Source organism: Hyperoodon ampullatus (genome assembly GCF_949752795.1).
Source record: "Hyperoodon ampullatus genome assembly, chromosome: 13".
Taxonomy (NCBI): Eukaryota; Metazoa; Chordata; class Mammalia; order Artiodactyla; family Ziphiidae; genus Hyperoodon; species Hyperoodon ampullatus.
This window is the reverse complement of record NC_136926.1, coordinates 26663039-26777479: the sequence shown is the minus strand read 5'-3', so window position 1 is coordinate 26777479 and position 114441 is coordinate 26663039. Positions and strand designations below refer to the sequence as shown.

General features: G+C 45.0%; 2 protein-coding genes and 1 pseudogene across 3 annotated transcripts; 1 reads left to right on the top strand and 2 right to left on the bottom strand.

Moving 5' to 3' along the window:
* Window positions 1-16878: 16878 nt before the first annotated feature.
* MAPK1 (mitogen-activated protein kinase 1) lies at window positions 16879-109425 on the bottom strand (the record flags this gene model as incomplete). Its single annotated transcript, XM_079717550.1, has 9 exons — window positions 16879-17051; window positions 21608-21733; window positions 23552-23661; window positions 33993-34124; window positions 34391-34505; window positions 41023-41139; window positions 52364-52553; window positions 54274-54456; window positions 109310-109425. 8 exons carry the CDS (start codon window positions 109423-109425, stop codon window positions 21617-21619), a joined length of 1080 nt encoding a protein of 359 aa, XP_079573676.1. The 3' UTR covers window positions 16879-17051; window positions 21608-21616.
* On the bottom strand, window positions 48294-48599 carry LOC307062154 (non-histone chromosomal protein HMG-14-like; the record flags this gene model as incomplete). The annotated part of the gene is made up of 1 exon (XM_079717687.1): window positions 48294-48599. The coding sequence occupies one exon, from the start codon at window positions 48597-48599 to the stop codon at window positions 48294-48296; it is 306 nt and encodes a 101-aa protein (XP_079573813.1).
* On the top strand, window positions 70813-70972 carry LOC307062198 (small ribosomal subunit protein eS27-like; annotated as a pseudogene). Its single transcript has one exon. The product of its transcript is annotated as a small ribosomal subunit protein eS27-like (transcript).
* Window positions 109426-114441: the final 5016 nt, after the last annotated feature.

Sequence of the window (114441 nt, the reverse complement as noted above, 5' to 3'; positions counted from 1 at the left end):
CGGGCTCAAAAGAGGAGCGCGGCGCGCAGGCGCGGGTTGCCGTGAGCTGAGATCTCGGCCAGCTGAGTCTGCGGCGGTCGGAACCACGAGTCCGGGAAGCTGGCGGTCTCCCGCTCTTCCCGGCACACGTGGGTCGGCCGAGGCCACGCCGGCTCACAGCCCCGGGGGCTAGGGGAGGGGGCGCGGGCCGGGCTTCCTGGCCGGACCCCTCGACGACCCCGTCCCGAGGGCGGGTCCGCCGCGTCGCCACCCCGCCCCCCTCCCGGCCGCTTAGAGCTGCTGGACCTGAGCGCCTTGGATGCACACGTGGCCCGTGGGGAAGCCCCGGACAGCCCGCCCCGCCCCGCGTCCGCACTCCACCCCCAGGCCTCCCCTGTGTTCATTGTGTGGGTGCCCCGGCCTTTCTCCCTAGATTGATGTTTAAATCCCAGCATCAGCATCAGCCCACACCGTTTGGGTCACAGCGTAGATACCCTCTCTATACATGGTAGCGCCCTTGATCTTGTTTCCTTCCTGCGATGCAATGTGTCCGCACAGCTCTCGGTGCCTCTGGGTGAGTCCCATCTGCTGTTGGAGCGCGGCCGTTCTCCCAGCCACGTCCCCAGCTCCCAGATTCCACAGAGCCCGCTGCTAAGTGACTTGAAGACGGTTCTTGAACCTTTTCATGAACTGTTGAGCCTTTCAGGTCTCCTTCCATTTCCAACTGGGTTTCTTTTTTCTTGTGAATTTTCAAGATTCCTTTGATTGTCTAAAATATTAAGCTTTGGTTGTTTTTGCTATTGCAAATATTTTTTCTCAGCCAGTCCTCTGCTGAAAAAAAAATCCTAATTTTGATGTGAGCCAAAGTTTTATAATTTTGTATCCTGCTTTTTTTCTGTTATTGCAGGTTTTTTAACAGATATTTTTCCTGGCTGCTTACTATTAACCTAAATATCTAGCTATGAGTGGTAGTTGGGCACTTCGATTAGTTTTGCACTATTTCTTCAGACCCCTTAATTCTTTGAAAAATTTAGCACCAGATTCGCTGTTGTTCTTTGCATTTCCTGGCTTCCTTCTTGTAGACACAGCTTTCCCTTAGAATGGAAGTGAGTGCAGCCACAGTGCCCTGGCCTGTCAGCTCACTGGCCCTTTCCTGCAAGGATCTTGCCCTTTGCGTCACCCCAGACACGAACCCCCTCGCTGGCCACTGACCAGTGCCTTTCAAATGTTTTTAACTATGACCACAGTAAAATTTACATTTTATGGGTACAGTTTCTGTTTCGAATGATGAAAAATAGGGGGGATGGTTGCACAAGAATGTGCATGCACTTAACACCACTGCATTACAAACTTAAGAATGGTTAAAATGGCAAATGTTATGTTGTTGTGCTTTACTATAGTAAAAAATAGTACAAAACACATTCTACATTATGATCCAGCACCCACATGTATAGGACAAGTTTCATGATCTAATCTGTATCCTTGTGCAAGGCCCTAATATTTTCTATACTCTCCTGTTTTATTTTACTTAACCACAGCCTGCATATGACTCCCTACACAATTTCACAAGCCCTCCATCAGCCACAGCCATCAGGCTGCCACCCACTGCCTGGTCACCACCCTCCATACCCTCAGTTATGGGCAGCCCGCTCTGGGACACCACTCTGTTCCTTGGCCCCCTCCTGCTGGCGTCCCCACCACAGCCACCGTCACCATACTCAGGGCCACACTCACTGTCCCCTCCCCCACCTACCCACCCTCATGTCTCACCTCCTGCCTCGGCCCCCTTCTCACACCACATACTTTCTGGGCAGACACCATCCCGGGTGGATGGGATTCTGCGTGGCTTGGGGAGACTGGGTTCCGGGGCAGTGCCCTCCTCCTGGCTACCCTACACCTGCCACACCTCTTGTGTCTGTCTAAGCCCCCTTCCTGGATGGCGCTCCTCCCTCCTTCTGCTCCTCCCCCTCTGCTGTGTCCTGCTCCCAGCCGTCTCCCTGCCCACCTGCCACCACCAGTCCATGTGGTCCACCAGTGCACACACCCTTTCTCCTGCATCCTCGGTCCCCTCTTCCCTGGGTGGTCCCAGCAGATTATGGGACCTGCTGTCATCTCCACACCCCCCTCCGCTGTCACCATGCTTCCCTGCAACCCTGCAGAGCCAGCCCGGCTCCTCCTATTCTGAGATTCCCATCCCACCCTCCCCATCAAACCTCGGGTCTGATCCTAGCCACATCTGACAGGACAGTCCGAGCAGCATTTCACTCAGCTGGTCACCTTCTTTAACCGCTTTCTCACTCTGGTCCCGGGCTCTGCTCTCTCCTCCTCTCTCTCCTCGCGTCACCGGCTCTCCCACCCTCCTGAGGCTGGGGCCCTGACAGCTCCCAGCACAGACAACTCCCTTGAGCCCTGCACTCCAGGCTCACGTCCAGCTGCCAACTGCATCCCCCTCGGAGGTCCGTGAGACCTCAAGCTCTGCACACCCTCCATCAAGCTGCCTTCTTCCTCACTTCGGCAGAAGGTGCTGCCCCCTCCCAGCACCGGCCAGAACCCCCAGCCCCTCACCTCCTCTCTCCCCATCACACCCCGCAGCTGCCCCTGCGCCCAGGGCCACACCACACTCCTCTCGTCTAGATCCTTGCCCCAGCCCACGAGGCCCTGAGCTGCAGGCTTTGCCTCCTTAACTGTGTTCTCTGTGGACAGATGCTTTTAAAACAACAACCAGATCTGCCACCTCTGAAAGCTCCCAGGAGCTTTCTGCTTCCCACAGACTAAAAGCCAGAGTCCCTCCAATGCCCCACGTGGCATGGCTGGTCCCCGGCTCCCCTAACTTCCCGCTTCTGTCCCCTCAAGCTTTGAGGCAGCTGGACGTTGGGAGGGGACTTCTGACACCAACTGCAGGCTTGGGGTCTCCAAGATGACCCTCAGGTTTGACCGTCTCACAGAAGGACTCATGGAAAGTGTTTCACACTCATGGTTTCAGTTTACAGCAGAGAAAGGATCCAGATTAAACTCGGCCTTCACAGGGTCAGGGGCAGAGTTCTTCCTGGGGCTCCATCACACAGGCATGACTTACTGATCTCAGGCTCCAGGCCCCCAGGCAAATGGACGCTCTTGTGAGGGCTGAGAGACCACCTCCCAGAAGCAAGGGGCGATGGTAAGTTCTTTCCCAGGAAGCCCCCCCTTGCTCACCGCCTCCAGACACAGCGCCTCCTGCCACTCTGCTCCGTCTCGGGGACTCCGCACCTGCCATCCCCTCTCCCGAAGGCCCCTCATTCCCGGGATTCTTCTCAAATGTATCCCCATGCCCTCCAGGCTCGGGGGACCACCGTGCCCACCACTCTCCCCCTCACATCCCCTGGATTTGTTTTCCCTCCTTAACACCCCCAGCAAAGCGTCTTCTCGGTTTGGTTTCATGCCCCCTCCCCTCACCAGGACGCCAGCCACGGAAGGCAGGGGCTTGGTTCCTGCTCAGCTGTGTCCCAGAGGCCGGGGTGCAGGCAGTCTCCACGAGGACCCAGGCAGGTGGGTGTCAACGGGCTGAACTCTGTCCCCCAGATGTGACTGTACTTGGAGATGGGGGTCTTTAAAGGTGATTAGATTAAAATGAGGCCATTACGGTGGACCCTAATCCAGTCTGACTGATGTCCTTATGAGATAAGATGGAAACACAGAGGGTGATCATACAGGGACACAGGGAGAAGATGACTGTCTGCAAGTCAAGGAGAGAGGTCTCAGGAGAAACCAAACCAGCCAACACCTTGATCTGAGACTCCCAGCCTCCAGACTGTGAGATATAATTCCTGCTGTTTAAGCTGCCCAGTCTGTGGTGCTTTGTTATCGCGGCCCCAGCAAGCAAATACACTGGGTTTTAGGGGTAGAAAAAGACCAAAAGCAATTCTCCAACAGGGTCCCTCCACCTGCCTTCCATCCCTGTCTGCCTAAGACCCCTGGGTGGCCTGGCCAAGCAGCCTGCATAGGGAATTCAAGGCGGGCTGGTGTGTGGCTGTGGGGCCTGGAGCCCTCAGCCAAGCGAGGGGATTAAGGTTCGCTGTAGCCCCTTGAGGTCTAAAATCTATGCATTGCTGCTGGTTTCCTGTGTGATATTCCAGCCCATTAGGAAGTAGCTGCTGTCGGCATAGCAACCACAAGCCATCTTACGTTCCTTCCAAACTAAAAAAATTTCCCAGCTTCAGGACTGAGGAAAGAAAGATGTAAAAGCAGAGATGAAATTAAATTACCGATGGAAGCGGTTGCCATGGCATCCTGCTGTCCTTGGAGTCCGCCAGTTACTGCTGTGACTTCTCCATTCTTGGTGCAAATGAATGGGTCCAAGAGAAGTTAAAACCTGCCTCCCGCAGTGAGGGAGAAAAATCAAGGCTGCGTTTTAACGAGAAATGGTAACTAACGATGGAAATTTATATTTTGAGAATAACTGTAAAAGCAATGGACAGAGACTTTCAAAATTTAAACAAATCACCTGGGAATTTGTTAAAACGTTTGCCGAAATGCAGTATGTCTGAGGTGGGGCCTGAGATTCTGCATTTTAATGTTTAATTGTGGGAAAATAAACATACCGTCAAGTTTGCCACCTTATAGCAGAGATTCTGCTTTTGAATGGGCTCCAGGTGACAGTGATGCTGCTGGTCCACAGCCCATTATTTTGCGCATCAGGCTTCAGTAGAGACTTTCTCTGTACTAGAGTCTGAGGGAGGCGGCGGCCATACCCAAACGAGCAAACCACGCAGCATGCTTTCCAGGAACTTCCTGGCAAGTGGATGAGAGAAGAGGCAAAGTCACTCCAGAGGAGTGGACAGAAAGCTACCTGATTCCCCAGTGAGGCTTGGCTTTGCATGTCGGGGAAGGGGAGGTGGGTGAGGACACGCGGACTCTGTCACCACTGTGTCCACTTGCTAAGTCCCCTAGATCATTCCCTAATGCTGGGCATGCAGGCTACTGACCTTCTTTCTGCTCTTACAAATAATGCTGGACAAACACCTCTGTACACGTGGCTGTTCTCCCTAGAATTACTGTCTGGGAAAAAAATCCCAGTAAAGGAATTACTGAGTCAAAACACATCTTCTGATTTGTTCCTGTCACTCTGCGGGACGTATACATTTACAGCACTGTTAGCAATGCCTTACAACTTCACAATGTTTGGCTTTTATAATTTCACCTTTGCTTAAAAAAACAAAAAACAAAAAAACAGACCACCAACAACAAAAACCCCAGAAAGTAGGGTGTGCACAAAATGGCACTGTGTCTTTATTTTCATTTGCATTTCCCTATTTACTAATGACACTGGGTACTTTTCCTCTTGTAAGCAGACAATGTTCTTTGATTGCCTATCAGCTGGGAATGAGGCAAGGTGCTTGTATTTTTGAGGTTCTTTTTATGTTTTGGAAAATAGACTTTTCTTGTTGGGTCCCCATGGCAGATGTGCCCCTGGCTCCCGTGGTGTCTCCTGCAGTGTTGTCCTTATGGGTCTGTGTTGAAATCAGATGTGGACATGTTTTTCTGCAATCCTCCAGTTTGTCCAAGACACTGGACTTAATAGTTTTCTACAGCTACATCTGCTGCGCCAACTCCTTGCCCTTCTAGATGCCTTTGTTAGGAAGGGCAGCAAGTGCAAAACTAACTTCCAGTTTTAGCTTCAACATGTAAAGAGCTTGGAAGTCATCACCTGCCCTCACAACAAGAAAAAAGCTGAATAAACTGAAAATCAGTGACTTCTAGATCCATCAGATGGTTGTCACAGGACAACCCCAACCCCACAAACTGGAAGAGAGAATCACAGCTTACCAGCAACAAAAGCCACGGGGCCAGGAACTGGCAGGAACACTCAAATGACCCCATAAACGGTAACATCGAAGATGTTACCATCGAAGAAATGCTGGAGGCTGAGTGGACTGGCTTGAGAGTTAAAAAGTCACAGGGACCCAGTCTAAGAGGGCCCCACACTTTCACAAGTTTTACCTCCAAGGAACCCCACCAGGTTCTCACAGTGAAGACTGAAGCAAAATCCCCTGTGCATGACTAGGGACGGGGGAAGTTACCATCGGGAAACATGCCCAGATTGTTATCCACAAGGAAGGTCAGCTAGCAAGGAAGGGAGAGGACTTTCTCAGAGCTTCATCCAACACAGGGGAAGGGTAGACCTAAATCACCTCCCTAGCCTTTCTGTCTTACTTAAGGGGGCCAAAAAGCCCCGAGAAGCACTTGTGAGGGTCACAGGCCCACTAGGAGACTGAGACCTAATCATATGATCAGAAAATGCTTCCTCTCCCTCCGTTTCTTCTGCATGGTCAACAGGGCTCCTGTATACTGCAGAGAATTACCGCTGAAAGAACAGCAAGGCTCAGATTCCACCTAAGAAGGAGGAGTCTCTAGGGAAACCCAGGGACAACAGGGGAAACAAAGCAGGGATACTGGAGGACATTTCAGCCTCTGACACCTACAGCTGAACAAACAGTAAGCAGAGCCTTACTTCTAGCCAGAAAAACAAAAACCTCACACTAAAGGCCGGTCTACCCCATTTCTATTACCCAACAGATTGTGTCTTACTTTCAACAGAAAGTTACCCATGTGCTGAGAGAAAAGGAAAAAACACAGTCTGAAGAGCAAAGGAAGCATCAGAACCAGACCTAGACATGAGATTTTGGAATTACTGGACTGGGAATTTAAAACACTTACAATTAATATGCTAAGGGCTCTAATGGAAAACATGGACAACATGCAGGAACAGATGAGTAATGGAAGCAGAGAGATGGAAATGCTAAGAAAGAATCAAAAGAAAATTCTAGGGAAAAATAACCTAACAGAAATGGAGAATGCCTTTCATGGGCTCATATGTAGATTGGATGCCACTGAGGAAAGCGTCAGTGAACTTGAAGATATGCCACTAGAAACTTCTCAAACTAAAACACAGAGAAAAAAGAATGAAAAAAAAAAAAAAAGAACCAGAATGTTCAAGAACTGTGGGACAACTGTAAAAGGTATAACATGTACACAATAGGAATTCCAGAAGGAAAGGTGGGCAGAAGAAATGGTTAAAGTAATAATGGCTGAGAATATTCCAAAATTAATGACAAAACAAATCATGATTCCAGGAATCTCAGACAACACTGAATGGGATAAATGCCCAAAAATCTCCATGCAGGCATATCATATCCAAGCTGCAGAAAACCAAAGACAAAGAGGGAATCTTGAAAGAAGCCAGAATAAAACAAACAAACAAACTCTCTTAACTATAGAGAAACAAGGATAGGAATTACAGCAGACTTCTTGTCAGAAATCACACAAGCAAGGAGAGGACTGGAATATTTTAAATGCTTATATGGATCTAAATTTCTGATCTGTATCATTTTCCTTTTCTCTGAAGAATTCTTAAACGTTTTTTGCAAAGCAGATCTACCAGCAATAAACTCCTTTAGCTTCTGTTTGTCTAAGAAAGTCTTTTTTTTTTTTGGCCACACCACACAGCATGTGGGATTCTAGTTCCCCGACCAGGGATCAAACCTGTGCCCCCTGCAGGGGAAGTGTGGAGTCTTAACCGCTGGACTGCCAGGGAAGTCCCTATTTCTCCATTTTTGAAGGATAATTTCACTGGTACAAGATACAAGGTTTTTTGTTTTTTTTCTCTTTCAGTACAATGTTTAACAGGAGTGCTGAGAGGAGACATCCTCACCTTGTTCCTCATCTAGGGGAGGAAAGCATGCAGTTTCTCATTATTAAGTATGTGACCTGTAGGTTTTTTATAGATGCTCTTTAACAAGTTGAGGAAGTTCCCCTCTATTCCTAATTTGCTGAGTTTTAATGATGAATGGGTGTTGGATTTTGTCAAATGCTTTTTCTGCATTTACTGATGTGCTCATATGAGTTTTCTTTAGCTTGCTGATGTGATGGCTCACGTCAACTGATTTCCAAGAATTGAACCAGCCTTGCATGTCTGGAATAAATCCATCTGGTCATGGCATATAATTCTTTTTATACATTATTGGATTCCATTTTCTAGTGTTTGGTTGAGCACTTCTGCATCCACATTCATAAAAGATACTGGTTTGTAGTTTCCTTTCTTGTAATGTCTTTATCTGGTTTTGGTATTAAGGTAATGATGGCCTCACAGAATGAGTTAGGTGTGTTCCCTCTGCTTCTATTTTCTGGAATAAACTTTAGAGAATCCATATAATTTCTTCCTTAAACCTGTGCCTGGTGCAGTTGTGCTCCTTGGTATTTACCTGAATGACTTGAAAACCTATGTCCACACAGAAACCTGCACCCAAGTGTTTATAGCAACTTTATTATTGCCCCAAACTGGAAGCAACCAAGATGTCCTTCTGTAGGTGAACAGATAAACAAACTGTGGTCCATCCATACAGTGAACTCTTATTCAGCGATGAAAACGATGAGCTGTCATGAACTAGAATAGAATGGTTACCAGGGGCTAGGGGGTGGGGGAAATGGGGAGATGCTGGTCAAAGTGTGCAATTCTTTAGTTCTTCTTCAGTTCTGGTGGCAGGGCTGCCGCGAAGGGGGGCTTGGCCTCCATCCTGGGGGGGGGCTCAGCTCTCTGCTCCCTGCCTGTGGTCTCCAGCCTCCAGTTTGTTCTGACACTGGAGCCAGGACAGTGGGTGGGCTTGGAGGGAAGAACCAGGAAGGGTGTGGGGTCATGGGGCTGGAGCAGCAGGTGGACAGCAAGCCAGACCCTACACAGGAAGGGGAGAGATTTTGAGTAGGAGATCACCGTGACCTGGGGGTCTCATCCCCGAGGCTCGTGGCTGCTGTCCAGGTGGAGAGAGGTGGGGATGTGGTGTCGAGGACCAGAGGGATGGGGGCAAGCTCCCTTGGGGGCCTGATACTGCTTCCAGAACCAGAAATGTATACCTGTTACTTCAAGGAAAAACAAAAGGCAAAGCCAAGCAGCAAAACACAAATGACAAGGAAGGTGTGGGGGGGGAGGGGGGAAGCACTGGTGTGGAACCCACTGCAGATGCAGGACACACCCGTCCTCCTGAGTCCTGAGAGCCACCATCCCAATTTCACCAGCGGAGACCTCAAGGGCCTGAAGTGCCTCAGCTACGGGTCAGGCTTAGGCTTCCATCTCTTCCCACCCCTTCCCCGCCGGGCTGCACCCCTCCCCCCAGCAGGGACCGAAGTGGGCCTGGCCAACGGCTGTGGCCAGACAGCCGGCGCTCAGGGGGCTAGGGGTGAGTCTGCCTGCCTTTTGGAGCCCCCCCTGCCCGTGGACTTGGGTCCTCTGAACCCAGGCGGGGCATCCTACCCTGATGGCCACACGATTTTAAATCAAGCGGTGGGTGGGTGGGCTGAATACCCGCACCTGCAGCAGCCAGTGTGGGAAACTAGAGAATGCACATTACAGGTCATTCCAGGTCGGTGCCCTCGCTGGCCACCGTGGGGGGTGGGCTCAGACCCCCCAGTCACCCAGCTACGTGTCTCCGGCCAGGCCTAAGCCACCACATCTGAAAAAGGGAGAGACGAGCCTGTGACTCCCTCCAAAGCTCTTAGGCTCCAGGCTATTCTAAGACCTCGTTCCCTGTGGAGCAGCCGGGCCATCCCACGACCTGGCGGGTGGTCAGGGAGGGGTCCCGTGCCCAGCCTCCATCTGGGAGAGAGCAGACTAGGCGTCCTGTTTGCTCGGCCATCATGACATCCATCATCTTTTTCATCCTCCTGACTTCACCCACATGCTCTGTCTGCACAGTCTGCTACTTGTCTTTTCAGGGAATGTACCCTGGTGGCAGCGCACACACACCTGCCCCTGTCCTGAGCCCCCCGTACCTCCTGGCCAGGGGAGGCCTCCTCTGACGGTCACTTCCTCCTCCTTGCAACCTGCTTGGCCCAGCGTTTCCTTCTGAACCAGCATGTTCACAGACGACGCAGCTGCCTCTGCAGACATGCCCTTGCCAGACGCTGAATCAACACTGGACACTTCATCCTCCATCCTTACAAGCTCATCTTCCTTATCATCTATCCCCCCATTCCCTATGTGTACTTCTCAGTGGTCTTAACAATGTTTCTTTCCCTTTTTAAAATATATTTTGTTTTTATTAGAATACAATTGCTTTACAATGCTGTGCTTGTTTCTGCCACACAGCGAAGTGAATCAGCCACACGCATACACACATTCCCTCCCTCTTGGACCTCTCCCACCATCCCACCCAATTAGGCCATCACAGAGCACCAGGCTGAGCTTGTTTCCTGCACTTTTAAATCAGGAGGCTGACCCCAGCTAATCCACCGGTGAGGCGCTCCCGCAGGTAACCGCCATGCTGCCGGCCCTCCCTGGTCCACTGTGGATGTGGTGTCTTCTGTGGCCTTGTTTCTTCAATTGCTGCCTTCTTGTGGCATCTGCTCTTCTATGGCTTCTATGATCATCTCTTGGTTCTTCTGGGGAAGAAACATCATGCTCTGTGGGATGGAGACAGGTAGGAGTGCTGGGGTGCCCCACCCCTGCTTATTCAGAGCAGATGAATTTTGAGTTCACTTCATGAAAGGGCACTGGTGATAAAAAATACTTGAAAATTTGAAAACCGGATGCGTAAGTGCAGCAGAGACTTTCAAAAGCAATCTAAGAAACCCCAGTTCTTCAGAAGAAATCAGCTCTGGCTCCCTGGTGCCATTCCCACTGGTCCCCATGGCGGGTCTATCGCTGTGGTCGTGCACCCGTGTTCTCCTGCTCCCTGGGTGCTTGATTCAACCTCAGGAACCCCACACACTCCAGCCTACAGAGCTGGCCAGCTCCCCACACTCACGGAATGGGAACACTTCAGTGTGGAGTAACAGCACTCATTTGGGCTTTGAGGAAAGTAAAAAGCGGACACAGATTTCTGGGAGTGGCGATGTGGCCACTGGTTCCTGACCAACTCTGGCCTTAGGGTCAGCCTGGTGATCTGCTGGGGACGGACAGCTGGCTTGTGTGCCCACACCGCCAGGCTGCGCAGACCCCTCAGTCACCCGCCAGCACTCGGACCTGAAAGCTTTGGCTCCGGTGCCCCAGGCCACAGCCCCACCCCCAGCCCCGCTGCACCCTTTCTGGTCCTCCCACTATTTCCACGGCTGATACCAGACTTGTTACCTTCTGGTCTTAACTGAAAAAGGGGCGGTGGCTTCCCTGCCCCTCTGGCCAAGAATTTCAAGCGTAATCCTCTCCAACCCCCACCCAATTCGGTGCTCCCCTTACCTAATACCTTTACCCGCTAACACCTCTTTCCCAAGCCTGCGGCCACAGCAGAAAAGAGCTGGAGGCCGTCCTCGGACCCAGCCCAGCACAGGCTGAGTCAGGACCCAGTACCTGCTTCTGGTTGGTCTGGGGGAAAGCATGTCGACACCCAACATGTGAATGCACATTGTTATGTGCAGAATTCCTTAGACTCCCAATTTTAGAAAGAAATTAGTTAGGAAACAGGATGAAGGGGAAGGAGAAAAGAGGAAATAACTTGTCCAGACATTAGTGATTAAAGATGCCTTAATTTTGAAATGAGGAGGCTCCTATTTTCTGTGTCCATAGCACTGGGGTGGCTTTCAAGGCCCTCATGAAGGGAGTGAGGATGACCCGCAGGGTCTCCCTGATCTGCTCAGAAAAAGACAAAACTTTGCTTTCTGATAAAAATGACTAATTTTCACATTCCTGTTGTCATCGTTAAGATTTTAAATCCACGCATCTTTGTGGACCTGCGCAGACATGGTCATTATCGCAAAGCTGCTAGACACAGGTCCTCTGGGCCTTTTCTGGCTGAGAGGTTCCCCTTCCCTCACAGGCTGGCAACTTCATGGATTAACTGGCAGGCAGGGCCTGGCACCCAGTCCACTGCGAGCAGATCAGCCTTGAGGCCGGCAGGCAGGAGGTCTGCGTGACCGGAGTCTTCCAGGGGTGGTCACAGCTCAAGGTGACGGGTCTCTCCCCTCCCCTCACTGTTGTCACCCTCCAAAGGTGACCTGGCGAGCCCCGGGAGCCTCATTTGCACAGGACCCGGGTACAACAGCACCAGATCTCCCCCTACCTTCCTGTACCTCTCGCCACGCATGCTCAGCAGTGGCAGGTGCCTGTGCAGCCTTGGTGGCCGTGGCTGTCACTCAGCCGTCTCTCCCAGTCCCCGTATCACCCAGCCGTGGGTCACCGCTGATGATGTGGTCCCTCAGGTCGGCTCCACTGCAGGCCTCCTCGGATCTCCTCCTCACAACACCGTTCCCATTTCACCTGGACAGGCATGTCGTGAGCACCGCCACCCCCTCTAGAAGATGACCTTTGTCCTCAGCCATCCTTGGCGCTGGACTCAAAGAAAGTGCCATGGCCTGGGTCCGCCTGGACCTGCCCCCCCCAGCCTCAGCCCCGCAGGTGGCCAAGCCCCCATGACACCAGGCCTCGCTCGGCTATTCCTCTGCAGACACCCCAGGCCCTCTCCCTCTCCCTCCCACCTCCACCTGCTCTGCAGTCACAGTCAGCCCTGGACACTCTGGTTCTGACTGAACACAGTTAACTGGGCCAGCTGAGATGCCATCTACAGTGCCAACCGGAATGGCTGCACTGCTGCTAAGGCCGGGGCTCACGATTAAAGTGGGGGACGTAGGATAATCAGACTCCTGTGTCCACTAACAGGAGGATCATTTGAATCATCTAAAGGATTGGGACAACAGCAAAGCGTGTTCATCTCTCCAGGGAAAGCAAATGCAATATCAGTGCTTCAAACACCCCTCAGAAACTCCCAGTTCAGGCGGGATCCACTCATTTGCCTGAAGAACGTTTGGGGCAGTTTTCCTCTCAGATGAACAGAAAATAGTTTGCTTAGCAGACACTGTCGTGCTGCCTCACAACAAACCTTAAAGAAATAAAAAAAAATTTAGGAAGATTTACCGCTTGCTTGGAGGTACTACGCTAGGCACTTGAAGTATCTGTATATAACCTTCACCGTGCTCAAGGCGAGCGTGCCGGCTCCACAGTGCAGCTGCGGGTCCGAGGCCCAGAGCCGAGCTCCTGCTGTCTCACCGTGGACACTGCTGGTATCTTTTCTCGTAAATAAGCCACCGCACGATGCCCAACAGTGACAGGAACCAAATGTCCAACAGTCCCTCCCGTGGTCATGATTTCTTGGTCTGAAAAGAGGCGGCCAGTGACACCTGCCCAGCAGCGGGGTCGCTGAAGTTCAGGGAGATGAGAGGAGATGCACGTGGCACTGCCTTCTCCCCCTACAGCCAAAGGTCTGAAGACCACTCTGGACAGACTAGGATTCCAGTGCCTCCAGAGCACCAGCTGACGGTACTACCACCATGTACTACGAGCAAAGTCAAACCAGAAGACGCACTTGCTTGGGAAATGTAGTAAAGGACCAGGTGACTCCATATCTTCATGTACGAAGATTCCAGTTAAACTAGACATGCACAGTACCATGTTGTTTTGGTAACACGGACACAATTTAATGATTCTAATTTTTTTGTAGTTTTTGTTTTTTTACAAGTTAGGTGCCATAAACAGTCAAATAATCCATCTTTTAAAAAGTACGTTTACAACATCAAAAGAATTAAGATGAAATATAAACCTTTCTACTTACAATTTTTATACAGATTAACCAAATCACAAATACCACAAATAAATGTTAAGTTGTAACAATATAATGAATAAACATTCAGATTCTTAATAAAATCTTCCTTTAACATTTGTTTTTAACTTACCATTATACTAAATAATCTATGCAGAGTTTTGGGGTACAATACCAAGAAGGCACCAACAGTACAAAGCAGATAACAAAGCAGTTTCAGATCTTGAGTGCCCTACACGGATAAACAGCACAGAAAAGGCCACGAGCTTCAGGGAAGCTGGTGCAAGCCTACAGCATCCATCTGGATTTCCCGTCTCTGACCCATGATGCCAAGCTGGCTGCAGTGAGGGAGGCAGCGTGTTTCCTCTGTTGGGACACGCCTCTCATCTGTACTAGGAGGATCATATTTCAAACACCAGCACAACAATTTTAAAGCACAAATGCTTTAAAATGTATAAGCAAAAGGACTGCTCAGATTTTCAAAACCACTACATTTACAAAAATATTTCCCTTAAACTTGGGATTGCTCCAAAACATTGATTTACAAATATAAAAGTATTATGGAAGGACCCAAAGCATGTGTGCATATGTATGTGTATTAACATACTATTACCATACTATAGAAAAATTACCAATTTAAAATCTGTATTAACACGTAGCAAATAAAGGTCAGTCTCCTCTGAATGGTCTGCACGTGACTGGTACTCGGCTTGTCGTAGGCAATACACCTGTCTGCCTCAGGGACAGCCACCGACCACTGTGGCCCCGCCACACCCGTCGCTGTGCCTGCAGTAGCAGGAGTCACGTGAACACACTGCGCACCAACGCAGTGATCTTCTACCCTCACGTCCACGGTCTGCGTGTCTCTACCAGCTTTGAAGGCTGTGTCTGCACAGTCATCCTGAGTTCTCTCAAGTCCATCCTGCTGGCTTGCTAGGTATTTTGTTTCATACTAAGTGAAAGGACTGGAATGTTTCGACAGGAATTTTTTGCTTACATTTTAGACACCAAAAAAGCCATCAGTCTGAAACTTATCTGCGCGGAGCAGTAATGGAGGCGTTCGGGATCACCAGCATGAATTTAGATGACCTAACCTGTACATTTTTAGAGGTGAAAGATCCAAATGATGTCTTTCACACCTAACAGCTAGTACTTTTCACAGGTACCTTGGTTAAGACAATTCCCTGACCTGTTAAACCAAGTTTGGCATGATTAGTAAAAAGCACACAACCTGTGGCTACAGGGGCTCTAGAACGCAGTTAGTGGTTTCATGCCCATCTGACTCCATGGTACCAGGGGAAAAGAGCCTAGAGTCCCCAGGGATTAGTAACCAAGGCTATGGCTTTCTTTCTAGTTAGAGGACTGCAGGTTAACCTCATAATACTGCTAACATTCCATTTAAAAAGTACAAAGAAACAAAAGCAATAAAACTATCAATGCTCCTTTAAAAATGTATCGAGGAACAGTCAAATCTCTGTATCTTTTCAATGCTGTGTGGACCTTCACAAGGCAGCTCTGTGCATGGAGGTGAAAATCACGTATCTCAGGGCAAAAACCTAGACGTAGTTTTGATTTCTGAGGATGAGTCAGCCACCTGCTCTGGCCCATGAGGTGTGAGCACCAGCACGCTGGGCTGGAGGGTGGGGGGTGGAGCCCTTCCCAGCACTCAACTGGGACACAGGCCGGCCCTCTTTAGAAAAAATCAGAGAATCCAACCTGAGACATTTGGGCTGCTTCATCAGAGCCTGACAGAACACTGTAGACCTATGATTTGAAGAAACGAACATGTCAGAATTGATTCTCTGCTGTGTGGAAGGAAAAAAGAACCCTCCAGAAATGCTTTCTAAATCACCTGACGTAAAGCAAAGTGTTTGGGCAGTGCCTGGTGGGAAGGGGAGGCCTGCAAGCCTTTCTGTTCTAAAGCACAGACTGAGCCTGACTGTCCATTTGGACTCGCTAATCCAGAGGAAATCAACACCGAATCTTAACATGAATATGAAGATAGAAGATGTACATTTATTTCCATGAATTACAAGTGCATTGCTGTTCATATTAGCAGGCAGTCTTTATATAACCCATTCTCCATTGCTGTCAAAAATCAAACAAGAAAAAAAGGACAGCTGAGAAATGAAAAGCTAAAAATAGAATTATTTTTCCTAAGTGATCTGCTGGATAGCATTTTCCGTGGAACACAACTCAGAGGTAACAATAGATTTTTTGTTTCAATCATAGGCATGTGGCACTTGGACAGTCATCTCCGCACAGAAAGCTGTAACAGTCATGCGAGGGTACAGTAATTACTGAACAAGGCAGATTTCTCACCACAGAGAGCAGTGGGGGAGTCAAGAGGAGGCACCGCACGGGGACAGAACACCGAGTCCACACCACAGGGTGCGGCGGCGGGAACAAACACTAGAGGGCTCAGGAGGGCAGGGGCTAGGGCTCCACGCACGCAGGACCTAGTGCTAGCTGCTCCTGACGGCCTGAGCTCAGTGACATCAGAGACGTGAGCGAGCACTTGACGACAGAACAGTGCTCCAGTCGTGAGCTCACGGAGGCTTTATTACAAACTGTTATATTGTAGGTTGAAAATGAACTTGAGATGCTGACATGCTGTAGGAGGAAAAGGAAGTGTACACTTTCTCATTGAAAGACGCAGTGTTCCTCTCTGCTAGACCCTCAGGCGTCGAGCGTGGCTACAGCGCCCGTGGCACCTGTGCCCAGTGGGCGTGGAGCTCAGCCCCATACCACCTGGGCAGCCTGCATGACCTCGCGCACCTCTCACCAAATCCCGAGAGAAGCTGCCACTTTACGTCTTTTTGCATAAGTCTTGCAAACACCCAGAACTGTATATAACACATTTTGGCAAGTGTTGTGCCCCTGTAAATGGTACAGGTAGAACTGCCTGATGCAGGACTTCTTCCTTTTATTTAGAAAAAGGACTGAATTTTCTAAATGCTGGGCAAGCAGTACATATACCTTACATCTGCTAGGGCTTAACATGACACGAGGAGAGGTGCTGCCGAGCACTCACAGGGTCCAGGGGCGGGAGCACGAGCTGCAGGGGCCCCGGCAGGGTGGGAGAGGAGTGCAAAGAGGGGCCGTCACTGCCTTAAAGTGCCCGAGGAGCGGCCGCCCTCCCGGAAGGTGAGACGCAGTGAGCGACGGTGAGGGCAGGGTCAGCAGGGCATCGGGAGGGAGGATTAGAGAGGGTGGAACCACTGCATCTTTCAAACCAGAAAGCGATTAGTGACTAAAGCAAGGTGAGCAGTAGGTGCCCTGAAGTACGTACTGCCACAGGTCACCGGAGGGCGACACACACAGGGGTGCCAGGAACAGTTCTCTGGACTGAAGGAATTCTTTGAAAGCATAAAAGCCACGACTACCAGAAACTGCCCCTCCGAACGGCTCAAAGGAGTCAGGTGGACACGCCGAGACAGGCTGGAGACAGGCCCGGGGTCAGGAGCTGGGAGGAAGAACAGCGATGCCTGCGCGTGGCCCGTCCTCGGAGCCCGTGTCCTGTTGGGAAACAGACAGGCCGACTGTGAGCTAAGGGTGAACCACGTGGGAAAAGCAGCAGCAGCAGTGCTAGGAAAAGGGAAGAGTGAAAAAGCAAAGGAAAAACACTCCTGCAGGAAAGGTCATTTCCCTCAGAACCACGTGGCACGAGTCACACCCGAGGCTCCTCAAGGGTGGGCTTGCCTCCACCCCCCAACCCCCGGGCACCTCCTCTCAGACGTTTAACAGAGGATGTTTCCAGAATACTCCGGGGGAGACACGCATGCTCGCTCACAGCCAGGCCGGCGTCAGTATTCCCCAGATGCTATTTATTAACCAACGGTCCAAACCAGAGTCTGAGAATCTTTGTAAACACATGTGTGAAGTGGAAAACGCTTCTGCCTCCTATTCTCAGCACGTCTCTCTCTCTGGATGAGCAGGCAGGTCAGAATCAACCACACAGGAGGCAGAAAGTGTGTTGTTTTTAATGCTCAAGTTTTCTGTGACTAAGCACAACAAGCACAATCAAGTGCTGGTAGGAAGCGTGAAGCTGGTGGGCCTGGACCCAGGAAGGGCAGGAGGGGACCCAATAGCTGCTGTCCCGCCAGGTCCCCCTGGCCCTGAAAACACCTGAGGATCCCTCAGGAGGCCCCCGAGGTCCCCCATCACTCTCCTAACATCTCTATTTTACTTGAGGAAATTATATTCTGGGTTAAATCCACTCCACCCGTTTACAGACTAGCAGTTCTCAGCTGTGAGCACAGACGGCTGGGGGTGGGGCGCGGGTGGACGTGGGAATTCCCTCCACTCCGAGGACCATCCTGGGGAGGAGAAGTGCACGTTCTCTGTCTCACGACGAAGCCGCATGGAGACAGCAGGAGGGTAATCGAGTGCGTCAGGATGCAAGCAAAGCAGACCTTCCTTCCCCTGGAGACGGGGCCTGTTAAGCATGCCACCATGAACTGCAGCCACACCTAGCAGCTGACAGAAAACTAAAACTGCCCTAAATGCTTTTATCTTTAATGAAACCAAAGGGAAACAAGAGGTTAATGCCCCTAGTAATCAGTCCCCCCCCCCCCCCGAGAAAGTCCAGTGACGGGCGAAGGAGGAAGAAAGGCAGGCACCACCTCCTCTTCCCCAGCTTCTCGGGGAAGCAGGTAAGGAGATGGTCTGTAAGGATGAGGCTGACCCAAGGCCGGAGGAATCGGAGACTTATCACAATGTATTAACCACTTACACCTTTTTACCTTTCCAGTGAAAACATTTCTAAACTAGAGCCCCTTGAACAAAATATAATGAATATACTTTGACCCTTTACAATCACTCAGAGCCGCCACTAAGAACATCAGCGAGAGGGCTTCCCTGGTGGCGCAGTGGTTGAGGGTCCGCCTGCCGATGCAGGGGATACGGGTTCGTGCCCCGGTCCGGGAAGATCCCACGTGCCGCGGAGCGGCTGGGCCCATGAGCCATGGCCGCTGGGCCTGCGCGTCTGGAGCCTGTGCTCCGCAACGGGAGAGGCCGCAACAGTGAGAGGCCCATGTACCGCAAGAAAAAAAAAAAAGAAAAAAAGAACATCAGCGAGCAGGGGACACCTAGGGTCTCCCCTGGAGCGGTCCCTGCTGTCCCCTCCAGCAAAGCCCCCACAGCTGTATGAGCATGTTTCCCCGGCGGCCCCGTGTGTCACAGCACCGTCACCTCCAGGCTCTCCTCTGCGCAGTTCTGCCCTCGCTGCAGACTGCGAACTCACACCCACGGTCCCTCCATCTCCCTGGGGAGCAAACCTAGGTGAAAAAAGATTTCTGAGTTTAAAGGACCTGGACTCTCTGCCTAGTTTTGCCACCGATGTATAATCTTGAGCAAAATGCTTAAACACACTCCTTCAGTTTCGTCAATCGCAGACCTGGGTTGTGTGCTGACTTCAGAGAACGTTGCTGTGATCATCAAAAGGCAATGTCTGTGAAAGAACCTGGCCCAGAGCTTAACAACGCCCCCGCTCCACCCTCCTCTGCACTCACTCTTCTATCCTAGATGACTAAATTATAAGTCAGTCTAGATGTTGGAAATTTCCTTTGAAATGCACAGAAAAAAACAAGATGGATTGATGGGTAGATGGAGGAATGGATGGACAGATACGTGAGAAGGCAAAGAAACTTTAATAAAACGTTAATCATAGGATCGGGGTGGTGGGAATATGGGTGTCTACTGTAAAACCCTCAACTTCTCAGAATAGGTGAAAATTGTCATTTAAAAAACGTTTGGGAAAAAAATCAGGCTACAAGCACATTCTGTGCCTTCTGTGTGCCTGGAGGAAGTGAACTAAACACAGAGCAACCCCCCTGCCACCGCCTCCACTGGTGACAGGCCCCAACCCTGGATACTCAGAGCTGGGGTGGGCCCCGGGTGGGCTCGGTCCCCGTGTGCTAATGGCCTCCAGTAGGCATCCAGTCAGCAGCCTTGTCCTGCGGCCCAGGACCCTGGTCACTGTCACGGTCCCCTGTGCCTGCTGCCTGACCAGCCACCCCACAAGTCCCTGCTGAGGTCCCACCACCCAGACTGCCCAGTGTCAGATGCCCTGACACTTCAGGACCTAAGACCACCTGTGAGGACAGGCGGGCTCCTCCCCACCAGCGGGGCGCCCCCTCCCGGCGCTCTGCACCTTTGGGGCCAAACCCTCCCCTGGTGCAGCACCACAATGCTGGGCCTGACTCCCCGGGTCCTGCCATCAGACTGCTAGAAAGCAAAGCCTGGGTCTTACCCATCCGTTCCCTCCTACCCGGCACTAACAAGTATGTGACAGGGATTAAATGAACAATGACAAACTGATAGCTCCATCACCCCCAGATGTTCTACACCAAAGATGTGCATGACGGTCTGTGACTTTCTCCCCTCTCAGGCCATGTGCTCCTTGGGGGCCACGTTCAGTCCTGTCTGTTCTGCTCACTGGGGTGAGCACACAGCATGTATGCCCTGAAACCAGAAGGCAGGGAAATCAGGGGCCACGAACACACAGGAAAGCAACCCATGGAAGGGACCCTGCAGAAAGTTGCTCAGCTCGACCTTCCAGGCCAGGGGTGAGTGGCCTAATCTGTAAAGAGCCAAACAAAAGCTTATTCACCCAACGCAGCCAGGCCGACCTGGCACGGACACGGGGATGGGAGAGCAGGCCCCTGGCAGAGACAATCCCCCCACCGTGAATGCAGGCAGAGAGGCCAGGAAGGGGTGAAAACGGCTGGGTCCCAGGGGCTGCTTTCCTTCTGTCGGTGAATGACCGCACAGTGCCTTGTGTGCAACAAATTCTTCAAGAGATTGTCCCAATGTGAGGTGTGGATGGATGAACGCTTCCAACCCCACTGGACTGGCCTCCCTGTCCCCTGTGGCATCTCCCCTTCCTGCTCAGACACTTCCTGAAGGTTGGCTGCTGGGGGCACATGTGCTCGGGCTTGGAGTCTGGCCTCTAGTGTGTCCCAGCAAGGGCCTGCCAGTCCCCCTCCCTTGCTTGGTTAGGGAATCGGGGTCTTTCGGGCTCTGCTCCCCTCACTCCCCTGCAGTCTCCCGACCACACCCCAGTCTGAGCCCCAGGTCTGGAAGCTCCTCTCCCACCCTCTCTGCCCTGGTCCGGCCCTGGTGGCTCTGTGAGTAGGTGAGCTGATCGCATCTGCTTGTGGCCCCCCTTCTGCCCTTCCCTGTCCCCTGCACTGGGGCTGGGACCCTGCCTTAGCACCGCTGCCTGTCCTTGGCAGCTGCTTCTGGTGGGACTGCCAGTGGCAGGCACTGAGAGGAAAAGCCTTCCTTCTTCTGCCTCTAGTGACACATGGCTCTTTGGGAGGGTGGTCCTGGGTTTCAGAGGTACTGGAGGGCGGTGGTGACTCAGGCCCCTGAGGTCCCTGGGTCAGTGGCAGTCCGGCTCCTGACCCTCCTCAGCAATGGTGATGCTCTAACAGCTGCAGTTCTGGCAGGGGCCCGGCACCCTCCTGGCCTGCTGACCAGACAGATGCTGGCTCACATCGCTTCCCCTGAGCCCCTGCAGACCCCCATCTGCAGGAAGCCCCACCGCCCCCCTCTTGCTCTCCAGCCCCTCCACAGCCTCCTGACTGATCACACACCCTCTGTGTGAAATACCTCAAGCAGCTTCTGATCTCAAGCCTGGACGCTGCCCAACACAGGTTACCTCAGACCAACCCTCATCCTGACCCCCATATGTGAAAATAAATAAAAAGGCCCAGGCAGGCGAGAATGGACTTAAGATCAAGCTAAGAACCCCCAATGCCCACCGCTGCAGAACCCCCACTTTGTAACCCTGCCCGAAGCCCCCTCGGTCACCTGTCTGCAAACCCCACTGTCCGGCCATCCAGCTGTCCCGGGCTGGTCTGTCCAAAGCATTTCCCCAGCAGGTGCCTCAACCCTTGGTCATAATTCTTTATCTCACTGCTCATTTCTACAGAGTTCTAACACAACAAGCCCCACTCTCTCTCCCGTTCCGTATATTCTCTAAAATTGAGATTTGTGTTTCCTCTTTTTGAATGCTTTTTACCTGTCTCCTCTGCTAGGATATACTATATGGTTAAAGCTCCAGGTACCTGAGAAATTTAAGATCTGTATCCTGGCTGGAATCTAGCGGTCTCTTCAAAAATGAGTTCTTTGAGCTTTTCCTTGGGCAAGTCATCCAATTCCATGTCAAACTTGAATGGTGCTTCGGCGATGGGCTTGAAAAGAAAACAGAACGTTTAGACAAAAGTGGTTGTGGCTGAGGCAGTCATTCACTGCTCCACAGAAAGACCACAGCTCAGGCTTTGGAACTGAGACGGCAGGACTGGCACCTGTGATGAGCAGCCCTATGCTGTGCTCCAGTCGCGGAAGTGCACCTCCCGAGAGCCCCGAACCAGTGAGAGGGAACATCCCCACGTTATTCTCCAATGTCTTCAGGCACTGCATGCACACGGCAGCCACAGGAATCTGCTGTGATGGGAGGGCTGCTGCTGGTGGTAGTATGTGTACACAATCAAGACCCTCAATACTTGAATAAATACATTTGATTATATACATTACAGTATCTTTATATGAAGAAATATTATGGAGCCATTAAAAAATGAAGCCGCAAGGTGAAAATCATGGCAAAATGCCCGTATTTGTGTTAAATAGAATGAACTCTACTTTATTTTTAAAATTTAGATATAGAAATGTAAGACTGAGAAGAAAACACTCCAAAATTTTAATAATGATAACCACATAACAAGACTACAAAGTGATCTTTCTTGTATTTTTCTGCAAGTTTTTGCTTTTTTTAGTATACTTTCTCTATAAATAACCAGAAAGCTAATACTGTCTATTCATATCAAAAAACCTCCATGCGTACTCAATGATAAAAGATGTAATTAGTCAGTTAATATTTTGATTTGTAAGCACCCCCCTCCAAATGAATGCAATGTTACAGAACCTGATGACGATACAGCTGTTACCAGGCACCCCCAGACCTTATCCATGTCACCCTCACAACAGGTATTAAGGGGAAGGAAACGTACACCCCAAACTCTGCGCTAGGCCCTGGCCTCTTGAAAGGGGGAAAAGAGAAAAACAAGCAGCTCCCCTCCCTGAAGGAGGGCTCGACGTACGGGACCCTACACATGCCATCCTTCTAATCCACCTGGCCCCCTTGGGGTGTGCGGTACCACCCCAGCCTGAAAGTAGGACGTGGGGCTTAGGAAACTGCCAGCTCACAGGGCAGTAAGAGCCCCAGGTCCCATGTTTTCAGCTGCTGCCCTGTTATGTACCACGGAGGTCGTGTCAACTGTTTCCTGGAAAGGCTGTGGAAGGGGAAGCTGACTGATAAATGCTTCCTCTGATTTCCTCTTTCTCTTTTTCATGTAACTGCTTTTCACTTTTGTAGTTAGTTCTTCCTTTCCTGTTCCATTTCCCCTTTAACACACTCCTCTTGGTTCTCCCTTTTTTAAAAACAGGAGTGTGAAGGCTTACTGTCTATGCATTTGAGCCTCAACTAGAAAGATCCACATTTCTGGTTCCTACTGCACTTTCCTTCATTATCCTCCAGAGAACAAAGTTAAAAGTGAGCCCCCAGAGGAACCAAAGAGCCAAGGAATGGGGACTTTTGGACAGAAGATGCCCGACATGCAGCACCTTCACCTGGATGCCCAGTGTGCACTGGAGACTCGCACACGCACCTCTGCGACCAGATTCCTCATCACAACAGGCTCTCGTGTCTCTAGGGAGGCACACAGGGAGGCAGACACGAAGCCACCAAGCTCTGGTGGGACTGTCCTGGCTGACCTGTCCCCTCCTCCCCTCCACCCTCAGGGCGGGTCCTGCAGTTCCATGTCCCTTCCTGTCACAAGCCGTGACCACAGTCCTGGGATCCCTTCCCTGCCTGTGCTCCCCCCCCCCCCTCCATTTCCCCGGCCCCACCCTGTGCAGAGGACCTAGAGGAAGGGGTTTCAGGCTGTGGGGACAGCACTAGTCTCAGGCACATGATGGCAGGGCCACTCAGCCGGGGGGGTGCAGGCTCTTACCTCGTCACTTGGGTCGTAGTACTGCTCCAGGTATGGGTGGGCCAGAGCCTGTTCCACCTCAATCCTCTTATGAGGGTTGAACGTCAACATCTTGTCCAGTAAATCCAGAGCTATAAAGAGAAAGGTTTTGCAGAGGTGAGAAGCCAAAGAAACAGTCAATGAAATACTCTCTTGTCTTTCTGTTTAAGTCCACTGACCCACAAGACAACCGAGCTAAAAGAGCCCCCGCCACCCAGGGGTGCCTGTTCCATCTCTGAGCTTGAGTCTGAGCACCTGTTAGTAGAGACCCAGACTCAGGAAGGTGATGTGCTCAGCAAAGGCTCCACATAGTGGCCAGGATTCAAGCCCAAGTCTGCCCCCAAAACCTGGCCTTGTCCTAAATCACGGCTCTGCTCGCAGGGTCAAAAGCAGAGGTTTTATGTATGTACTGCTCTTAAGTCAACTCCAAAGTCACTTCTGCAATGGTCACTACCTCCCATGTGGTTTCAGCCTCCTCCTTCCAGGTCCTGGGTGAGAGACGTGTGTAAAGCACAGGCCCCCTGGCCTGCTCTGCAGCCTGGCGTCTTTCTCCAAGGCCCCAAACTACAAGTATTCTCTCGACCTGGCCAGCAGTTCAGCCCTGACCACCTCTTTCATGTCGACAATGCAGCAAGGCAGCAAGTGCAGGGCCAACAGGAACAAGCCAGAGGCGGTGGCCAATGAGCAGCCTGCCCTGGGGCCTCTGCAGAGTGTCTAGGCACCACCTCAGGCCGCGAGGACAGCCAAGGGGCACGGCTGACAGTGGCTGGGACCAGCGTTAAGGGTCATGTGACAAAATACTTCCTGTATTTAGTGTCAGAAGTAGGTTTCAATGAGGGAGAATACATGCTAGAAAAGACATCACTGTTCTGGTAAAGAGGTAAAAAGAGGCCTTCTTTTAAAACTGTCTCCTTTTATTTAACAATGCTCAGACCAGTGATGCTCACGGCCCTGAGACACCCCTGAGAAATCCAAGGGCTCCAAAAAATAAATCTAAAAACTACTAGGTAGGGCTTCCCTGGTGGCGCAGTGGTTGAGAGTCCGCCTGCCAATGCAGGGGACACGGGTTCGTGCCCCGGTCCGGGAAGATCCCACATGCCACGGAGCAGCTGGGCCCATGAACCATGGCCGCTGAGCCTGCGCATCCGGAGCCTGTGCTCCACGACGGGAGAGGCCACAACAGTGAGAGGCCCGCGTACCGCAAAAAAAAACTACCAGGTAATTATTAAAGAACACACATTTTTAGAAAATGTATTGACACTAACAAAAACAAAAGCACTGGTATCTACTTAATGAAGCCTTGTTCCTCATGGTGATAGTTTCTTATTAGGTTATCAACCTTGTCCATCTGCAAATGAGCACCCGACTCTAAGCTCTAGGATAAAGAACGGTGATGGAAAATCACTGTAGTCACTAGGAAATGTGCTCCCCGATGGAGAGCAGCCGGCGGCTGGCCAGGGAGTCGCTGGGAGAGAGTGCGTGGGTGGGGTGCCCCACTGCCCGAGGTCGGGGACCCCCCACGTGCACATCCCTGCACACCACCCCACTCACCTTCAATCAGGAGATCATCGATGTGGTGCACTGTGTGTTGGATATGATGAGAAATTCCACACAACAAAGGACTTTTTTCATGTCCATAAAGTGAAGTGTGAAAACCAGTACGTTTTTTTTAAAGCCCACATAATGAATTTCTACAAATAGTACATTTTTAAACTGGTAGACGGGCGAACACACCTGCTGGGCCTCAGAGCCCTACCATACCTAACACAGGTACTAAAACCGACCTCATTTCCCGCTCCCGCCCCCTCCCCTAGAGCTCACAGACATTTCTCCAAGGACTGCCTTGAGATCAGATAACCTCCGTCCATGTCAGGAGAAGCCGAGGGCCCAGCCACAGTCAAGAGTCTAACAGCATTGTTTTTAAATTCCAAGTCTTGTTGATATTAAGGAGGGATGCACTCCAAGGCAACTGGATGCTCTGCAGCTAACACACTCCTAAAACAGACCTTTCAGTTCCTTCAAGTTCAATCCTAGGCAACAATTTCAAAAGAAAAGAGCTTAAAAAAATTTTTTTTGCTACTTGAAAACTGACTGGCTCTCCAGCCTCTTTTGACTGCAGCACTATTTCTGCACTGCTCGCAGCTACAGGAGGGGAGGGGGGGGAGATGCGAAGCAGCTGGCAGGTGCTGCTCCCACAGTCAGAGAGCCCGGCCTCCCTCCTCCCACATGCTCAGCATCCCGCTGGCACCACTCCGACGTATGAATCACGCTGGCTGTGCATATGCTTCCTTGGATGCAGATTTTATTTCCCCTAAAAGACTGAAGCCCCTTCAAGGCCAGGATGACATCCGACCACGATCCTGACTCTCCCTGGTGGCGACCATGAGCCCACACCTCCCCTCTAACTCCGGGGTGTGTGTAGCAACATGACCGCACCCTTCCGGCTCATCAGTCACTTCTCCTTCCAGGTCCTGGGGCGGGTCACCCGGCTGGCAGCACTGCTTTGGGGCCATCTCACCTACCCAGCAACACTCTGATCCCAGATCAAGGTTGCCATCTGTCACTTCCATCCTCAGCTCGAATTTCTGAGCAGGGGCAGAGAAAAAGGCCACCTGTGCAGACTGTGCCACCGCAACAGTGCTTCTCAAACTTTCTGATCTCAGAGCCCTACTCTTGAAAACTACTGAGGATCAATTATTAAAAAGCAGCTAATTCAACTCACAGTTCAAACAACTGCACAGCACCATCCTCTGAGGAAACCACTACACTCAGTACGTGGCAGATGTGTTCTGCGTGCACTTATCCCGCGCTGTCACATGGAGCACTAAAAAGACTGGCACAAAGGACAGGACACAACAAAGTGAGTTCTCTGTGCTGCTTCACCAAGGGCACCTCACATGCAGCTGCCCTGGTTTTAGCTGGGAGGCTGGCACTGCCGCCTCGCCCTGCACTGAGCACAGATGGCAGCACAAGGGACAGGGTGCAGGATGCCTCAGTGTCGCCATGAAAGCAGTTTTCACCTCACCAACCCCCTGGAAGGATCTTGGGGACCTTAGAGGTCTAAGGAGCACACTACCAAGAACTGCTGAGCCACAAAAACTCAAGATCTTTAATCTTATCATGGTCCCCAAGATCTCGGGGAAAGCCCTGGTCAGCCCTTCTCTACTCACATGGGTGGATCATGCTCTTCCTGCCCACCGGCCCTCATTCCTCTCAGCACATCCTTCTGAGAAAATCAAGATCCCCAGGGGTGACTTTCCTGGATATTCCTCCACCAGATCCACATGCATCCTTCTGTGGAAAGAGGGGACCCTCTCCCCACCCAAAGCCGATCCTCCCTGCTGTGACTCCCCCTGCTGCCCTCACCTGGCTCAGTCCTTTCTGTCTCCATGTTCCCAGTCCTCTTATGTGGTCACCCATGACCTGAACTGGAGGCCTCTGTGCCACGTGGAGGTGCTGAACTTGGCCACATTCTCACAAGGCATTATCTGTGTGCATCTCCTCTACAGGTTGCGAGAATCCCCATCCCTCCCGCACTGCCCAGGGAAGATTCTTGTCCAGCTCCTTACACATCTCACTCTTCACCTCCCCAGCCTCTTCTAGGATTTCAAATGCTATCTGTTAAAAAAACTCCTAAATCTATTATTGTCAGCTCAGGACTCTCACTCTCTGTATACAGAGACTCTCTGTAGGTAATGAAATAGAATACAGCTTATTATCCCATTGAGAACATATATATGTACACGCATTTACAGGAGCAGTAATAAAGTCTGGAGGCTTTTCAAATAGCAGATTATCTGAGAAATGGACACAGACTTCTCACAAGAAGGGCATTTTTTTAAATTTCAAAAAATAGGGGAATTCCCTGGCAGTCCAGTGGTTAATACTCCGCTCTTCCACTGCAGGAGGTACCAGTTTGACCCCTGGTCGGGGAACTAAAATCCCGCATGCCACATGGCATGGCCAAAAAACCCCCCCCAAAAACAAAAAAACGAAAAACAAAAGTGGGACCGAGAGAACAGAATTCCTCATCTTTCTTCACGCGCTGACAGCCGTCTGCTGGCTTTGCGCACCAGTGTCCCCTGCCCTCTAACCACACGGAGCTGCACTTGCCAGGGGGAGCTGCACTTGCCATGGGGGAGCTCTCAGGCTTGCCCGTGGGAGCGGTGACACCAGCTCGGCCACATTCACTGGGTTCTCTTGGCCACAATGACTGTCAAGGGTGTGGACAGAGAGGCAGTGAGTGTCAGCCCCACACTTGGGCTAAAACTATCAGGAAACAGGTCAGCGTGAGCCTGGAGATGCTGGTGGCCATCGTGTCACCACGAGAAAAGAGGTTGGTTAACAAGAAAGATGGACCAGAGGAAGGCAACGCTGCATGACAAAGTCCAGATTGTGGTCAAAGCAGCTACGCCCGGAATCAAAGCCCTGCTGGGCCTGTCGGTTCCGAGAGCCAGTGAAGTCCTTCTTCAGGCCGAGGCCAGTCCCAGTGGGTTCTCATGAAGTGGATGGAGAAGGCCTCAAAGAGCCGACCCTCCAGTCTGTGACGACTCACCCCATGCCCACAGCCCCATCGCTCAGTGGGAACCACTGCTCATCTCTGGACACGTTTTGTAGATTTCCCTGTGCATCTTCTTTCACACAGTTGAGATCATATTATACATAACAAAGGCTGTGTTATTTCCTCAGTCAACACTGCTCATTAGTATTTTCCCATGCTACAAAAACATCGTAAAAATCACTTTTAGGGACTTGATATAATATTCCTCTGAGTAGATGTATCAGTTGACTCTGATCCATGAACAATGAACAGTTAGTGCTGAGGTTGTTTCTAAAAATTTTTTTTTAATTTATTTATTTATTCTCGGCTGCGTCGGGTCTTCATTGCTCCGTGTGGGCTTCTCACTGTGGTGGCTTCTCTTGTTGCGGAGCACAGGCTCTAGGCGTGCGGGCTTCAGGAGTTGTGGCACACAGGCTCAGTAGTTGTGGCTCGCAGGCTCTAGAGCACAGGCTCAGTAGTTTTGACGCACAGGCTTAGCTGCTCCACGGCATGTGGGATCTTCCTGGAGCAAGGCTTGAACTCCTGTCTCCTGCATTGGCAGGCAGATTCTTAACCACTGTGCCACCAGGGAAGCCATTTCTAACAATTTAACACGGCCCAGACTAAACTCTCAACTGCTAACTCCTGACTGGCTCCTCCCACAGTGACCTCTCAGCTCATTACCTCTTCATGGAAGTTTTGTGTTCTTGTCCTTTGCTCATGTATTTATCCACTGATGTCTTAGATTTCTCTCTGCTCTTTAAACACTAATAACATTAACAAGAAGTCTAACATTAAGAACTACTGTTCTTAACCCTCTCTAATGTTCTTAGCTCTCAACCTTCCCAATTATCCTACGAGGTGGGTAAAACTTGCCCAATTTTGAGATGAGGAAAATGTGAAAAAGTGAGGTCACAAGTCTGCACTCAGGAGGCCAATCGCAGAGCACAGGACCTAACCACCATGTGTGTGGCCATCAACAAAACAGGACAGGGATTCTTTAAATGTTATTCAATCTAGAACAAATTATACCTATTTGTCCACACCTGGTCTAATCTAGTTTAAATTTTAAACTTTTAAATCTACTACCTTTCATTTATGTTTGTCTTCTTGGTTTTGTTGTTTTTTTAAATTAATTTATTTATTTATTTTTGGCTGCGTTGGGTCTTCGTTGCCACACACTGGCTTTCTCTAGTTGTGGCGAGTAGGGGGCTACTCTTCATTGCGGTGTGCAGGCTTCTCCTTGCGGTGGCTTCTCTTGTTGCGGAACACAACAAGGTGCGTGGGCTTCAGTAGTTGCAGCATGCAGGTTCTAGAGCGCAGCCTCAGTAGTTGTAGCACACAGGCATGTGCGATCTTCCCAGACCAGGGATTGAACCCGTGTCCCCTGCACTGGCAGGCAGATTCTTATCTACTGTGCCATCTTGGGGTTTTTTTGTGGTTTTTTTTTGCGGTACGCGGGCCTCTCACTGTTGTGGCCTTTCCCGCTGCAGAGCACAGGCTCCGGACGCGCAGGCTCAGTGGCCATGGCTCACGGACCCAGACGCTCTGCGGCATGTGGGATCTTCCCAGACCAGGGCACAAACCCATGTCCCCTGCATCGGCAGGCGGACTCTCAACCACTGCGCCACAGGGAAGCCCATCTTGGTTTGTTTTTAAAGCTTAGGAAGATATTCTTCCCCCACGCAGAGATCAGAAAAATACTGAATGCTCTAAATATTGTTCGTTTTTAATAGTATGATTTTTTAAAAAGTATTTGATCAATTGTTTTGGAATTCACTTTGATGTGTGAATAGTGATTTAAACTGGTTTTCTTCCAAATAGCTATTCAACTAGCCCAGTACCATCTGCTGAAGAATAATCATTTCTTCCCCCTCACGGGAGTAATTTTGGAGAGAATCCTAAGCTAGATTCCTTTGAAGAAAAATCTACAATACTACTGGTTCAAGGGACTCAACAGTCAGAAATTTCCAACACACATGTGAAAAAATATTCAATCTCACTCTTAAAGAAAAACAAATTAAAATGTCACTTCCCCTCCATTTGGTTGGCAAACCCAAAAGTGCAATACCCAGAACTGCTGGAACAAAAGACATGTGACAGAATTGCCAAGCTGCCTTTCAGAGAGACTCCACGGATTCACACTCCACCAGCTGCCTCTGAGAAGACCCCCTTCCCCACAGCCTTGACCACACAGTGGGTTATCAAACTCTGTGATTCTTGCTACTGTGATGACGGGGAAAAAAATGGAATTACTGACCTTTCAATGTTCGTATCTCATATAATAAATAACAATGAGTCCCTTTTCCTATATTTAAGAGACATTTACATTTCCATTTCTGTGAACTATTTGAGTTCACTTGGGTTTTCCCATAAGATCTTATGGAAAAATCTGAACAAACATTTTGGCCAACCCAATACTATTAACCAAACTTAAAAGCACCAGTGTTTCAGCTTGAAAGTTTTAATTTCTTGAGGTCCCCGGGGTCTTCCATTCATTTCTTCCTGTTATTTTCTTGCAAATCTAGACTATTAGCTACCTGCATGCATGTTCTTAAATCTGTCTTATTGCTGCTGTTCTATGTCCAGGGCCTTAGAACAGACACCCATCTATTTATTAAATGAATACATTTACCAATGCTGTAGTAAGAAACTAGAAGCAACCTGGTGGCAGATAAATATGGCCCCCATTTCTTTGCAGCTCCTCCCACGAAGGGGTGGATTCATTTCTCCCCCTCTTGAGTCGGGTCTGACCTTGTGATGTGCTCTGACCAACAGACTGTGGCAGAAATGTCCATTTCTGAGACCCGGCCAGGAGAGACCTTGCAGCTCCTGCTCTGGTTCTTTTGGAATGCTGTTGCCAGCATGAGAAGCCCAGTCTGGACCACTGTAGGACGAGAGCCAACGGGGTGCTAGGTGCTGTGAGGCACCCTTAGGCCATGCAGCACGAGGCAAGCCGAGCAGACCCGCCCAGCTGCACCCAGCCCTGTGGGCTTTGGAACAAATATGTGCTGGTCGGGTTTTTAAAATTTTTGGTAATAAGGGTCAATTTTAGCAAGATCCTCTTCTATATCTCATTTCACAAGGTGCCACATTAACCTAGTTATGGTTTGGTTTGGTTTCAATGTAACTGTTTCTAAGTTTCAGGTGTGCAGCATCATATGGGGTGATCTGAAGGCCCGGAGTTGTGGAGGGGTTTGTTGCACAGCAACAGATAACTGATGTGAATGTCAACGTCCAACATGAGGTTGTGAAAGACACTACAGGCCACGCACAAGGGAACGTTATGTACCCATTTTTTATAACTACAGAGACATAGAAAGGACCCAAGATATATAAATGAAAAACTCTAAGATCTCAGAACCTAGTCCTACCAAAACCAGCAGTATAGACATTCACACAACCCTGTGATGCAGGTACTAATATATATATTTTTGTTGTTACTGTTTGTTTTTATTCTTTTGTTTTAGGCTAGGGAATTTTTTTTTATTAGTTTCTGCTTTATAACAAAGTGAATCAGTCATACATATACATCTGTTCCCCCATTCCTTCCCTCTTGCGTCTCCCTCCCTCCCACCCTCCCTATCCCACCCCTCCAGGCGGTCACAAAGCACCGAGCTGATCTCCCTGTGCTATGCGGCTGCTTCCCACTATCTATCTACCTTACGTTTGGTACTGTATATATGTCCATGCCTCTCTTTCGCTTTGTCCCAGCTAATATTTTATAAATGGGAAAACAAGAGGCCCAGAGAGGTTAAGTAGTTTGTCCAAAGGATGCTCAGCTGGTAAGCGGCTGGGCTGTGGACTGAACCAGGGAGGTCTGGCTGCAAAGCCTGTGCTCTGGACACATGATGTTTTATGCCCATTTCAGCACTAAACTCCATCTTTCCACTTGATTCTATGTATAGTTCTTCCCCGCTTTTTCATTATATTCACCCAATACCTACAATTCAAATTTAACTGGATTTTAGTGGGGTTAATTATTAACTGAACGAACCAATCTCAAAGTTCATGACCTTAACCTAAGGAAAATAAGCTAAAGAAAACCTCAAATAATTTGATGCAAATTATGACTAACTAGAGAAAAGAATGAGGAAACAAACAGGAGAAAAGCCCAAGAGTTCTGTTTCTTGTAAGGTCTTAATTGTACAGTTTTGTTATGTACACACCTCTTAAAAAAGGTAACTCAGGAAATCAGATCTAGGTAACATGCTTGGGATGGACGATACAGCACACAAGCCAGTCTAATCAGTAACACGTGGCAAGGCATGGGAAGTTCTAATTTTGAAAATTCTGCAACTAGAATACATTATATAACTATAACTAAATAGGTAGAAGCTGTGCACACGTTGGTAGAGCAAACATTAAAGGTTATTTTGGGATTCTGATAATTAAGACTATTTCTTATTCTCCTACTTTTTCTATACGTCCAAACTGTCTACCATAATCATACACTACCTTTATATCAGAGAGTTTAAAAGACAGTTCCTCTTATATCCAAAAGAAATTCAATTTTAAACCAAGTGTTTCTGAAACTTGGCTCAGGTCAACACAAAAAACAAATTTAACATCTAAGCAAATCGTTGTTAATGTTAAAAAATACACATATATGTACACACACACATATATGCATACACACATATTAGAAAAAGCTAAAATTCAGTCAACAGCAGACTGGATGTAAATATTGTAAAATCGCTGCACTACCATGTCAGCAAGCTGTTCTTGGGTTCCCTCCTCTGACACCTTCCTTCCACTCTAAGGACCCCTGTGATGACACCAGGCTCACCTGGACAACCCATGCTAATCTCCCCACCTTAAAGTTAGCTGACGAGTAACCTTACCCCTCTCTGTCATGTAACCTAACACGGACTCAGTTTCCGGGAATTAGGACACGGACATCTTTGGGCATGGGGTCATTATTCTGCCTACCACACTTCTATGACAGTATAAAGTTAAAAAAATAGCTGCCTAATATATTTAACAGGTACATGTTAGGCAGGAATGAAGGATAATATAATTATTAAACAAAATTAACTTATAAGATATCAAAGACTAAAATCGAATGTATGACCTTTCTCTTTTATGGAACATGCTCTTGGAACATATCTAAGATATCTTCACCCAACCTAAGGCCATGAAGATTCTATCCTGTTTTTTTCTCAAAGCTTAATAGCTTTGGTCCTTCTATTTAGGTCCATGTTACTTATTTTTTGCACACAAATGTCTAATTGTTCCAGCACCATTTGTTGAGGAGACTGCCACAGGCACCAGTACAGATAAATCTAAATCTGAAATGCATTCTGCTGAGTGGAAGAATCCAGACATAAAAGGCTACATATTACATAATTGCAATTCTATGACATTCTGGAAAAGGTAAAGCCATAGGGACAGGAACCAGATCAGATGTTGATTGCCAGGGACTAGGCGAGGGAACTGACTATGAAGGGGCACAAGGCAACTTTTGGGGACAATGGGAATGCTCCAAAACTTGACTGTGGTGAAGTTACAGGACTGCATACGTTTGTTAAAATTCAAAGACTTGCACAACTAAAAAGGGTGAATTTTACTCTGTGAATTATTCTGTGATAAACCTAACTTTCAAAATGATCAAATGACAAGATGACCTTAAAAAAATTGAACTTAATCCAAGTTAAAAAGTAGCAAAGAAACTAAAACGCGGAAAACTAAACAGTCACCTCCAGACTCCCTTACCCTATGGCCACCGCTCCTAAATAAGAGGGAAGAAAGAAATGAAGAGTGACCACCAAATAAGGCATTATCCCAACAGCCATAGACTAGTGACCTACTGCTTTAATGAATAAGACAAAGAAACAAATAAAAGCTAAGCCTAAGAAAAATAATCAATGAAATCACATTTACCTTTGGAGTCAGCATTTGGGAACAGCCTGTTCCATGGCACCTTATTTTTGTGCGGAAGAGAAAGCAAATAGTTTCTAGCTTTTAAATTTATTATACAATTCAGGTCTTCCTGGGATGGGGATCCAAGAATACCTATCAGATAAAATAATCAGCTGTTAATTATCAAGACCAAGGTAAACCAACTGCATACCATCAGCAGTGGGGCGGAATGGGCACTGACATTCAATGTCTTCTCACTGCCTCCCAATGCTTTTTTAAAAGTCCTTAATGTTTTAAATCAAGGAAGATTAAAAAAAGCTCATGTCCATCACAGGCTGAAGAGTTGCTGGAACTCTTCTTAATTTCCTGAGGGTACTCTGATGTATACAGTGGGTCCCCAGAATGCTCACGAACCTTACCCAGAATGTGGTTCAGTTGGTCGAGGTAATGCTTCCCCGGGAAGATGGGCCTGTTGGAGAGCATCTCTGCCAGGATGCAGCCTACAGACCAAATATCAATGGACTTGGTGTAGCCCTGCAGTGGAAAGGAGAGAAGATGGAGAATGACCTCTGCTGTTCCATGACACAACGATACCTTTCTGCATGACAGGCACAGGGCTGCTGGAGTGTCAGCTTCTCCTCTGGCTCTGTAATTCAGAAATAAGAGACGATGGAGAGACAAATATCATTTGGCTTTCTTATAAGACACTAAACAACCCAGATTGCTTGATTTTATTTCTCTCTTCAAAGTTGATTAACTTGTTATTAAGTTAGAATTTCTGCAGTATACTTCATTTCTTTTTTCAAATGATTTGAGAGAAAGAATCAGAATCCTTGTAAGCTGAAGCTGGAAAAAGAAAAAAACAGAAACAACCACTGATTGCTTTAGGACATTTGTGGCCCACTTACTCATTTTGGAAAACTGGACTTCCCTGGTGGTGCAGTGGTTAAGAATCCTCCTGCTAATGCAGGGGACACGGGTTTGAGCCCTGGTCCGGGAAGATCCCACATGCCACAGATCAACTAAGCCCGTGTGCCACAACTACTGAGCCTGCACTCTAGAGACCGCGAGCTACAACTACTGAAGCCCGGGTGCCTAGAGCCCATGCTCTGCAACAAGAGAAGCCACCACAATGAGAAGCCCGTGCACTGCAACAAAGAGTAGCCCCCACTTGCCGCAACTACAGAAAGCCCGCGCACAGCAACAAAGGCCCAAAGCAGCCAAAAAATAATAATAAAAATAAATTATAAAAGGGGGGGGGCGTTGCTACATATCCAGAATATCTTTATCCATTTTGAAAATCATTAAAAACAAAACACAGGGCTTCCCTGGTGGCGCAGTGGTTGAGAGTCCGCCTGCCGATGCAGGGGACACGGGTTCGTGCCCCGGTCTGGGAGGATCCCACATGCCGTGGAGCGGCTGGGCCCGTGAGCCATGGTCGCTGAGCCTGCGTGTCCGGAGCCTGTGCTCCGCAACGGGAGAGGCCACAACAGTGAGAGGCCCGCGTACCGCAAAAAAAACCCACAAAAAAAAAAACACAACAATTACCCATGATCTCTGCCGAAAAGAAGCACGTGCCGGCTCCATCATGTCTCACCGATCCCTATTGCTTATCTCCTTTTTCTATTCATTTTTCAGGTATATTTTTTTCTTTTAAAGGAATTCGGTGAAAAGACATGGAAGAATTATCATACAACAGTAAAAAAAAAAAAAAAAAAGATGTTACTATATAAGTTGAGTTTTATGGAGAATGCTTAGGTATAGTGATAAATAGAAGAAGAAATGTGGAGAAAAGCTAGAGGGAAAAAATTTCTACAAATATTAAAGTTTATGGAAACATAGCAAAGTATTTTTTGAAAATCAAAGAATTAATGATGAGATCTACAGCTCTGATAAAATGGGATGAATTTCAAAACAATTCTCTTCAGTAAATTACAGAGATTTAAAGTATCTTCCCACAATTTCCTAGTACATTGATTGATTCATTCATTATTTATGGCTGTGTTGGGTGTTTGTTGCTGCACGCAGGCTTTCTCTAGTTGCAGTGAGCGGGGGTTACTCTTTGTTGCCGTGCGCGGGCTTCTCATTGCAGTGGCTTCTCTTGTTGCAGAGCATGGCCTCTAGGCACACAGGCTCTAGAGCGCAGGCTCAGTGGTTGTGGCGCACGGGCTTAGTTGCTCCGCGGCATGTGGGATCTTCCCAGACCAGGGCTCGAAGCTGTATCCCCTGCATTGGCAGGAGGATTCTTAACCATTGCGCCACCAGGGAAGTCCAACGTGGTAATTATTATTACTATAATTAACAGTAACTATAACCATAATGATGGTGGAGACCTGGAGGACGCCATCGTAACCAAAGGATCAACATGAACTTCACCGATACCGACACAAACCAGGTGTGCCTCCTGATGTGACAGATAATGCGCTGAGAAGAAAACACTCTTTCTGTGGTATTCATGCCCAAAATGCATGACACAAAACTGAGGCATGTGCTACAAGTAGCTGACCCGCACCCTTCAAAAACATCAAGGTCAAGAAAGGCTGAGGGGGCTTCCCTGGTGGCGCAGTGGTTGAGAGTCTGCCTGCCGATGCAGGGGAAACGGGTTCGTGCCCCGGTCTGGGAAGATCCCACATGCCGCGGAGCGGCTGGGCCCGTGAGCCATGGCCGCTGGGCCTGTGCGTCCGGAGCCTGTGCTCCGCAACGGGAGAGGCCACAACAGTGAGAGGCCCACATACCGCAAAAAAAAAAAAAAAAAAGGCTGAGGAACTATTTCAGATTAAAGGCGACTAAAGCAACAATGCAACGTGTGAGCCTTACACACATATTGAGAAAAGCTACAAAGGTTATTATTGGGACAATATCCAAAATCTGAATATAAATGGGGCATTACTATTGGATTAGTGTTAATTTTCCCACTTTTGATTACGGTCACGTGAGAGAACACCCTTCTTTCTCACCTACACTGCTGCCGCTCTGGGCTGGACAAGTCTTTGTTGGGGGGCCGGCCTGCGCACCTCAGGGTGCTCGCCACTGCTCTGACCTCTCACTGCTCGATGCCGGCAGCACCTCCCCTACTAGTTGTGACAACCAAAAATGTCTAAACGCAACCAAATGTCCTCAGGGAACATTCGAACTACTGTTCTAAGGACACACATGGTGAAATGCTTAGTGCTAAAGGTGCACATCTACAAGCCATTCTCAAATGACTCACAAAAACAGGCACACAGAGAGAGAATGAAAAAGCAAACAGGACAAAACATAAAGAGCTGGTGAGTGTGCATCTGAGGTGAAGGGTGGAGAGTTCCAGCCAGCAGCTCTGTGAGGCGGCTTCCCTCTGCTTTAATACGACTGTGATTCTGTTTTCCTCTTCACTCATTCTCTCACATGTGTACAGGAGATTTTTCTACAGATTGCATGACATTACAGGATATTATACATGAAACGTGACAACAGTGAACCGTGCTTCCCTAACGCTCTGTGTTACAGAATCACGCATGGGTGTTGGTGTCAGGAAGAGCTATGGATGCCATGGTTTCAGATTTCACATGGCAATTAGCCTTTCCTCTGCTGGGTTTTGGTGTGGTATCAATGATGAGCCAAGCGTAGTTGAAAAGACTACTAACTCTCCCTTTCCGAGCTTCGTGCAAAGACTCTTCACTAACTCTTCACTAACTTCACCAAAACAACATATTTGACAGACTGAATGCAGAACCAGGTGAGAATCCAGCAGTGTTCAAATCAAGCCAGACGCTGAAGAGATATGCAAAGATGAGAACACCACTCTTCTCACTAAAATGTTTTTGTTGTGGAAAATAAACATTTTTAAAATGAGAACTATCTAGCTTTTTAACATTTATTTTTAAATAAATTAATTTAAAAATTAATAAATACTTTAAAAAGTTTCAGTTTTGGGGCTCCAAACTGGTGGCTCAGCAGTTAAGAATCCGCCTGCCAATGCAGGGTACATGGGTTCGAGCCCTGGTCTGGGAAGCTGCAACTACTGAGCCCATGTGCCCTACAGCCTGTTCTCCACAACAAGAGAAGCCACTGCAATGAGAATCCCATGCATCACAATGAAGAGTAGCCCCCGACTGCCACTAGAGTAAGCCTGCACACAGCAACAGACCCAATGCAGCCAAAAAAAAAAAAAAAAAAAAAAAAGTTTCCGTTTTAATTTCTATATAGTAAATATTGATAGATAAAACCCACATAAACAAAACCTGCTTGGGGTCTTGGATAAATTTTTAGACATTCCGACATTGAAGGAGTCTTGAGAACAGAATGTTTGAGAACCCCTGCCTTTTCTTTTCTTGCAATGTTTCTGCGAATTGAAAATTCTATCAAAATAAAATGTTACAAATACACATACACACACAGTGCTCTAGCTGGCCAAAGCTAAGAAAATGAGTATTAAAAAAAAAAAGAAGATAATGCACAGCAAACAAACAAACAAAAAACCCCACAGCCACCATGAGTCCATAATCATGTTTTCAAAACAAAGACAGGGGTCAGAGGAAGAGAAAGAGAAAGGGGGGAAACCTCTTCTTCACAGATGAATGCCAGCTCATCGATGTAAAAGGAACAATCAATTTAGAAAATCACGTTTTGCAATGGAGACAATGGTCCTCAAGGGCGCACCCCTGGGGGAGAGGCTGCCAGGAAACAGAGGAGCCACACACATGGCTTCCAAGACTCTGTGGGGTTTGTGCCAGAAAAGTGTGACCTAAACCTAATCAGGAGGAGCCAGTCCCAAGAATTCAGAAAGAGAACCGCTGGGCACAACACCACCTCTGTGCTCTGCCAAGTATTCCATGTCATGGAGAAGCCAGGAAGGCGGGAGGACTGTCCCAGATGGGGGTGACACACACAACTGGGATGGCACTGAATGAGCGCCGGCCGTCACAGGCGCTCGCAGGGTACTGCGGCTGTGGGGAAGCACACCACCTTTTCGGGAGTATTAGTGAACTCCTAGCATCAGTCGAGGTGTGCAGTGCTGGTTTATGTTGGTGAAGTGTGAGAGGGTTTGACACAAGGGAAGAGAGAGAAGAGACAGGGGAGAGAGAGGGAGGCAGAAGATGTCAACAGCTGGTGCTATAAGGGGAATATGGGTGTTCACTGGACTCTCTTCTGTGGGTGTGAAAATGTTCTAAATCAATAAAAAAGAAAATCCTGAATACATTGCTAGAAGTAACATTCTCAGGCTAGAGGTGTTATAAATAAAAAAGGATTCAAACTCAGTTTTGACTGTAGTTAACTCTGCAAAAACAGAGGCCACCCTCCTGGCTACTTCCCCCTGGAGGGTGGCCAAGAAGTGAAGACAGGGGAGCGGCTCAAGTGGGGATGGATGCTGTAAGACCACAAGGCCCCAGGACCCAAAGGACAGCTTTCCTTCCAGCTGGCAGGCACTGCTGCACACACGGGCGCCTCTGGCGTGGAGTGGCTGTCACGTGGCCCATCTATCCACAGCAAGAACCTGTTGTGTGGGATTGTCGTACAGAATTATGAGAGAATCAACACAACATTTTCTCCTTTGAAACATCTGTTACACCAAATCCTTCTTTAAATGTAATATATTTTAATGGAATTTTACTTCCATAGCTAAACTAAACACAGGTATGATATCAAGAATAACTAACTGCTTTAAACAAATTCCGTTTCCTCACAAAAGCAACCTACATCCCAAGCCCTTTCACTCGTAAAGGATGGAGGAAGAGAATGCAGCCTATGGGCTAATTACACCTGTTCTTCTCATTCCCACGAAACCTCTCAGGATGATTTCTGGTTCCTACACCTGAACACGGGGTCCAAAGTCTGTTTTTATAGCTTTTCTTCCTCTTTTTTTTTTTTTGTTGCACTGGGTCTTAGTTGAGGCAGGTGGGCTCCTTAGTTGTGGCTTGCCTGCTCCTTAGTTGTGGCATGCGAACTCTTAGTTGCGGCATGCATGAGGGATCTAGTTCCTGGACCAGGGATCGAACCCAGACCCCCTGCATTGGGAGTGTGGAGTCTTAACCACTGAGCCACCAGGGAAGTCCCTATTTTTATAGCTTTTCTTCATGTATATTAATGTTACATTATGGAAGATGGAACCGAGATCAAGAATCTGTCTTGAGATATGAGATACAGGATTAGATATTAGATGTCAGTTGCACTTAACTTCTCAAATGTGACACCTTATTCAAATACTATTTGCAAATGATATATTAAAAATACTGAAACTCCAGGACCTCCCTGGTGGTCCAGTGGTTAAGACTCCGTGCTGTCAATGCAGGGGGGCACGGGTTCGACCCCTGGTCAGGGAACTAACATTCCATATGCCGTGTGGCATGCCCAAAAGATAAAACAAATAAAAAACAAAACTGAATCCCCACAGCAGCCCTCACTGTTTGCCATTGTTGCTCATACACCTAACAAGGATGTCGTACTTCACTCTCTTGCTTTTATAAATTTTTCAATCATTCCTTATGACCCAGACAAAGACCTTGTTAGAAGTGTGCTTTCGATCCAGATGCAGGGACTACCATTTGGAAGCAGGACCATCATATAATTTTGAAAGAATTATAGCAGCTCCAATTTTTTCCACACCAATGTTTTCTTTCAATTATACTATAATTTTGCTAAAGAGGCATTCTTCATTATCAGGTACGTCTGACCTTTACAGAAAAGCTCTGGTCCGCATTCACAGAAACACACAACGTATACAGAGCTCATCTCTGACACAGAGCCAGCCTGCCCCTGACAGTGGCAGCCGCAGGAGTGAAAGCTGCCCCAGGTAGGACTGCAGGAGAGCTGACCGGAGGGTGGGACACAGACCATTCATTGTACCAGTGACCAGGGAGGCAGGGCCTCCAACTCTATAACACATCAGCACTACCCCAGCCAAGGGCCCAGAAGTTCAGTGTTGAATGGGAGACAAAGACATACCTTGGTTCTGACCAGACAGGCCAGGCCTCATCCCAGGTGGAAAGAGACTTACTGAGTGGGAGGCTTACTGCAACTCACGTCCAAAGTTCTTTTGCCTCTTGGTTTTCCTTTATGCAAACTTGGTCCTTACCTTGGAATTCAACATAATTTCCGGAGCCCTGTACCAACGTGTGGCAACATACTCCGTCAGGAACCCTGTGTGATCATGGTCCGGATCTGCAACACGGGCCAAGCCAAAGTCACAGATCTAAGAGAGAAAATAACAGGACACGTTCTTAGAGATTCTAACCAATTTAACATCAAAACATCATAAACATAAAAAAGACAGCAGTAATGATGACAAGTAACTGCTACCATTCCTATGTGGCAGATGCTTCTTGGAATTCTACACACTCACTCTTACCTAATCCTCACCACAATCTGAAAGGCAGCTGCCACACATCAGACAGGAACAGGCTGGAGGAGTCTTGAACAGAACACATCTTCAGAGGTATCCTCACCTCTCATTATCTGCTTATCCCACAGCAACCTTGCTTAGGCCACTTGACAAAAACTGTTCTGCTCAGAAAATAAGGTTACCCAAACCAGACCTCTCCTGCTGACGCTCAGGGGTGGTCACCGTGGGATCAGCCCCTCTCCCACACTCGCCCTCTCTCCACAGACCTGACCTCCTGCTGGTCCTCCACCTGCTCTTCCTACCTCCTTCCCCCTCCACGTAGCCAAACCCACTCCCAAAGCTTTAAAAGATATTTCACATACTGAAGATGAATCTTTTAAAAAAAACAAACACCCAGCTTCTAATTTCTCCTGACTCACAAAAGTACTTGCTGGCCTTTCACCATTCAACGCTTTGGTGCTACTCCAGCTCCAATGTATAAGGAAAGTAACTATAACACATTTAGTCCCGTACAATTGCAGGATATTTTAATTCCTAGCTCCTGGGGAACTAACCCGAGAAACAGAGAGAGATGTTAACAAAGACAGGCCAGAGTCTAGCAGAAGGCAGCCTGGAAGACAGAGATCACTTTGGAGGCTTATTGCTTTAATTCACCTAAGAAGTGATAAGGGTCTGAGCTCAGGCCATAAAAATAGGATAATGAGGAAGGGACACACCTCAGAGATACTCACGAGACGTAAATGGACATCAATCTCTGCTGAGAGATCCCATAGTTGAAGTTCTCGACAATTCAGAAAGACTCTGAATGCTCCCGTCCACCTCACCAGTGTCTCCCTCTAGCCTTGGACACTGGCATCCCCATGTGGCACCTCTGACCCCACAGGCCCTGCTGCTTGCTTTGACTGCAGCACTCAAGAGAAGTGACGTATCTGTGTCGCCCAATTTCCGTCTTTTGACATACTGTCACTGCATCTTCAAAAGGAGCCAATGTCACATCTGCTTCCCCAGTTGCTCTTCCGTAGGCTACGCTCTAAGCGCACCCTAACAGAGCTGCATGGTGAGGCTGTCTGGGCCCTCTCGCAGCTGACAGTCCCCTCTTGGCCTCCATCACCACCCCGCGCCCCCGAGCACCAGCCTCACCTCTCGAGCCAGCCAGCTTGCTGATGCCATCGCACCCTCAACAGTCCTGGGCCTGTCAGAGGATCGGGCTGATGGACGGCCATAAGTTTTACAGGGGGACCGTGGTAAGCTCTAACCTCAGCTTGACTGATCTTGAGGCTTTCGACATACCTGCAACCCTATTTGTTTCCTTAGAGCCTATTCTACCAAGTCCCATGAAACAAACTGCAGGAATACTCAATTCACCTGCAGTACAATCCCTGCAGGCGTGATTCCAGCTCAGGAAGCAAGAGAGGAGCGATTTCTCCTTAAATGCAAAGGTGGGTCCTCTAAGCCATCCAGAAGTCACCATTTGCCACGCTGGACTACCACCAATTCACGTCAATTCCATGTGGCTTCAACTTTCAACACAGCCCACAGTTTCTCTTTTTTCAGGGCTAACACCTCATCCTCTGATTTAAGTTCAATCAAAGCTCAGCACTTGGTCTGCCCTCTGCATGTAAATGGACACTTGAAGCCATATTCTGAGTCGTGTGCTCAGAGAAGAAATACTGCATCTCAGCAGCAGAGTAAAAGCACTGCAAGCCCCTGACCAGGATTCCCAGATCCTTCACCGCCCTCTACTACACTCAGCCCCACACAGCGTGGATGGGTTCAGACTTCATCCACAGCTTTTTGTGGGTCAGTGGAACCACAAAACAAATCCCAGATTTAAAAAAAACAGCATATAGGAAATTCCCAGCTCAGTGAGGCTAAGTACCGAGGCTGACGTCTCCACACACCTCTGGGAGCGTGGACAAAGAAACAGAAGCCGCACTTTGGGAGGCTTGATGAGATTCTTAAACATCTACAAAGACAGGATAAGTGGTGTGAGCAACTTTACACACAGCTGTGGCAGACTGGATTTTCTAAAGAGGGTCATACCAATATAACCCTTACCCATGCTCCTGTTTCAAGCTCTTTGGCTGAATTTTTATCAAGAGGGCAGGATCTATCTTCCCTTCTCTTGAATCTGGCCAAACCTTTGTAACTGCCTAAACCAACAGAATATAGTGGAAGTGATGCTGTGAGACTTCCGAGGCAAAATCATAAAATGCAATGTGGCTTCTACCTGGCTCTTTCCACTGGGGTACTTGGAACACTCTGCCCACGTTGTGAGGACACCAGGCCACGTGGGCTACACGTGGCCGTTCCGTGGCATCAACGGCCAGGCCCTGTGGGAGATGACTTGAGCCTCCACCCCCATATCTTCTAGCCGAGGCCCAGAGGCTGGAGCAGAGACCAGTCACCGCCCACCACTGCACCCTGACTGAACTCCTCACCTGCAGAAACTATGAGCTCAAACGTGATTCTTGTTGTTTAAGTACACTACATTTTTTTTTTAATAGCAGATTTTCTTTTTCTAGGGCCATTTTGGGTTCACAGCAGAATTCAGCAGAAAGTACAAAGAGTTCCCCATGTACACCTGCCTCCCCCACTATCAACATCTTGCACCAGAGCGGGACGTCTGTTACAGTCGAGGAACTTACACTGACACATCATTATCACCCCAAGTCCATAGTTTACCTTCAGGTTCACTCTCGGTGTTGTATATTCTATGAGTTTTGACAGGTGTGTAATGACATGTATCCACCAGTACACTGTCATACAGAAATAGTTTCACCGCCCAAAAAACTCTGTTTTGCCTTCACTTGGTCTTTTTATCCTCAATTTCTTCTTCTTTGGAAGGCCACTACATTTTGAGGTGATTGTTACAGAGCAAGACACAGCTAACATAGTGGTGCCGGACAGCGTGCTTATTAAGACGGAGCAGCCCTCTCTGAGGAGGACCCACGTGCAGTGACACTGGAACACTGAAGAGATTCCAGCCACAGGAAGACCTTGGGAAACCAGAGCAACTGCCCGGGAGTGTGTGAGGGACAGGATGGCCCCGCAGCTGAAACCTCCCCAAGTGGCTCTTCAACTGGCTGCCCTTCCAACATCTCAACTGACAGGGCCTTAGTCTGTCTGGAATTAGGGAGACTCGCTTTACCTGACTGCAATCTGATTCCGCCTCAAAATTCCTGCCTGAGTGTTATTTCTAAAACATAAATCACCTTTCTGGCTCAAAAATCTTTTAACCAATCCCCTCTGCCTAGTAAATAAAGCCCAAATTCTTTAAGTAAAGACCCTCCACACACTGTCTGCTCGGCTGTCTCCCACCACCATCTCTGTGCCATATCTGCTCCTACGGACAGTTCCATGCCCCTCCTGACTCCGCGACGCCCCCTCAGTTGAGGACCTGATGCTCACCATTGCCTGACCCTAAATACCAGCATAAAAGTGACCTCTTCTGAGAGGTTTCCCAGGAATCAACACCAATCCCACGAATGGTTCACATTTCTGAACTCTGGTAATACTTTGCTTGACGTGTATTATATGTAAGCACATACCCACAATCCATGACAGTTAGCTGGATATATGCCCATCCCCACAGCTGGAATATAAGTCCCTAGAAAAAGGCAATACTCAATTAACTTTTTATCCCTAAGTGAAGTGGGCTCTCAATATCAGGTGAATTAAATGCCTTATTTCAAATGTTTATAGGAAGCATAGCAACTCAGGTGGATTAACTGGCAGAGACTAGTACTGACCACTTTTCACAGTATCTGAACTACTGATTATCTCTTAAAAGTAAAAACCAGGGTACAGCATTACCATTAATGTAAAATCTTACATTAATACTTAAACAATAATGTTAAAAAAAAACCCTGCATTGTTCAGAGTGGCAAAATGAAGAAGGAAAAGTTTTAGAATTAGCAGCATTCCTTCCCCACGCGGAACGCTGCAGTACTGCTCCTTCTTTAAACAAGAAATAAAGCAGCAGTCGCTCCTCCTGTCTGGAAGCCATCAGAAGGGGTCCTGTGGCCTGAGGGTCACTGTGGGCTGGGAGGAACCGCAGCAGCCCGGTGGGCTTGAGAGAGGGCTTCAGACCAGGACATGGTCTAGGTGCAAGGTGAACAGGGAGTCCACATGGGGAGGCGGTGGCAGCCCACCCAGGGGACTGGAGGCTGAGCAGAGGGTCCAGGGATTATATTGCACAAATCAATTACGTCACTGAAGGCTGCAAAATGGCGACTTCTCTAATTTTATTATTCCTTGTGCATTTATTAGCTGGCATTTATTTTAAGGAAGAGCCATCATTCATCAACTGGGGCTATTTTCTTACCCTGATGCCCAGATCTCACTGGAAAGACAGGGAAAATGTTTAATCCTTTCCCTTTAGTTACCAATTTTCAGAACAGTGAGTTGGTGTAAGGAGGATCGTGTTTCATTACTTGTATCCTCCACTCCTAGTATAAGGCATAGAACCAGCAGGTTCTCAAAATTTTTGATTATAATTTAAAAAATAAAGAGGGTGATGTAGGGTTTAGACCTCTACAAGATTGCACAACTCGGGACTTCCCTGGTGGTCCAGTGGTTAAGACTCCACGCTCCCAATGCAGGGGGCCCGGGTTCGATCCCTGGTCCGGGAACTAGATCCCACATGCTGCAACTAAAGATCCCGCACACGACAAAGATCTCGTGTGCTGCAACTAAGACCCGGCGCAGCCAAACAAATAAATATTAAAAAAAAAAGAAAAAAGAAAAAAAAGAAAAGACTTCACAACTCCATTCATGGTCATCAATGGAAAGCTCATGTGATTTTTTAAAGTTCCTTTAACACTTTAACACAGCATTAACCAAAAAACTGTCAAGGCTTCAAAATAAAAAAGCAATAAAATTCACTACAATTCTATAAGAAGGAAGGTAGACAACCAGGATACAGTACAAGAAATATAAAATGACCTATCACTCCTACTTGGCTACTTTTTGGGCTGAGCAAATTCAAATTCTCATAAGACAAAAGCCAGCCCCAAAGACGGTTCATTTGTATCTTTCAAAGTCCTCCTTCCCATGCATACTCAGAACCACACGTGCTGTGAGCCTAGCAGCCCGGAACTCCTCCTGGGGCTGCTGGGGGCTCAGTACGCAAACGGCGAGGACACAGGACTGCTGGAGACCACACTCCTCTGGCAGTTTCATTAAAAATATGCAAGCAGAATCTCGAAGTAGGGTCTTCAACCCTTGTTTTTCTGCGGCCCTGAGTAATAAAGAGGAAGCCTACAAGGAGAGGGTCCCAGGAGGGCCCTGAGAGGCTGGTGTCTGCTGGGTCTCTGGGCTTCAGGTAACAAGTACAAAGCATGTTTATAGAGCCAAAAACTAAAGGTCTAAGACACTGAGAAGAGTTGATATCCTGAGGGCTCAAGACTAGAAAATACTTAGTAACACAGAAGCTAATGGAAAAAGGAAGAAGTGACATCATTACCTACTTGAAAATTCAAAAAGGACCAAATAACAAGTCAGTAAGGCCACCGGTCACAAACTTTCTAGGTACAGGGCTTGTGGGAAAGCATCATGGTCACCCCAAGGTCTGAGGATGTGATGGGCATTTGGGGAGTCCAGAGCTCCACCCTCCCACGTGCACGTGCCCTGGCTGTTGGACATGCTCCCACGGCAAATTGGTGACTCGGTGACACACCACACTCATCTATGGAATGAGAGTCTCTCCTGAATATTCATGCCCATGTGGATGATGCACACCCCACATGGACATTTTGAAATGTGGGTGAATTGCACTGCTGTAAATATCTAAAACATCCTATTGTGTTTCTGAGTGTGTGTTAAAATTGGGCTTTGAAAACAATGCCTGGATTGTGCAGATGGCCAGCAAGACATATATATCAGTGTGGGTGTCCATTTTGGTGAGCAGTGAATAAAATGGCCCGAGGTAAAGACAAGTCCACAAACAGTGAAGAGACAACAGACAAAGTAGTCTAGTTCTGTGCTTCTTCTTAAGGACAAGCATTTTCAAGCCAAAGTAAAAGTCAACTTTTCCCAGAAATATTCCATACTTAAAATATTAACAATGGCTCTCCAAAAACAAACAAAAGCAATCTGCCATAAAAGGACTGTGATAAGAAACAGAAAGAAAAAAAAAGCACTAGGAGACATAAAAATATTCACTGTAATTTTTTTTCATGTGCTTCAAGAAATTCTTTCATAATTGAGATTTTATTGGCTGTTTTGAGGATCAGTACACAGACATTTCAATTTGTACACAATTCTCAACATACGTACCAAAAACCTAAAAAATCATGTAGTTGTGATTCTTTTCTGAACAGTTATTCCAGTGACTTTCCAGCTTAAAATTTAGGGGCAAATTTTCCTTCACAGGATATCAAGTACCAATATCTTCAAATATTGATATGTTGTTACATCGTAAGTCCCACTAATTCACAATTTAATATCATATACACTAGATACTCAAATTGTCAATTGTTCACAGCACATTAACAGCTACTAGAAGAATTGGACTACCATGACCAAAGATGTTACAGAGTGCACAAAATTCTGCCCAGGAGAGCCAAGATCAAGGGGTGAGTGGTTTGCTTTAGGAAACAATTCTACCAAAAACAATGTGGGAAGATACGTAATTTAAAGTGTTTAGGACATTATATGCACAACTGACTCCAAACTGCCATTTAGTATGCTTTGTATTATAGGATATAAAAGCTACCCTCCATCTGTGGAATGTTAAGCTGACACCCAAGACAATCAACGCCTCCCATATTCAATATCCCACTATTTTCTGGTTGTACCAAAAAATAAACCAGCAGCAAATGATTTCACTTCTTAAAAAAAAGCATTTACACTTAAAAAATGGGATGAGGTGGGATTCCTTCCTTTTTAAAAATGTTTCTAGAGCTACTAAAAAACTTGCATTTACAAAATAGTTGATAAAAATATTCCTCTGGATTGTACAAGAAGGGAAACGGACCACTGATAGGACCAGGTGTGTGATATTAATCAGACTTGGCTTCTTTCTCTCCTGCTTCATCAGCAGCTGGGCTCTCCTCATTTTTAGTTTCTCCATTTTCTGCAGGTAAGTCTTCTTTAGTCTCTTGGTTAGCCACTTCAGCCTGTTTTCCCTTTGCTCCCCTTTTCCCTTTTGTTTGCACTTTTTTGTCGGAAGATTTATCCTTTCCTGCCGCCTTTTCTGGCTTCGTTTCCACTTTTGCAGGAGCCGGTTTAGCTGACAACCTCGCTGATCTCCTCTTGGGTTCCTCCTTCGCCGCCCCCTCGGTGGAGCGGACCTTCCTCTTGGGCATCGTGGCGGCAGGGTGGGCGCATGCCAGGTGCCTGCGGGCCGCGGCGCGCTGAGAGCCTTCGCGAAGCTGGGCTGCCTGGACGCTCTTCACTGTAATTTTTCAAGAAAATCACTAAGAGCCGACAAAGTACGGCCATTCCTTGTGTGCCAACCTGGCTCTCATCTGCACAGATCCATGCACAGGGATCTGGCTACACCGTATGTAGGAAGTACATGAATTTAACTCAGAAGGATCCTAAGAGGTGACAAGAGTCCAACCGAGTCATACCTGATGCAGGAAGCTGTCCTCCACAACGTTTCACAGGACATCTGCCACCTTGCTTTAAACACCCAACGACAGCGGATAAGATGACTGCCTGATGACAGGACCCACTGCCTTTTTAGATAGTTCCAGAAGGCTCTCCATGATCAACACTTCAGTGATCACCAAAGCTGCAGCCACACAGCGCAGGCCTCAGTGTTGGTGCACTCTTATTCTTACTATATTCTTATTCTTACTATATTCTTATTCTTACTATATTTCTGTTGTTCCTTCTGCCTGTGCCCAGCCACTCGCCCACTGCAAGCCTGACATGCTGAGAGGGACAGCACGACAATCCTCCTTCCTGATGCCTCACAGCCTGGTCAGAACCAACTCACCTCTCTCCTTTGTGTGTGTTACAACAGACAGTACTGCAATCATCTATTGCTTATCAGACTCCTGACCTATCAGTTTTCAGACTGCAGGGACAGACACTCACCTCCCTTGCCAGGTATACCTTACACAGCTTCCCACAGGAACGTCTGTGGAAGTGAAGTCCACGAAATGATCACTACTATACATCTATACGTACTTTTCAAACAAATTTATGGAGATATAATTCACATACTACACAATTCTCTCATTTAAAGTGTGCAGTTCAATGGTTTTTGGTATTATATCACAGAGCTATATGACCAATACTACTATCCAATTTTAGAACATTTTTATAACCTCAAAAAGAAACCTCCTGCCCATCAGCAGTCTCTCCCAATGCCTCCCCAATCCCAACAGCCCACAGCAACTGCTAATCTACCTTCCATCTCTACAGACACATCTATTCTACAATATGTGATCTTCTATGACTCGTTTCTTTCCCTCACATACTTAATAATGTTTGCAAGATGCATCCATATTGGGCTTCCCTGTTGGCGCAGTTGTTAAGAATCCGCCTGCCAATGCAGGGGAAACGGGTTCGAACCTTGGTCCGGGAAGATCTCACATGCCATGGAGCAACTAAGCCCGTGTGCCACAACTACTGAAGCCTGTGTGCCTAGAGCCCGTGCACCACAACAAGAGAAGCCACCACAATGAGAAGCCCGCGCACTGCAACAAAGAGTAGCTCCCACTAGCCGCAACTAGAGAAAGCCCTCATGCAGCAATGAAGACCCAATGCAGCCAAAAATAAAACATAACTCATTAAGATCCATTAAAAAAAAAAGATACATCCATATTGTAGCACATATCAGTACTTCATTCCTTTTTATTACACTGTATGGATCCACCACATTCTATTTATCCATCGTAATTTGGACATCTGAATTATTTCTGCCTTTGGGCTATTACGCCACTATGAATATTTCTATATCTGTCTGTGTGCGGATGCATGTTTTCATTCCACTCAGGTATACACCTGGGGCCGAGTTCTTGCTGACACTTATCATCTGATTATATCATTGTAGTGTGTGTGAAGTGGTATCTCGTGGTTTTGATTTGCATTTCCCCACTGACTAATGATGTCAAGCATCTTTTCATGTACTTATTGGTTGTTTGTATACCTTCTTTAGATCCTTGGTCTTTTCAGATTCTTTGCCCACTTTTAAATTGTGCCATTTATCTTTTAGTTGTTAAGCTGTAAGAGTTTTTCATATATTCTAGATATAAATCTCTTATCACATATATGATTTACAAATATTTTCTCTCATTCTGTGGGTTGTCTTTTCACTCTCTTGATGAGTTACTTTGTAGTGCATGCTTCTCATCTTGATGAAATACTTTTTTTTTTTTGGCTATGCCACGCCACGCCACGCCACGCCACGCCACACAGCTTGTAGGATCTCAGTTCCCCGACCAGGGATTGAACTCAGGCCACAGCAGTGAAAGCACCGAGTCCTAACCACTAGGCCACCGGGGAACTCCCTGAAATCTATTATAAAAAAAAAAATGTTGTTGCTTGTGTTTTTGGTGTCATGTCTAAGAAGTCTGCCTAACACAAGTTTGCAAGAATTTACTCCTGTGTTTTTTAAGTGCATTCTAGTTTCAGCCTTTAAACTTAGATCTCTAATCCATTTTGAGTTAATTTTTGTACATAGTACAAGGCAGGGAGGGGTCCAAACTCATTTTTTTTTTTTGCATGTGGTTATCCAATTGTCCCAGCACCATTTGGTGAAAAGACTATTCTTTCCCCAGGGAATGATCCTGGCACTCTTGTCAAAAGTCAGTTGATCATAAACATGTGGGTTGGGGCTTCCCTGGTGGTGCAGTGGTTAAGAATCCGCCTGCCAATGCAGGGGACACGAGCTTGAGCCCTGGTCCAGGAAGATCCCACATGCCGCGAAGCAACTAAGCCTGTGTGCTACAACTACTGAGCCTGTGCTCTAGAGCCCGCAAGCCACAACTACTGAAGCCCATGCACCTGAGCCTGTGCTCCGCAACAGGACAAGCCACTGCAATGAGAAGCCTGCGCACTGCAATGAAGAGTAGCCCCCACTTGCCACAACTACAGAAAGCCCGTGTGCAGCAACAAAGACCAAACGCAGCCGAAAATAAATGAATAAATGAATGAATGAATGAAAAAACCCAAAAACATATGGGTTTATTTATTGACTCAATTCTACTCCAGTGGGCTATATGCCTACTCTTATGCCAGAATCACAATGTCTTGATTACTATAGCTTTGTAATAAGTTTTAAAATCAGGAAGTGTGAGTCCTCTAACTTTGCTCTTTCATAAGATTGTTTTGGCTATTCTGGGTCTCTTGAATTTCTATATGCATTTCAGGATCAGCCTGCCCATTTCTGCAAAAAAAGCCACCTGGGACTCTGATACGGACTGCATTAAACCTGTAGATCAAACTGGGAAGTACTGCCATCTTAACAATATTAAGCCTTCCAATCCATGAACATGAGATATCATTTCATTCATCTAGGTCTTAAATTCACATGCATTTTTACTAGACTGAATCCACATTCCCTTCTTCATACTGGAGACAGCTGTAGCCCTCCCTCCTTATTTAGCTCTGCCATGTATTAAAATAGAAATATATATATAAATGCTGCCCACTTTTAAGAGAACTCTAAGGACTATAAAGGATCTAGGGTTTCCCTATTTGTTGGGAGTGCATTCTTTAGGAATCTAAATCATTAAGGTCAACTTTTCTGCTGTTTTCTGAGTGTTTACTGTATAAAATTTATCAAAGAAAAAGGTGACTAATGAAATATATCTTTTAATGTACACATGATCCTATTTACATATATAAGTTAAAAAGTACATGTGTATATAAGAGCATAGTAAAAATTTAGATGAAAATACACCAATTTGTTATAGTGGTTACCTCTGGAGAAGGAGGAGCAATGGGATGGAGAAGAAAAAGAGAACTAGCACCCTTTACTTGCACTTTTTTTGCCATAAATGTTTTCATGTATTTCTGGTGTAATTTTAAATCTGAATAACAATAAATATAAATATGCCCCAGTAACAAGAGTTTTTCAACAGATATCACCCTAAGAGTAAATAACCAAGCTGACCTTGAGATCGCAGGTGGTGTTGAGCAGCAGGTTGGAAGGTTTGAGGTCACGGTGCAGCACATTAGCTGAATGGATATATTTTAACCCTCTGAGGATCTGGTAAAGAAAATAGCAGATATGGTCGTTGCTGAGGTGTTGCGTCTTCAAGAGCTTGTAGAGATCTGTTTCCATGAGGTCCTGTACTATATATCTGTTTGGAAAGATTAAGGTAACACACCAAAATAGCTGGTCACACTTAGCAAAGCACTGAAAACAAAACGAACCCAAAGGGTCCAGTATTACATCATGAGGCTCAGGAGGGAAATGAGAACCTGATGAAAACTTGGTACACCTCAACAGAAGGAATTGGAAAGTCGTGAACTCCTTCTTAGGTCCTGTGAGACAGCAGGCATCACGCCTGCCTGATGTGCGCAGTGATGCGCTAGCGGAGACCTGACGCAGGTGGTGTGGACGAGTCCTGGTCTCCAAGCTGTCCACCATCAACAGACGCCCTCTGGGGTTGTTGGAAAGGGCTGGGGGCCAGCACCAGGCACTCCCTCCTCTCTGGCCTAGCAACAACTCAAAACGTCACTGTTCTTTTACCTCCCTTCTTGTCCCCCTCCTTCTCCACAAAAATCAACCATAAAACTTTTGGAAACACAGGCCTAGAACACATTTGCTACTAAACTCAACCCTCAGTCTGTATGCTTCACCCTTCAATTAAGGTTAAGAGTATAAATAACTAAGACTGTTGGAAGTTGTGCTAGGAAGGGGTCTGTCCTGGTTGAGCTCCTCTTGTTTTCCTGCCTATCCGTGTATCTCAGCATCTAGAATTTTAGTTATGGCTAACTTCATTCCCACAGAAAATAAATTATAAAAGCCGCTAGGTTTTAACTTCACCACGATATTATTTCATTAGTGTTTTTGCATTTCTTTTATTCATTTCTGTGTAAATATTACACATCTACAGATTCATGCTAGATGAGACATGGTACAGGTTTTGAAGGAAACATAACTGGAAAACTTGTCATCTGACAGAGATGTGATTTTCAAGGCAAAAGGTAAAGCAGGACAACAGATGGCAGGAGGAGGCATTTCACTTAAAATATCATCAGAACTTAGTGACAGAGCTGTCTAAAAATGGAAAGGCTAAAAAAAAAAAATAATAAAAATAAAAATAAATAAAATAAAAATGGAAAGGCTTCCTGGAGATAGTGAGCTGCCTCTCCCTGGAGGGGTAGAATGCAAAGTGGGCAAACTGGTGGGAACACTGCTGCGGCCAGAACTGGAACCTTCTCCCATCAGGTCCTCCTCAGCACACTTCACATTTGTACCTTTCAAACACAGTCTTTACCCAGGCAGCCTCCTTTACCAAGCCTTTTACCTGCTTAGTCCAGATTTCTAAATGTTGGTCATAGTTAATCACACAACTTCAGAGCTGAACCAGCCTTGAAGATCATGAGGGCGAGCACGCCAGTTTTAAAAACGAGAAAACTGGACCCAGATGTGAAATGGTGCTAAGATCAGGACAGTCTGGACCTGACCAGGTGCTGTACAGGGCACCCTCCTCCACAGTCGACTGCTCTTTCCTTTTCACCATCATAACAAACCATACCTTGAGTGGCAAACACATGACTGGAAAAGGTGTTCTCCAAAATTTTCCACAACTACACTTAAAGGAAATCTTTACTGAAACTGACAGAAAATATTGGATTTGCAAAAAGATACTAAAATCAGTTACTGACAAATGAAAAAATGAATCAGAGAAAAAATGTAAATGATGCAAGTATTACAGTAAATGACAAGCAAAGTACAGTTTCCCCTTAAATGTGCTTTACTACTTTTCCTCCGCCCCTATAACTGCAGGACACGTCCAGTTACATTACTCAACCAGGTGACGGAGCAGTGGAGCAGTTGCCTGAAAAGGATACACATCTTTCATCTGCTCGATGGTTGGTGCTCGAATAATATCATTGATTCCAATGATGTTCTCATGTCTGAAGCGCAGTAAGATTTTTATCTCCCTCAGGGTTCTCTGGCAGTAGGTCTGGTGCTCAAAAGGGCTGATTTTCTTGATAGCTACTCGAACTTTGTTGACATTATCATAAGCAGAGCTAAAAAAATAAATAAAAAAGGAGGAGAGGAGGGGAGATGGCGTTAAAAACAGTTCTCAGAACAAGGCGGTAAAGTATTAAATGTTTAGCACTCTGGGCAAATACTTGTTTCATACACGTGAAGGAAGCATGTGTATAATCCACAAAGAGGTCTTAAGCTAGGGAGGATGCGGCTGGCAAAATGCAGCACACACAGAATCTCAAAACTAACAGAGGGCCTGGCCCTGGGAACTGTACAGATGCCCATTTTCATAAATCCAGGAACACGGGCGTATGACACACACACGCCATTTTCCCACTGTTTTTAACAGCAACTGCATTCTGGTGAGAGCAATCATTTCTGCCTCCAAAACAACTTCCTACTGTTTTATCAGATTCCACTGACTCAGCAGAAACAATCAAATGACCATCAACCACATCTTCAACCCAAACAAAAATGCACCCAAGAGAGCAATAAGGATGTACTGCATCGCACAGGGAATTATAGCCATTATCTTGTAATAACTTCTAATGGAGCATAATCTGTAAAAATACTAAATCACTATGCCGTATATCTGAAATTAATATTTTAAGTCAATTATACTTCAATTAAAAGGTGGGGCAGGAGGATGCACTGATTGCTTGCAACAACTTTGTCTTACGTGCAAAATGACATGACTATTTCTTCCTCCTCCCCCCACCACAAGAAATTTAATCAAGATGTTTGGGTAGTCTTATAACAAAACCTAAAAAGTATTGTTCAAAAAATACCTTCACAGCCATAACATAGGGCCCAGTTCTTTCCAAGTTGTCCTGAAGGTCTGACTTAATAGAATTCCAAGCAGAAGCAATAACAATTTTATCTTCAATTTTATGATGAATTTGAATCTTGAATATTACTACTATCTTTATGAACAATATTCTATTGAATCTTTTCTGTAAGAGCTTTTCATATTAACAAGTATCAACATCTGGTCCATTGACCGAAGCAATGAAAGAACACGGACGGGCAGTAAGACATTACTTCTGGTTTCCTCTGGGTAAGTGCTAGAAACAGGAAACAGTAAAATAAGTTTATTCTCAAGTTTGTCCTTCTATAATCATATCTATCAGTCTACTTATACTGAGAATTAGTGATGCATTTGTCTGACTCTACCACAAAACTATGCTGTAGGAGGGACCTTGTCTCACTCAGCTTCGGTTTTCTCACACCATTTATACATTGCACTCGGGTACCCCAACACTTTGAAGTGACGTCTATTTCCTTAAATAAAAGAATAACTACTCAAATCTTATTTTGCTTTGGTTTGCTGCAAGAAGGCCTAAACCACTGATTTTTAGGTAGACAGGCAAAGGGATATGTCGTTCAAGCAAGCTTATTCAACACTGGGAGTAAATACTATTAGAAATCAAAACTTTTTTGGTAATTCAGATTTTAGAGCCTGAGTTCAACAAAAGAGAACACAGGTAAATATAGTTATAAAATATTGGTTTACACTCAACATTATAAATATCCAGGGCTTCCCTGGTGGCGCAGTGGTTAAGAATCCGCCTGCCAATGCAGGGGAAATGGGTTCGAGCCCTGGTCCGGGAAGAACCCACATGCCACGGAGCAACTAAGCCCGTGTGCCACAACTACTGAGCCTGTGCTCTAGAGCCCATGAGCCACAGCTACTGAGCCCCCATGCCATAACTCCTGAAGCCCACATGCCTAGAGCCCGTGCTCCGCAACAAGAGAAGGCACCGCAATGAGAAGCTGGCGCACTGCAACGGAAGAGTAGCCCCCTCTTGCCGCAACTAGAGAAGGCCCGCATGCAGCAACAAAGACCCAACGCAGCCAAAAATAAATAAATAAATATTTTTAAATTAAAAATAAATAAATAAATATCCAGTTTTACTGAAGCATGGTAGTCAAACAAACATGGGCATAAACTTGCCTTCGAGGATAAGACTGCTTGCAGAGAGGGGCTTATGGTCAGCATGCCACTCCAACTGTACTGACTGACACTCAGTGATGAAATTGGAACTGGGTATGTTATTTAAAACAGAGAGAGGGTGTCCCTGGTGGCACAGTGGTTAAGAACCCGCCTGCCAATGCAGGGGACACAGGTTTGAGCCCTGGTCCGGGAAGATCTCACATGCTGCGGAGCAACTAAGCCCGTGCGCCACAACTACTGAGCATGCGCTCTAGAGCCCACAGTCACAGCTACTGAGCCTGTGTGCCACAACTACTGAAGCCCGCGCACCTAGAGCCCATGCTCCACAACAAGTGAAGCCACTGCAATGAGAAGCCCGCGCACCGCAACGAAGAGTAGCCCCCGCTCACTGCAACTAGAGAAAGCCTGCGCACAGCAACGAAGACCCAATGCAACCAAAAATAAATAATAAATACATTTAAAGTAAATAAATAAATAAAACAGAGAGAGAGGCACAGACACACACAGACACACAGACACACATCCCTAAATAAAGGAGAAAACTTTTTCCAGCCATTTGGTTATACTAACAGGATACAAAGATTATACTATTACTGTGCCCTTGAGGAGCTCAAGCTATTGAGAGCACCCAGTCATCTTACATAAATGCAGCTTCAAGTCCCAGATGAATTCTATCCTGAGATACATAAATGGTGGGGAATGGGAGGTCAAGCCCAGAGGTGAGCACATTCAATTCTTAAAACGGTAGATTCCTACTATTCAGCAATAAAAGGAAACAAACTGTTGATATATACAACACAGATGAATCTCAAAATAATTATGCTGAGTGAAGCCAGACCAAAAGAAAAGTACCTCTACTTATATAAAATGCAAACTAGTCTATGAGGACAGAAAGCACATCAGAAGGGTTTACCTGGGGCTGCTGGGAGGGAGGGATTACACAAATGGAAATGGAAGCTAGATAACTTTTGGAGGTGATGAATGTTCATTATCTAATTGTCTTGATAGCTTAATGGGTGCATAATATGTCAAAACTTAAACTGTACGCTGGTATATTGTTCATCAAGCAATTCTTAAGAGAGCAATTAAAAAAAAGGAGCCAGGGCTCTCCAAATGCATGGTGAATTCCAGGGCCAGGGTGGGTGGGAACAGAGATTCCAGAACTGTATTTAACCAGTTAATGTGGAAGTAGAAGCCCACAAAATTCTGGAGTAGATTATTGAACAGATGTTTTGTGATCGCTTAGGGAAGAAAAGGGAACCAGCATGAGTCAATTATGAACAAGTCATGCTAAACTAACCTCATTTCCTGTTTTGACAGGGTTACCACAACAACAGGAGGGTGACGCCAGAGCTGCGGCGGATTCAAGCCACACTTGTCAAGCACTTCCCACTTCTGAGACTTCATGTTAGTACTGGGGGCAAAACCAAACAGTGATCCTCCTCTTAAAAAACTGGCAATTTAGTGAGGGAAGGAGACAGGAACAGACAGGATGCACTGCCTTTGTCACAGTAAAGCACTTCTGAAACCCAAGGAGAAGGTGGGTAGATTAAGTCCAAATAAGGGCAACAAAGAGAGGATTAAAAGAAGATGAGGCCTGTAGAAACCATACCCTGAAAGATGAGCAGGCTTTCAAAAGAGGAGCAAGGGCACAGAGAAGGCGAGAGGCAACATGTGGAGAGGAAAACAATCAGGCCATCTACGGGGTCAGCTGGTCCTCACCCAACCAGGCACCCCCTCACCCAGTGGTGATTATGGGGTCCGGGGACTGTGCCATCAGGAGCCCCAGAATCCCAAGGTGGCGAGCAGAATGCTCCTCCAGGGTGTGTACCACAAGGGGAGCTATCTGCAGGGTATACACGGTGTGTGGACTGTTGGGCTGGGGGTCCACAAGCTCCAGCTCATGGGGGTTGGGGGGCACAGCACTGGCTGGGAAGAGAAGAGGGCTATGCTGGAGGCCTGCTCTCCTCGAACTGCTGATACCCAACTCTAAAAAGCCCAAGATCTTTCAATTTGAACCTGATCTTCCAGGTCTTTAAGAAAGTTTATCTGTCTCGGGGTGTGTGTGTGTGTGGGGGGAATACATTTCTTGTTTCTTAGTTTGATTTATATGGTATGTGATGCTCCATTTGTATTCCTGACCCAGGCCTTGCAAACAAAACATGAGGGGCAGGCCTGGGTTTGGGAGGCACAAAATGAAGATGGGGGTAGGGGAAGACAATGACAGTCTTGTACTTCCTGATTTAAAGATCTGAGGAGGCTTGCAGATGATTCGGATGGCTCTGCGCTTCTAGCAGCATTAAAGAGAGAGAACAAGGTTAGGAGTAAGATTTGGGAATTTTTAACGGAAGCCACAGAGGGTTGCACTACTGAGGAGAGATACGTGGAGAAAACAGGTCTGAGGACAGAACTCAGGAGCAGACAGAGGAGGAGGAACCAGCTAGAGAATGAGGAAGCACCTATAAGCACCAGGAGAGAGTGGTGTTTCACAAGCCAAGATTATAAAGAGTTCCAAACAGGAATGCTTGACAACAACTGGAAAGCATTCAATGAATCTGCAATCAGCTGATGTGTGGCGCCCTGGGCGGAAGTAAATGGAGGCGAGTGGGGACAGGAGTGGAAGCAGCAAAGGTGACTACCTTTAAAGAAGGCGAGGAGGAGGAGAATGATTGGCAAATCCAAGGGAACATCCAAAAGGCACAGGCTGTTATGAAAGCAGTGGGTGGGTCGAAGGCTGGCAGACCAGGTGGGGTGAAGAGAAGACTCCCAAAACTAGGCAGGTGTGAGAAGGCAGTACACACTTCAGGCAAAGCAGAGGTGCATGCAAAGCTACAGAGGCCTGTAGGAACCTTCGGCAAGAGAGTGGGACCCAAGGGGACACAGATGGGATTGAAGCCGGAGGCATAAGAAGGAACCAGGCCATGTTTAAATATCTACAATTTTACCCTGGGGAGGCACCAAAGGATGTTAGGCAGGGATTTTAAGCATGGCGATATTTTTATGAAGTTTCCTCAGGTAGTAGTTTATTGAAGGAATGGAATGGGGAGGGCAGTGCACCAGGCAGGAGCCGTCTTAGCCAACTTGGAACGATGGTGGAGCCACAGCTTTGGAGAAAGTGGCAACTCAAGTAGTGCCTACTTCACAAACCTCATGTTTCCTAGCTTGGTTCTGTTCAAATGCCCTCCATTCAATTAGACTATATTCCTCAATGGCAGAACTATACGTTCTAAATCACTTATGTCTTCTTTCTAGCAGCTGTAACCAAATTCACAGGGGAGAAACAAACAGTGGAGGAGAAGAGACAAATCTTCCTAACAGAAGAACTTAGAGTAATATGTGTAGATCCTCTCCCCTCCAGGAGGTGGAACTCAATCTCTCCCAGCCCCCACACCTTGCGGGCAGGCTGAACTTAGAGACTTGCCTCAAAAGAACAGAATGTGAAGAGGGAAGGACAGTAACTTTACAGTGGAGAAGCCTGGCAGATACCACCTCCACCAGGCGATCAGTTACCACTACCAGTGACGTCATGTGGACATTGTGACTCCCTGATAGGATGAGGCGAGAAAGGCAGCTCATCTCTGTGATACTCTTTCCCTAAACCTGTAACTCCAGGCTAATAGTGAGAAGAACATCAGACAAACCCAAGTTGAGGGATATTCTACAAAATACTTGACGAGTACTCTTTAAGTCATGAAAAGAAAAGTGAGAAAACAGTCACAGAGAGACAGGCAAACATAACAACTAAATGCATGTAGTATCCTGGATTGGATCCTGGAACAGAAAAAGGAAATCAGTGGAAAAGCAAATTCCAAATAAAGTCTGAAATTTCTTTATACCAATGCTGGTTTCTCAGTTTTGGTAAGTGCATACAGTAATGTAAGATGTTAACATCAAGGGAAACAGAAACTGGGTGGGGGCTTACGGGAACCCTCTGCACTATCTTGGCAACTTTTCTGTAAACCTAAAATTATTCCAACATAAAAGTTTACCTGAAGGTCTTCCACTAAATTATACCTCCAAAATTGATGACATAATTATAATTAACATGTAGAAAATATGGGCTTAATTTAATAAGTAGAAGGAGACATAAACATTTCATAATTATCTACTTTAACCCCCCATAAAAATAAAAATAAATGCCCAATGGAAAAAAATATTCCTAAAAAGGTAACTGAAAACTTTACCTAATTGAACTGTAAGTTATGTTCCACCTCAATCATTTGACAAACATTTACTAAATACCCAATATAGGCTAAATCTCACTGCAGATTGAAATAAATAGAACATCATCCCACCTGCCTTTCTCCCTTTGAGCATCCTTAAGAATAAGGATGATATTTGAAGGTATTTACCACAAAACTACCTAAAAGAACAAAACCTGTATTGCCAAACATGAGGATTAATACATTATGGAATATTTATATAACAGGTCACTGTGCAGCCATTAAACTAAGTATGAAGATCGTATTAACTAAAGGTGAGATTCAAAATAAACCAACAGACTGCAGCTTAAAAATACTTATCTAGAAGAGGCAATATACAGAGCAAGCTAGGATGATGGGACCATGAGTGACTTAAAACATAATTTAAATTGTATTTTGTCTTACTATTTCTGTCTATTCTGTTGGGAGAAAAAAATAACCAGTGAGGGGTAGGTAATATAAGATAAGGCAGCTTGAAGGAAATAACTTGAGTTTTTAAATGAGTTCTTAAAGTTCTACATACTTTCACAGGCTTTTGCTTCTAACCATGATGAAGAACAGGGACTGATCTAACTCTCTTACCTTAACTTAAAAAAACCAGACAGTATTTATGAAATAACAGTTTTCTGACACCCAGCAACAGGAAACACAGGCCAGCAAGCTGAGTCCTGTGACTGCCCCAGCTTACTGCCTGGAGTTTCCAGGCTTCAATGCAGAGAAGGAAACCCAAATGGAGCCTCGTAGTCTCCCTGAGTTGAGACAGAATTCGAGATCTGGAGAGTCCAACTCAGAATGTCTGCAGCTGAGTACAGGAGAGGAGAACTTCAGAGAAGGTTGGGGAGATCTGCAGAGGGTTCCCTCTGAGTGTCCAGCTGATAATGATCAGAGCTTGTGCATGATCAAATTCCAAGGCTGGGGAAGGAGCCACCAGAGAGGAGCAGATGGACTAATCCATGTGGAATAAGGCTGGGAACAGTTCCTCTTCTACCACTTTTCCAGTAAAGACCTCCTCACACCACGACAAAAAACTGAGTCCTCAGAAAGGTTGCTGACTCAGTACTGGGGCTAAATTAGCCTTTGACTAAAGGCTATTCTGGACTAAATGCTTAAAAGAGGGCTAAAATGCTTAAAAGAGAGCTTTCAAGGGATCAAAGTGTTCCAAGTAACTTAACTGCATCCCAGAAAAAAAAGTCCCAAAGTATTTAAAGAAATACCAAAAAAAACCTAGCACTCAATGTAAAATCCAGTGTCTTGCATCCAATCAACATCCAAACCCCACCCAAAATAAAAAATAAAAAATCCCCAGGAACTATATTCAATATCTTGCAATAACCTATAATGGAAAAGAATCTGAAAAATATATAAATATTGAATATACTGAATCACTTTGCTGTACATCTGAAATACTGTAAATCAGTAAAAACAACAGCCACAAAACAAAAAAGCAGGAAAATACAATCTATAATGAAGAGAAAAGCCAATAAAAAAACATACCTAGGAAGTAGAGATGATAGAATTTAGTAGACAATCATGTGTACTGGTATAAATATACTCCATACGTTCATGAACGTAGAGCACGATATAAAGAGAGAAGTGGAAGGTATAAGAAAGACTCAAAATGAACTTCTAGAGATGAAAAAAATACAATGGTTGAAATTAGCAAGAGATTATACACTGAAGAAAAACCTGGTGACCTAGAAGACACAGCAGTAGAATCTAGCCAAAATGTAATGCAATGGGGGCATCAGGGGAAACAGAGCACCAGCAAGCTGTGGGACAAGGTCAAGGAGCTTAACATACATTTAATTGGAGTCTAACAACTTCACATGTACAAAATCCGAGGGAAAGTAAGTATTTCTAGAAAAGTGTTAAATGTCAAGGAAAAAAGAAACATACAAGTGCTCTCTCTACACTGGTTTCCAACTTAGCAACAGGCACCACTTAGTAGCTGAGACTGTCATTACAACAGAGAGTGAAAACTTATGCTGATGCCCAAGTATTAGCTGAGAGAAGCTGCAGTCAGATACCTATGGTATTAAGCTCTGAGATTATAAAAGAATTATTTTCGGATTCCCACTTGGACATACAGAAATAATTTGATATATTATGGACTCTGAGAAACAGAGGAGCCATTTCAAATCTACTACGTTTGCCAGCTGGAATGACAGCGGTCTTGCATGTGAAGGAAAAAAAGGCCTGCTCCAAATTGCTCCATGGAAGCTGTACCCTTTATTCTTTAAAAAAGCATTATTCCAAAATTTCAGGATTTCTAGTTATTTGGTTATTAGAGTTTAGGAAAGAACCTTTATTCTTAAGACTTTATTCATTTGAATAGCTTTACTTTTGTGGTATAGTTCCTTTCACTGTTAGTTCTTTAATCGTGTCTCATAAAATTGACCTTCCCCTGTCATCCTGAACTTTCCTGCTTTTTTTCTAGGTATATCTGGGTCTGTCCATAGCCCTGACGGCAGGGCGCTCAGCATGGTCACTACTCTCCAGTGCTGGTGGTGCCCACACCAGCTCCACTTCCAATTCGGCTACTGCATTCTCACACATACTCCAAGGCTGTGGGGTGTGAGGAGCCGCCCACAGAGCTGGCTTGTACTGCCAACTCTTTACACCCTCGACTCCTGATCACACCTCCTCCTCTCAAAGTCATACTTACTACAGTGCAAAAAGCAACAACAGTTAACAGGGTTGATGCAGCACTTTCAAGTCTTGTTTCCCCCAGGTCAAGACTTTTATTTTTGATGTATATTACATATGAGGCATATTTTCGCTTCACATCATGTTTACTCACAATTACTGATATATTGTGTTGCCTTGTTTCTTATATGGACATCACTCAAGATATTTATAGTTTGGTGGTGATAATAAAAAGAAATTTTATGAACAATTCTTATTTAATAATAGCTACAATTTATTGAGTGTTTACTATGTGTCAGACATTGCTCTATGTTAATATCTGTGAACCTCTTTCAGAAGGTGGTATTTATTTAAGGTGGGTTAAAAAGCACAGCAGGGTTTAATAGGCAGTCTATGAGGAAAGGCTTGCAGAAGGAAGGAGCCGCAGGAACTAAAGCATGGAGGGCTGGGTACAAGTGCAAAGTCGTCCAGTACAGCTGGAGTTTAGAGCTCATCTGGGTGAAAAGCAAAAGGTGACGTCACACAAAGAAAGCTGAGAAATATGTACTTTATTCTTTTTTTCTTTTTAATTTTAAAATTTTATTTATTTTTTTTTATACAGCAGGTTCTTATTAGTCATCAATTTTATACACATCAGTGTATACACGTCAATCCCAATTGCCCAATTCATCACACCACCTCCACCCCCCCCACAGCTTTCCCCCCTTGGTGTCCATACGTTTGTTCTCTACATCTGTGTCTCAATTTCTGCTCTGCAAACCGGTTCATCTGTACCATTTTTCTAGGTTCCACATATATGCATTAATATACGAGATTTGTTTTTCTCTTTCTGACTTACTTCACTCTGTATGACAGTCTCTAGATCCATCCACGTCTCTACAAATGACCCAACTTCGTTCCTTTTTATGGCTGAGTAATATTCCACTGTATATATGTACCACATGTTCTTTATCCATTCGTCTATTGATGGACATTTAGGTTGCTTCCATGACCTGGCTATTGTAAATAGTGCTGCAATGAACATTGGGGTGCATGTGTCTTTTTGAATTACGTTTTTCTCTGGGTATATGCTCAGTAGTGGGAGTGCTGGATCATATGGTAATTCTATTTTTTTTTTTTAAGGAACCTCCATACTGTTCTCCATAGTGGCTGTATCAATTTACATTCCCACCAACAGTGCAGGAGGGTTCCCTTTTCTCCACACCCTCTCCAGCATTTGTTGTTTATAGATTTTCTGATGATGCCCATACTAACTGGTGTGAGGCAATACCTCGTTGTAGTTTTGATTTGCATTTCTCTAATAATTAGTGATGTTGAGCAGCTTTTCATGTGCTTCTCGGCCATTTGTATGTCTTCTTTGGAGAAATGTCTATTTAGGTCTTCTGCCCATTTTTGGATTGGGGTGTTTGTTTTCTTAATATTGAGCTGCATGAGCTGTTTATATATTTTGGAGATTAATCCTCTGTCCGTTGATTCATTTGCAAATATTTTCTCCCATTGTGAGGGTTGTCTTTTCGTCTTGTTTATGGTTTCCTTTGCTGTGCAAAAACTCTGAAGTTTCATTAGGTCCCATTTGTTTTTTTGTTTTTATTTCCATTACTCTAGGAGGTGGATCAAAAAAGATCTTGCTGTGATTTATGTCAAAGAGTGTTCTTCCTATGTTTTCCTCTAAGAGTTTTATAGTGTCTGGTCTTACATTTAGGTCTCTAATCCATTTTAAGTTTATTTTTGTGTATGGTGTTAGGAAGTGTTCTGATTTCATTTTTTTACATGTTTTCCCAGCACCACTTGTTGAAGAGACTGTCTTTTTTCCATTGTATATCCTTGCCTCCTTTGCTATAGATTAGTTGACCATAGGTGCATGGGTTTATCTCTGGGCTTTCTATCTTGTTCCATTGATCTATGTTTCTGTTTTTGTACAAGTACCATATCGTCTTGATGACTGCAGCTTTGTAGTATAGTCTGAAGTCAGGGAGTCTGATTCCTCCAGCTCCGTTTTCTTCCCCTCAAGACTGCTTTGGCGGGCTTCCCTGGTGGCACAGTGGTTGAGAGTCCGCCTGCCGATGCAGGGGACGTGGGTTCGTGCCCCGGTCTGGGAAGATCCCACATGCCGTGGAGCGGCTAGGCCCGTGAGCCATGGCCACTGAGCCTGCGCGTCCGGAGCCTGTGCTCCGCAACGGGAGAGGCCACAGCAGTGAGAGGCCTGCGTACCGCAAAAAAAAAAAAAAAAAAAAAAAAAAGACTGCTTTGGCTATTCGGGGTCTTTTGTGTCCCCAAACAAATTTTAAGATTTTTTGTTCTAGTTCCGTAAAAAATGTCATTGGTAATGTGACAGGGATTGCATTGACTGTAGATAGTTTTGGGTAGTATAGTCATCTTCACAATATTGATTCTTCCAACCCAAGAACATGGTATATCTCCCCATCTGTTGGTATCATCTTTAATTTCTTTCATCAGTGTTTTATAGTTTTCTGCATACAGGTCTTTTGTCTCCCTAGGTAGGTTTATTCCTAGGTATTTTATTCTTTTTGTTGCAGTGGTAACTGGGAGTGTCTCCTTAATTTCTCTTTCAGATATTTCATCATTAGTGTACAGGAATACAAGAGATTTCTGTGCATTAATTTTGCATCCTGCAACTTTACCAAATTCATTGATTAGCTCTAGTAGTTTTCTGGTAGCATCTTTAGGATTCTCTATGCATAGTATCATGTCATCTGCAAACAGTGACAGTTTTACTTTTTTTCCAATTTGTATTCCTTTTATTTCTTTTTCTTCTCTGACTGCCATGGCTAGGATTTGCAAAACTATGTTGAATAATAGTGGTGAGAGTGGATATCCTTGTCTCGTTCCTGATCTCAGAGGAAATGCTTTCAGTTTTTCACCACTGAGAATGATGTTTGCTGTGGGTTTGTCGTATATGGCCTTTATTATGTTGAGGTAGGTTCCCTCTATGCCCACTTTCTGGAGAGTTTTTAGTATAAATGGGTGTTGAATTTTGTCTAAAGTTTTTTTCTTCATTTATTGAAATGATTATATGGTTTTTCTTCTTCTATTTTTTAATATGTTGTATCACATTGATTGATTTGCATATGCTGAAGAATCCTTGCATCCCTGGGATAAATCCCACTTGATCATGGTGTATGATCCTTTTAATGTGCTGTTGGATTCTATTTGCTAGTATTTTGTTGAGGATTTTTGCATCTATATTCATCAGTGATATTGGTCTGTAATTTTCTTTTTTTGTAGTAACTTTGTCTGGTTTTGGTTATCAGGGTGATGGTGGCCTCATAGAATGAGTTTGGGAGTGTTCCTTCCTCTGCAATTTTTTGGAAGAGTTTGAGAAGGATGGGTGTTAGCTCTTCTCTAAACATCTGATAGAATTCACCTGTGGAGCCATCTGGTCCTGGACTTCCGTATGTTGGAAGATTTTTAATCACGGTTTCAATTTCATTACTTGTGATTGGTCTGTTCATATTTTCTATTTCTTCCTGGTTCAGTCTTGGAAGGTTATACCTTTGTAAGAATTTGTCCATTTCTTCCAGGTTGTCCATTTTATTGGCACAGAGTTGCTTGTAGTAGCCTCTTAAGATGCTTTGTATTTCTGTGGTGTCTGTTGTAACTTCTCCTTTTTCATTTCTAATTTTATTGATTTGAGTCTTCTCCCTCTTTTTCTTGATGAGTCTGGCTAATGGTTTATCAATTTTGTTTATCTTCTCAAAGAACCAGCTTTTACTTTTGTTGATCTTTGCTACTGTTTTGTTTCTATTTCATTTATTTCTTCTCTGATCTTTATGATTTCTTTCCTTCTGCTAACTTTGGGTTTTGTTTGTTCTTCTTTCTCTAGTTTCTTTAGGTGTAAGGTTAGATTGTTTATTTGAGATTTTTCTTGTTTCTTGAGGTAGGCTTGTATAGCTATAAACTTCCCTCTTATGACTGTGTTTGCCGCATCCCATAGGTTTTGGATCATTGTGTTTTCATTGTCATTTGTCTCTAGGCTTTTTTTTTTGCACTACACAGGCCTCTCACTGCTGTGGCCCCTCCCGTTGCGGAGCACAGGCTCTGGACGCGCAGGCTCAGCGGCCATGGCCCATGCACCCAGCCGCTCCGCGGCATGTGGGATCCTCCCGGATCAGGGCACGAACCCGCATCCCCTGCATCGTCAGGCGGACTCTCAACCACTGCGCCACCAGGGAAGCCCTCTAGGTATTTTTTGATTTCCTCTTTGATTTCTTCAGTGATCTCTTGGTTATTTAGTAACGTATTGTTTAGCCTCCATGTGTTTGTGTTTTTTATGTTTTTTTCCCTGTAATTCATTTCTAATCTCATAGTTGTGGTCAGAAAAGATGCTCAATATGATTTCAATTTTCTTAAATTTACTGAGGCTTGATTTGTGACCAAGATGTGTTCTATCCCGGAGAATGTTCTGTGCACACTTGAGAAGAAAGTGTTATCTGCTGTTTTTGGATGGAATGTCCTATAAATATCAATTAAATCTATCTGGTCTATTGTGTCATTTAAAGCTTGTGCTTCCTTATTTCTTTTGTGTCTGGATGATCTGTCCATTGGTGTAAGTGAGGTGTTAAAGTCCCCCACTATTAATTGTGTTACTGTCGATTTCCTCTTTTATAGCTGTTAGTAGTTGCGCTTTATGTATCGAGGTGCTCCTACGTTGGGTAAAAATATATCTGTAATTGTTATATCTTCTTGGATTGACCCCTTGATCATTATGTAGTGTCCCTCCTTGTCTCTTGTAACATTCTTTATTTTAAAGTCTATTTTATCTGATATTGAGTATTGCTACTACAGCTTTCTTTTGATTTTCATTTGCATGGAATATCTTTTTCCACCCCCTCACTTTCAGTCTGTATGTGTCCCTAGGTCTGAAGTGGGCCTCTTGTAGACAGTATATAGATGGGTCTTGTTCTTGCATCCATTCAGCAAGCCTGTGTCTTTTGGTTGGAGCATTTAATCCATTCATGTTTAAGGTAATTATCGATATATATGTTCCTATGACCATTTTCTTAATTGTTTTGGGTTTGTTTTTGTAGGTCCTTTTCTCCTCTTGTGTTTCCCACTTAGAGAAGTTCCTTTAGCATTTGTTGTAGAGCTGGTTTGGTGGTGCTGAATTCTCTTAGCTTTTGCTTGTCTGTAAAGCTTTTGATTTCTCCATCAAATGGAATGAGATCCTTGCTGGGTAGAGTAATCTTGGTTGTAGGTTCTTCCCTTTCATCACTTTAAGTATATCATGCCACTCCCTTCTGGCTTGTAGAGTTTCTGCTGAGAAATCAGCTGTTAACCTTATGGGCATTCCCTTGTATGTTATTTGTCATTTTTCCCTTGCTGCTTTCAATAATGTCTTTAATTTTTGCCAATTTGATTACTATGTGTCTCGGCGTGTTTCTCCTTGGGTTTATCCTGTATGGGACTCTCTGCACTTCCTGGACTTGGGTGGCTACTTCCTTTCCCATGTTAAGGAAGTTTTCAACTATAATCTCCTCAAATATTTTCTCTGGTCCTTTCTCTCTCTCTTCTCCTTCTGGGATCCCTATAATGTGAATGTTGTTGTGTTTAATGTTGTCCAGAGGTCTCTTAGACTGTCTTCATTTCTTTTCATTCTTTTTTCTTTATTCTGTTCTGCAGCAGTGAATTCCACCATTCTGTCTTCCAGGTCACTTATCCGTTCTTCCACCTCAGTTATTCTGCTATTGATTCCTTCTAGCATAGTTTTCATTTCAGTTATTGTATTGTTCATCTCTGTTTGTTTGTTCTTTAATTCTTCTAGGTCTTTGTTAAAACATTTCTTACATCTTCTCCATCTTTGCCTCCATTCATTTTCCGAGGTCCTGGATCATCTTCACTATCATTATTCTGAATTCTTTTTCTGGAAGGTTGCCTGTCTCCACTTCATTTAGTTGTTTTTCTGGGGTTTTATCTTGTTCCTTCATCTAGTACATAGTCTTCTGCCTTTTCATCTTGTCTATCTTTCTGTGAATGTGGTTTTTGTTCTACAGGCTGCAGGACTGTAGTTCTTACTTCTGCTGTCTGCCTTCCGGTGGATGAGGCTATCTAAGCGGCTTCTGCAAGTTTCCTGATGGGAGGGACTGGTGGTGGGTAGAGCTGACTGTTGCTCTGATAGGCAGAGCTCAGTAAAACTTTAATCTGCTTGACTGCTGTTGGTTGGGGGTGGGTTCCCTCCCTGTTGGTTGTTTGGCTTGAGGCAACCCAACGCTGGAGCCTACCTGGGCTCGTTGGTGGGGCTAATGTCTGACTCTGGGAGGGCTCACGCCAAGGAGTACTTCCCAGAACTTCTGCTGCCAGTGTCCTTGTCCCCAGGGTGAGCCACAGCCACACACCCCCCTCTGCAGGAGACCCTCCAACACTAGCAGGTAGGTCTGGATCACTCTTCCCTTGGGTCACTCCTTCCCCGGGGTCCCAGTGCACACACTACTTTGTGTGTGCCCTCCAAGAGTGGAGTCTCTGTTTCCCCCAGTCCTGTCGAAGTCCTGCAATCAAATCCCACTAGACTTCAAAGTCTGATTCTCTAGGAATTCCTCCTCCCGTTGCTGGATCCCCAGGTTGGGAAGCCTGACATGGGGCTCAGAACCCTCACTCCAGTGGGTGGACTTCTGTGGTATAAGTGTTCTCCGGTCTGTGAGTCACTCACCCAGCAGTTATGGGATTTGATTTTATTGTGATTGTGCCCCTCCTACCATCTCACTGTGGCTTCTTCTTTGTCTTTGGATGTGGAGTATCTTTTTTGGTGAGTTCCAGTGTCTTCCTGTTGATGACTGTCCCGCAGCTAGTTGTGATTCTGGTGTTCTGACAAGAGGGAGTGAGAGCACGTCCTTCTACTCCGCCATGTTGGTTCAGGCTCTAAATTCCTTTAGTAAAGACAATTCCCAAATCTGTACTTTATTCTGATAACAGAAAGAATTCTCCAGCCATGAGTGACACTATCAGAAATATAGGTATTTCTGGGCTTCCCTTCTGGTGCAGTGGTTGAGAGTCCGCCTGTCGATGCAGGGGACGCAGGTTCGTGCCCCGGTCCAGGAAGATCCCACATGCCGCGGAGTGGCTGGGCCCGTGAGCCATGGCCACTGAGCCTGCATGTCCAGAGCCTGTGCTCCGCAACGGGAGAGGCCACAACAGTGAGAGGCCCACGTACCGAAAAAAAAAAAGAAAAAAAAAGAAAAGAAATACAGGTATTTCCAGAGACTGAAGGAGGCTAAACAAAGAAATATTAAGACCAATAAAAAGCCTACAGTTGTAATTCTCGAAATATTTATATGTCTCACTACTTTGAAATTACAGTAGTTGTCACATCTGCTGTTTGATCTTGCTATTTAAGGAATTAATAAAGAAGCACATACATTAAAGATGTATTTTCTTAATTAAAAAAAACAGTACTTCAACATAACCAATTTCCTTGGTAACCTTACATAATTTATTCTATTCATTTAAGACCACTAATCTGATCTGTCAGTGAGGACCTCCTCAGGAGAACGTGCCTCTCACAAAGGATCTCCTGCGTCCCTCACCAGAAGAGGAAACACAACAAGAAGCACCTGCTGCGGAGCCCCACCTCCTACTTCATGGATGTGAAATGCCCAGGATGCTATAAAACCACCACCATCTCTAGCCAGGCACAAACAGTAGTTTTGTGTGTTGGCTGCTCTACTATTCTCTGCCAGCCTACAGGAGGAAAAAGCAAGGCTTACAGAAGGATGCTCCTTCAGTTGGAAGCAGCACTAAAAGCACCCTGAATCAAGATGAATGGGAAACGATCCCAATAAACATATTTTGGATTAAAAAAACCAAAACAAAACAAAAAACAACCCACTAATCTGAGAAGGAGCCACAGGTTTCACTGACCGCCTAAAAGATCCATGACACAATAAAGATTAAGACCTCTTATTATCAGGGCAATTTACAGATTCCGTGCAAATGGCAGAGACAGAAAACTAGTACATAGAAGTTTGTACTCAAGAGAAAAAATGTCAGTTGGGATCTTGAAGGAGGCACAATGAATAAACTTAAAACCATTCAAATGTTAAAATCAACTTTACCAGGTATTCATTAATCGTCTACATCGTTAAGCGCTATGGATACTACAGAGAAAACAGAAAGCTCCTTACTCTCATAAACTTTATACAACATGGGGGAAATATAAAGAGACATGTATTAGGGGACTTCCCTGGTGGTCTAGTGCAGCAGGGGGCACAGGTTCAATTCCTGGTCAGGGAACTAGGATCCCACAAGCCGCGTGGCAAGGCCAAAAGAAGAAAAGGAGGGGTGGGGTAAGGAGACATATATTAAAAATAGATAAATTATGATAGATGCTCAGAAAAAGTGCAAATGCTATAATTAACATCATGGATAACTAGAGAACTTGGTTTAAATTAGGGGCTCAGGGAAGGCTCTTCCTCTCTAAGGAAGTGGCATTTAAAACAGAGACCTGAAGGATAGGCTGGAATTAGCCAGGTGAGGGATAGCCGAGAAGGCAAGTGTTCTATTGAACAGAGAGAGGTTAGGCCGGTGAATCTGTGGACCCCAAAGAAGGCTACTGGTGGCTGGCACATACCAAGACAAGAGCACATGGCTCAGGACGAGGCTGTGACCTGGAAGTTGTGCTAAGGGTTTAAGATTCATCTTAAGTGCACTTCCACTTTAAGGAAGGACTAAAAGTACCCAATTTATATTTATAAATGCTCTCTCCAGCTGTGATATGAAGAATAAATTGTAAAAAGGAAAGAGTGAAAAAAGAAACCATTTGAAGCACTGCAATAGCACCAGTAAGAGATGGTAGTGGCTTGGACTAAGAAACAAGCACAAAACTGGCATGTTAAGCCAGTCAGTTAATTGTATGAAATCATGCCGCCCAGTGTAGGACATTCAGCATCCCAGACTCAAGGGCACTGTGAACCAGCAGCACTCTTAAATCAGTAAAATACTCACAAAAAGAAAAAGCAGCACACCTCTAAGGGCAGTGGTAAAGCCTCTGGAATGTACAAGATGACAACAGTGTTGACAGGAGGAGTTACTGAGATTGAAAAGGAAAGGTGCTGACTGGGATCTAGTGAGCAAGGTGGGTGAACAGGCCAGATAATACTGTCAAGGTCAAAAATGAGCTGTGCATATGGGAGAAAAAATTGCAACATGTAGGACTTGTATTTAGAGTATATAAAGGGCTCTTACAACTTCAAAATAAGACAAACAACCCAAATTTTTTAATAGGCAAAAGAATAGACACTTTTTGTGTGACAATACACACATACAAAGATGAATGTCATAAGGGAAATGTAAATGAAAACCACATAACATACCCATTAGAATGGCTAAAATGAAAAACAATGACCATACCAAGTGCTGATGAGGATGTAGAAAAGCTAGAACTCTCATACCCTGCAGGTGGAACTACAAAATGGTACAACCACTACGAAAAAGCTTGGTGGTTTCTGAAAAGTTAAATGCACACTCACCATACAACCCAGCAGTTCCACTCCTAATTATTTACTCAAGAGAAATGAAAATATATGTCTATGACAACAGCCAAGATACGGACACAACCTAGGTGTCCACTGATGGATGAATGGATAAAGAAGATGTAGTATACATGTACAATGGAATACCAGTCAGCCATAAAAATGAAAGAAATCTTGTCATCTGCCACAACATAGATGGACCTTGAGGGCATTACGCTAAGTGAAATAAGTCAGACAGAGAAAGACAAATACCACACGATGTCACTTATACATGGACTCTAAAAAACAAAACAAACAAAACAGAACCCAGGTGGTTGCCAGAGGGGCAGGGGGTAGGGATGGGGGGGGGGAACAGGTAAAGGGGGTCAAGAGGTACAAACTTACAGGTATAAAATAAATAAGTCACGGGGATGCAGTGTACAACATAAGGAATACAGTCAATGATACTGTATTGACTTTGTATGGTGACAGATGGTAACTGTACTTATTGTGGTAATCATTTTGCAATGCATACAAATGTCAAATCACTATGTGGTACATGTGAAACTAATAAAATATGGTATGTCAAATTACTTCTATTAAAAAATAAAGAAAATATACATCCATAGAGACTTGTATACAAATGTTTGTAGGAGCTTTATTCATAACAGTCACGAACTTGGAACAACCCAAATAGTCATCAACAAGGAATGAGTAAACAAACTGTGTGTCACCCGTGCAATGGAAGAGCACTGAGCAACAAAAGGGAAATGACTACATGCGACAACAAGGATGAACCTGGAAAACCCTATGCTAAGTGAAAAAGCCAGGCAAAAAAGAGCAAAGACTTCTAAATTCCATTTATCTGAAACGCTAGGTAAGCTGAGGCTGATCTACAGTGATAGAAAACTGATCCATGGTTGCCTGAGCTGAAGACTGACAGCAAAGGGCACAAGGGTACTTCTTCCTGGGGTTATGTAATGTTCCATATCTCCACTGTGGTGGTGGTTACACAGGGTATGTATTTGCCAAGACTCAACTGAACTTTGCACAAAGAAAAGGTCCATTTTGTTGTATATAAATTATACCTCAAAAAGTGATTTTTAAAAACTGAGCTATGCTACAAAACTGTGGGGCTGATTTTCTCTCATGGTTCATATGCTCATACTGAGGACAATTTCATAGGAAGTGTTCCAAACAGGTTTTGAGCAGTGGCAACATCATCAGAATAAATGCCCAGGCTTCCACAGTCATTTCTGAGGCTTTGGCATAAATATAACATTTCTGGTACGTTCAGGCTTTCTCCCCATCCTCCCCAGCCCCCTGTCGTTGTAATCATTTCATAGCAGAGGCTCAATAGTATCTGTGGATAATAAAGTTTGTCTAGTGAAGGAGCTATCTCCTCATGCATTAGCACCACATACTGTACACTGTTGTTAAGCAACTAAAATGCTATCAACTGTTAATGGGTTATTTTTAGAGAGAGCTATTAAGCTGTTCTCTAAGCTACCCATTTCGGTGAACTTTAATTATCTGAACACAAAACCACAGTACTTTGTTTCACAGATAAAATTAACTTGTCTTCAGATGCTAAGTAAGTTAGACTGACCCAAATTAATGTTCCAAAAGTAAGTAGGTAGATAATACAAATGACTGCTTTAAAAGAAAACGTATTCGTTCTTTTAGCCGGATTCTCTCATAATTTACTAACCAAGAAAGCCAGTGCAAAGGTTTCTTTAGAGTGTGCGAACCATTCAGTGAGCAAATAAAAGCTAAAGTCATTTTAGCTGTAAAACCATCATAATTTTGCATTATTTTAAGACTGAGTGCTCCAATGTTGCAACTTAAAATCTGATGTCATGAACACATGTGCACCCTCTCTAGGAAAGGTGCTCCATACAGCCCAGAGCTTGAACAAATTTGGTTGTCTACATATGCATTTTTTAGTCTCTTCAGTAATAGAACAGGGGCCAAAGAGTCAGGTGAGTTCCAATTCTGGCCCCTTCCCTTACTAGCTGAGAGACATCACTGAACTACCCAACACCTCTGAGCAACCATTTGCTTGACTCAAAAATGAGGATAGCCTATTGGTTATTAAGATTGTAAAAACAGAAGATGAAAAGCCTGAAAGATATTAGACCATCCCCAAAAAAGTAGAAGTCATTTTTAATTACTTTATTATTTTTTATTAATTTATCCAATGAAACCATAAAAAGAAAGTAACATCAGAAAAAAAAAACTAGACTTCAAATCAGGAGGTCTGAGTTTTAGTCCTAGCTTGACTATGCCCTGTATGTCTGCCCTGATAGTGTTGGCCAAGTTACAAAAAGAAGATACCATTATTCTTTGTTCAGGCTTCTTCCAAACATAAGTGCAAAACTTCTTTAAAAATTTTTATATGTATACAAGAGACTGGAAAAAACCCCACACCCAATTATATGACTGAATGTACATACATACATATATATGCATAGATATAGCCATAGAAAGATGAAGACTTGTAGTGACTTATACTCAGTAAAGGTCCTACAAATTTTTGGTGGGCTCAAGTACACAAATTATTAAAGGAAAAAGTATGAAAAACATTTCTCTCCGATTAATAGGAAAAATGAGTCTCTATTACTAGATCTAAGATACCCCATCAGGATTTAGTACCGTGACTATCATCATCCTAAAACCCCACAACCATGAACTCTGTTATTTGAAGCATACTAGAGTAGCACAAAGTCAGAGTTAGTACTCTGGAACAGATCCAATCAGTACTCTAATCCAAGCAGTACTCTTCAGAAATGAACTTTGGAGTTCACCTATGCTCTGAACTTGTCATGAGAGAGACCCTGATGAAGCAGATGGGCTACTACTTACTTGTGGATCATCCCCCTACATTTCCTTCCTCCTCTCCTGCCTTCACTGGGCAAGAATTCTAGGATGGTCCAGGTCGGGCTGGCTCGTGGTGAGCTCTGAGAACAGCCAAACGTATTGACCAAGACTAAGAGCGTCAAGTCTCCTCCAGTGCTACGCATTCCGGGTAGCCGCCCAGGCAGCTCTGCGCACCTCTGGCCCTGAAGTTGAGTGAGACACTGAGAGAGGACCGCAGTAACCATAATGACCACTGCTTACTGAGCCCTCAGCACAGTGCTGAGAGCTTCAGAAAAACCTTTACTTGCTGTCTTCACCACAACCCTATGGCGGTAAAGCACAGCCCCTACTTTACAGATGAAGAAACTAAAGCAGAAGGGAGGAGTCAAGTAACTTGTCTCTGATTACACAACCGGCAGCCAAGAGAACTGGGATTCAATCCCAGGTGTGCTGACCTCCAAAACCCATGTTTCTCAGCCACTACACCATGCGAGGGTCAGTAGTCCTCCACTGGCTATGCCCTTTTGCTGGTGATGAACCAAGGTTTGGCTCATGATTCTGACAGGGCAACTGAAAAGAAGCTGAGGATGGCAGACAATGAGGGGACAAACCCAAAAATCATCGTACTGACCACGATACAGAAAGCATTCTGCTTCCCAAGGGAGCCTATCTGTTTTGAAGGTTCTGGCTATTTAGATCTTCTTCGTCAGGATGAGGCAAAACCTGTCTCCTCTGAAACAAGAGGTAAATATGTCCTGTAAATGAGGTGTGGGAGAGCAGACCTGAAGGCAGGAGATGAAAAGGCAAACCAAACATGAGGGGAGGGAGGTGAGATCAGGGTCTGAATGGGGACAAGTAACAAGATATCCTGGAGACCAGCAGGAATGAGAATCCAGAGATTTTTAGTAGTGTCAATCGTGACGATTCAGTAATTTTCTCTAGCATATACCATCAGCCTGTGAGTAAGATCAGACAGAATAAACAGTTGGGTTCTCGTAAAATGGAAGTGGAGTCGTCAAGAGAAGAGAGAGGTCAGCAGACAGATCCAGACCCAGGCCAGACAGGACTAGGAGATTAGAAACCATAAAGGTGAGGATCTCAAGTGAGGGTACAGGGGAGAAGGAGCAGGAGGAAAGGGAGCTACAGTCCGAAAGAGGATGATCTACTTCGTAAGGCCACCCTTGCTCACCTTTGTAAACTGTACCCCAGTGAGTCAAGTCAGAGAAAGAAAGGCTCGGATGATCATCCTCCATCATGGAAACTTTAGGTTAGTCAAGAAATGCAAGTTTCTCACGAACTGCCCCAATGTCAGAAATATTAACACCCGCCCAGACCTGTGGAAGATGGAAAAGTGTTTAAACTGGAAGCAAACAGCATTATTATCTAAACTGAAAAGAACTGCCTGCACAACTAAGCAGACAGTGAGATGTTATACAACAGATGCTAAACTAAGTAAAGTAGAAAACTGTAACATAATTATAACTCTAAAATACCAGTAAAAAAATCTCCAGTCAGAGCTGGAAAACTAATTTTACTTCTTTCCATTAAAAAACCTTCTACAGTTGGAGTTGTTTTTTTGTTTCCCCAACCCATCATGATAGAAGAGAAAGTAGATAAGGAAAGGAAGACCCTGAACAAAATCTGATAATCACTCATATGTATGTGTTATAAAATATATGCAATTAACTCTCAAACACTGCTGATGGGAAGGCAGGTTATAAACCCTCTGGACAGGTTGGTAGGACAGTCCTTACCAAAATCAAACATCTGCACCTATCTTTTTTTTTTTTTTTTTGGCGGTACGCGGGCCTCTCACTGCTGTGGCCTCTCCAGGCCCAGCAGCCATGGCTCACGGGCCCAGCCGCTCCGCGGCATGTGGGATCTTCCCAGAACAGGGCACGAACCCGCGTCCCCTGCATCGGCAGGTGGACTCTCAACCACTGCGCCACCAGGGAAGCCCTGCACCTATCTTTTGATTCAGCAATCCCACTCCTAGGATTCTACCCTAAAGATACATCTCCAGTGATATGAAAATACATAAGCACAAGGTAATTCACCGCAACATTATTTGTAACCACAAAATACTAGCAGCAACCTAAATACCCATACATTGGAGAAAGGCTGAATGAACTGATACACTCACATGATGGAGTACTATGCAGCTGTAAAAAAAAAAAAAAAGGAATGAAAAAGATCTCTTACAAACTAACACGGAGTGGTTCCAAGAAACAATGTTAAGTGAAAAAAAGCAAAGTATAAAAGAAATTTATACTACGCTACCCTTCATATGAGAAAGAAGGGTTATTAAAAAAAATAAATGTATTTGCTTATCTGTATAGCAGAAATATAGGAAGGATAAACCCAGAACTAAAGAGATCGACTGTATACAGAGGGTGAGTGGGAAAGCGGTGAAGGGGAGGATGGGAACAGGGTGGTAGGGATGAGAAGGGAGGGACTGTTCTTTGAGTATACCTTGTGTATCGCTCTTACTCTGAGAGTCACAGTCATATCACATATTCAAAAAACTAAAGAAACAAAAGAATGAGGACATGGGAAGAACCCCAAATGGAACACCAACAGTAACAAATGAACCTAACTGTATTACAAATGAATGACATAACCACACTGAAGGGCATGAGGAACTAGAAACCAGCCTAAACAACTTTAGAAAACAGTATTTTAACTGGATGCTGTAAAGCTAAAGCAGGAAAGGGCTGAACACAAATCCTGTAATCTAATTAGTGAACTTGTTTCTCACAAGGATATGGGTTAGCAATTCTGCATCTACTTTATGTATAAATAGAATGGGACTGAACAAATAAGCAAACAAAATGGAAGATAATGAGAGCCAGGCTGGGGAAAGAATTACAAGCAAGAGGAAAGGCTAAAATAAACCACATGGTGTTGGATTAGAATCAGAGACATCAGTATGAACTCATAGTTTTTAACATATACACAGACAGAGAAATACAGATGTGTGTATGTGTGGGTTGGTGTACACACATCTATTTTCCCAGCTCTGTTCACTGAGAAGACTTAGAAGCAACTACACCCCAGTAGCAATGAGCACACTTTGCCCTTAAAAAGGTACTCAAACAAGGGTGGAGTTTGTTTAAAGCAGTCACTCTGAAGGAGCAAACAAAGGTCGAAGTTGCAACAGTTTGAAATAAAAAATGACAATACTGGATTACAAACCCACAGAATAAAACAAATACCCATGAGTTCATACTGACACAAATAAGTGAATAAATCAGTGGGGAGAAGGAACAGCTCTTTCTCACAGAGGCACTCCAATCAGATGGAATGAGGAAAATAGAAAAACTGTCATTAGGTAAATACCACAATAATTTTTTCAGAAAAAGATCCATGGATGGATGCTTAATCTAGTGAGTAGAAATCTGAGAAGAGGGCTTCCCTGGTGGCGCGGTGGTTGAGAGTCCGCCTGCCGATGCAGGGGACAGGGGTTCGTGCCCCGGTCCGGGAGGGTCCCACATGCCGCGGAGCGGCTGGGTCCGTGGGCCATGGCCGCTGAGCCTGGGCATCCGGAGCCTGTGCTCCGCTACGGGAGAGGCCGCGACGGTGAGAGGCCCGCGTACCGCAAAAAAAAAAAAAAAAAAAAAAAAAAAAAATCTGAGAAGAAACAGGGCATCTTCTTAGGCTCAAAGTACATCCTCTAAGATATTTTTTAATTACAAAGGGGTAAATAGATGGACCGCATCTTAACCAGGTGATTAAAGTTAACATCTCTAAGGATAAAATATCTCCACACCACCAACTCTCTGATGTGATGTATCAAGAAAGGCACATCACTTCTGTTAAAACTGCATAATCTCATTCCATTCATGAAAAACCATCAGATAAACACAAACTGAGGAACAGCCTACAAAAATAACAGTCCAGGGCTTCCCTGGTGATGCAGCAGTTAAGAATCCGCCTGCCAATGCAGGGGACACAGGTTCGAGCCCTGGTCCCGGAAGATCCTACACGCTGTGGAGCAACCAAGCCCGTGCGCCACAACTACTGAAGTCTGCGTGCCAAAACTACTGAAGCCCACACGCCTAGAGTCCATACTCTGCAACAAGAGAAGCCACCGCAATGAGAAGCCCGTGCACCATGACGAAGAGCAGCCCCCGCTCACCACAACTAGAGAAAGCCCGCGCACAGCAACAAAGACCCAACACAGCCAAAAATAATAAAATAAATAAATTTACAAAAACGACAGTCCAGTACTCGTTAAAAGTGTCAGGGTTATGAAAGACAGAGGAAGAATAAAGAAATGCCACAGTTGGAAGAGACTAAGGAGACACAACAATTAAATGCAAAATGAGATCCTGGAAGAAAAAATGACATTAGGGGAAAATGGGAACTGTGAATAAGGTCTGCATCTAGTATTGTACCAGTTTTAATTTCTTGGTTTTGATGACATTCCTACAGACATACACCATGTTAACATTAGGAAAAGGTGGGTACATGGGAACTCTCTGGACTATTTTTGCACCTTTTTTCTAAGTCTAAAATTTAAAAAACTACATCCTTTTGTTAAAATTATATGCATATATGTATATTTGTGTGTGCATGTGTGTAACAAAGATTTTAAAAAGAAAACAGGGAATGAGAAGAATGTGAAAAGAGAGAATGATGGAGCCACTGCCATGATTCTTGATGATTTCCCAATTCCTCAATTGAGTCCTCCTTCCCTCAGGTCCTGGCCTGAGTCCCTGTGTTTCAATAATCTGAGAGTGTACACAAAGGATCCCCAAAGACTTCAGAGACCGACAAGAATTCCGTAGGATCCTGATCAGCACAACCAAGAATTTCTCAAATGTTTCGTTGCTCAAGTTACTGTGGAAATCTTATTTCTGAAATCAGTTTCTTTTCTTTTCTCCCCATATTATCTCTTCACTTTCACCCTCGAGCAATAAATATATCTGTTCCCAGACACAATCAAAGATCCAGACAGAGAGGAACACTGCCAGAGACAGTGGCTGCCCCCAGATAACTCCCAACACTGATCCTCCGCACATTCAGAGTGACAGCTGATCTCCAGGACAACTGCTGAAACTAGGGCCTGTACTCCGAAAAATCTACCCAAGTGACAGACTGGCATGTATCTGAAGAAACAACCTTAGAACTAGTCAAGTTTTATTTTGGGTCAAGTTACAAAAGCTCTGGTCTTGGAAGTCCTGAATCTGAATTGAAGTTCTTGCACTGTCACAACTCTGTGCTGAACCTCAATATCTCCCCCATAAAATGGAAAGAATACTTATCTCTCATATATAGGCTTATCTGGAAGAGTAAGTATCTGCGAACTCATTTCATTAATTCAACACAAATGCAAACAATACCACTGCCACCTACGTGACAACAATTTTATCAGAGTTCCAGCCCAACAATCTCTCTCTTTTTTTTTTTTTTTTTTGCGGTACGTGGGCCTGTCACTGTTGTGGCCTCTCCCGTTGCGGAGCACAGGCTCAGTGGCCATGGCTCACGGACCCAGCCGCTCCGCGGCATGTGGGATATTCCTGGACCGGGGCACGAACCCGTGTCCTCTGCATCAGCAGGCAGACTCTCAAACCACTGCGCCACCAGGGAAGCCCAACAATCTCATTTTTAAATTATTTCATTATCATTTTTAAATGAATCAGTTAATAATTATATCAATTTTCAGTTCATCACTGTACACTGTATTATTTTAATTTTCCTTATATTCCCATTAGATATAAAAATTATGCCAATTTTTAAGAACACAACTATATAAAACTTTAAAAGAATTAAGTGCTACCATATAGTCTAAATATCTTAGCCAAAGCTACCCAATGCGAGGGCTAGGATTAACACTTGGTTCTTCCTCTGAATTCTGTGTTCTTTCCATTATGTAAAAATGTGCCCAGAAAGTCTTACACAACAAAACTTTGGGAAGCACTAAGTGAGAAATGGTACAGAATGCTGCCTCCTTCAAAACTCAACAAAATAAACATGTTATAAACAAAGAACAAAGATAAGACTCAACTGAAGGAACACAGCAAGCAAATTTTAAAGGGCAACGAGGAGCGGGAGTGGCCACTAAGCACAAACCATAAAGGTCCAGGAGAAAAGGAGCAGGCTTAGCAGAGTCACCTCTAAGAATGGAGATAAAGACAAAATGGGACTCATTAACACATTTAAAGTGTTACACACAAGGGGAATGCTAAATAAAAACAGACCAGAATATATTCTGCAGAAGCGTGACATATTACAAAAGAATTTAAAATTTAAAAAGAATTCTGCAAATAGCAGAATCAGGAATTAAAAAAAAGAGTAAGTCAAGAAGAATGTAAATTAAAAAATAATAATTTATAAGGTAACAATAACAGAAATCAGTTAAATAGACAGAAGACAGTGCAGATGATACCATCAGAGCTGCAAAACAGATTAAAAAAGAATTAGGGACTTTCCCGGTGGTCCAGTGGTTAGGATTCTGCACTTCCACTGCAGGGGGCACAGATTCGATCGCCGATCAGGGAACTAAGACCCTGCAAGCTGCACAGCGTGGTCAAAAAATAAAAATAAAAGAATTAAGCTACAATAACAGAGGCCCACAAAAAGAGTTAAGATTAATTCTTTAAAATCAGAGACTTCAATAAAATTAAAAATAAAAATCAGAGAGAAAATAATCAAATAATATTTTTTTGAATTAAAAACAAAAAGGATTTCATTGGCAAGAATAAAAGAATAGTGTGCCTACCAATCAGGGTTAAATCCAAGAGGAAGAGGCTCAAAAAGGGAGAATAACTAGTGGCAAAAGGAGGAAAAACAAAGATCTGAGAATGCAGAAAGATGAGAAAATGATGCACACCCGGGCCCAACTATGAGAAGTAAAATAAGTGAAGGTGGTTATTCGCCAAGTTCATTTTACAGAGCCAATGCCAAGTAGCAACTAATGACTCTAAAAAGTAAATCTTGACAACGTAACAAAATAGTAAAATGCACGTGAAAAGAAGCCGGAATGTAAAAGGGCACCCCTTCCACCAGCTCCATGTTGGCAGGAGGCTCTGCACAGGGGTTGATTACTGGGGGAAATATGGGGAGGGACTGCTAGGTGCAGGGTTTCTTTTTGGGGTGATAAAAACGTTCTGGAATTAGATATCATTGCCCCCGCCCCTGAAAAAAAGCATGGTCTCATTAAAAAAAAAAAAATTTTTTTTTCAGATCGCTATATCAGGTGCTAACGCTTAAGAGTTCAACCTGAGGGAATTCCCTGGCAGTCCAGGGGTTAGGACTCGGCGCTTTCACTGTCCTGAGAGCCGCACAGCGTGGCCCAGAGTTCAACCTGAAAAATCTCTTCACTCTGGAGAGCTACCAGCAACCAAGACCAGGCACAAGAACAAGGAGATAAACTGGCTCTGAGTCCTGGGAGTGGGGAAGAGGGAGAGAAAAGGCATTCTGATGATATATATGTTTTATCTCGGCCAACCCACTCCACCAGAGTACAAAAACTGACAAGGATTCAAGGTAGAAGCCCTGCTAAGAAGTTAAAGAGCACACATCTGGGCAAAACAAGAGTAAAAAGCCTTATAATACCAGATTATAGTTAAAAATAATAAACTAGACCAATGGAACAAATAGATTCCAGAAAGACACAGGTAAACACCTCTAAGTTTAATATGAAAACTCATGTGAAATTAGACAGTGTCTAATACTGCTAAAATTATACTCTTAATATGGAATAAAATACATAAAGCATATAAATGTAGCATTCTTCTCCACAATTATTTCCACACAGCTTAAAAGACTAAATTAAAGGTTAAAGGCCTTCATGTATTTCACCAATTCTGATGCAATAAAAGAACACAGCAAACAATTAGTTGATGAATTTGATTATACAAATATTTTTAAAGCTTTCAGAAAAAAATTTAAAGGCTTTCAGGACATTAATTCTCAGCTTCTAGCGCATAAACGGTTCCATAATTTGAATACAGTTCAAACATCAGATAAGTGAGTAAAACTTAGAAAAAAGTTTGGCCTCACAAATAACCAAAAACAAGGCACCTAAAAGGTTTATCTCATTTCTATCCAATTACATATAAATAAAAGAATAATACCATGTTGTCACAGCAAGAGGGAACTGGGGCTGGAGTGGGGGACACAGAGCAAAGAGGGACTTTTAAAGATTAACAGGGACAGGTGCGGGAGAGCGGGATGTGGGTGGGGAAAAAAGATTAACAGGGACAGCACAAATTCAAATGCTATTTCTGGAGAGCAATCTGGTCACATACTACAAAAGTCCTATCTTTGACCTGGTCAATCATTTTTGGGGAATAGGTTCTAAGAAAGTTACTCAGAGGGGGTGGGGGTGGGGTCCTGTTTGTGCTAAAATGTTTACAGCTGCATCATTTAAAAACAGTGAAAAGGGCCTCCCTGGTGGCGCAGTGGTTGAGAGTCCGCCTGCCGATGCAGGGGATACGGGTTCGTGTCCCGGTCTGGGAGGATCCCATATGCCGCGGAGCGGCTGGGCCCGTGAGCCATGGCCGCTGAGCCTGCGCGTCCGGAGCCTGTGCTCCGCAACGGGAGAGGCCACAACAGTGAGAGGCCCGCGTACCGCAAAAAAAAAAAAAAAAAAAAACAGTGAAAAGGACTTCCCTGGCGGCACAGTGGTTAAGAATCCGCCTGCCAATGCAGGGGACACGGGTTCGAGCCCCCGTCCAGGAAGATCCCACATGCTGTGAAGCAACTAAGCCCATACGCCACAACTACTTAGCCTGCACTCTAGAGCCCGCGAGCCACGACTACTGAGCCCAAGAACAACTACTGAAGCCCGAGCACCACAACTACGGAAGCCCGAGCACCACAACTACTGAAGCCCTCGCGCCTAGAGCCCATGTTCCGAAACAAGAGAGGCCACTGCAATGAGAAGCCCGCGCACTGCAACGAAGAGTAGCCCCCACTTGCCGCAACTAGAGAAAGCCCACACACAGCAACGAAGACCCAATGCAGCCAAAAATAAACACATAAATAAATCTATTTTTCAAAAACAAAAATGAAATCAAGAAAACATGTCTATTCACAATACCATCAAAACAAAATACTTAGGAATAAACCTAACAAAAGAGAGGTAAAACTTACGCTCTTAAAACTGTAAAACTTTGCTGATTTAAATAGATGGAAAAACATCCCATGTTCATGGATCAGGAGACAAAATATTGTTAAGATGGCAGTACACCCAAAGTTGATCTAAAGATGCAACACTATCTCTATCAGAATCCCAGCCTTTTCTTTGTAGAAGTTGACAAGCCGATCCTAAGATTCATATGGAAACTCAAGGGAACCAGAATAACCAAAATAATCCTGTAAAAGAAGGACAAAGTGACAGGACTCACACTGCCCAATTAAAAAACTTATTGCAGGGCTTCCCTGTGGCGCAGTGGTTGAGAGTCTGCCTGCCGATGCAGGGGACATGGGTTTGTGTCCCGGTCCGGGAAGATCCCACATGCTGCGGAGCGGCTGGGCCCGTGAGCCATGGCCGCTGAGCCTGCGCGTCCGGAGCCTGTGCTCCGCAACGGGAGAAGCCACAACAGTGAAAGGCCCGCGTACCGCAAAACAAAAAACAAAAAACAAAACAAAAAAAAACTTATTGCAAAGCAAGTAATCAAGAAAGTAATCAAGGGCTTCCCTGGTGGCGCAGTGGTTGAGAGTCCGCCTGCCAATGCAGGGGACACGGGTTCGTGCCCCAGTCCGGGAAGATCCCACATGCCGTGGAGCGGCTGGGCCCATGAGCCATGGGCGCTGAGCCTGCGCGTCCAGAGCCTGTGCTCTGCAACGGGAGAGACCACGACAGTGAAAGGCCCGCGTACCGCAAAAAAAAAAAAAAAAAAAAAAGAAAGAAAGAAAGTAATCAAGACAGCGTGGTACTGGCACAAGGATAAACAGAATGGAGGAGAGTCTGGAAATAAACCCATTTGTCTATGGTAAACTGATACTCCACAAGGGTGCCAAGACCACTTAGTGGGGAAAGGATAGTCTTTTCAACAAATGACACTGGGACAACTGGATAGCCACATGCGAAAGAATGAAGTTGGACCCTTACCTCATACCATATACAAAAAGTAACTCTAAATGGATCAAAGACCTAAATGTGAGAGCTAAAACTATAAAACTCTTTAAAGAAAACATAGGGATTGTCTTACATTTGGGCTGCTAAAAAAAACAAAACAAACAAAAAAAAAAACACAGACTGGGTAGCTTATAAACTACAGAAATTTATTTCTCACAGTTCTGGAGGCTGTAAGTCTGAGAACAGAGTGCCAGCATGGTTAGGTGAGGGTCCTCTTCCTGGTTTGCAGAGTTCCCACTGTACCCTCACATGGTAGAAGGGACCAGGAAGCTCTGTGGGGTCTCTTTTACAAACAGCACTAATCCCACTCATAAGTGGACTGTGGACCTGTACATACCTGACCGAGGGATGAGTTCCAACCCTTAGAACCAATTCCAGTGGTCGTGGCCCCTCCCTTCTTGGCTATGCTGAAGTAAGAACTCAGGGGTTGCCAGTGTGAGGGGTACAGACCATTATTTGGAGATGAGACAGCAGAGGCAGAAGTTGCAGAGAACTTGCTGCAGCAAAGGGCAAGGCAGAGCTCTCCTGTCAGAGGGAGAGCACAGGGGTCACCTCAGCCCTCTGAGGATCACCATATTTCAACTAAGCCCCTTAAATTTGTACTTCCGATATACCTGATAATTTACTTGAACTGTGTCATTTTATACCTCTGCTGAGCCTTGGAGATCTAGTCAGAATGTATTAAAATGTTATGTATTTTATACAAAAAAGTATTATAGTTTTAAAGCTTAGTTGTATAAATTCATACATTAAAGAGTCAAAACCCTAAGAATTATTAGCACATTTTTAAGAACAGGTGATATTTATGTAAAATGGACACTGCAGTAAAATGGTTACAGAAGATAGCAGCACTTAACATTGAGCTCCAGCAGACTCATCCACAATGCCAATATTTATAAATACAGATGCAAATAAAATACTACCCACTTTACACTATAGCAATCAGCTTACGTGGTATCCACTCAAGGTAGCGGACATTAAGTTTCCAACTATCTCATTAAAACCTCTATTCTATTTTAGAGAGTTTAAAAGCCAAATATAGCTGTGTTAGCTACAGTTCCACTAGATGAGTCTATATTACAGATGACTTCCCTAACCTCCAAAAGCCTAATTCTCCTCCCCCTGGAATATAGGCCAGACTTAGTGACTTGCTTTACAAGTAAAATGGGGTGGAAGTGATGCTGTATGTCTTCTGAGGCTAGGTCATAAAAAGGTGCTCTCTGGGAAGAGCACAGCCAGCCACGATGTAGTGAGGATACTCAAGCAGCCTATGGAGAGGGCTCCATGGGGAGAAACTTGAGCCCTAACCCCCCATCTCCCCACCACAAACAACGAGCACGAATGTGTCAGCTGGGTGAGCTAGGAAGCAGATACCCCAGTCCCAGGTGAAATCTTGGCTGCAACCTCATGAGGCCCTGAGCCAGAACTGCCCTGCTAGGCCCACTCAATTCCTAACTCACAGAAAGTGTGAGGTAACAAATGTTTATTGATGTTTTAAGTCACGAAGTTGTAGGGCATTTATTACACAGCAGTAGATTAGTACTACAACAAACGAAATGAGGAAAAACAAGATTACAGAAAACTTTGTAGGTGTCATTTGGTCTAGGAAAGGAATGAAGAGAATGTGAAGATCACCTAAAAACATCTTCCTTCCAGAACTGGAGCATCAAGAGCATGGCAAAGCCACGGGTAAAGTCCTTTCCTAGGTTGTTAAGTAGGATACTTTAAAAAATAATTTTAAGCCACAAATACACACAATATGATTCTCACAACTCGTGAGTGAAACAAACCACACAGAAAAGAATACATACTTTATGATTCCATTTATATAAAATACAAAACCAGGTAAACATGTTAGAAGTCGGGATAATGGCTACTCTGGTGGGTGAGGGGTGGGTAGTGACTAAAAGGAAGAACACAGCAGGCTTCTGGAATGCCTATCACTTCTGCTTCTTGATCTGGGTACTAATTACCCAGGTGTGTTCAGTCTGTGAAAACTCACTGGGCTGAACAATTAAAGATTTGTGTACCTGGCTAAATGTATATTTCAATGAAATATTTTTAAAGATAAAGTACTATTTATTACTGCTATTAGGAATAATAACCCATAATTAGTGCTTTTCTTCAACTAAGGCCTCTCATAAAAAACTTGACCACCATAAAAACAATTAGGTAGTTTCATCATATGCACTAAAACCATTAAAAAAAAATCCAATTCATACTAACTCCAGGAACAAAGAGAAGAACGCTTTCTATGCAGACAATTCTGAGACCACTTAACGGAGAAAGTACCTCTCATCCCTGCCCCCCACCCCCGGCCACTCCCCACAGGTGAAGCAGGCTGGGCTCTCCCCACCTTCTCGGCACACACTATCCTTTGGGGACTCTCACTTGGCTCCATTAAGGGATAACGGAGAACTTGAGGGCAATGCCCAACTTCTCCCCTCAGGGAGGCCCTAAGCCTCATCTTGGAGGCCACCTAAGTACAACTAACAGATGCTGGAGGCCCCATCCCAGGGTTGAGGAAAACGGACGAGTCTCCTAAAGTCACCTGTGGGATTATAAGTATCAGAGTACTTATGAAGTCTAGTCTGACTAATTGGAAAATTCATCTTGAAGACTTATAAAATTCCACTAAAAACCTACGGAATAAAACTAAAATGTTCTTCTACACCTGAAACTAACAAACACTGTAAATCAACTAAACTTCAATTTAAAAAAATAAATAAATAGGGAATTCCCTGGTGGTCCAGTAGTTGGGACTCTGCACTTTCACCGCAGAGGGCCTGGGTTCAATCCCTGGTTGGGGAACTAAGATCCCAGAAGCTGCGCAGTGTGGCAACAAAATAAAATAAGGAACTTCCCTGGTGGTCCAATGGTTAAGAATCCGCCAGCCAATGCAGGACACATGGGTTCAAGCCCTGGTCCAGGAAGATCCCACATGCCACGGAGCAACTAAGCCCGTGAGCCACAACTACTGAGCCCATGCGCCTAGAGCCCGTGCTCCACAACAAGAGAAGCCAGTGCAAGGAGAAGCCTGCACACTGCAACGAAGAGTAGACCCCGCTCGCTGCAACTAGATAAAGCCCGTGTGCAGCAATGAAGACCCAGCACAGCCATAAATAAATAAACAAAATTTATAAATAAATAAATAAATAAACGTTCTTTAACTTCCAATGTTTGGCATCATTAATTCATTAACAATGGTGATACTAGATGACCATGTGATTTAAGAAGTACTTTTATAATTGTCTAGGAACAAAGAGAAAATACATACACACGTGTATATACACAGACTTCTAAGTTGTAAGTGCCCTACTGTATTTACTAAAGGCTCCTCTGAGGTAAGGGTTGTGTTTTATTCATATTTTTATCCCAGCAAGTGCTTAACACAATATTTATTGAGAGTCACTCCCACTTTAGCTTCCAAATATTTAATGCTGACAGACAGCACACCAAACACACAGAGCACAGGACCCATCAAAACAAACTCTCCACCTCACACACATTAGGATGGTAACTATCAAAAAACAGAAAACCAGTACTGGTGAGGATGTGGAGAAACTGGAACCCCTGTGCACTGTTCGTGGGAATGTAAAATGGTACAGCTGCTTTAAAAAACAGTAATGGTAGGGCTTCCCTGGTGCCTCAGTGGTTAAGAATCCGCCTGCCAATTCAGGGGACACAGGTTCAAGCCCTGGCCCGGGAAGATCCCACATGCCACGGAGCAACTAAGCCTGTGCACCACAACTACTGAAGCCTGTGCACCTAGAGCCCATGCTGCACAACAACGGAAGCCACCTCAATGAGAAGCACGTGCACCACAACGAAGAGTAGCCCCCGCTCGCCACAACTAGAGAAAGGCCACGTGCAGCAACAAAGACCCAATGCAGCCCCCCCCCAAAAAAACAACAGTATGGTAGGGGACACTTCCCTGGTGGTCCAGTGGGTAAGACTCCATGCTCCCAATGCAGAGGACCCAGGTTTGATCCCTGTTTGGGGAACTAGATCCTGCATGCATGCTACAATTAAGAGTTTGCACACCATAACTAAGAAGTCCATATGCCACAACTAAGACCTGGTGCAGCCAAAAATTTAAAAAAAAAAAAAAAAGTACGGTAGTTCTCCCAAAAATTATATACAGAATCACATTCCACTTCTGGGTATATAGCCAAAGAATTGAAAGCAGAGTGTTAAAGAGATATTTGTACATCTACATTCATAGCAGCATTATTCACAACAGCCAAGAGGTGAAACCTACCCAATTGTTCATTAATGGATGAATGGATAACAAAGAAAATCCTGCCATCTGCAACAATATGAATGAACCTTGAGGACATTAATGCTCACTTATATGAGGTACTTAGAGTAGTCAAATTCATTGAGAAAGCAGAATGGTTGTTGAAAGGGGCTGAGGAGAGGGGAGAATGTACAGCTGTTAATGGGTAGTTTCAGTTTTGCAAGATAAAGAAGTTCTACAGATCTGTTATACAGCAAAGTGAATATACTTTTACTGAACTGTACACTCAAAAATGGTCAAGATGGTAAATTCTGTCATATGCATTTTACTGCAATTAAAAAATAATTTTAAAACCCCAAAACAAGCTCCACAAGTTACCTACTTACGTAAGTGTTCAGCCTGCACCCAAGTCATTCATTTCAATGCTTTATCTTCTAAACCCATATTGAGATGGATCAGGATTACAGTGGTTTAGTTGATGTAGTCATTTCAGCACTCAAAAGGCATGATCCCTGTTTCACCAAAGAGTGAAATGAGACTCTGAGAAGAGACTCTGAGAAGTTAAATGACATGCTGTCAATCACCCAGCTATTAGTGCCAGAGCTGAGATTTTTAAATGCAGTTTCTAAACTGATAAAAGAGATATGTTCCTGCTGCTCTTAAAGAGGCCTAAGGGGCACGAGGAACTTTATTTCTTCTTTCATTCAGGTATTCAAATAATATAGGGAAGTAAATGGAAATGTGAGGACAGCACAGAGCTAGCAGCCTCAGCTAGCTAGCTCAGCCTCAGTATACCATCACTGGTACTATTCCACCTGGCTGATTTGACAAATATCTTCTGAGCACCTACTATGTGCAATGTGTGTACTAGGTACTGGGGTGACATCAGTGAACAAAGTCCTCACTCTCAAGGAGTTGGGTCAGTCCTTTGCTTCATTTCTGGTTGACTTTCAAGCACACAAGAGCTGTCCCAAACTTTCACCACGCTTTCCAAGCCTTCGATCCTCCAGGCAATGCACTCTTGGCAGATGTCCGACCTAACCTCCTACTTGACTCAGAAGCTAAGGCCACCTGGCAAAAAACCCTGTCACATACACTCAGTCTGCCATGGTTTTTCCAGTGATGTCTGTTCTTCTAGTGCCCTTACTTTCTTCCCTTGAGCTAAAGGGAAAGACCTCCTCTAGCCTTCCCAACTGTGATCTCACAACATGCACAACTGCACCAGACACAATGCAGGCCAGAGGCCTGCTCCTTACTCCTTCCCTGGAGCTTCCTCCCACCAACAGCCCTTCTCTGAACACTGCCAGTCTAGCAAGCAGAAAGCAGTTGAGAAAATGATGAAGTTCACCAGAGAACTGAAATCTGTGACACAGAATCAAAGAGACTCCCTTAAGAGCATGAAAAGGCAACTCCCAAAGTGGAGAAGGTATTTGCAATACATAAACCTAAAAAAAGACTCATGTCCAGTATCTAGAAAGAACTCCTATTATTTAATAAAAGGCCAAAATCTCAATAGAAAAGAAATGCAAACAACCTGAACACTTCACAAGACAGCCAAAAGACTAATATAAAACAGAGCTAAGGGGCTTCCCTGGTGGCGCAGTGGTTGGGAGTCCGCCTGCCGATGCAGGGAATGCGGGTTCGTGCCCCGGTCCGGGAGGATCCCACGTGCCGCGGAGCGGCTGGGCCCGTGAGCCATGGCCGCTGGGCCTGCGCGTCCGGAGCCTGTGCTCCGCGACGGGAGAGGCCGCGACAGTGAGAGGCCCACGTACCACAAAAAAAAAAAAAAAACAAAAAAAAAAACAGAGCTAAAACCATCAGGAAAATGCAAACACCACCCAGCCCACAACAAATACCACTTCATGCCCCCCAGAATGGTTAAAACTAAGATAGAAAATATGATGTGTTGATCAGAATACAAAGCAGTCTGAACTCTAATACACTGATAGTGGGCATGAATACGATTTAACCACTTTGGAAAATGTCTTGGCAACATCCACTAACGTAGAATGTATGCATACCCTGTGACGCAGCCATTCTGCTCCTAGGTATACACCCAACAGAAATTTGCACACATGTTCACCAAAACACATGCACTAAAATGGTCATAGTAGTGCTAATAATAATGGCCAAAAACTGGAAACAACCCAAATGCATATTCACAGTACGACAGATAAATAAATTATGGTATAGTCACACCATGGAATACCAATACTGCAATGAGAATGAATAATCCACAACCACACAAACATGATGCTGAATAAAAGAAGCCAGCTACCAATGAGAACAAACACATTATACGACTCCATTCATGGGAAGTACAAAACAAAAAGAATCCATGCTGTTACACATCAGGATAGAGCTTCCCCCTGGCAAATGGCGACTGGAAGGAGTCCAAGGGGAGCTTCTGAGGTGCTGGGGTTCTGACTGTTTATCTGAACACTGGTTAGTTACATGGGTGTGCTTAGTTTGTGAAAATTTATCAACCTGTAATCTTATGTGCACATTTCTGTATGTACATTATACTTCAATAAAAGTAAAAAAATAAAAATTTCTTTAAAAATAAAAAGGGGGAGAGGCAGAAAAGAACAATTATCACCAAAATCGAGGACAGTGGTCAACTCTACAAGGGGATTTGATAAGACATTTCTAAGGTCCTGACAGTGTTCTATTTTCAAATTTGCTCAATGATTACACGTATTTAACTTATTATTATTATTATTATTTTTGCGGTACGCAGGCCTCTCACTGTTGTGGCCTCTCCTGCTGCGGAGGACAGGCTCCGGACACGCAGGCTCAGCGGCCATGGCTCATGGGCCCAGCCGCCCCGCGGCACAAACCCGTGTCCCCTGCATCGGCAGGCGGACTCTCAACGACTGTGCCACCAGGGAAGCCCTAACTTATTCTTTAAACAGCACATATAAAAAAGAATACAGGATTGGTTCAAAACGGTGGAGTAAAAGGACGTGCACTCACTCCCTCTTGCGAGCACCAGGATCACAACTAACTGCTGAACAATCATCGACAGGAAGACACTGGAATTCACCAAAAAAGATACTCCATATCCAGAGACAAAGGAGAAGCCACAATGAGACAATAAGAGGGGTGCAATTACAATAAAATCAAATCCCGTAACTGCTGGGTGGGTGACTCACAAACTGGAGAACCCTTATACCACAGAAGTCCACCCACTGGGGTGAAGGTTCTGAGCCCTATGTCTGGCTTCCCAACCTGGGGGTCTGTCAATGGGAGGCGGAATTCCTAGAGAATCAGACTTTGAAGGCTAGTGGGATTTGATCGTAGGACTTTGACAGGACTGGGGGAAACAGAGACTCCACTCTTGGAGTGCACACACAAAGTAGTGTGTGCATTGGGACCCAGGGGAAGCAGTGACCCCATACAGGAGACTGTATCAGACCTACCTGCTAGTGTTGGAGGGTCTCCTGCAGAGGCGGGGGCGGGGGTGGCTGTGGCTCACCGTGGGGACAAGGACACTGGCAGCAGAAGTTCTGGGAAGTGCTCCTTGGCGTGAGCCCTCTCAGAGTCAACCATTAGCCCCACCAAAGAGCCGTTAGGCTCCAGTGCTGGGTCGCCTCAGGCCAAACAACCAACAGGGAGGGAACCCAGCCCCACCCATCAGCAGACAATCGGATTAAAGTTTTACTGAGCTCTGCCCACCAGAACAACACCCAGCTCTACCCACCACCAGTCCCTCCCATCAGGAAGCTTGCACAAGCCTCTTAGATAGCCTCATCCACCAGAGGGCAGACCGCAGAAGCAAGAAGAACTACCATCCTGCAGCCTGTGGAAGGAAAACCACATTCACAGAAAGACAGACAAAATGAAAAGGCAGAAGACTTTGTACCATATGAAGGATAAGACCTCAGAAAAACAACTTAATGAAGTGGAGACAGGCAACCTACCAGAAAAAGAATTCAGAATGATAGTAAAGATGATCCAGGACCTCGGAAAAAGAATGGAAGCAAAGATCAAGAAGTTGCAAGACATGTTTAAAAAAGACCTAGAAGAATTAAAGAACAAACACCTAGAAAAATTAAAGAACAGAGATGAACAATACAATAACTAAAATGAAAAGTACCACTAGAAGAAATCAACAGAATAACTGAGGCAAAGGAACAGATAACTGCCCTGGAAGACAGAATAACAGAATAAAGAAAAAACGAATGAAAAGAAATGAAGACACCTTAAGAGACCTCTGGGACAACAGTAAACGGAACACCATTCTCATTATAGGGGTCGCAGAAGGAGAAGAGAGAAAGGACCCAAGAAAATATCTGAAGAGATTATAGTCGAAAACTTCCCTAACATGGGAAAGGAAATAGCCACCCAAGCCCAAGAAGCGCAGAGAGTCCCAGGCGGGATAAACCGAAGGTGAATCACGCTGAGACACATAGTAGTCAAACTGACAAAAATTAAAGACAAAAATTATTAAAAACAACAAGGGAAAAACAACAAATAACATACAAGGGAACTTCCATAGGTTAACAGCTGATTTCTCAGCAGAAACTCTACAAGCCAGAAGGGAATGGCATGATATGTTTAAGGTGATGAAAGGGAAGAACCTACAACCAAGATTATTCTAGCTGGCAAGAATCTCATTCAGATTTGACAGAAAAATCAAAAGCTTTACAAACAAGCAAAAGCTAACAGAATTCAGCACCACCAAACCAGCTCTACAACGAATGCTAAAGGAACTTCTCTAAGTGGGAAACACAAGAGGAGAAAAGGCCCTACAAAAACAAACCCATAACAATTAAGAAAATGTTAATAGGAACATACAAATCAATAATTAACTTAAACGTGAATGGATTAAATGTTCTAGCCAAAAGACACAGGCTTGCTGAATGGATACAAAAACAAGACCCATATATATGCTGTCTACAAGGGACCCACTTCAGACCTAGGGACACATACAGACTGAAAGTGAGGGGATGGAAAAAGATATTCCATGCAAATGGAAATCAAAAGAAAGCTGGAGTAGCAATACTCATATCAGATAAAATAACTTTAAAATAAAGAACGTTACAAGACACAAGGAAAGACACTACATAATGATCAAGGAATCAATCCAAGAAGAAGATATAACAATTATAAATATATATGCACCCAACACAGAAACACCTCAATACATAAGGCAACTGCTAAGAGCTATAAAACAGAAAATCGACAGTAACACAATAATAATGGAGGACTTTAACACCTCACTTACACCAATGGACAAGTCATCCAGACAGAAAATTAATATGGAAACACAAGCTTCAAATAACACAATAGACCAGATAGATTTAATTGATATTTATAGGACTTTCCATCCAAAAACAGCAGATTACATTTTCTTCTCAAGTGCACACAGAACATTCTCCAGGATAGATCATATCTTGGATCACAAATCAGGCCTCGGTAAATTTAAGAAAACTGAAATCATATCAAGCATCTTTTCCAACCACAATGCTGTTAAGATTAGAAATCAATTACAGGGTAAAAAACTCAAACACATGGAGGCTAAACAATACGTTACTAAATAACCAAGAAATCACTCAAGAAATCAAAGAGAAAATCAAAAAATACCTAGAGACAAATGACAATGAAAACACAATGATCCAAAACCTATGGGATGCAGCAAAAGCAGTTCTAAGAGGGAGGTTTACAGCAATACAAGCCTACCTCAAGAAACAAGAAAAATCTCAAAAAAATAATCTAACCTTACACCTAAAGGAACTAGAGAAAGGAAAACAAACAAAACCCAAAATTAGAAGAAGGAAAGAATTCATAAAGATCAGAGTAGAAATAAATGGAACAGAAACAAAGAAAACAACAGCAAAGATCAATAAAAGTAAAAGTTGGTTCTTTGAGAAGATAAACAAAATTGATAAACCATTAGCCAGACTCATCAAGAAAGAGAGAGGACTCAAATCAATAAAATCAGAAATGAAAAAGGAGAAGTTATAACGGATACTGCACAAATACAAAGCATCATAAGAGACTACTAAAAGCAGCTCTATGCCAATAAAATGGACAACCTGGAAGAAATGGACAAATTCTTAGAAAGGTATAACCTTCCAAGACTGAACCAGGAAGAAAAGGAAATATGAACAGACCAATCAAAAGTAATGAAATTGAAACTGTAATTAAAAATCTTCCAACAAACAGAAGTCCAGGACCAGATGGCTTCACAGGTGAATTCTAGAGAAGAGCTAACACCCATCCTTCTCAAACTCTTCCAAAAAATTGCAGAGGAAGGAACACTCCCAAACTCATTCTATGAGGCCACCATCACCCTGATAACCAAAACCAGACAAAGTTACTACAAAAAAAGAAAATTACAGACCAATATCACTGATGAATATAGATGCAAAAATCCTCAACAAAATACTAGCAAATAGAATCCAACAGCACATTAAAAGGATCATACACCATGATCAAGTGGGATTTATCCCAGGGATGCAAGGATTCTTCAATATATGCAAATCAATGTGATACAACATATTAAAAAATTGAAGAAGAAAAACCATATGATCATCTCAATAGATGCAGAAAAAGCTTTTGACAAAATTCAACACCCACTGATGACAAAAACTCTCCAGAAAGTGGGCAGAGAACCTACCTCAACATAATAAAGGCCATATACGACAAACCCACAGCAAACATCATTCTCAATGGTGAAAAACTGAAAGCATTTCCTCTAAGATCAGGAACAAGACAAGGATGTCCACTCCCACCACTATTATTTAACATAGTTTTCGAAGTCCTAGCCATGTCAATCCGAGAAGAACAAGAAATAAAAGGAATACAAATTGCAAAAGAAGAAGTAAAACTGTCACTGTTTGCAGATGACATGGTACTATATACATGGGGAATCCTAAAGATGCCACCAGAAAACTACTAGAGCAAATCAATGAATTTGGTAAAATTGGCAGATACAAAACTAATGCACAGAAATCTTTTGCATTCCTATACACTAACAACGAAAGATCAGACAGAGAAATTAAGGAAACAATCCCATTCACCACTGCAACAAAACAAATAAAATACCTAGGAATAAACTTACCCAAGGAAGTAAAAGACCTGTACTCAGAAAACTATAAAACACTGATGAAAGAAATCAAAGATGACAAACAGATGGAGAGATATACCATGTTCTTGGATTGGAAGAATCAATATTGTGAAGATGACTACACTACCCAAAGCAATCTACAGATTCAATTCAATCCTTATCAAATTACCAGTGGCATTTTTTACAGAACCAGAAGAAAAAAATCTTAAAATTTGTATGGTGACACAAAAGACCCCAAATAGCCAAAGCAGTCTTGAGGGAAAAAAACAGACCTGGAGGACCCTGATTTCAGACTATATTACAAAGCTACAGTAATCAAGACAGTATGGTACTGGACAAAAATATAGATCAATAGAAATATAGATCAATGGAACAGGATAGAAAGCCCAGAGATAAACCCACACACCTATGGTCAACTAATCTATGACAAAGGAGGCAAGGATATGCAATGGAGAAAAGACAGTCTCTTCAGTAAGTGGTGCTGGGAAAACTGGAGAGCTACATGTAAAAGAATGAAATTAGAAAACTACATAACACCAAACACAAAAATAAACTCAAAATGGATTAGAGACCTAAATGTAAGACTGGACACTATAAAACTCTTAGAGGAAAACATAGGAAGAACACTCTGACATAAATCACAGCAGCAAGATCGTTTTTGATCCACCCCCTAGAGTGATGGAAATAAAACCCAAAATAAACAAATGGGACCTAATGAAACTTAAAACCTTTTGTAAAGCAAAGGAAACTACAAACAAAACGAAAAGACAACTCTCAGAATGGGAGGTAATATTTGCAAGCAATCAACAGACAAAGGATTAATCTCTAAAATATATGAACAGCTCAAGGAACTCAATATTAAAAAAACAAACAACCCAATCCAAAAATGGGCAGAAGACCTAAACAGACATTTCTCCAAAGAAGACATACAGATGGCCAAGAAGCACATGAAAAGCTGCTCAACATCACTGATTAGAGAAATGCAAATCAAAACTACAATGAGGGGCTTCCCTGGTGGCGCAGTGGTTGAGAGTCCGCCTGCTGATGCAAGGGACACGGGTTCGTGCCCCGGTCCGGGATGATCCCACCTGTCGCGGAGTGGCTGGGCTCAGAGCCATGGCTGCTGAGCCTATGCGTCCGGAGCCTGTGCTCTGCAATGGGAGAGGCCACAACAGTGAGAGGCCCGCGTACCACACACACACACACAAAAACCGACAATGAAGTGTATCACCTCACACCAGTTAGAATGGGCATCATCAGAAAATCTACAAACAACAAATGCTGGAGAGGGTATGGAGAACAGGGAACCCTCTAGCACTGCTGGTGGGAATGTAAATTGATACAGCCACTATGGAGAACATTATGGAGGTTCCTTAAAAAACTAAAAATAGAATCACCATATGACCCAGCAATCCCACTATTGGGCATATACCCAGAGAAAACCATAATTCAAAAAAACCGTAATTCAAAAACATGCACCCCAGTGTTCACTGCAGCACTATTTACAATAGCTATGTCATGGAAACAACTTAAATGCCCATCGACAGACGAATGGATAAAGAAGATGTGGCACATATATACAATGGAATATTACTCAGCCATAAAAAGGGACGAAACTGGGTCATTTGTAGTGACGTGGATGGATCTAGAGACTGTCATACAGAGTGAAGTAAGTCAGAAAGAGAAAAACAAATATTGTATATTAACACATACATGCGGAACCTAGAAAAATGGTACAGATGAACCACTTTGCAGGGCAGAAATAGAGACACAGATGCAGAGAACAAATATATGGACACCAAGGGGGAAAGTGGTGAGGGGGTGGTGGTTGTGGGATGAACTGGGAGACTGGAATTGACATATATACACTAATATGTATAAAACAGACAACTAACAAGAACCTGCTGTATAAAATATAAATAAAATAAAATTCAAAAAAGAAAAAAAGGGCTTCCCTGGTGGCGCAGTGGTTGAGAGTCTGCCTGCCGATGCAGGGGACAGGGGTTCGTGCCCCGGTCCGGGAAGATCCCACATGCCACGGAGTGGCTGGGCCCGTGAGCCATGGCCGCTGAGCCTGCGTGTCCGGAGCCTGTGCTCCGCAACGGGAGAGGCCACAACAGTGAGAGGCCCGCATACCACAAAAAAAAAAAAAAAAAAAAAAAAGAATATAACATAACCAACTAGGATTTACTCCAAGAACGCAAGGAAGATTCAATATAAGGAAATCCATTAGTATGATCCTCAATGCTAAAGAGAGAAAAACCATATGATCATCTCCATGAAGGCAGAAAAAACACTTGAGAAAATTCACTTATTTATGTTAAAAACAACCAAAACAGAAGCGATGGATATTTCTGTAAATATAATAAATAAAATACACCTCAGCCCAATGCCAGCATCTTAATAGGGAAACACTAGAGCCTTTCCTGCTAAAGCCAAAAACCACATGAGGCCAAAATATTTTCCAAGTTACATTTTTATAGTTAAGCACTACATTCTAGGATGCTAGATAAACATTTACCAGTTTTTGAATGCTACATTCTGCCTGCTGGGGTATCCAGAAGCATTCCTAAAGTTTCTATAAAACTTTAGCCCTCTTATGACTAATTTCTGTCTTACACTTTCTCTGTGGCAGGAAACAAATGGCTCTTTCCAACAGTTATGTCAGAGTGGACAGAGAATCAAAAATGTCTTTTCTTTCCAGCTCGCTTTGGACTAAAGAAATAATTTACAACACTCTTAAGGAATATCACTTTTACCATCACTTGAATTAAGGGATCAGAGTTGTCCTGAAAGGATGCTTGAAAACAGCAAAACACACAACAGGTAGAATGGCTCAATGAACATGCCTGGAAATGGTAATAGATAATAGATTACTTAGCATTTCTATCAAATGGTTTCTCACTGGTCTGAAACATAACATCAAATATTTTTATATGTCTATATAGTCCTGAAGTAAATAACTCATGGGAAAGGATTATATTGATCCTTTAAAAAAAAAAAAAGTATGTTTCAACCATGAAACAGAAAGATGATGTAATGAGGGAAATACAAGTTTGAGGATGGGTTCAGCACTGATACACTGAAAATGGAAGGAAATCTCAAATAAGCCCCAAACTAAACATTTTCACATATCTACTGAAGCAGTAAGTAACAGTACCCTGAACTTAGCTACTGACTCAAGATAAATCCTTGTGACCAAGGTACATTCTGTAGGTTTTACTCTCTACTTTGCAAGCCTGACCTGTGATCAGTGGCAATTTAGGTATTAATTGGAGAAATGTGATGGTTTTACTTATTTTCCTTAGCTATGCAGCTAAAACTGTTTGTTCTATAAAAAAGACTGTATTTACTTCTTCCCCAGAATTACTTTTAATCAGTTCTATTTAAGAATTTCCCTATCTCTGAAACTCTACATTTTTCACTATACATTTGTTCCCAATGACAATGTGGCAACATTAACATTTGGTCTAAGGACTTCCCTGGTGGCGCAGTGGTTAAGAATCCACCTGCCAATGCAGGGGAAACGGGTTCGAGCCCTGGTCCAGTAAGATCCCACATGCCACGGAGCAACTAAGCCCATGCGCCACAGCTACTGAGCCTGTGCCCTAGAGCCCACGAGCCACAACTACTGAGCCCACGTGCCACAACTACTGAAGCCCGCGTGCCTAGAGCCCGTGCTCCGCAACAAGAGAAGCCACCGCAACGAGAAGCCCATACACCACAACGAAGAGTAGCCCCAGTTCGCCACAACTAGAGAAAGCCCACACGGAGCAATGAAGACCCAATGCAGCCAAAACTAAATAAATTTATTTATTTAAAAAAAAAAGAAGGGCTTCCCTGGTGGCGCAGTGGTTGAGAGTCCGCCTGCCGATGCAGGGGACACGGGTTCGTGCCCCGGTCTGGGAAGATCCCACATGCCGCGGAGCGGCTGGGCCCGTGAGCCATGGCCGTTGGGCCTGCGCGTCCGGAGCCTGTGCTCCGCAACGGGAGAGGCCACGGCAGTGAGAGGCCCGCGTACCGCAAAAAAAAAAAAAAAAAAAAAAAAAAGAAAAACAAAGAACATTCCTTCCAGCCACTCAGTTAAAAACTTTCTCTTAGCCAAACACACGTGAATAACCTAATCACTTGAGGTAAACTATTACTCTGGAACAACAGTATTAGAAAGTTCTTTAACTTTATAGTACAGAAAATAATTTTCCTCAAGGCTTTAATTTTGGACTTAAATGATTTATCAATAAACTGAAAAAAGTATCTTAGACATGTCTAGGATAAGTACTATAAAAAGAGAAATAAAAGAAAAGTATTTATCTATTTAGGCCACACCATGTGGCTTGTGGGATCTTAGTTCCCTGACCAGGGATCGAACCCGTGTCCGCCATAATGGGCGTGGAGTCCTAACCACTGGACTGCCAGGGAATTCCCATAAAGGAAACACCTTAGAAGGAACCTAAAGCCAAGGCCTGACCAAACTTTTCTAATCTTCTCTTCAAGCCGCTCCCATTCAGCCAGGCACCCATAGACCATGAGCTCCCTGAGGGCTAGATGCTTCGTTCACCAATGTAGTGGAACAACTAGTGCGTGCCTGGTGTACACATACACTATTTGTTGATTTAATTAGTAACTGGGAAGCCGAAGTGGAGTTAGCTGCTCTGTCCAGAATGATCTCAGAACAGTATTTTTACCACACGACACAGTAATTTATTTCCTTATCAGTCTGTCTCCAACAATGCACTGCAACATTCCTGAGAGAGGGCAGGAACATGAACCAGGGTAGGCACACGAGATGCTCTGATTGTTAAATCAAAGAATGGGAGAGGAGACTTCCCTGGTAGTGTAGTGGTTAAGGATCCACCTGCCAATGCAAGGGACACAGGTTGGATCCCTGGTCCGGGAAGATCCCACATACCACGGAGCAACTAAGCCTTTGCGTCACAACTACTAAGCCTGCACTCTAGAGATGAGCCACAACTACTGAGCCTGCGTGCCACAACTACTGAAGCCTGCGCTCCTAGAGCCCGTGCTCCACAACAAGAGAAGCCACCACAATGAGAAGCCCGCACACCACAACGAAGAGTAGCCCCCGCTCGCCACAACTAGAGAAAGCTTGCGTGCAGCAACAAAGACCCAACGAAGCCATAAATTAATTAATTAAAAAAATGGGAGAGGAAGTTGCTCAAGATCAACTAATGTTAGTCAGTTGGTCATGGCATATCCCATGCAGACCCCACCCATACATACACTCCACTTCCCAGCTCCTACTAGCAGTGGATGGGTTCAGAACCCAGAACCTGCCCTAAGACTGTGCATCTGAGAGAGATCTTGGAGAATGTCTATCCTGTTGGCTTTCCAATGTATGGGAGCCCCAAGAGAAGCAAACCGGGAGAAAAAGCATTTCAGGGTTAGGCAGGTGGGCAGGTAGAACAGGCTGGATGCATGATGGTGAGGTAGCTCTAGATGTTTGTTGGGGAATCAGTTGTTTTTTACTTAGTAGATATGTTAATGTGAGATGAGGAATAAATTATAGATGATTCCTGGGAAAACTCAACTTGGATGCTTTTCATGAGACTCTTTTTATAAATACTTGAGAATTGAGAGCATTCCCATTAAATTCATGGGAATGGCCTATCAGAGCTAACCACCAAGATGTTATTAATATCAAACTTAATTTTGTTTGAGTTTTACTTGCACTCAAAACCGTTCAGAAACTCTGGATATTCTGCTGCTCATCTGAGCTGGTCTCCTCACATCTTTGAGCTCCAAAAAGCATAGAAGAGACATCTTTATTAAAAGTTAAATTAACAGTTAACAAGCAAAACTATGAATCTGAATCCAGATGCGTTTCCAGGTCTCAAGCCTTTATAGATGATATATACTACTGCTGGCCCTGCCTTTCAAACAGGTGGTACAAATACCCAGAAGAGTTCCAGGGAGGGCAGGAGGGAGCACTACAGCAGAGAGTAACAAGCACAAGTTTACAGAGCAGATGAACCTTAGAGGAAGACAGGACTTGAACAGGGCCCAGTGTTTCTTGGGGATGGGCTGGAGGGAAATACTGCTGGCCTCTTAGCAGGATGGTCCTCCAGTGCAGGACTACACCGTGAGCTGCAGGTTGTTCAGCACATCTGCCTTGACCATACACACACCGAAGGCCAATAACACCTCCCAATCAATTTAACAACCAAAAACCAAAACCTGACCCACATACATTTCAAAATGCCACTGGAGAGGGGGTAAAAATCACACCCACTGAATACCCCTAGATAAGAAGAAGAGAAAATAAGCACAAGCAGATAGACAGCATAAGAGAGACAAAGAAGGGAACATAAAAAGTGATGAAGAACTGGCAGAAAAAGGGCATCCTCTAATGACTTTCACCTAGAAAATCAAGTCTGAACTCAGTAAACAATGTCCTTCAGAATCTGGCTGGGCCCATCCCAACTGTCTCAACTCCAGCTTTCTTCCGAAGGCACTCAACCCATACCCCTAGCTTCCCAAACAACTCCTGGTTTTCCTGACCTGATGTGCTGTTTTCATACTTCTGTGCCTTTGCACGTACATCTTCCTCTACCTAGAATGCACTTCTCAAGGCAAACTCCCAGTCACATAACATCCAGCTCAAAAGTTTGTGAAGCCATACAAAGACAGCCCCTGTCACTCAGGCCTTCTTTTTTCCTCATAATACTGCACACGTCCCTTCTGTATGACACTGGTACATTCTTTGCATTACTGCCCAACTCCATCCCACTAACTGGACTAAGAGCTACTAAAAGGCTGGGACCATGTGCATCCTAGCATATAACAAGTGCTCAGTGAAAGTATTCTGAGTGAATAACCTCGTATGAAAGGTTTTTTAAAAGGCTAAAATGTAAAAAAAACAAAACAACAACAACAAAAAAAAAACGCTAAAACGTGACACAGGGCTTCCCTGGTGGCACAGTGGTTAAGAATCCGCCTGTCAATGCAGGGGACATGGGTTCGAGTCCTAGTCCAGGAAGATCCCACATGCTGCAGAGCAACTAAGCCTGTGCTCCACAACTAGAGTATACACTCTAGAGAGCCCGTGAGCCATAACTACTGAAGCCCATGCGCCTAGAGCCCATGCTCCGCAACAAGAGAAGCCACCATAATGAGAAGCCCGCACACTGCAACAAAGAGTAGCCCCCGCATGCAGCAACGAAGACCCAAGGCAGCCAAAAAATAAATTTAAAAAAATTTTTTTAATTAAAAAAAAGTAAAACATGACACAAGCAAAAAGCAGACAACAGATATTTTCTGTTACTGAAAACATGTATTTTCTCAACTTGGGTCTTTGGTGGAGTATCACTTAGGAACCAGATTAGGATGCTCTATCACTTGCGAGCTCCGTGTCCATGGGCAAGTGAACTAACCCTTCTGTGTCTCAAATTCCCACTTACTTAAAGTAACCACCTTGACAGTGTGAGGATTAATTAATGTATGTTAATTAACGTATGTATGTTTAAAAAACAAAACGTAACAAAAGTTCTATTAGTCTGCCATAATGACAAAAAAACTTCACAGGACAGGATACTATACCATCAGGAATGTGATCACAATGAAATTTTAGTAGGAACCATCTGGTTTTTTGTTTTTTTTTTAAGGTCTCAGATATTTATTACTGAGCCAAAGCCCTAGTGCACAAACACACAAAGAGAAAAATCATTTTTGCAATAAAACACATCCAGCTGTTCAGATAGTAGTGATGTTCTCAGAGTGACATGGTAATGCAGCATAAATATGTGTGCCACCTCATGTGCAAGGCTCCTTATAGACCCAGCTTGGTTCTTCTCCAATGTCTTCTCTTGGAGTTGTATCTGATTTTATTACCAGTTTTCACTGGAATCCATTGGTGAATGGGACGATTCTGCTTTTGTTTCTTGGCCAAGAATCGCTTGATCTTGAAGTCTTGTGAAAAGGCATGGTGAGGAGCAAACTCAACCACACAGAGGGTGGCAGAGAAGAGAAGAGAGCCCATCTGTTAGGAGAGTTGAAAGTTAACAAATCTAACAGCTGCTCTTCCAGCTGCACGGTGCTCTCTACAGTATTTAAACCAATCCCTAATGACCACGACCTCCCTTGGCTCCTTTGATAGTGCGAACTCTGGTTCTCTGGTCTCCAACCACATTTCTTCCGTCCTCTTCTGTAACTTGCCCTCTATTGACACCTAAAGTCAGGCATTCCTTTGGCTCAGCTCTCACATTTTTCTCATCTTGTCCACTCTCAAGGCTTCAATTAGTGTCTCTATGGAGATGACTCCACAACCTCTCAGTCACATTTAGAAAGTGTTTCAAACTGAACTTATCCAAAATACTTATCTTAATTAGATGACCAAGCAAAGAGCTTCCATTTCTTCTCTTTCATACTAATTTTTTTTTTCCTGATTCTTATACATCTCACCAGTCCTCAGCTTCCTCTTCCTCTGCCCATCTATTAAAAGCACTTGTTTGCCAAAGCTACCTCTTTGGTCTCACTGGTTCTTAACCTTTCTGGAATAATGGGCCCTTTGAAAATCTAATGAATGTTATGGATTGTTCACTAAAAGGATAAACATACAGAACATATGCATGCAATTTTACCTAACCAATGACCTCAAATAAGAATCTGTGCTCTTGGGGCCTCCCTGGTGGCGCAGTGGTTGAGAGTCCGCCTGCCGATGCAGGGGATACGGGTTCGTGCCCCGGTCTGGGAGGATCCCATATGCCGCGGAGCGGCTGGGCCCGTGAGCCATGGCTGCTGAGCCTGCGCATCCGGAGCCTGTGCTCCGCAACGGGAGAGGCCACAACAGTGAGAGGCCCGCATACCACAAAAAAAAAAAAAAAAAAAAAAAAAAAAAGAATCTGTGCTCTGGACCTCCCTGGTGGCACAGTGGTTAAGAATCCGCCTGCCAATGCCGGGGACACGGGTTTGACCCCTGGTCCAGGAAGATCCCACATGCCGCGGAGCAACTAAGCCCATGTGCCACAACTACTGAGGCCAGTGTGCCTAGAGTCCGTGCTCCGCAACAAGAAAAGCCACCTCAATGAGAAGCCCGCGCACCGCAATGAACAGTAGCCCCACCTCGCTGCAACTAGAGAAAGCCTGCACGCAGCAATGCAGACCCAACACAGCCAAAAATTAATTAATTAAAAAAAAAGAATCTGTGCTCCTCCACCTAAGACTATCACTTACACAAATTTTCATCTCCAGATTTTACTTCCCTCTTATTTTCAAGATGCCTTCTGGATATAGCTTAAATGGCCTAAAGGCATCACAAACTTAACAAGTCCAAACCAGAACTCACTATTTCTCCTTAGCAAACTCCTCTGCCTATACAGTATTCCTTCTCTCATAACAACACCACCATCCTCCCAGGCTCCCACGCTAGAAGCCTTGGAATTAACAGCCATGTCCATGCCACATCATCAAGCCTGGAAATCCCTCTCAAATCCAAATCCCACCTCTCTCACCTCTTACCCATTAAGACCTCACTCATCATCCTCTGCTTCATCCCACACTTGCCATGATTAGAAGTCCACCACTCTTCTGACAAGAGCCCCTGTTACTGATTCTATCTTTATAAGGGCTCTCATCTCCATCTGCTATCTTCCACGCTCACTATATTACTTCACCTCTAGAAGGTTACAACAGCCTAGTTGATTCCCCACCTCAGTTTTTTTTCCTGTCATTTCCACCAGTGTTGATCTATCCTCCCCCCAAATTCCAAAACTGACCATGTGCTTGCCTCTTTTCAAAAACATTCATGCATCTCCACTGCACAAATATACAACCAAACTCAGTTTTGCCTTTAGAGTCCTCTACAAGTTTGTCACCTAAATACTTTTCCAGGATTAGATTCCACAGCTCAAACTGTCACTTTCACCTATTATCTTTCTATCAAAATCACACTCACTCCTAAAGGCCCAATTCAAACTCCACTTTTCATCTTTATATCCTCCACTTGATGATTAGGAAAGGACTCTGCAAGAAAAAGGCAAATTCCTAATGAATTGATTCAGGAAATTTTAAAAAAAACCTTTTTTCCTGAAAATCCTTAAATCCTTCTGGAAGCATTAATTTTTTAAAAATGTCACTATTCAAATATTAACATTTCAATCAAGAAATCCTCCATAAACCCAGCATTGTTAACCAACATTTACTAAATGCTAATAGCGTACGACGTAGATTAAATTCTTATATTAAATAAATATCATCAACCTGAAGATAAAAAGCTATAATCTGGACCCAGATTCTAATTCCAATAATATCTGTACTTGGATCTTACTTAAGAAAAGAACATCACAGTAAGAGGACTTGATATTTCACCTGATAGACTGAGAAGGTCAAATAAGTCTACAGCAGTGATAGAAAATTACCAGATCTAAATCAGCTTCAGATTAAAGAGAAATAAAAAAAACTTTCAACTGAAATGTCATAAAACTAGTTTTTTTTAGTACATATTTTAAAGGGCTGAAGGACGTGATGGGCAATTCTGAACCTCTCATAAAGAGACATGTTTACTGGCATACTTACCAGCAGGTGCAACAGAAGTGATGCTGCAGGCAGTTCTTTCTCTCCGTTACATTCTAGGACCTTATTTCTTTTTCTTTAAATAAATTTTATTTATTTATTTTACTTATTTATTTTTGGCTGTGTTGGGTCTTCGTTGCTGCGCGCGGGCTTTCTCTAGTTGCGGTAAGCGGGGGCTACTCTTCATTGCGGTGCGAGGACTTCTCATTGCGGTGGCTTCTTTTGTTGCAGAGCATGGGCTCTAGGTGCACGGGCTTCAGTAGTTGTGGCTCACGGGCTCTAGAGCACAGGATCATTAGTTGTGGCACACGAACTTAGTTGCTCCGCGGCATGTGGGATCTTCCCAGACCAGGGCTTGAACCCGTGTCCCCTGCATTGGCAGGCAGATTCTTAACCACTGTGCCACCAGGGAAGCCCTAGGACCTTATTTCTTTTAGGCCTGACCTAATTTAGTTTCTCTTTTGGCTCCTAAGCCTCTCAGTTCATGTTAATTTTCACAGTTGTACACTGTGAAACATTTTGCTCCTGAAGAGAATGAAAATATTCGAGATTCAATTAAAGTCTTTTTTTAAAAATAATTTTAACTAACACGTGGCAAAACATGCCCTCTATGGTATTTCTAAAATTATGATCATTCAAATTTGAATACATTTCTGAAATAGAAATGCTTATAAGAGTAAAACACCCTAAAATTCTAATATGATTAATAACACTATTTAAGGAAAGTGGGGTGTAATGAAAAGAGCTGCAGCAACTGAAACAGGATCTCAGTCCACAATCTCAAGTATGCCTCTTTAGTTGTATGACTTTAGGAACTGGTTTCACCTCGAAATACTTTCTCATCTGAAAGACATCACCGCGTTCCCCTCCCTCCAGCTGTTTGTTCAAATAAAATGAGATAATGGACCTAGCACAGTACCTGCCACGAAGTGTTCAATAAATGTTAGTTCACTTCCTTCGTTCAACAGAAAAGACACACTCACGAAAAGATTTCGGTGTAAGGGAGTCTACACTTGCACAGGTCTTCACCAGCGCAAAACACGACAGCTAGTTGGTTCTAATGAAAAACAAGACCGTCACCCCCATTCCACAAACGTTTCGGTGAGCTGGATCGAGACGAGAGCGCCTGAATGTGATTCTGCAAGAACTCCATTAGGGCTGCACACATACTGACCACTAAAGCATTAACAGGGAAAGTCTACAGTAATTGTGCTAAAACGTCTGGATGCCTTTATGCTGGTAAGAGAGCTCAACGGGGGGCAAAAGAAAAACAAGTTAAATTAGGCCCAACTCCAAATGACTCCTTAATAAACCAAAAGAGCAATGCTGGCTTATCCTTCCTGAAACGCTAGCAGTACGGTATTAAAAACCCTTTAAAGACTTCAAGATTGAAATATTCCACAACGAACACTGGTGCCACTAACGCCTTTTAGAAAGCCTGCGTAGGAGAGCCCCCCTGGCACCACGGAAGGCACTTAACGAAAGCCGCTCGCGGAAAACGCAGGCGAGAGAAGGAAAATCATATGATTATTTCGGAGCTGTGCACACACGCCGCGGCGAGCATCCGAAGGAATTCGAGGCCGCGCTGTGCGTACACTGGGGGCGGGGGCGCCTCGCTGCCGGTCCCGGGGTCCCGGCCCCGGCCTCCGCCCCCCGGGCCCAGCGAGGAACAACACCCAGGCCCGACGGCCCGGCCCGAGGCCCCCAGCTCGCGGACGACGGCGCAGCCCGGGTGGGGGCCGAGGTCGGGGGCCGGGGGCCGGGGCCCGGGCGAGACCGCGGCTGCGTCCGCCAGGCCCAGGCGGGGGCGGCCGGGCTGCGCGGCGCGGACACTCACCACACCATGCCGTAGGCGCCCTCGCCGATGTAAGAGAGGTTGGTGTAGCGCGGCCCCACGTCGAACACCTGCCCGCGGACCATCTCGGGCCCCGCGCCCGCCGCCGCCGCCGCCATGTTGGCTGCCGGGCCGCAGCAGCCGCCGCGCTGGGCTCGACGCTCCGCGGCCGCCGCTCGGCCCACGCCGCGCCTCCCGGGGGACCGCGCCGCCGCCGCTGCAGCCGCCGCCGCTGGCCGGGAGGGAAGAGGGAGGCCGCCGCGCGGGAGAGGCGAAGAGCAGCCAGCCGCTCGGACCGACTGCCTGCCTGCCTGACTGACGGGCGGGCCGGCAGGCGAAGGGAGGGGCGCGCGCCGAGAAGGGCGTCGGGCGGGGCCGGGAGACGTGCGCGCGGATTGGCTCCCCACGCCCGGAGGCGGGGCTGCGCGGCCGGCGGAAGCAGCGCGCTCGGGGCCTGGCACTGCGGCGGCTCTGCGGGGCGCGGTCACGTGCACTCGCGGGAGGCGGACCCTTAGGCACAGGGGACGCGGAGGCTGAGCCAGTGGGCCGGCGGGGCCCAGGAAGGCAATCTCCGCCATACCTCGCCGCGCGCCCCGGTTAGGCCTGTACGAGTCCGCGGCCCACACGGACTTAGAGGCCTAGACACACGGACAGAAACCGGAAGGGTGACCGAGACCGAGAAAGACATTTCCATCCTGAGAAAGTGTGAAACCTAGAGGTGGAGGCCGAGACGAGAGGCCAGGACGGGACCCGCTGATCAGACAGAGGCTCGTTCAACAAGTGTTACCCTGATCCTGTGCGTCCACTCTGCCACGAGTTACATTCCAGCAGAAGGAGATGTGGCTCCATGGATGGATGGGTCGCTAGGAAGGGAGGGAGGGAGACTCGCGTTGTGATAAGTGCTATGAAGAAATACAAAGATCAGTAAGGGGTTCGGGAGTAGGGGGCCGAGAGACTGAGACCCAGATTGGTACAGATGGTCAGCGTCTCAGACATAGGACATACTGAAATAGAAACGCAAAGATAGAAACGCTGAAGTCCAAAGCATCAAGATCTAGAGAATATGAGACACACCCTGAGGCTCAGAAATAGTCACAGACACCAGAGGTTGGAAAATAAAAGTCGGAATCTTGAAGCGAGTGAATGCCAAGAATAGCTAATGCAATGAGACAGAAGATGATCTAACCACTGCTTCTGAACCGACACCCGGGCCATCTCTGGACGGGGAGTAAGGGTGGGGAACCCTGCATCCTGATTGTCCAACACTGTGATCTTGTAAGCCTGGACTTCCAGGCATCAACAACAAAGATCAGCTAGACAATATTAAAGGTGAATAAGGAAGAAAAAAAAAATTTACCCTCTGGGAAAGAAATAGGTGGCACATGAGAAAAATAAAGTGCTAGAGCCAAAAATTACTCCTTTGCAATATATTTAGTCCATGAAGCAGAGCCCAGTTTCAGAAAACACCTAATTCTTACTCTCGACTAAAAGAAGACATTGCATCTTTTAAAGAACAGGCCAAGATAAATGGAGAGTACTATGAAATTAAAACCATGATCGCCAAAGTAAAAGCAATGGTTGGAGCAGTAAAAAGCAGACTTAACAATGCAGAAGAGCAAATCAGCAGTATAGAAGAAAAAGTCAGTGATGAAATTCTTTAAGATAGAAAAAACGTACAGGAGAATACCACGGAGAGTCAAACTATAGGCACCCCCCCAAAGAAGACAGAGCAAATCAATTAGAGAAAATAACTTATAGTAAAAGAAAACTTGCCTTAGGTCTAAAAAGATCTGATGTAGAAGTGGAAAATTGAGTGAGTTCTCTGAATCCAGAAAAATTAATAAGCAGAAACCAACTTCAAGACATAATCTAGAAAAGTTCTTAAATTTCAGGGATAAAGAACAAACACAGGGTTTCTCTGGTGGCGCAGTAGTTGAGAGTCCGCCTGCCGATGCAGGGGACACGGGTTCGTGCCCCGGTCTGGGAAGATCCCACATGCCGCAGAGCGGCTGGGCCCGTGAGCAATGGCCGCTGAGCCTGGGCGTCTGGAGCCTGTGCTCCGCAACGGGAAAGGCCACCACAGTGAGAGGCCCGCGTACTGAAAAAAAAAAAGAAAAGAAAAGAACACACACAGTATCCAGTCAGAAAAAAAAAAAAAAAAAAGATTATTTAAGAAGCTAAAAGCTGGTTTTCTTCAGAGTCCTCCTCTGTAATAATTAAATGCCAAAGGAAAATGGAACAAGATTGGCAGCACTCTGAGAGGGTAGGTTGTAGCCGTTCTTGCATGGTTTAATTCCCACTGATGCCTCACTTCCTCCCAGGTCTTTAACTGTCAGAATCTGTTGTCAGCTTGTCCACCTGGACATCTCCATGTGACATCCTACAGGGGCTTCAACTTCACATTTCCAAACTGCCAATGGTTAACTGCAGGAGTTCTGCCCTCAGACTACCAGAGAGAGTTTGAATCTTGGTTCTTCCACTTACTACCTGTATGACCTTGGCCTCAGTTTCCTCACTCTTAAAGATCACAATAGGGGGGCTTCCCTGGTGGCGCAGTGGTTGAGAGTCCGCCTGCTGATGTAGGGGATACCGGTTCATGCCCCGGTCCTGGAAGATCCCACATGCTGTGGAGCGGCTGGGCCCGTGAGCCATGGCTGCTGAGCCTGCGTGTCCGGAGCCTGTGCTCCGCAACGGGAGAGGCCACAACAGTGAGAGGCCCGCGTACCACACACACACAAAAAAAGATCACAATAGCACCTACCTCCCTATTGTACAGAATAAATAAGACAGCATATGTAAAGAACCTGGCACGTAGTAAATACCCAATAAATGTTATCATTATTATCGACCCCACGCAAACCTGTTCCTCGTCTTGTACTTGTGGATTGCATCACCACGCAGATACTCAAGCTGGAAGTTTGGGGATGATCCTTAACAACGCATTTTTCCTTGCTCACAACGCCTCTTCCCATCCAACCCATCACAAACACATATAAATTCTATTTCTTAATATTTTGGAAATTGTTGCTGCTCAAAGTGTGGTCTCCAGACCAGCAGCATCAGCATCATGTGGGGGTTTGTTCGGAAGGCAGCATCTCAGGCCCCGCCCCAGACCACTGATTCAGGGTCTGCATTTTAACAAGATTCCCCAGTGGTTCATATGGATATTAAACTTTGAAAAGCACTGTTTTATTTGCTTTTTTTTTTAGTTGAGGTATAATTGACACACAACATTACCTGCCCTCCTCACCTGCCCTCCCCTGTGCTCCAGCCGGACCAGGCAGCTCTCAGTTCTTTCCTACCTTTCAGCCTTGTAATATGTCCTCTCTTCATTCTTCCAGTGTTTATGGACATTTTAAAGTCACTGTATTATCATGGCATGATGCATGTGGCCAATAACCTTTCTCCAGAGAACTTCTCTTGCCTGGTTCTGTGGTCACTAAGCTACCTTATGATTAGAGTTTGGCTTAACTTGTGGTTTTTGACAGGGAGAATGCACTGACCAGGAGACAGCCCTGTTTAGGTCCTTTGGCAATTACTGTTCCCTCTAAGATGGGATTTAGATATACATCTGTCTCTGCTGAGTCAGGCTGGCGTGAGCCAGGCCCATGGGGGACAATCATCTAGCTAGACTGACAACAACAAATTTCCAGAAGCACAGAGCTGAGAACGAGGCTCTGGAACACTGTGAGACCATGCTAAGCCACTATCTAAGCCTAAGACCCTGCTTAGATGGCCAGCTGGCCACCTGGATGTCTTCCTTATTGTCTCTCTAGAGCAGTGACAGTTCACAGATCTGTAGAATCTTAGAAAACAATGGATATCTGTTATTTTTTGCCTGCCCAGCATTGACCCCTTCTCCTTCTGGTAGCAACAATCCTGTTTTTCTTTGGTGAACTGTCCCTTTTACACCCTTATGTGGTTTGCAGGGCTGGCCCCACCCCCAAGTCAAGAGTAAGCATGTGATCCAGGGCTCCACAATCAGAGTCACAGACGTTGGTTTAAAGGATGGGTATGAGACCTGATCCAGGCCATTGACACTCAGCCCAGACTTTTTTTTTTTTTTTAATTAATTTATTATTTATTTGTTTATTTATGGCTGTGTTGGGTCTTCGTTGCTGCACGCGGGCTTTCTCTAGTTGCGGCAAGTGGGGGCTGCTCTGCATTGCGGTGCACAGGCTTCTCATCGTGGTGGCTCCTCTTGTTGCAGAGCACAGGGTCTAGTCTCATGGGCTTCAGTAGTTGCAACATGCAGGCTCAGTAGTTGTGGCTCGCAGGCTCTAGAGCACAGGCTCGGAAGTTGTGGCACACGGGCTTAGTTGCTTCGCAGCATGTGGGATCTTCCCGGACCAGGGCTCGAACCCGTGTCCCCTGCACTGGCAGGTGGATTCTTAACCACTGCGCCACCAGGGAAGCCCAGCCCAGACTTTTAAAAAAATATATTTATTTATTTATTTGACTGCGCCGGGTCTTAGTTGCGGCAGGCAGGATCTTCGCTGCCATGTGCGGGAACTTTAGTTGTGGCATGCTGACTCTTAGTTGCGGCATGTGGGATCTAGTTCCCCAACTAGGGATCGAACCCGGGCCCCCTACATTGGGAGCATGGAGTCTTACCCACTGGACCGCCAGGGAAATCCCTCAGCCCAGACTTCTGCAGAAACAATTGGGAAAGGAGTGCTCCCTTTCTGCCAAGGTGCCAGGGCAGGGAGTATGAGTCTGGGGTCAGACATGCCACCATGTGAGAACTGCCCTCTGAGAATGAAGCTGAGATGGGGAAAGCAGGGTCCAGAGGTGGAGACAGTTTCCTGATGACAGTTCGAGGCTGTATTCAGTTGAGCCTGGACTTTACAGGTTCATGAGACAAATATATTCTTTTTTTTTTAACTGAAATCAATTTGAATTTGGATTCTGTCACTTGAAACCACAAGAGTTTGTGACTAATACACGACCCAACTAACTCCTTTTTTTGCAAAAATTGCTCAGTCATACAATAAATCACTGGGACATGAATCAGAAACTCATGAATGATGAAACAAGAGAAAAGAACTGGCAATGAGCCTTGAAACTAGCTAAAGATAGATAGATAACTGAATAAAAACACTCAGTAGAGACCGATGCTGATAAGTTGAAATAAT